General features: G+C 53.1%; 7 protein-coding genes across 12 annotated transcripts in view; 2 read left to right on the forward strand and 5 right to left on the reverse strand.

Annotated features, from left to right (window-relative positions):
* Positions 1-13,731: 13,731 nt before the first annotated feature.
* Positions 13,732-50,724, reverse strand: CD6 (CD6 molecule). 3 transcript variants are annotated; one of them, XM_079104383.1, is made up of 13 exons: positions 50,425-50,722; positions 25,254-25,322; positions 23,994-24,344; positions 23,253-23,564; positions 22,376-22,678; positions 21,153-21,218; positions 19,279-19,419; positions 18,832-18,930; positions 17,766-17,888; positions 16,412-16,483; positions 15,955-16,209; positions 15,596-15,697; positions 13,732-15,237 (listed from the first exon to the last, which is right to left on the reverse strand). In XM_079104383.1, the coding sequence occupies exons 1-13, from the start codon at positions 50,483-50,485 to the stop codon at positions 15,173-15,175; spliced, it is 2,019 nt and encodes a 672-aa protein (XP_078960509.1). In that variant the 5' UTR covers positions 50,486-50,722; the 3' UTR covers positions 13,732-15,172. The 3 variants fall into 3 exon arrangements, with proteins under 3 accessions (XP_078960509.1, XP_078960510.1, XP_078960511.1); XM_079104384.1 differs by lacking the exon at positions 18,832-18,930 and having other exon boundaries at positions 50,425-50,724; XM_079104385.1 differs by lacking the exons at positions 17,766-17,888; positions 18,832-18,930 and having other exon boundaries at positions 50,425-50,723.
* Positions 50,725-66,129: 15,405 nt separating this feature from the next.
* Positions 66,130-79,690, forward strand: SLC15A3 (solute carrier family 15 member 3). 2 transcript variants are annotated; one of them, XM_079104227.1, is made up of 9 exons: positions 66,130-66,149; positions 67,475-67,847; positions 71,112-71,401; positions 73,301-73,448; positions 74,807-74,911; positions 75,510-75,678; positions 77,447-77,605; positions 78,784-78,939; positions 79,378-79,690. In XM_079104227.1, exons 1-9 carry the CDS (start codon positions 66,145-66,147, stop codon positions 79,530-79,532), a joined length of 1,560 nt encoding a protein of 519 aa, XP_078960353.1. In that variant the 5' UTR covers positions 66,130-66,144; the 3' UTR covers positions 79,533-79,690. The 2 variants fall into 2 exon arrangements, with proteins under 2 accessions (XP_078960353.1, XP_078960352.1); XM_079104226.1 differs by lacking the exon at positions 66,130-66,149 and having other exon boundaries at positions 66,975-67,847.
* TMEM132A (transmembrane protein 132A) lies at positions 79,607-91,343 on the reverse strand. Of its 2 annotated transcripts, none has more exons than XM_079104224.1 (11): positions 90,994-91,343; positions 88,416-88,630; positions 87,983-88,201; positions 86,929-87,260; positions 85,491-85,640; positions 84,284-84,482; positions 84,043-84,186; positions 82,784-82,986; positions 81,924-82,200; positions 81,344-81,535; positions 79,607-80,919 (listed from the first exon to the last, which is right to left on the reverse strand). In XM_079104224.1, exons 1-11 carry the CDS (start codon positions 91,091-91,093, stop codon positions 79,879-79,881), a joined length of 3,072 nt encoding a protein of 1,023 aa, XP_078960350.1. In that variant the 5' UTR covers positions 91,094-91,343; the 3' UTR covers positions 79,607-79,878. The 2 variants fall into 2 exon arrangements, with proteins under 2 accessions (XP_078960350.1, XP_078960351.1); XM_079104225.1 differs by having other exon boundaries at positions 84,284-84,479; positions 90,994-91,341.
* An 892-nt stretch (positions 91,344-92,235) lies between these two features.
* TMEM109 (transmembrane protein 109) lies at positions 92,236-102,865 on the reverse strand. The gene is made up of 4 exons (XM_079104228.1): positions 102,542-102,865; positions 96,079-96,323; positions 94,875-94,977; positions 92,236-93,779 (listed from the first exon to the last, which is right to left on the reverse strand). Exons 2-4 carry the CDS (start codon positions 96,313-96,315, stop codon positions 93,388-93,390), a joined length of 732 nt encoding a protein of 243 aa, XP_078960354.1. The 5' UTR covers positions 96,316-96,323; positions 102,542-102,865; the 3' UTR covers positions 92,236-93,387.
* A 7,845-nt stretch (positions 102,866-110,710) lies between these two features.
* On the forward strand, positions 110,711-120,782 carry LOC306640634 (pre-mRNA-processing factor 19). The gene is made up of 16 exons (XM_079105016.1): positions 110,711-110,950; positions 113,140-113,289; positions 113,465-113,541; positions 114,214-114,355; positions 114,439-114,512; positions 114,736-114,798; positions 115,837-115,878; positions 115,999-116,073; positions 116,424-116,499; positions 116,658-116,767; positions 117,813-117,968; positions 118,197-118,266; positions 118,493-118,578; positions 118,857-119,027; positions 119,163-119,268; positions 120,628-120,782. Exons 1-16 carry the CDS (start codon positions 110,932-110,934, stop codon positions 120,723-120,725), a joined length of 1,515 nt encoding a protein of 504 aa, XP_078961142.1. The 5' UTR covers positions 110,711-110,931; the 3' UTR covers positions 120,726-120,782.
* Positions 120,783-130,062: 9,280 nt separating this feature from the next.
* LOC306640261 (zona pellucida sperm-binding protein 1-like) lies at positions 130,063-136,072 on the reverse strand. 2 transcript variants are annotated; one of them, XM_079104388.1, is made up of 10 exons: positions 135,925-136,072; positions 135,687-135,830; positions 135,060-135,247; positions 134,898-134,995; positions 133,341-133,468; positions 133,072-133,261; positions 132,836-132,980; positions 131,746-131,827; positions 131,517-131,639; positions 130,063-131,271 (listed from the first exon to the last, which is right to left on the reverse strand). In XM_079104388.1, exons 2-10 carry the CDS (start codon positions 135,775-135,777, stop codon positions 131,171-131,173), a joined length of 1,146 nt encoding a protein of 381 aa, XP_078960514.1. In that variant the 5' UTR covers positions 135,778-135,830; positions 135,925-136,072; the 3' UTR covers positions 130,063-131,170. The 2 variants fall into 2 exon arrangements, with proteins under 2 accessions (XP_078960514.1, XP_078960513.1); XM_079104387.1 differs by having other exon boundaries at positions 130,065-131,268; positions 135,925-136,055.
* Positions 135,917-137,521, reverse strand: part of LOC306639658 (zona pellucida sperm-binding protein 1-like) — a gene marked incomplete at its 3' end in the record, with an annotated part of 2,655 nt that continues 1,050 nt past the window's right edge. Inside the window, exons 2-3 of the mRNA XM_079103442.1 lie at positions 136,552-136,673; positions 135,917-136,288 (exon numbers count right to left, since the gene is read on the reverse strand). Coding sequence (XP_078959568.1) covers positions 135,917-136,288; positions 136,552-136,673 — 494 coding nt within the window. The remainder of the gene's footprint in view (positions 136,289-136,551; positions 136,674-137,521) is intronic.

The raw sequence follows: 137,521 nt of genomic DNA on the forward strand, positions 1-137,521 counted from the left end.
GGAGCCCCAGCTTCTCCAGACAGGAACTGAAGGGGAGCTGGGTCACCCCGGGACATGGCCTGAGGCTGCTCAAAGCTGTGCCAGAGCTCGGTCTTGGAGGAAGGTTGGGATGGAATTGTTCTTCGCAGTTCTCAAGCAGCTTATCAGCTTGTCTTCCCCTTCGTGCTGTGCTGGGGGTCTTCAGAGCGACAGGTCTCAGGGGACGCCCCCTGGGTCCTTGACTTCCCTCGGGCCTCCTTCCTCCTCACCCATCAGAGGCTTTGTCCTTACGATTTCTTTTCTTCCACTCTACCAAAAAGATGCGATCCTGGCCCATCCTGGATTCTACTGGGCGGAAAAACTTGGCGGCACCATAAAGGGACAGTTCGAGGTATCGGCATGAGTGCTCAGAAATCAGATGACTGTGGCACTGGTCACAAATCATTTTGCAAGTCGAACGGTTTCCAGTTTTTATTTCCAGCAGCATTTTAAAAATTAAAAAGTAGGTCTGAGGATGCAGCTCAGCGGTGGAGCATCTGCCTACCTTCGAGAGGCCTTTGGTTCAATCCCCACAAACACAAAATAAAATAGAACCAATTAAAAAATAGCTTGAACTTAGATTACTTTGTGATTTTTTTTGTTTTTGCATCTAACAGGGTTGAAGAACTTGGTGTCACTGTAAGATAATTTGAGTTCCATGCATTCAGTACCCATATCTATAAAAATTAAAAATAGGATGCTAATCCATGTCTTGTTCTAGCAATAAATAATATAATTAAATGTTAAATACTTTAAATGAGAGAAAAAAAATCTATAAATGCCCCATTAAGGTCCATTAACATATACTTCCAATAACATTTAGCTTTTCGTGACTATTATTTATATTGATAGAATAAATAATATTAAAATCTGTAATACCCAGGCTATTTTGTGCTGATAGTGATTGTAGCTGGCAAATAATCTAAGAGGAAAGTTTGTCAGAGCCTTATGGCCACAGGGAATCAAGAAAAAATTTTAGCATTTTAATTTATATCTATTTTGGTTTCCAAGAATCGTGGAAAGATCTCTGTAAGACTTAGCAGCGTGAAAAGACAGGAGGACAAGCTTGCATGGAAAGATCTCAGGATAAGATCGTGTGGAGAATAAGTTCCAGGAGGAAAAGGGATAATGAAAATGCACCAAGGTGTTGGAAGAAATCCTAGTTCTTGGCTCGCAGCAGTTAATGTCTCAAGTGTGTAAACTTGCAGAGAGGAGCATTCCGCTCTGACCACCTAGGAACGTAAACAACTGCCCCCAGAATGACCTAGTGTTACCAAGGGAACAGGGTGGTCTGATCCCCCGTGGCACATTGTGATTGGGCAAAAAGTTTATAAAATGTATGGTTTTTCCTGCAATAAATGAGTTTGCAGGTTGCTCGCCACAGGCCTACCCAATTCCCGGGGTCTGGGTTCTGACTCCGTGGCTCCTACCTGCCCCTGAGCTAGCCTGACACCCCCTACACCAAGGGACAATGGTGGACGTAAGGGTTCTCTTCTACTGGTTTTATTTAAAAGGATGGTATTCATTTTCTTTTCAAATATCAGTATTGAAAATATGACACTGGGGATGAGATATGAATCACATCCTGCTTCTTCACGCTTTTGCTGAAACATTTTAGAAAACAGCTTTGAAATGCGCGAGGCCTACAAGGTGGCTTTCCGGAAACCGTCCCACTAGGCGGGGGTTCATCGAACTTGGCCCTCTGGAGTTCCTGCAAGCTAAGAGGAGTTTTTACATTTTTAAATGACTGGAAAAGAAAAAAAAAAAGGAGAAAAATATTTCATGACATATACAAATTAGATACTATTCAATTTTTAGCACCAGACTTAAAATTTAATTGGAACACAGCCACACTTATTGTTTTATGTACTGTCAGAGCCCGACTTTTATGGTATTAAGGTGGAGTCGAGTAGCTGCTCCAGAGCGTGTATGGGCAGCAGATTCTAAAATAGTTGCTACCTAGATGTTTGCGGGAAAACCTCGAGGTGGGTCTCTGCTCCTGATCACAGATACATGTGAAAAAATGTGACCTCTGAGTCCTGTCCCAGCTCTAAAAATGTGACATGTCTGAGAAAGCAATTCATACCTAGGTGTTAATGGTTGGTACCTTCCAGGAGACCTGCCTTTAAAGAAGACCCTGGAGGAAGCAGCGCCTTTAGTGCAAAGGGTTGAGGCGGGTTGGCCGTGGCCATTTTGGTGAGGGGCTCCTCCCAGCCTTGGTCCATTTCAGTGTTTGCAGTGAACAGACAAAGTTTTGTACAAATTGGTCTGTCCAGTTACAAATACCTGCCAGCGCCCCTAGAGGCGCATCCTGGCCCATTCCACAGCTTCCCGGAAGGCTCCAGGAGGATCAGACACAGGGCGGACTGCAAGAGCCCAGGGCTCACCTGCCCCACCCAGGTGATATGCCAGGCTCCATGGCAGGACCAGGCGGCATATCTGCCTCCCGCCCCGTGTCTTTGAAAAGCTCTGTGGGACTCACAAGGAGGTGCCAAGTGAGTTTCAGGCCCACAGGGACAGGCCACGGTCCAGGCCCTCCAGGTCCCCTGGAAAGTTGCCGTAGGGCCCCATCCATTCAGTGGACTGTGCTGTGCGGTGTGGCCAGGAGGCACGTCCAGAGGCTGGGTCCCCTCTGTCCTCTCAGTTTGCCTGGCCGCCCCAGCTCTGCCTTGGCTCCAGTGTGGCCGGCTGCCCTTTGTGGAGGGGCAGCAATGGAAAGCCAGGGCCGATGGGAGCCCCCGTCTGGTTGGTTTTAAGTGGAAGGTGCAAAATTTCGGGAATCTGACATTCTCTGTAAGGCCTCCTGATTTTCAAATGTTGGGCATTCATTCCAGAATTAAAAGTAAATAAACACTGAGTTGGCCTCGGAAACACATCCATGAGTCGACTTCGGCCCCCAGGTTGCTGGTTTGAGGTTTTTGAGTAGGAAAGGCCTAAACCATGGACTCATGTCCCAGGGGTGGCACTGACCACGTGGCTGGTGGGCTTGTCACGGAAGCCTCTGAGCATCAGCTTCCTCATCTCCAAAGGCGGGACAGCCTGGACTTTGCAGGTGTCCCGTGGGGCTCAGCCATCTTCCAGTGAGAGGGTCAGATGTGCAGTGGCCTTCCTCTCGAATGTCCCTCCTCCTGGCTCGCCAGCTCGGCATTTCTTCTGATGACAGAAGGGAAGCTGGGCCACTGGGCCGCAGGGTCTGCTCGCCGCGGCATCCTCTATTGCTTGGGGAGGGGGCTGAACTCCACAGGGTCCCAAGGGGTGGCACCCTCGCTTTGCGGCCCCTCCACCCACCCAAGGAAGCCTCTCAGACCGGAGGTGCTCGGCGCCCCACAGATCCAGACCCCGGGAGGGGGCGGCCGCAGAGATGGCGACGATAAACTCGCCGCACGCACAACACCCAGGGCTGCTTGCCGGTTTTCGCGTGGGTGTTTTTCTCTTGGAGGAAGATCGGCGTCCTTGGGTGGATGGGGAGAAGCGTCCACCAGGGAGAAGGGCTCTCCCTCCCCTGTGCCCGCTGGTCCTGGAGGCCCAAGGGCAGTAGCCGAGCCAGGGCTTCGGGTCCCCGGGTCTGGGTCTGAGTTTTGAGCTCTTGCTTGTCACTTGTCCCCTGGAGGGCAGAGAGAAGGGCAGTAGCTGCCACAGAGAGCCTTTGGGACTACATGCCCCGTGAGGAGCCAGGTGGAAGGGGAGGAAGAGGAGCAGGATTCATGTTTTGCAAATTAAATGATAACCGCAGCAAAAGCAGGAGGACCGTTGGTTCTAAGCGGACAGTACAGAATTTCTCTCGGCCCCGGGACACCTCACGGTCCCTGCCACCTCCCCGGGCTTGCTTTCTAATTATGCTTCCTCTTTCATCTTGCGTAATTCAAAAGGGATGTGTAAAGGTGCTGACGTGCAGCCCTCTGCAGGGCCTGGGCTCCTTTGGCTCGGGACAGGTGGGCTGGAGAAGGACAGAAGGGATTGTCTGGGACCCTCAGAAAACCCGCCTGTCCTGCAGCAGGGTGGGGGTGCTGCGCGGGGAGAGCTAGGGAGGAGAAGGCCCCGCCCCTTACGTGTCTGAAATTGGGGCAGGAATGGGGGAGATGGTGACATCCATTTACACCTTTTTCAAACCTTTGTGGGACACAGATGTTCAGGCTGAGCAGGACCTATTTATAGAAACGTGTCAAAGGAAGACGTAAACCTACTTCTCAGACAGTTAACCCGAGACCTTCAGAGGCTGCGCGCAGGCCACAGAATCTGTTCCTTAAAGGGCGTGTGTCCCCACCGCCTGCAGTGACAAGGCGGGGCCCTGGACGAGGTGGTCCTCAGGACCAGTTTCAGGGTCTCTGCCCGGCCTTAGCCGGGTTCGGGTATCGAGAGCGAATTGACCCCCGTTGTGTTCCCATCTTCCCTTCATCCCATAGAGTGATGCTTTACAGGACATCAAATAGCCACCAGAGGAGCATAGGTAGGAAGGTGGGCGGCAGGCAGACAGGCGCCACAGCTCCGGCGTGGGTGGCCCAGACACGGCTGGCGCAGAGGGGACCTTGAGGCGTGTCTTACAGGGCACACAAGGGCCAGGCGCTCAAGGGGCACGCCTGCGAAAACTGAGGACTGCTCCCCACCCCCCTTTCAAGCATCTATTGAGCCCCTGCGAGGTGCCAGGCTCTCCCGGGGTGCTGGGGTGCAGGAGTGAGGTGGCACCCCCCCCACCCCCGTCTGCTGGAGCTGCCGATCAGGCATCCGGCAGCCGCTCCTTTCTGTACAGTTCCCTCCTTGTGATGTATAAATCTGTCACTCGGGGCACAGCAGCCGGGGGTCAGCACCACGTCTTACCCCACCCCTGGGCATCCCTGGAGATGAGCAGGGACAATGACCCATCCTAGGTGCTCAGAAAACATTGCTTAGGTTGTTTTGAAAAGACATTGGAGGAGGGGGTTCAGTTCAAAACCAGGGAAGGCCAGGAGGACCCGTGGGTAGAGCTGGGACATCGGCGTGAGCGCCTGTTTGCCTTAATGGAGACACAGAAGTACCTCTGGATGTGTACCCACTCCAGGTAAGTAGGTGGCTTTCTCTGCCCATTAACACAGCTTAGGAACGGCCACACCCAGCACCCGGGTCCTGTTTTCTAATATTCTCCATCTGAAGGAACCAGCGCTCCTTGGAAAAATGGGGTTCATTCTACGACTGATGCAGGGGAAGGACCAGATGACCCCAGAGCCTCTTTTTTTTTTCCCCTAATATTTTTATTCTAGTAAAACACATATAACATTTACCATTTTACCTATCACAGCATGTCGTTCAGTGATCTTAAATAGGGTTCTGATGTTCTGTGGCCATCTGTCTCCAGAACTCTTTTCATCTTAGAAATGAAAATGGGAATTCCCGAGACCTGCCTCTGGCACCGACGCCCACCTCCAGCCCCAGGTGACCACCATTCTGCTTTCTGTCCCTGTGATTTGCCTAAAAATGGACTCATTCAGTACTTGTCTTTTTGTGAAGGGTCCATTTCTCTGAGCATAATGTCTTCAAGATTCATCCACATCCCAGCACGAGTCCGAATTCCCTTCCTTTTAAGATGGGTGTGGCAGTGCCCACCTGTAATCCCTAATCCCAGCTACGCTGGAGGCTGAGGTAGGAGGATCACACGTTTGAGGCCAGCCTGGGCAATTTGATGAGACCCCAGTCTCAAAAACAACAGCAACAAAACCCTTCTTTTAAAAAGCATTTTATAGGGCCATTAAATAAGGAGGACATTCTCAAAACAAGCCCATGAGTGTTTGAAACTGTCACAGGGGAGCCAATAAAAAGAGCTCCCAATGGCCAAAGCTGGAGAAACCCGAGCAACAAAATAGAGTGTATTGGGCGTTAATCCAAAGTAAGCACCGCTGGGCCCGCAGATTCACATAAATAATTGAATACATGGAGAGACAAAGGTAAATCCCCCCCCCGAGGAAATACTTCAGGTATTTATAGGAGATGCTTTGCCCTTAAAGAGGGAGAGCACAGTTCCCCACTCCTTGGGGGCGAGCTGTGCCTCCGGGGTTCCTGCCAGAGAGCTTAGTATGTTATGGAGGTCAGGGGCAGGTGGGGGTGACTGCAGTGGACACGCATGGCCCCGGCCAGGAGGTCAAGGTCAACATCCACAGCGACCAGTTCCGGTCCTCACAGGCCTCATGGATCAGAAGTCAGGGCCGTGGCTCTTCACCCCCAGGGTCTCCCTCCTCCCGACCCATAACCTCAGTCGGAGTCTGAGCCAGAAAAACATCAGGCAGGTCAGGCTGTCTTTGTTTCTGATGATGATGGTGACTCGGGAGCTAAGTCATCCGCGCTGCGGGGGAGGCGACCCCAGGCATGGGGACAGCAGGAATCACAGCAGGCGCTTAAAGGACCCACGACCCTGGGGCTCCTTTTCCTGGGGTGACAGAGGCAGGGCTGGGTCCTGCCACTCATCGCCCCACACTGACCATGCTCCCTTGTCCTCCGCAGCTCTGGACTGCTCCTGCTACCTCAGCTCCTGGGGTCCCTGCCAGCCCGGCGGCCGCCACCACGGACTCCTGAGCCCTGGGAACGCAGGGATTCAGAGAGGCCTGCCCATCCTCGTCACCCTGCCACCCAGGACCGCCAGGCTGTGAGCTCCTGAGGACGAGCGCTTCATAGTGGAACAGGTCCTGAGGGTGCCATTAAACTTTCATGCAATCAATGTTCTGGAACTCAAAGACGTGGCACTCTAAACAGCGGGCAGCGGTTTTAACTCTGGGCCCGTCTTCTCATGACAGCTAGGGGAACGTCTGTCCCTCGTCTTTCGCCCTCGGCCGTTTCCCGGTACAGCCAGGAACGGGCAGGTCCTCGGCTCAGGCCTGAGCAGACAGATGTCCCTGAGCAAGTTGAACAGTGTTCTTTATCTTAGAATCAACTTCACTTTACAGCAGGTGATCGCTTTCCACTTCTAACAGCAACATAAGTTCCCTTTAAATTGGTTTCAAATTTTAATACAATTTCAGATATAGAAAAAGGCTCTAAGCCTAATACAAAGAATTCGATTCAGCCCTAGGGGAGTGGCGTTGTGGAGTGGCGGAGTCCGTAACAGGCAGAATGCAGCTCTTTGTGAAATCCTGACTGGCAAGACCATCACTCTGGAGGGGAGCCCAGCGACACAGAACGTGAAGGCCAAGTCCAGGATAAAGAAGCCCCCCCCCCCCCCCGACACAGCAGAGGCTCATCTTTGCGGGCAAGCAGCTGGAAGATGGCCGTACTCCTCCTGACCACAGCTTCCAGAGGAGTCCACCCTGCACCTGGTCCTTCGTCTGAGGGGTGGCTGTTAATTCTTCTGTCTGCATTTATGGTGTGCAGTGAGAGTGTTATACAGCATAGCCATTTGCCTCAATTTAAGTTTAGAAATTACCACTTTCAGTAATAGCTGAACCTGTCCAAAATGTTAATAAAGTTTTGTTGCATGGTGGAAAATAAATAAATAAATACAAAAATAAATAAATAAATAAATAAATACAAAGAATTCCTGGAAACCCCCCTGCTCCAGACTAGAGATTAAACCCAGGGATCCTTTACCACAAATCTACATCCCCAGACCATTTTATACTTTATTTTGAGACAGGGTCTCCCTCAATTGCCCGGACTGGCCTCAAACTTGCTATCCTCCTGCCTCAGCCTCCCGAGTCTCTGAGATTAGAGGCGAGTGCCACTCTGCCTAACTGTCATGTCTCCTTGGCTCCTTTAGTCCAAAACAGTTCTTGAATCTTTGTATTTTGTGACGTCACCACGTTTGAACAGTACATGCCGATGTTTTGTAAAATGTCTAAAGATTCCTTTAAAAATAAATTTACGTTTTTTAAAAAAAAGTGAATTTCTGTTTTTAAAAGCAGCAGAAGGGGGGCTGGAGTTGTGGCTCAGTGGAAGAGCACTTGCCTGGCATGCGTGAGGTCCTGGTTCGATACTCAGCACCACATATAAATAAATAAAAGTTCCATTGACGCCTAGTATACATGTGTATATATATATATATATATTTTTTTTTTTTTTTTTTCAAAAGCAGCAGAAGGGGCCGTGGGTTTGGGAGAAGAAGGTGAGCGTCATGGTCCCGTGACAAAGGATGTCACTGGGTGTCAGGTGATCAGGAAAGTTGGGGGGCTGGTGACCCCCAGTTATTTGAGTATTTCCATTGAAAGAAAAACCAAGTAACCAGAAGATCCAGAGATAAGGCAACGATTCCAAGGCGGTCCCGGGCCTGGGTGGGAGCCACCTCCACCAGAGAGGAGGGTGCTGCTGTCCCCTGGGTGCTGGAGAGGCCTGGGGGAGGACAGGCTCCGGGCGGGTAGTGGCTGTCAGTCCAGCTGCGGGTCCATGACACTGACGGAGAGGACAGCCTGCCCAGTGGGGCGGGCCGAGGGGCGGGCAGCCAGCCGGAATGGAAGTGGGGCTCCTGGGGTCTCCGTGGCGCAGGGCTTCCAAGTCGGTGCTGCTGCCGACAACCTACCCTGCAGAGTCCCCCACAGCCAAGAGGCTCAACATGAGCAGAGCGACCTGGCTACGGTGACCCTGCAGAAGGGGCCTCGGGTTTGGGAGCGGAGGGTGACTGTCATGGTCATATGAAGGACGCGGCTGTGCCTTCGACCTGCGGGGAAGTCGGGGGTGCTGACCCCGTTGTTCGAGTGCCTCCTGTCGGATGAGAGCAGCATGGACCTGCCTGGATACCAGGAAGGGAGGCTGGGGTGCGGTCGGGCGGCGGGGCCTGGGAGACGGAGCGGTGGCCTGCAGGCCCCAGGCGAGTGTGGACGGGGGTCGTCTTCCTCCCCCAGCTGGGTGAGGAGCATGGACGCGTGGCCAGCCAGGGCTCTGCCACGGCTGGACACTCAGAGCAGGGGAGCACTCCTGAGCGGGTCCTTCAGGGCCACACCGGTCTCAGCAGGGTCTCCTCCCTGGTCCTCTGACTTGGGGTGGCCATCTGGAGGTGGGGTGGCCTGGGAGAGAGAGCAGGATGAGCTGCTACCCTGGGGGACCGTCCGGAGGAGAGCAGCTTCCTGGTCCCGGGTTCCAGCCCACCTGCCCCACTCTGCAGCCACGGCCTCCCTCTGGCTGTGTGGCTTGCTCGCTGTGGGTCCAGCGGCCACCCCTCCTGGCTGGGGACCTTGAAACAGCTGGGTCCCTGCCGGCCCTGGGCTTCACTGTTTCCCTGGAAGACAAGGGAGGTCAGGGTACCCCACGGCCCTGGGGTTGGGAGGGCGGACTGAGGCCACCCTGCCTGGGGCCGGCGCTGTGCTGGCTCAGGAGGCGATGGACACAGTGGGGGAGGACAGGTGGCTTCCCTGGGTCCTGCTGGCCCTTCCCTTCCCTCGTCTGCTCAGACACCCCTTCTCCTCCCCGCCCCCGCCAAGCACGCGGCTCCGGCTCTTGCTCGTCCTCCTTGGTTGCTATTTTGGTCCTTCCTCCTGATGCCGGAGGGCGAGCCTCTTTTCATGTCAGGATGCCAGAGCCCCGTCAAGCTGGTAAACAGCTGAAGGATGTGGTGGGAGATGAACTTTCCACTGAGGCGGCTCTGAACCGGCCCTCCTCCATGGGGCTCCCCTGTGCCTCCCTGCTCCGGAGACCCCCTCCCATCCTCGGCAGGCCAGGACGGAGGGCTGAGTGGCCAGGCAGGTGCCCATCTCCCCTGCCCACCTCTGGAGCTGGCGGGAGGGTCTGGGAGAGGGTAGAAGTGGAAGCCGCAGATGGAGACAGGGAGGGATGCGGAGCTCGGTTGGTGTCCCTGGCAGGGGAGAGGCTTGGGTTCTAGCAGGACGGGGAAGGGAAGCCGGGGCCTGGGCTCCCTGGGGTGGTCTTGGAGTCCCAGAGTCACGTCCATGTGGCCCTCGTGGGATAATCCCACAGAGCTGCTCCTGCCCTCCCCCACGTCCCCTGGAGCCCGCCAGGCACCTGAGGGCGCAGCCGGACCAGGGGGCCTGTGGCAGGGCACGTGGTCGACCCAGTGGGGCACACGGGTCAGTGGGCACGAGGGGGCTCCCAGGGTGGCCTTCTTCCCTCAGGTGGGGCTGCTGCCGTCCCTCCTTCGTGATGAGGGACGAGCCCGGGAAACACGCAGATCCTTCCTGAGCCTCGGTTTCCTCACCTGTAAGATGGGAGGCCACTGGAGCGTGGACGAGTCAGTGACGACCCTCGTCTGTCTCGGAGTGAGGACTCGGGAACAGAAGCTGCTGTCATTAATGTCACCGTCATCTCCTCCGGCTGGGCTGGAGGCTGCGGGCTGGGAAGTCATCTCCCACATCTGTGTTCGCTCCCCATCCTGGAAGCCATCACTAACCTGTCCCTGGTCTCATCCCCAGTCCCGGCCACCTGAGCTTTGTGGCCACCTCCCCGCTGGCCTTGTTCCTCAGGCTCCCGCCCCTGAACCACCTCTGCTTCACAGGCAGGTCACTCCCCTGCCTTGGAAACAGCCTGCCGCTCCCCAGTGCCCTAGGATACTTGGGGTCCTCCCTCCGCGCCCCTGTTCCCGGCTCCAGGCAACACACATCTCCGCATGTCACTGAGGAGGTCCCAGGAGTTCCTGAGACGTGGCCCTCACCTTGGGACAAGTGGGTTCCTTGACAAACATTGCAGAAGTTAATTTAAGGACATGCCACTCAGAAGCACAGAGGTTTACTGGAGTGACAGGCCCGGAAGAGAGACTTGACATGGGGAAGAAGGTCTCTGGAACTTTATCACAGTGCTTTTAGATGAAAGTCACGGTCCTAGTCCTTCCCGCCTTTGATTTCTTCTACCCTACCTCCCTTGTGCAAACTGCCCCCAGAACGTCCTTCACTCTCTCCCTCCAGCGAACTCCTATGCACCCTTCAACCGCCTGCCCAGTTTGCCCTCCTCTGTCATACCTTTCCCAACCAACCCTGGCAGAGGCAGCGGCTTCTCTGACAGCGCAGCCTCCAGAGCCACGTGGTGGAGTCCCGGCCTCGGTGGGGGATCGCACATGCTTGAGCAGAGTGTGGGATGCAACTCACATAGGTGGACGTTACCCTTCAGAATCCCTGGGAGCAGTTCTGGGGTCTAAGTGTGTGAACGAAACACGATTTTGTACAGGAAAGACGGCAGCAGAGGAGGGCGACTCAGCTTGGTTTACCTGGGGTGGGACACGGGAAGGGAAGGGTAGGGAGGGCCAGGGAGGACAAGACTGTAGTGACATGGATCCCTGGAGGTGCGGGTTTAGCCCTGGTGGAGTCTGCCCACTTAAAAAAGGGAGGCAGGGAGGGGGTAGGCGAGGAGAGAGGAGGGACTGGGAGAAGTCTCCCTCGGGAAGGCGGATTGGAGTCTGCCGGTCCAGAGTCCTGACTCTCCCCGGGAGGCTTGTTCCCCGTGGGGACTGGTGTGCTCAGTGGCTCTTTTCTTTCTTCTTGCTGCTGAGCAGACACTTTAGCTCGTGTGGGTTAAACGTGCCCTTGATGCGCCCCCACTGTGTTAGGCAGTGTTTCATATCTGGGCTTCCGAATTAGGTAGAAAGGTTATGCTATCCATCAAGCTGTGTGGCTGCTGACTAGTCACTTAACCTCTCTGGGCCTCAGTTTACTTATTTATAAATAGAGAGAATGATAGGTCTTAGGGTGCCTTATGAGGATGACACAGAATAATGCCTGCCTGGCCATAGCAATGCTACCCACTCTTGCTGTCACCATTGTCATCCCCACCACCAATCTGTGGTGACATACTGCATTATCCATCTCTGTCCGTCTCTTCCAGATTGTAAGTTAGGGGCCAGGCTTCTTTCCTCGCTGTGCTCAGGGCTCCGCACAGAGCCTGGCTCAGCGTGGGTGCCCAGGTAGTGAAGGACTGTATGTCCGCAAGCCCCACGTCCCAGGGTGCAACATGGGACTGTGTGGCTGGTAGACAGGTAGGCTGCTATCTCCAAATCCCAGAGGTAGGCTGGGACTCTGACTGGGCCCCTCCGAGTGGCTCTAGCGCCACAGGGACAGGAACAAGTTTCCACCTGAAGAGCCATGGTTAATGCTCAGACTCTCAAGCTAGATGTCCTGTATTTAAATCCCAACTGTCATTCTTGAGCTGTGTGACCTTGGGTATTTTACTTTCCCTCTCTGAGCTTTAGTTCTCTCACCCTCAAAACAGGTTTGGTGTTAGACTGGACTGTCCCCAGCCTCGGTCTCTTGCTGTCTTGATCACGCTGGCTTGGAAGGCCTTTCCCCTCCACTTTGATTGCCACTTCCTGTTCAGCCCGGAGGACTAGCTCAGGCACTGCCTCTCTGAAGGCTGTGCGCTCACAGCTGGGATGTCGTCCCTACCCAACAGCGAGGGTTCTGGACCAGGGATTCCTCGGCCAAGCTCCCGTAACCCTTTGAGTTTCCTCCCCGGACCCTCGAGGGCGTTGTAACTCAGGGGCTCTAAGGGAGGAGGGGAAGCCGCCTGCTGTGTCCTCAGCCTGCTCGCCAGCCTGGCGCTCGACCTCAGTCAGAGCCTACAGGACCTGTGTCCCCCAGTCCCAGCTCCAGCCTGGCACATGCTGGTTCACGCAGGGGTGGGTCGTGGCCATGGGGAAGGGTCCTTCTGGGTGCACCGCTGAGTCCTGTCACAGGAGCAGAGAGGTTTCCAAAGAAGGGCCAGAGGAGCTCTCAGAGAGGGGAGCTGGACGCGGGGGCAGCCCGCTTTTGGCAGACGGGATGGCAGGCTTCCACCCGCAGGCCAGGGCGCAGAGGTTCATTTAGGAAAGGAGAATGTACTCAAGGACAGTGGGGCCGCCTCCAGAGGGGACCTGGCACCTGGCTGTCGATGTCCACGGAGGGACAGGTGCAGGGTGGACTGGGAGCGGAGCCCGGAGGGAGCTGCAGAATTTCGGGCCAGTTTTCCCGCACTTGCAGGCTGCCCTCGTGTTCCATGGGCATGGCCAAGGTCAGGGGCCGGGCCTGTCGCTGGGGAGTCGCTGTGGTTCGTGGGCTCCTGCCTTTCAGGGGTTCGCGGGTGCTTCCTGCATTTGAACGCTCACGGCTCTTCTCACAGACGCAGCATCTCTCCCTCTGGTCCCAAATTCCTATCTCATCACCCTCCCCGGGCCTGTGGTCACCCTCTGGACCTCAGTCCCTTTGCCCTGCCTAATCCCGTGTCCCCGACCGTCCAGGGGCTGGAGTGGGCAGGGGAGATGTGTCAGGTTTCTCCTTCCCCAGCAAGCTGCCTGGGGGCGTGTCTCCGCCCTGGGCGGCGCTCTGGCGACGTGGGAGAAGTGAATCCCATACAGGTTGTCGGGGTCCACCCGAGGGGTGGGGTGGGGGCTGAACTGTGACTCTGCTATTAACTAGTGACCTTGACAAGTCCTTCGCCACCCCGAGCTTCGGCGTGTCTCCCTCCCCGTCCTCCTTTGTAAGGCCACCAAGGACAGGGAGGGTTATGCTCCAACTTCTAACCTCCCCCCCGCCTGGAGCTGCCTACTCCTGCCCACAAATTTACAGCAAGGAGAGGCTCAGAGACGGTGCGTGGCTTGCCCGAGGCCACACAGCCAGGACAGGCTGGAGCTGGGAATGGAACCCGGGCCGTCTAATTAAAAAAGCGTTCTCGCCCGCTCCAGCCCGAGAGCGGCCCCGCCCACCGCGGCTGGCCCCTCCCCCGGGAATACCCCGGGCCGAGGCGGCAGGAAGCCACATCCGGCGACGGTTGCCCGGGGAGCGCCCGCCTTCTCCACCTCTGGGCCCCGCCCCGCCCCTCCATCCCCGCTGCCGGTCTGACCCCAGCTTCCCGGGGACTCAGGTGGGAACTCCTTGAGCACAGCACCACACTTCTGTCCCTGTGTCCCAAACACTGTCCACGGTGCTGGGCCACCGAAGTTCCCAGCTCGCCCCGGCCTCTGCCACGGCCCGCGCTGGCGCCGTGTGGAGCCGGCGTGCACGCGTGCCACTCCCGGGAACGACGACGCCTTGCGATGTGCCTGCTGCGGCAGTGCCTCTGGACCCTGGAGCAGGCTCAGCGCACCGCGAGGGGCAGCTGGGGAGGGCGGGGGACGGGCTGAGGGGCCTGGTTGCCCCTGACCCAACGACAGAGGCGGGAGGACCAGCATCCTAGGTCCCCTGCCCTCGGTGGGCAGTCGAAAGGCCCGGTACCCAGCGGGGCAGCGCGGCCGTTGCCAGGGGCAGCCTGTTCCTGAGCAGCGTCTTGTCTCAGTCCTTCCCTCTCTTCCTCCCGCGCTAGCTGGTGTCCCCGGACACTTCTGGATGAAGGGCTGGCGCGCACTCATGCGCTCCGCTGCAGAGGGAAGCCACGCACGCCCCGGGCACACACACTTGCGCGCTGCACACAGCTGGGCCCAGCCGAGGTCAAGGACTCGTCACACCAGGTCCCGGTTTCCTTCAGCATTTCTGTTTAATCTCAGGATTCAGCACAGGACCCCAAAGGCCTGGCCCAAGCCTCTCTCCTGGACATGGCATGACTCTCAGCCGGTCGCTGCAAATTCACTGGTTCACCCGGGCAGCGTCCCTCCACATCCATCCAAGGAGACCGGGTGGGGACCTGGGCTTAGTGCAGCCTGGGGCCCTTCCTGGAAGACATCTCTGTCCTCCTGCCCCCCTGGGGACTGGGCCCCCAACTCCTTTGTAAGCCACGAGAAGGCCAGGGCAGAGCAGTCCGGGTCTGTGGTGGCCTCAGAAGGTCCTAAAGGCAGGGCTGACCTAGGTGGGGGCGTGACATCCTGCTGGCTGACAGCTGGCCGGGCCCAGGAGGGCTCTGTTCCCCACCCAGTGCAGTGGCCACTGTGAGGGAAGGCCTGGCACAGCCTGTGTGTGTGGCTGCCACCCACTGCTCAGGGTGGCTGTGCCCAGCTGCCCCAGCCTGGGGCCTCTCTGGGTGGCACCAGAATGGGCCCTTGGTACCTCTGAGCGGGCACTGCCTGGGACTCGGGAAATCAATGCACCGAGGGTGGCAGGGCTTGGGGATCCTCCAGCACCACCCTCCAGCCCCTGCAGAGGGTGGGCCGGGCCCTGCCAGTTCACCCAGGGAGCCCCCTCCTCGCCACGCCCTCTGCCAGGGACCACGTTTTGGGCTGTGCCGGCAGCCTGCTTGGTGGACGGAGACTGCGGGGTTCCGGGGCCTTTCCCTCCTCTTCCCGGGGTCTGATGGAAGGCAGTGAGTAGGGAGAGCCGGCGGGCAGAGAGGGGCCATGCTGGAGCCTGGCCGGGTCAGTCTAGGCAGCTCCGATGTCATCGTAGTCCTCCTGGTCGGTGGAGTCCCGCTGGGGGTTATGGGACCCTGTGGGGCCAGGAGGCTCAGGTCAGCAGAGGCTCATGTCCCCCTCCCCTGGGTGTCCGTGTGAAGCCAACTGATCCTCTTCACTGCCATCTCCAGGCCCCAGTGTCAGCCCGGAGGGCAGAGCCTTGCCCGTCTGGCTCAGGCTGCGGGCCGTGCTGGGCACAGTGCTGCGCTCTCGGCTGCTTCTGCTTGAACACCGCCCCTAACGAGGAGCCCCCCGCGCTCACCTGCTTGAGCGCGTTCCCACCTCCTCCCGATCACAGGTACGCCTCCCTCTCTTCCCCGTGGGCTAATGTACCCAGGGCTTCCAGAGCTCCCCCCAAACTCCTGCACTGCCCGGTCCCTCCCGGCCCGGCACCTGGACACTCAGACTGCTCCACGGAGGGCAGCCGGGGTGGCGGCTGGTAGTTCTGGTACCACTCTCCGGATGAAGTGCTGGAGCTGTCATCAGCCGGGGGCCCTGTGGGGACCCACAGGGCCAGTCACCCTCTACCAGGATACACCCAGCTCTTGAACTGCTGGAGCTGGGAGACCCTCAGACAGCCCAGGCCCCCGTGTGACAAGTGAGGCAGTGCAGGCCCAGAGGGGGAGGACACTTGGCCAAGGTAACACAGCAGATTGCTGCTGCTCTGGGGCTGGGATCCTGAACTCCACCTGGCTCAGGCCCCGGCTGCAACAGGATGCAAGATGGGCTGGGCGGGGGTGTCACACAGCTACCTGCAAAAGTTGCCTGGGATCCAGCAAGCTCCAAGTTGGGGGGCTGCTCCTGGAGGGGGATCCTGTCTGAAGAAAACACCTGGGGATTCCACGGAGGTGGCTTGGTGCTGGGGCTGTTGCAGTAGTCCTCCCCAGAAGATGTGCTGGACCCACTGTTGCTCCTTGGGTGAAACTGGGGGCCCAGAGAGGGGCGGTCTGCAACGTGGTGTCCGGGGATGGTGGCTGGGACATGGGAAACGTGCAGCTCTTCAACCCCTGAGTCGGTAGAGAGAGAATGATGAGCAAAGAGGAAGCAGCATACTAAGAGGGCCTTAAGTGAGATTCTAGAAAGAACTTCCTGCCTACAGGAATTGTTAAAGTCAGGGACCCTCCATTGAGGGAGGTTGCCACTGTGCCGTCTTCAGGTGAGCTGAGCTGCTGAGTCTGGAGGCAGGGCTGGCGGCTCACCCAGACTCACCTTCCTCTAAGGCGGGCATCTGGAACCTGTTCTGCTGGACCTCCTCCTCGGTGACCCGGTGCCTCTGGGAATCTGCAAGAAGCAGAGGTGGTAGGGGGAGGGGCGACGCTCACCTCCCTGACCTTGGAACCTGGAAGGAGGCTGGGGTTCCCTGGGAGGGAGGACAACCCAGAGGGAGCAAGGGGCTCAGCCGCTCCTTCAGGTCTTCGGCCCCTGTCTGTGTCCAGACCAACTCCGAGCCTCAGTGCAGGCAGGCCGGCCTTCACCCTGGACCAGCACGGTGCCAGGCTGCCCCGGCCCCAGCTGCCCCTGCCACCACTCAGGGAGAGCCTCTGGGATTTCTCCCCAGAGCCTGGCAGCTGATGGTGCCCTTGGAGGGACCTTAACCCTGTCACAGACCCCGTGGCACCTTCGAGTTCCAGAACGAGACAGGCGGAGATTCAGCCCTAGGCCTCCAGGACCTGGGCCTCAGTCCTCTGGAACCCACAGCCCTGCCTCTTAGGCTCAGCGTGTGTCCCGGGCAGAACTCGTTCCTGTGGACTCGGAGAAGCGGCATCTCCCCATCCCTTCCCGGAGGCCAAGCCAGCAGGCAGGGCGGGCAGGCTGTCCCCCAGAGCCATTGCCCTCTGGCCTGTCTGGACACGCTCTGGCCAGGAGATGGCAAGTCCCCTGTCTCTCTGGCAGCCGGCAGGCTCGGGTCGCGCAGAGAGGGAGTGAGCGCGCCTCGGCCTCTGCAGTGCCTGTACTGCCCGGTGGACCTGGCGGAAAGCCTTTGTGGATGGCGAGGACAGGAGCAGAGCAGCGAGAACGCTGCCAGCTCCTGGGGACCCTGTCCCAGGGGGTCTCTGTGGATGCAGCCAGACGTCCATCACAACTCACACAGCGGGAGCGAGTGGGGGGAATTTCTAACAGGCTTCCGAGTGACTGCCAGCACGCGTGGGCTTCTGGGGTCGTCAGCCCCCCAGCGCCGCCTGGCCCCACTGTGAGTGCCATTTCTCCGTCCTGTTCCCGTCAGGCAGAGGAAGAGCTGCACAGGCCAGCTGAGAGGCTGGAGCGGACAGGACCGGGGAGGGACACGGTGAGCTGAGGGGGTTGGGCATCCCTCGCTAAGTCTTACAGACACAGCGCCTCCGGGCTGGTTATGGTGTTAAGACCGACGGGGACAGACAGGACTGGGATGGGACGGCCTCCAGGGTCACAGAGCACTTTGGAATCCTGAGGTAGGGCCACCGACGCTCCATCTAATAGGTACCCAGGGCAGTTCTGCCCCAGCCACGCCTTCTGAAGGCCCCGATCAGTGGAATCACTCTGCGAGGCAGGCGGGGGGCCCTCAGGAGCCCGGCCCTGCACTCACTGTAGAAGGTGGTCAGTGCCACCGGAGGCTGGGCGCTGAAGTCATAGTGCTCGTAGTCGGAGTCCGAGCTGGAGTCCGAGTCGGCGGCGGGTGGGGCCCGGACTTGGATGGGCAGCTTGGGAACTGGGGAGAGAACAGAGCAGGGCCGGGGTGGGGGACATGCAGTGTGGACGTAGAGGGGGGCCCAGAGCATGGGTGGCAGGGACAGGAGCGAGTGGCCAGAAGAGCACCAGATGGTCGGTCTCATACAGGACCGCGGGCCTGGGATTGCCAAGGTCCTCCGCGTTCCGGACATGGAGAACCGAAGAGCTTTCATTAATTCAGCTAATGCCGCGTGCCGGGCACTATTTTAACATGTACAAATATCATCTCATTTAACCCTCATAATGACTCTGCAAAGTAGGAACATTGTCATCCCCATTTTACAGCTGAGGAAATGGCACAGAGAGGTTCTCCCCTTGCCCAGAGACGCAGACTACGCAGAGGTGGTGCTTCTCAGGAAGCGGCTCCCTGGGCTCAGCTTTGTGCAAGGCTGTTACCACCTCTTCTCCGTTACATGGACACTGCATGTAAAGCGCCTTTCTAATATTTGGCTGAGTTTTCTATTGGTTTTCGTGGCATTGAACTCTTCCCAGATAAAGGTGATTGGCTAGGCACAGAATGCATGTGATTCAACTCAAACCCACTGCAAAGGATGGATATCTGATTCAACTGTCTTTACTCAGAAAATAGGAAATAAAATCATGTCCCTGGAGAATCCTGATGGGACTCTGCAGGGCATTACAAAGCTCAGAGCCAATTAGTAGAGCAGAGTGGAACAGAGACCCAAAGTGCCCATGGCCCGCGTCTGTCCAGAACTGGAAAGCCTAGGGTTGCAGGAGAACTGGACTGGAACACCATCTGTCCCCAAGTCAGAGAGGGACTTGACCTGCTCGGGGCTGTGGAGCCACACGTGAGCTGGCCCACCTCTCCTCTCCGGCCAGGTCCTGCTTAGACTTGGGGGGTACTGACCTTTCAGAAAGTCTACCCATCCTGTCCCCCCCCATCAGGGTGGGTGACATCCTACCTTCTTCTTTGGGGATGGTGATGGGGACCGCTTGGTAGCTATTGGTCCCCGCTGGGATGGAGGTGGGAAGGAGCTGGTGGTTCGCTGGCACGGGGAGGGCTGAGGGAGGGCAGGCAGAGATTCTACAGGTCATTCTTGCCCTCTCCCAGTCCTCCAGTTCTGGTCTCACTGAGACACCTCCCTCCTCGTGCCCCCAACACACGCCCACGCGCGCACACGCGCACACACACACACACACACACACACACACACACCACAGTCTGGTCCTGCCGCATCCACTAGGCATGCTGGGAAAATCCTTCCCATCACAGGAGGAGCTCCCTAGGGGCAGCGCTGGGTGGCCACTGGTGGACCACGCCACTTCTGATGGGGTCCTGCCAAGGCTACACCTCAGGCCTGCTGCTTCCTGCCCTGCGCCCGCCCGGGGCCTCCAGAACGTGCACTCACCGTATTTTCCTTTAACTCTCAGGAGGATGACCGCCATGCAGACCAGTGAGACGAGGAGGAGCACTCCCAGGATGATGCAGGGGATGAGGAGCATGAGCTCCCGGGACTCCCGGTCCTCCATCGTCACTGTCACAGAAGATCCTGGAAATAAGGACTCTGATTCAGAGAGAAAAAGGCACAGAGCCCAGGCCTCCCGTCAAGCCTCCCGTCACTGCCTTTCCATTCTCCCTACTGCTGATCCACTTCCCTTTTTCTCCTATCTTCTTCCTCCCTTCCTTTAAAAAATTTCCCCCATCTTCCTTAGGTGTTTGGTATACAGTAGTTGCTCAATGAATGCATATTAATGAATAACTGACTTAATGAATTTGTTGACTGAAACTGTCCTCTGGCAACTCTCTGTGTGACACTTCAGTACTTAGTCTTTGTTCAATAGACAATTATTGAGCACCCACTGTGTACCAGGCATTGAATCCTGGGGATAACAGTATGATAGCAATATTAAAGCCTCGAGGGGCTATCTAGATCTTTTAGGGCTCTCTAGACGGGAGACCAACATGGAGACCCAATTCCTCACAGTGAGAAACGTTCTGTGACGGAGGTAAGAGAACTTGGGGACATGCGGCCCTACAAGGAGCATTATTCTTTGTGGGAGCAACAAGGCTGACCTCCCGGAGAGGTGACTGGCCAGACCGCGGGAGAGCTCGGTCTTCTCTCTGTGCCTGGGAGTCAAGCCGCCCTCCCTTTCTCCTTCTTTCTTTCTGCTGCATGGCAGTTGGGGGCAGGGGGGAAAGCTGGGCCCGGGGGCTCCAGGGAGATGGGCTGATGGATCAGGGGCTGGGGCTGGTCCCCGGGGTGTGGTCCTGGGATGCTGCTCTCTCTGTGCTCTTTAGGGGAGGTGTGGCCCCCTACCCTGACCTCAGGAAGAAACAGGGGTGCTGGGGGTCCATGGGTGCCCACCTGCAACCTGGGCAGTTCCCAGCACCTCATTCCCTCCTGCGCCCTCACCCACGGCCAGGCCTCCAGCTCTAGAGTGTCCGAGACACCGAGAGTGACCCAGGAGGGGGCGAAGGGACTGTGGGATCACCCAGAGTTGCAAGGGCCTGTCTGCCTGCACTAGACAGTCATGAGTGGCTGGTAGTGCTCTCTGAGTACAGGCCCCGTGCTAAGTGCTCAATAAAAATGGATTCACTGGCGCCTGATAACAGCATTAGGAGGCACGCTGTGATTATCATCCCTTGTACTTGAGGAATCGGAGGCTCAGAGAGGTTAAGAATTGCTCAACATCACACAGCCAGCAAGAGGCACAGTTGTGGTTTGAACCCCAGAAGTCTGCCTCAATACTGGCCAAGCGTCACACAGCTGGCAGGCAGACCAAGCCTGGGTCTGGCACTAGAGCTGGGGTGCCAGTCCTGAGCGACACCACTGGCTGTCGTTCAGCCTCCTCTGAGCCTCACTTCTTCCTTCCTCTGTGGCAACGGTCGTGCTGCCAAGAGGAGTAGAGGCTTGGGAAATAATGAGACAGGGCACTGGGTGCAGGGCCTGGAACTGACAAACAGCTGGCTGGTACCTTCAGCATCCTACCACCTGGCTGGTCCAGGAGGGCCCCCAGGAGTGTATCAGGACCACTGGGCCCCCTGGGTCTCCAGCTTCCTGCCCAGCAGGAGCTCACAGCAGGCGGGAGACTCCTGGGACTGTGGTCTACTTGTCAGGGAGGGGAGCACAGGAGAGAGGCAAGGGCATTGGCTGGGAATGGGGGTGGGGGACAAACCACCAGTCCATTGCCAGGTGCGTGTGCGTGTACACACACACACACACACACACACACACACACACACCACAGAGGCCACTGGGCTTCTGGGGGAAGCAGCACTCACCCACAGTGACTGGCTGAACACTAGCGGGGACTTCAGGGGTAGAGATATTCTGCAGTCTTCGAGAACCTGTCAGAAAGCACCTCTCATTCACTCACTCAACACATTTCCTGAGCACCTACTGTGTGCCAGGCCTTGTGTTAGAATCTGAGCAAGACAGACAAGTCACCTGGAACAGGACATGTTCCTATCTGGGGCACAAGGCTAAGGAAACCCCCCACCCCAGCAATGGGAGGATCATGGATTACATGCTGGGAAGGTGCTTTGGTCAGAATAAGGGCTGGTAGAAGAATTTTCCTTCTTTCTGTACAATCTGCTAGAGACCACAAATCCCCTTTCCATTCAGTCTTTGGTTAGTTGCGGGCCTTGGAGACGCGATGCTGGTGTAGTCTCATTACCATAATCTGCACTCCCATGTGGCAGTTCTGCCTACACAGGAGCGGAGCTGGCGAAGCCCTTTGACGGATATGATCTGATTTCCCAGCTACCTCGTGGAAGGCCTAGTATCAGCGCCCACATATTCAGGAAACTGAAGCCACAGAGATTAAGGGACCATTCAGAGCTTCCTGGTTGATACCCGGCAGAGTCAGAATCTGTGATCAGGTGTTTACCTCCAAGAGGTACAAACAACGTGTTTCTTCAGGTGGAAATTGCACTCCTCACACTGAGCACCTTTGGAATTGGAAGATGGCCTTATTACCTTTTGACAGCACGTCAACAGTTTATTTGGGTAGCCTTTGTTCTTTATGGTACATAAGATGATGACGGTGTGACTCACAATCAATAGCACCGCATACAGTGGGTATGAGGCTGAACCCAAAGGAGCTCCTGAGTGCCCAGCAATGCCTGGCCCGTGGTGAGGGTCCCGGATGCTGCCACAGATATCATGACTGGCATCTCCTGATGTGATTTTTCCTATGATCACCAGCTCTGGGATGGCAAATTGGCTTCAACTCTGGAGCCAACTCCCTTCAACCGGGACCACTGCTTAGCACAAAATAATGCAAACTCGATTTATGATTCAGAGACCGAGCTGGGCGTCGGCAGAAAAGAATGTCCTGGTGGATCAGCAGTGTCTGCTCGAGCATGGTGAGGGCACACTGCCTACCAGGGAGTGCCATCGCTGATCTGGAGAGGGGACGCTTGGCTGCAAGTCCTTCGGGACAGGGATTCAGGGGACGTTCCTAGCCCAAATCTGGTGGGACGGGGTGCGTGGGGGAGGCTACCTGAGCAGAGGACCCTGGCTGCCAGTGACTGACTGCAGAGGTTGGAGTTGTTGAACCTCCAGAAGCAGTCGGACAGGGTGGCTTCCATTCCCTCACACGAGTAGAACATCCGGCCCGACAGGGAATGGGGCAGTCCCTTGGGCTGGTCCACCGCGGTTCCACAGCCCAGGGCTCGGCACAGCACCTCGGCCTCCGAGAGGTACCACTCGCTGTCACACACTGTGCTCCAGACCCCTCGGAAGTGCACCTCCACCTGCCCTTCACAGGGGTCGATGCCCCCGGTCAGGCGCCAGGACTGGTGCTCTGTGGGGGGAGGGGTGGGGCAGAGTCAGGTTCTGGTCCTTGAAGCTGACATTCCAGACCCCAGGGGCAGGGAAGAATGCAGCCCATCAGCCTCCAGATCTGGTGTCTCCTCCCTCCTGTGTCCCTGTGCCCCTCTCACCTGCCTCCCGCTGGCTGACCCCTGCTGCTGAACCCTAGATCCTGGCTGCCCACAGCGTGTTCTATGAGCCAGCAGCATCAGCAGCATATGGCCAACGCAGAATCCCACTGAGTCAGTACTGACGTTTTAATCGCTGTCCCCATTCTCGTTCATAGGAATGCGAAGCACCGGCTGGACCAGAACCTAGTCTCCCCTGGATGGTCCTATAGCTCCAGGTCCAATGGAGGACTCCCTTCCTGCTCTAAACCAGGTGACCAGCCCTCACCCAGGCAGGTCCTACCTCTAACGTCACCTTCTCCTTGAACTGTTTGTTTGGGTCCCCCCTCCCCTCCTGGACTGTGAGCAGGGACCATCTCTCCAGCACTAACCCGGGCACAGGGCCCAGGTGCTATGGAGAACCCCCTCCGGTGCTGTGCCCACGGAGGACCCACTGACCTGAGCACACCACCCCGGCGTCTTCCTTGTGGCCACAGTACTGGTCCCCTGGCAGCCCTGGGCAGTCCCACAGGTAGGCCTCAGTTCCTGAGCAGTTCACCTGGTCGCGGTGGATGGGCCCTTTGCCGGGGGCGAAGTGCAACCCTGGCAGGGCCTGGACTGCCCAGCCGCATTTTAGTTGCTGGCACACCACTTGGGCATCCTCCAGGTCCCACGCGTCGTCGCACACGGTCCCCCACTTGCCGCGCTCCAGCATCTCCACGCGGCCAGCGCAGGGGCTGCTCCCGTCCACCAACCGCAAAGCGCGGTTCTCTGAGGGGGGAGGGTGTGGCGGGGGCGCGGTCAGGGAGGGAGGGGCCGGAGCGCGGGGCGAGGCCGGGCCTGGCGCAGGACTGGAATCCATGCCCGCCCGCTGCCCACCCGGTGGGCGGAGCTGCAGGCCGGGGGTCCCGGGCAGGGGAGCCTGGAACCTGACATATTCATGTCTATGGAAAGAAGGGGAGTGAGGTGGCCCAGTAAGGAGAGCCACAGACCAGGTCAGGATGGGACCCGAGGGGGACCAAGGGACTGAGCAAGGGAGGCTCTGCTCCGATTTGGAAAGAGCTCTCTGTGGGACTCCCGCCTGGGAACCGGTTGCGTTGGCGCAGGCGGGGACTGGGGGTCCCAGCGCAAGGCCTGGGTCCTGCGGTTGGAGCGAGGGGCAGTGGCTGAGAGCCCGAGGAGTGGGGCCGATGCAGGTACCTGCACAGGTGAGCTGGGCCGGCCTCCCGTCTCGGCTGCACGCGCGGTCCACCACCCAGCAGAGTGGCCACTCGGCGCCGCTGCACTGGACGGCTGGCGCTAGGGCCCTGGTGGCGTTGGGGGCCCCGCTGGTGTTCCCTGCAGCTGGCTCAGGAGACGGCTCTGGAGTCGGCAGGACCCGCGGGGCAGCTGCCTCCGCCGCGCCGCAGCCCAGTGCGCGACACACGGCCTCGGAGGCGCTGCTGCCCCAGAGCGCCCTGCACACGGGCTGCCAGGATGCCCCGAGTCGGACCTCCACCGTCCCGCTGCAGCGGCTGCTCCCGTTCGCCAGGCGGACCCCCAGCCGCTCCCCTGGAAGAGTCAGATGCGAGGTGGACCTCTTTCAATTCCGACTCGGCAGATCCAGGAGTGGTAGTGGGGTGGGCAGTGGCTGGGACTCCACCACTAACCCAGAGTGACTCCAACACCCAGCTCGGGGATCTTGGCTTCAGCCTTCCAGTCTGCAAAATGGGGCTGGGCTAAGTCATTCCCAAGTCCCCTGCCAGGCCTGACCTCTCTGGTTTTCCTTAGAGTCTGGAGGAGTGGCTCTGGGGTGATTTTAGGGTTAAAATGGGTTAGGCCTGAGGTGACAGAGGACCAGACTCCCAGTCCCATGAATCTTTCTCCTTTGCCACTGTCTCTAGGGGCACCCTTTGTCAAAAGAAAGTGAACTTCAGGTTCGGGGGCCTTGTCCCAGTGGGGACCTTGTGTCCCCTCCCAAGTCCCTTGGCTACTCAGAAGCTACTGTCTTGAAAGCTGCCACAGAAGGGATGTAAGGTTGGTCACCAGGGGAAGAGGGGCTTCTGCAGGAAGTTGGTCCTCCCTTCTCCAGAGCCCTTCCCTTGGGAACCACCTGCCCATTTTTGCCCAGGATCACACCCCAGTGTTAGCACAGAGCTTTGCACACAGTGGGCCCGTAATAAACATGTGCTCAGTAAATGCACAGCTAATCTGGGGTGCACCCCAGCACCCCGACCATGAGCTCTTTGTTCTAAACAAATAATCCCCAAAGGTGCTCCACACATGCCTTGCCCAGGTGTGCCACTTCTTGGTGACAGTTCACAGATGGGAGTTCTCAGCTCTCACAGTGAAATCGAGTGGTGAACTCCAGTCCCAGGGATCTTCCCCTAAAAGTCTGCTTCCCTTTTTCACAACTCCAGGACACCACCTGTTTGGTCTCAACAAGCTGACCATGGACCCCCCAAAAGATTGTTCACTCACCTGTCTCCACAGCCTTGCTCTCTGCACTGCTGGTGTTGAGCTGGCCTGATGGGGCTGGAGACGGCAGACCTGCAATGAACCAGCAGCAGCCGTGGTGGGTGTGTGAGCTCAGGCACGGAGGTCGCAGAGATGTCCTGGTGATGGGGGCGGGGGTGGCACTTTCTGGGGCCTGTCTATACGAGGCCTTTGGATGGAACATAGTCCTTGGCCTTGGGTGCCTTTGCCTGCGGTCAGGGTAAAACCTCACACTTGACAGTGGCAGCTCTTCTACTTCACCTACGAAGTGCACGCGGCCTCAGGAGTCAGAGTAGAGTGTGCACGGACGGACAGATGGACGACACAAAGGCCACCTTTCTGCACAATGATAGTACAACACTTGAAAACTGTGGGAAAAAAGTGGAACGGGGAGGGACGGCAAGTGGCCTCTGAGGCAGACCTACCTTGTGACTGTGGGTGGGCGATTTCACCTCTGCCAGTCCTGGTTTGTTGACAGTAACACTTAGGAAAGTATGGTGAAGCTACAATGAGACAATCTCTGAAACACCTGGCATGTGGCAGAGGCTGGACGTGGGAGTGATTTAGGAAAGACTTTTTTTTTCTGAGGATTGAACCTGGGGCCTTGTGCAGGAAAAACATTTTTGCTTGGAGAATTTGAGAATTTCATACCAGACTTTAGGATGATTGGCACATGCTGACCTGGGAACCACAGACTACAGGTGTTTTTAGATGGTGAGAAACTGACCTTTGCCGAGGATTTCACATGTGAGGTCTTTACATACAGCGTCTATTTGCTTCTGACAAAGAAGCAAGCGAGGTAATAGCGGTCCCATTTCACAGATTAGGAAAGGGAGGCCCAAATCATTGAGGCCAGATAGAGTCCTCTCCTACCTCCAGAGCCACTATTGATTCTGCCCCAGGAAACTGACCTCAGCATCTTCCTGGGCCTTTGGGCTCCTGTTGGGTCCAATTAATGGGGAACCCCAGTAGAGTTGGGGGGAAAGGAGGAGAGTGAAGTTGTGGCTTCTACTTCCCTTCCTCCCTCCCTGTGAGGTCCCTTGAGCCGGCTGTCCTTATCTGAAGGTCACTGCTCCTCTCAAGGTAGTTATCTCTCCTTTACCCCCTCCTGGGTCTCCTGTCCATTCTGGTCTTGTCTTCTTGGGCCTGGGAAATAACGGCTTAGCAGCTCCTGGATGCTGGCTACTGCAGCATCCTTTGTGAGTGCTCTTTATAAAATAAACCCCCGCCGAGCTCCCTTACTTTGAGGGTGCCACCTGCTTCTTGCTGAGACGCTGGCTGATATGTGTGTGGCCTGAAGCCCTGTCCCCCAGGGAGTCCACCCACTCTGGCCCAGAACGTTCTGGTTTGCAAGCCTGAGGAGACGGCTGTGGCAGGGCCCTCATGCGCACAGGCGGGCCTCTCTGCATTCCCTGCTTCTCACACACTTAGGTTTGGGCCATTATCGTCTGGGCAGAATGACATATGTCCACTTCTGGGCCCAGGGCAGAGGAGGTGAGTCTCCTTCATCTGTTTCTTCCCTGTTGTGGGATACTAGATGCCCTGGGTTCCAGATGCACTACTGGGAGGAGGGGGTGTTGACCCGCCTGGATTTCTTGTGTTAAGCCATGAAGATTTGGGGCTGTACTTGTTTCCACAGCCTTGGGCATCTGGGCCCGGCCAGAAGCAGAAGCCCAAACAGAGGCAGAAAATCTGGGCACGCTACTGCCCATTCCCATAGCCTCACCTAGAAGATCCCTTGGACTCACACCCCATGAGCGTGAGGACACACACACACCCATGCACACTCCCAGCAGACACAGCCCTCCTATGAGCGCTGTCTGGGCAACTCCATCACCCCGACAGGCAGATATCAGGCCTTTCATTGCCCATCCTCACTAAGTCCCTGGTTGGCTGCCCAGCCTGAACCCCGAAGGGGAAACGGCTCAGAATTCAGAGCACAGCTCTGCAGTCAATGAAATATTCAGAGTAATAATTCAGATGCCCACAAGTTAGGATTTCAGAATTCTGGTTCCCACGGCAACGGTCCCAGAGCTCCTGTGCAGCTTTCAATTATTTGTACGTGTGCAGGAAAAGGGGGACAGGAGGGAGGATTGGGGTGCTGGCTTCAGTGTGTATGTATGTGTGAGAGCAGGAGGAACTGTGTGTGTTAGCAGGGGACGTGGCTGTGTGTGACCTTGTGTGTATGTGGGACTCTAGCTCCGTTCTGCGTCTCTCTGGGTGTGGAGGATGGTTCTCTCATGAGTCAAGTCGCACATGTCTTCTTCCAGACCAGAAATCCGGGAGAGCAGGGCCCAAGGCTGGGTCCAGCGCCCTAGCGGGAAGAGCAGGTAGGCAGAGCCAGGTTCAAGGACAGGAGTCTCCAAAGCAGTATATTGACTGTTTTTACTCAGGCATTTTGGCTTTTGCGTCACGGATATTCTATGGTCCCTGTTCCACAGGAAAGAGCCTGGCTGTTGAGTTCTCTAGTCTTTGTGCTATAGAAACAACAAGAAAAGCGACCTTGAACTGTCCTTCCTTCCTGGCCTCTTCACAGGGGGCCACGCAGTTGTTTCTGGTCATGGTTATCAGTCTTGCCTGGCCCTGTGCTTCACACCTTAAGGTGGTTCTTTTTTTTTTAATCTTTATTTTTTTGATACATTAAATGTATTTGAAAAGGAAGCTGTGGATTTGCTTTACAGCCTTTAGATACCTGGACATAAAATGTCCATTACAGCTTTTTGAACTACATAAAAATTGGAGACGGGGTGAATGCCCATCCACGGGGGAACGGCTGAATGAACCGTGGTCCGTTTCCAGTATGGTGCCTCGTCGGCCTTTACAAAGCAGGAAATAGACCCAAAGCTGTTGGGGGGATTTTCCTGTTGGGTCGCGTGAGGAACGCAAGACGCAGAGAGGCTAGTGATGAAGAAAGAGATTTTTTCAAAGGCTGTACTTTGAAGACTCATGTGTGGTATGATTCCATATATAAAAAATTAGTTACATATGCTGACATGCAAAAGTACTAGAAAATATTAAGATATAAAATATTAAGATATAATATTATGATAGAGTGCTTGCTTGAAATAGATGGTGTTAAAATACACATATGACAACTAAAAGCATGTTAGAAATGACATGGAAACACATCGTCATCAAATGGACTAGTTCTTTGACAGAATCAGAAGAAGCAATGAAAAGAAGATGATTATTTAATTTTGTTATTTAATGCTAAGTTCATTCACCGCCTAAAAGTTTCCAGTGTGTCCTTGGAAATCATCTTGAGTTGTGCCCAGGGTTCTGGAAAGTGATGGGGCAAGAAGAGGAAGGGGCAGAGGAGAAGAGGGAAGCCGGGGAGCTCCCAGCCCAGGAAGGAGCAGCCTTCCAAACCAGTCCCCAGCGGGAGCCCCTGAGTAGGAGGCCTTGGGCGAGGGCAGTCTAGGAAGACCCCCGGGAAGGGGCCCCTCCAGGGACTCAGAGCGCCAAAGAGCCTTCTCATCCAGGGTCAGAGGAAATGGGGTTCTGAGGTCTCCGTGTCACCCGGCCCCTGGGATTTCCCGTGGACACCTGAGAGGTGAGGGACTTGGGGAGAGAGGAGGTGCAGACCTTGAAGAAAGCTGAGGCCGCTTGGCCCCCAGGTGCCAGAGCACACTCATGGGGCAACTTCAGGGAGTACAGGAACCTTGCCTGGGCAGACCAGCCATAGGGGTCAGAAGGGTGCTGGAAAGAGGGCACCTGCCGCCCTTTGGTGCCATTAGATGTACTGAGAAAAAAGTAGGCGCATGATAAAAGGTAGCCGAGTGTTGGATGGATGAAGGGATTTTGTGCAGCCGGAGGAGGCAGGGGGAGAAGGGAGGTTGTAGAAAGGCGGAGGTGGGAGCCACAAAAAGACAAAGTGTGGGAAGTGTGGCACGTGTCACCTGCCAGAAGCATGAGATGCGTGGAAAGCGTTTGCAAGTGTGTGCGTCAACACCCTCACAACAAGAGCCACGGCAAACCGGGCCCTCTGGGTCCGGAACTGCCATTTCTGAAATATTTCCCAAAGAAATGGCCCAAATACCACTCAGTAGACATCAGAGTCCACACTTTGGAATTGGAGGGTTGGAAATTCCTTTTCCCATCCGTTTAACTGGCGTGACTCAGGCAAATCATTGAAACTCTCTGAGTCTCAAGTAGTCTCTCTGTTAATTGCAGATAATATGTACCCAGGATGCTGGGCATGGTGGCACACCCCTGTAATCCTAGCCCTTGGGAGGTTGAAGCTGGAGGATCACAAGTTGGAGGCCAACCTCAGCCACTTATCGAGACCCTGTCTCAAGATCAAAAATAAAGAGGACTGGAGATAGAGCTCCGTGGTCCCTGGGCTCAATCTCCAGTACCCGCCCCCACAGAGATGTGCCCATGTTGCAGGCTTGTGGTGAGGATGAGATGAGGTGACATTTAATCAGGGCACAAGGTAAGGTAGCAGAGAGCTCTGAAGTACTTGGTTTCCGGCTGCACTGTTTCCCATAGTAAAACAACAAAAACCAAAGCAAGCAACCAAACAAAAGCCCACACCTGGAGACAAGGGAATTGTCTAAAAGTGACTGGGGATGGGTTAGGAAAATAGCACATTAAAAATATTTGCTGGAAAACCATAAAGAATTCCTTTATTTTGGTACCAGCGATTGAGTTCAGAGGTACTTAAGCACTGAGCCACATCCCCAGCCCATGTTATTTTTTTATTTTGAGACAGGGTTTCACTAGGCTGTTTAGGATCTCACTAAGTTTCTGAGGTTGGTCTTGAACTTGTGATCCTTCTTTCTTCACCTCCTGAGCTGCTGGGATTACAGGCGTGTGCCACCGTGCCTGGCTATAAAGGGTTCTTGATGATGTGGGGAAAAAGTTTACAGCTGAATACAGATCGAGTATTGCTAATGAAACTTTGGTGTCCAAATTGAGATGTACTTCACTGGTAAAATACACACTGTGTTTCAAAGACTGAATGAGAGACAGAGAGAGAATGTAAAAGTGGTTTGCAAGTAATTGTTTTATCGATAGCATGTTGAAATGACAATATTTTAGATATATTGGGTTAAATAAAGTCTATTACTTTAACATATTTAATTAACAGGCTCTGCTGACCTGGAGACCACCATGTGTCTCACGTAGGCAGACCAGCCTTTTGTGTCTTCAGCAAGGGGACAAAGGCTGTGAGCATCCCGGCTGGCCTGCCTCCCAACGCCCTCGTTCAGTCTCTGAGAATTCAAAGGAGTAGCTGTTCAGGAAGCGGTCCCCAAACACCTGCCTGCCCCTGACCCCAAGTTTCAATGGGTGGCCATCTGGATTAACATTCCCAGCTATGGTGGGACACTCAAGAAGCAGTCAGAGGATGCCTAGTGGTCTACGTCCTACCCACCCTGATGGGACATTACCCGCTGGGTGTCCCCAGTCTAAGGTACAGAGAAGGGAAGGACATAGTGAGGCTCCCAATATTCTGATAGGGAAAAGGGAGGCCCTGAGATACATCAGACACCCAACACAGACCAGGCACCCCACAGCAACTACAGTTGGCATTTAGACAGTCAATTTGTGCACCAAGTCCTTTAAGAACTACTTCAGAGGAATGAGCCAACGTGATTCTCACAGTAAGTCTACCAGATGGGGAAACGGAGGCACAGAGTTTTTCTTTTTTGTGGGGGCGGGAGGGGTGGGACCCGGTCTGTCTGGTTCCAGATCTTGCATTCTTAACCACTCCATCCCACTGGGTTGGAAACTAACATTGGTTTCTGCTTGGCAGCCATGCCAAGGGAGAAAGGCAGGGTGGTCTCCCTGCTCCTTCTGACTCTGCAGTGCTCCACCAACGCTGAGCTTACACACCATCGCCCGCATCTCCCCAGCATCGGTGACACAGCCCAGCAAGCACCAGGGCCTAATTTCCAATAAGATCCCTGACTCCAAAGATGAGCAGCAATGAGGAGACCTCCCTCCGCCAGGGCAGAGGTCCCGGGGAGGCATTAGCCCCACGGCCCTCATAGCAGGGACAAGAGGTCTGGCCTCCAGCCACGAGCTGCCCCACACCTTCCCACAATTGGCTCCCTCCCTAACAGCCTTTTTTTCGATTCTGAGGCTGGAGAGACAGTCCATTTGGAAGAGTCTAGAACTAGTAGAACCTCTGAATCTGCAGGGCAGGAGCCCTGAGTGGAGGCCCCGTTGAGGAGAGTTTAGAGATTCGCCTCATGTTGTTGGTGGTGAGCAATCACTAAGGCAACCGCGAAGAAGAAAATCCGTGCAATTCTGTTAACACTGGGGAGAAGTGTAGGGCTGGCTCACACCAGTACCGTTATTTGACAGAGAGGGATGACTGTGTTCTGCCTTTGAACACTCGGAGGCATCGTGACACTCAGCTGGGCTGAATTTGCTTTGTCTCAACAGACTGAAGCTATGCTGGGGGCTCATTTGGACCTGTCCCTGTGGCTTACCCCTGTGACCTACTAAAGTGACTGAACCAGCTTGTACCCTCTGGGGTCTCCAAGCCCAGGAATGTTGGAGTTACTTCTCGCTCTTTGGGGTCAAAAGCAAAGCCAGGAGTTTGATGTTGCAGTATTATTTTACAGGATTTTTGTCCGTTTTTACACTTTTCTGTTATCCTCAGGAAGGGTTTGGGGACTCAAAGAAAACTCTATGCACCTGATTGACACAGAGAAGTAGATGGCAAAAGAAGGCTCCCTGAGTCCCAGTGCTGCAGGACTGTAGTCACTCAGGCCAAAGAAAGGCAGTCTTTTAAAACTTTGTCACCACGTCACACGGCAGAGGATGTTCATCTGCGGGTCGCCTTCCACGCATGCCTGGATTTTAATACTCTGCTCCTCTACCACCAAATCCAAGGAGAAGTAAAGGACAATTCCTAATCTCTGCTGCGAAGAAGCGGAACGATAAGATCAATGTGACATGATAGGCTTTGGGGTTCGTTTAATTTCTGGAACTCCCCTGCTTGCCGGAGAAAGTGAGAGCGTCTGGGCCACGTTCCCCTTGAAGGCTGAGAAATGAGTCTGTTGCTGGCCTGCGTTCAATTCCATTAACATTTGCTGAACTTGTTCCCTGTGCTGGGAGCTGGGGCGGGTATTTGAGAGATAAGTGTAAGTGGAATGATGTGGAGAGTAGAAGAGCCGCAACCTTCCCAGGTACCAATTCATCTGCGTCACAGCCTCCAAACTCAGGAAATTCCTTTTTTTTTTTTTTTTTTTTTTTTAATAGAAGAGGGACTTTGGAGACAGACAAAACAGCAATCTAAACTATCTCTGTGGCTCACTACCTATGAGACCTTGGGAAAGTCACTAAGCCCAGTTGGGTTTTGGCTCTGGGCACCAGGTGCAGGCCACACAGGATTGCTTTGAGGGGTTCATGGATGATAGATGGAAAGTGCTGGGGGCTTGGTCTTTGGCAGTTGCTCTTATTATCCCCCCTCCTGAGGCTGGGATGTCCTTCCTCTGGTGCAGTCCTGAGTGGGTTGGGGAGGACAGTTGGCCATTGGTTCTATATTCATCCCATCCTGGGCTTCGAGATGACTCTGAGGGCCCTTCCGCCTTCTCTAAAGGGCCAATTCTGGTTTCCCCAAGGCGGCACCTTCCCTCCTCCCTTCCCATTTTCCTTCTGAACCTTGTCAGAGGCCCCTCTCACTCACAACCTGGCTGTTGGCTTCCTGGATCTGCAAAGATGGCGACAGGTGTTCCTGGAGAGGAGATGTGGGCTGCAGTTGCCATGGCAACAGGAGTTTCTCTAAAAGAAGAGGCTTCGGTCTCGGCCTCAAGGCTTGCTCGGGCTGTACTTCCCCCCACTCCCCCGCAGCTACTAGGTGGTAAGATGAGACACCACCATATGGAGGGTCATGAGCCTCTCATTAAAAATCCCAAGGGACAACAGTGAGGATTTGGCTCCAAGAAAGCCCAAAGGGTCAGAAGCACTGGCCTTTCATGGAACCCATCTTCTTGATCTGCCATAAGAATTCAGACTACTGAGTGGAGGAGGAGGATGTCCAGGTCCCTCCTCCAGGGGGAGGTCTTGCATGGAGCCCTTAGATCCGGTTGGAGAAAACTATCTACTGGGTCTTGGGCAGCAGGAGGAGCCTGGGATTGGAATCACTCGTCTGGGTTCCAGACCCAGCTTTCTCCTTACTCTTGCGTGACCTTGGGCACATCTCTCCATGTACTCAACTTACCTCGCTCACCTCATAGTCAGGGAAGCCTCACAGGACTGATGCAAACTTACAAGACAAACCCAGCTCCTGGGCCTCCGTAAGTGCCCAAGAAGATAGATGTACGCATGTGCTCGCTCATGCGTGGTAGGTGGCAAAGCAGATTACAGACCCCATATGCAGGACTGAGCATGTCTTTATAATATGGCGCATTAAACAGTGCTGACAATAAATAAAATTCAAGATCCTTAACCCCAAAACTATTCTTTTATGTGTATACATATATCCTAGAAAATAGGATACTCTCGGGGTTGTTCACTGTAACAGAAGAAAATTAGAAGTAGCAACAACAGTCCACCAATTGGAAACAAATGCACTCTGTTGTATCATAGACTGGATTCTCCAGTTAAATGAATGAACTATATATCCCGCTCTCTCTTTCTCTCTCTCTCTCTCTCTCTCCCCCTCTGTCTCTCTCTACCCCCATTCTCTCCCTCCCTCTCCTTAGATGGATGTTGAAAACGTAATGAGAACTATAAATTGTAGAAGATTCTGCATCAGAAAACCATCCACACAAAACCATCCACACAAAACACATCTCATGCCCCGATATCACCCGAGTGCATGGATGCCTTTTTGTGTAATGAGAACCTAAAAACAAGGAAGGAAAAGATGCTTTCAAGCTCTGTGTGGGGAAGGACGAGGAGACTTTTCAACAGCAGCTGCAAGGTTTCCCGTCTTATTAATTATTTCCTCGTTAGATCTGGGCAAAGGTGGAAATGTCAACCTTTTTTCAGTGAGGGTGGGGTTGAATGCCCTGGGATTGTTAAAATCCTCAAAATGCATTTCTGTGTGTTTGCAATATTGCTCTCAGTGGGTGTCTGGAAGATTCTGTAACAGGGTAGTAACAATCGCTCTCTGAAGGCAGCATCCTTGGTAAGTTGTTTCTTTTGTTTTTCTGTATTTTCTTAATTCTGTGACAATTTATTATATATGATTTAGTGATCAAAATAAAAAATAATTTTTAAAAGTAGCCATATGTGAAAAACCTTTGTAAACTGTCTGAGTCTTACCACTGTGTCCTGCCAATGATCTTTGTGCCCTTCCGGGGTTGGGGAAACATTGCGAGAGCTCTTAACAGTGCTAAGAGGCGAATGTGATTACTATCACCACTTTACAGATGGAGAACTTTAGGAACTTTCTGAAACAGTAGAGCTCATAAGAGGTACCACCCCATCACCTCAGGGTGCACAATAAGTGCTCAACAAATCCTAGCTGCCCCTACGATAGATGGAAATCTCTAGAACTCGCCACACCTTCCCCAAGCATTTCCGGGCCCTGTTCTATGAGGAAGGTGGAGGGGTGGGGGCCCTGGCCTCGAGCAAGGAGGCCTGAGTGTCAAGAGCCAACTAGAATCATATCTGTGGGAGGTAACGCCGAGAGAGTCACGATTGCTGTTCTGGAGGAACCCAGAGTAGGGAGAGGCCTGCTGGGACCAGGTGGAGGTGACTGGAGTCCAGGATGTATCACAGGAGAGGTGCCTTTGGGCTAGGGCTTAAAGGTCAAGGAGCATGTCACTGGGCAGGGGAAGCAGGCTGACATTTACCCAGGACTTCCTCTGTGTTTGATACATATTACAACCTATGAGGGAGCACGATTATAAAACCCATTTTACCGACAAAGGAGCTCAGAGAAATTCAGCTACCAGCTCAAGGTCACACAGCTTGGAGTCCACAGCCAGGATTCAAGTCCAAGTGCATTGCCCGAGTCACTCTTCCCATGACAGCAGGCAGCCTGGCCAGGTGAGGGGAGGTAGAAGGGCAGAGGACAGAGCGTGAGCAGAGGCCAGGAGGAGGATGGGCCTAGTGTGTTGGGCTCGAGACTCAAGAGACTAAATTCAAGACTAAAATCCCCCAGAGCGTGGCCCTCTGGGAAGTCTGGGCTGGCCTCTGCGGCTGGGAAGAGTGGAGGCTGACACTGCTGGCCCGCAGGATTTCCCAGGGGGCCTGCCCCCACCCACTGGCTCTCAGAGGGGCCCTGCTTCGAAGTCTCCCAGAGTTGCTGAAGCATCAGTTTCTGGGTGAATGAAGCCTGGGTGTGAAAATTGTCCCCACTCCAGGGAGAGATGCTGAGACCTTTCCAAGGTGATCTAAGAGAAGGCCACCTCTCGTTGGGGCATCCAGGAGCCCCCCAGAAGTCATCAGTATCCCTTCTTGGCAGGAAACACAGCCCTTCTAAGACAGCCGGCACTTGAGGCTGGGCTGGAACGCAGGACCAACCTGGCTCAGCAGCCAGAGTACCAGATTGTCTCCAGTGCCCAGTGGCTCCCCTTCCCACCCACCACCCACCTCCTCTCTGTCACTAAATCCAGGTTCGCAGAGAAGCTGAGAAGGCTCTGGGGATGTTCAGCCTGAGGCTCTGTGGCCACCACGTGTCCTTAATTGCTGGGAGCTGGCAGTGGCCAATGGCCATATGGATCCATGTGGCTCAAGGTCCTAGTGGACCCAGGGTTCAAGTTCAGGAAACAAACATGGGTTCCTTGGAAGGGAGGTGGCATCTGAACAGCCACCATCTGCCCCTAAGCACACTCCTCCTAATCTTCTGCAGGGGCCCTTGACATCTATTTTTCAGATAAGAAAACCGAGGCTCGGCAGCATGGGGTGATCTCCCCAAGGTCACAGCTACCAAGAAGTGGATTCAGAATTTGACTTCAGGTCTCTCTACATCCAAACCACACTCTTAGCTGTCCCGTACATCACTGTCCCTTGCTCCCCTCTGCAAGTTACATCTAGGGTGCCTTTGAGCAGCTCACGGCCCTTCTCGAATGCTCAGCTGGGGAGAAGCCATTCATTCATCTCCCAGGGATTCCTCACTCTCAGTCAGCTCAGTGCCAGGCCCCACGCCCCTGTGGAGGGCACAGACACGCTTATGGTTGATATGATGACAAAGTGTTCTGGGAAAAATAGAGGCAGGTGAGAATAATTTTAACTTCAAAGAGCAAGGAACAAATAAGAGGGATTTTAGAGGATGAGTAGGAGTTTTTAGGGATGAGAAAGTAATGGAGAGAAGCAGGCATCCGGGGCTTTGCCCAGCCCGAGCTACATAACATGCACCTTTCCAGAGCGCCTGCAGGGTGGCGACCTGCTCCTCTCTCCGTACACGCCCGCACACAGGCACACTTTGGTCTACCAGTGGCCTGGTGTCAAGGGGATCCCTGTGCCTCTTGGCAAAGGCACTCAAGCCCTCACTTCAAATCCCAACACTCGGGAGGCTGAGGCAGGAGGATTGCACGTTTGAGACCAGCCTGGATAACATATCGACCCTCTCTCAAAAAATAAAATAAGAAGGACTCGGGTTGCAGCTCAGTGGTACAGGACTCTGGGTTCAATCCCCAGTACCACACACACATAGAAACGAGGCCAGAAAAGTCACCCTAACCTCCCCTTCCTCTTCCTCTCTTCACATGCACTAATGGAAACCCTCCTCAGAAAAGGGAAAAGGTGAGAATATAGAAAACAGGCACCAGTCAGAAACAGGCACTCGGGGCGACGAGGAGACGCAGGACCACAAATACAAGAACGTACCCGGCCTTGTGGTCTGAGGGAGGCCCGACCACAGCCGGGGACACTGCTCTGCACCCTGGATGGTAAGTGAGATGGCCTGGGTGAGAGGGGAGTGCGCGGCTGGGCACAGACTTGGTACAGTCACTTAGAAAACAAGTCCATCGTCATAGCCCAGGGATGCTGCTCCTGAGGAGTGTAGGGTGGGCTTCTTCATCTCTGTCTGAACCTGCGGTAATGAATGACCCATTCACACACACGACTATAGACTGAATATGTCCCTCCCCCACCCACAAAAAAATACGCTGAAATCTTAAGTCCCAGTACTTCAAAGGTGACCTTAGGACTCATAGGTCTTTAAAGAGTTAATCAAGTTAAACTAAGGTCATGAAGGGAGAACCTAATCCAATAAGTGTCCTCCTAAAATCCGACACAGACACACTTTGTAGGTAAAAGCTATATTAAAATGAAGGCAGACATTGCAGTGATGTTTCTACAAACCCAAGGAATGCCAAAGGCTGCCAGCAAATCTCTAGAAGGTACGGGGAGATAGGGAGCAGATTCTCCCTCACGGTTGACACCTGGATCTTGGACTTCCAGCCTCCAGAACTGTGTGAAAATTATTTCTGTTGTTTGTGCCGCTCAGTCTGTGAAACTTTGTGGCAGCCCTAGGAAACTAAGTCACCCCTTTTACACCTACACCTGCAACAAAAATTGCTTGCAGGGAGCTCAGAGGAGCTTCTAGAGAGTTTTGGAAGGGAGGAGAGAAGATGGAGGGAGATGCCATCCTTCACTTCCAATGCCAATGGAGTCTGTCACACACAAAAGCTTTGCAGGGCTGAGTTTCGGGGTTATAGTGAGGTGGCTGGAACTAAGACAGCCCCACAGTTGCAGGTGACTAAAGATTATCCATGGAGGTCTTAGGGAGCTCCGTCTACAGCACAGAAGCTGAGGAGTCGACCGCTGGGTTGTACCCATCTTAGCTCAGAGGTCCAGAAATTTGCCCAAGTTCTCCGTGGGGATTGTGGAGGCTGAAATCAACACAAATCCCAGAATTCTCATCTACACCTGACAAAGGTGGCTGAAAACCAGCCCAAGGCAAGGAGTGCCAGCATGCCCACATTCGTGCCGATGAGCCAGATGCCCTGGACGCTCCCTGGACTTCCAAAATTCCCACCTGCAAGAATGAATGACGGTGCTGGGTGAAGGCACCCGCGAGATTGCTCTTCCCTCTTTGCATTCCTTTTAATGTGGTCGCTGCGATGCTTTTACAATAAGGATGACTAATGTTGACATCACGTCTAAACTTTCAGCCAGGAGCTGGGTGGGAGTGCAGAGAGCCGGGAGGACTGAGCCAGCCATGGTGCCCACCCTGAGTAAGTCCCTGCCCCTTCTCAGGGCCTCAGCTTCTCCGTGGTCAGAGTGGGTTGGACCGCTGGGGTCTGGCTGCAGGAGTTGGGAGCCCCCTCCTGGCTCCCACCTCAGCGCCAGGCAGTCCTTCATGGCCTCCTGCCTCTGCCACCTGCTGCTCCCACCAATTAGTGGGGGGCCAGGCAGGGTTCAGAAGGCAATTTAAGATGTAAGATTAAATAGTGTTGAATCTCACAGTAAGCAAATTATGCCTTTTCCAATTCTGCACCCCTGCAGAAAATCTTGGTGGGGGGCTGCTCAGCCCCTAACACCCCACACTTCTTCACAAAGGAAGAGCTCACTCACTCGGCTCGGACAGGCAGGCTGTGCACCAACACCTCCGTTTTCCATGTGCAATGCCTGTATTTGGGTCCATCCTACTCCCTGAAGTAGTATTGGTTTGAGACATATGGTAGCGAAAATTTCTAGATTTAAATAAACTGAGATTTAAAAAAAGGTGTTGATGTAAAAAAATGTTCGTTGAGTAATTTTGTACAAATGAAGGGAAGATTGCATCACATCCTGCTAATGATTTCTCCTTTCCCTGGAATTAATCCTAAACCCCACTCTCTGTGCCCCAACCCTGCCAACCTCTTCAACTCCATCTTCCCCACTCTCCCATGCCTCCAAAATCCCCCCTGACACGTCGGCCCCATTCTTTTCTGAAATGATGCTGTTTTTAAGATGTGTTTACTTGTTCATTCACGTCCCTCATTAGAGCATTAGCTCCTTGAAGACTGGGACTTTGTTCCATCCCCTCTGTGACTGAAAGTGGCACCCAACACATGGTAGAAGAGAGGTGACAAATGAGAACTGGCCTTGGTGGCAGAGAGGAGCTGAGCCAAACTTCCAAATCGCTGGCAGGGCAAGATGGCGGCCTGAGGGAGCACTCCAACTGGGCCTCCTTCCAGCAAGCCTCCAACTGGCTCCCACCCATGAGCCAGCAAAGAAAAATGAGTCAATAGACGTCAACATAGAAGGGATGACAGAGTTGTATAACATCACCCTCAGGTAACCCATTCAGGTTAGGATCATTCATAATGTCACAACTAGCCTGGGGGGAGGGGGGTACCGAGAATGGACTCCCAAGATACATGTTAATTACAAAAGGGGCCTAGAGAAACTTTACAGTGGAGACCCAGAGCAGATGACACCTTAGCCAAGACGTCAGTTAGACCACCAGCAAAGGGGTACCACGCACTTCCTGACACGGTGCCCCGAGAAGGACACACATCACATCTGTGATATTCCTGCCCAAAGAGGCGTGACCTAAATCTAATCATGAGGAATTATCAGACAAACCTAGATGAGGGAACTTTTATAGAACAACTGCCCTGTACACTTGAAGATCAATGTCACCCAAGAGAAAGAAAAATCTGAGAACGTGCTCAAGATCAAAGGAGAATAATGAGATGTGAGAATTAAATGCAGCATGTTAAACAGAATTTTCTTTTGCCTTAAAGGTTATTATTGGCTGGCCCTTGTGACCCATGCCTATAATGTCAGCTACCTGGGAGGCTGAGACTGGAGTTCTCATTGAGACCAGAATGGATAAAATAGCTACTCGGTCTCAAAAACAACAGTAAAAAGACAAAATCAAAACATATTGGAGGTACTTAAAAGGAAGGGATATCATTTCTCCAACCTACTCTCAAATGGTCCAGGAAAAAAGTAATAGGTAACAGAAAAATGGAGAGACGTGGAGAGAAACAACAAAGCAAGCAGTTGCTCAGCAGCGGGAACCAGTGCATCTGGAAGTTGCCCTATTAGTCTTGCGGCTTCTCAGTAAGTCTGAAATCATGCGGAAACACACAGTTTCAAAAGCCCTGGGAGAAGATGCCAGAGCACAGGGACTGAGGCAACTGGGCAGGCTGGACAGAGCCACCCCTTGCCTATCTCAGCAGATGCCTCAGAGCCCAGGGTCACCTGTGCTCAGGCTGAACCCAGTCGGCCCCGCCACCTTGCAAGGAGGTGGGGAGCTAAGCATGTGGGGTACTGTGTGGAAAGAGGCCCTGGCAGGATCTGTAGAGGCGGCTTCTCACCCGGGCTCTAGATCTTGCCCATGGGCAGCTCTGTTCTGACAAATGGGAGCCCCTGACTGGTGGCTCTCTGGGGTTCCTTCCTGCTTAGATACTGCTGTGCTCCTAGGCACCCTGGGCGGGGCCACACGTTTCTCCAGTGGGATTAATTCGTTCGGAGAGCATGTTTCCCGGATGAGAGAAGGTACCTGGCACAGCGTGGGCGTGCCCCCTCACCTCTGCCTGCCCCCAGGACCCCCTCCTGGAACTGATGAACACCCTGGCAAAACATATACTGCCAGGCAGACAAAATCTATCCCCCAATTCCATTTAGAAAGAGGCAGTTGGTGGTGGGCAGTGACCCGTGGCGACTCTGGTCCCAGGGCAGTAGCCAGGTCACACTGCTTGAGGCCTCTGGCAGCGGTTTGCTCTTACATAATATGGACAGAGCCACACTCAGCTTTGCTCCTGGCTCTGAGGACAGAGGGACTGCACCTCCATGTCCAGCCTGGGAGGAGCAGGAAGTCACTTCCACAGTGGAAGCGGCGGGTCAGAGGGGCTTCCCCAGCAGTTCCCAGCTCTGAGGCTCCTTCATAGCCGAGGGCCCCGCACCGGCCTCTGCCTTAGCTCCACACAGACTCCCTGGGCGTCTGCTGGCACCACCTGAAGTCCCCATCTGGGCCAGGTCATGATGGAGGTTAGAAGTGGCCCAGAACCGTAAAGGATCCTCTAATGGGCCCCCCAACACAGGGTGGAGACCCAGGGCACCCTCCTTTGCAGAGAAAGCAAGGAATCACTTTCCTGACTCGGCCCCTATCCAGGACCTCCCAAGGGCCAGCGGCCCAGCCCCTCAGCCTCCTGGGCCCAGCAGCCCTGCAGGCCCCCTCTTGGCCTCCCTCAGGTGATATTTTCAGGCAGAAGGTGGCGGGGGTGGGGTGGGGGGGAGGCCTGCTGGAGCCTGTGAAATGGTGGGCAGAAACCTGGGCCTCTCTCGGTTTTCCACCTGCCACCCAATCCCATGAGCCCTGGCCACAGCCCCTGGCAGGTTTAACCAAGGGGGTCTCCCAGCAGGCTGGCATCCCCCAGAAGCCTCATCTTTCTCCAAGTGCATGACAGCCACCCTCTCACGGAGCTCCGTCCCACCCCTGGGCCCCGAGGATGGCCGTTGACACTGCCGCACAGCCAGGGAGGCCAGGGCTCAGCACGGCCACCCAGCCTGGAGGTGGTGGATCTGGCCGTATGCGGGTCCTCAACAGCCTGGACGATGGTGGGTGGGGTGCGGAAAGGATCCAGAGAATGGGGGAAGATTGTCCCGCAGGAAACTTGAGGTGGGTGGGCTCCCCGGCCCGATTTCTAGGGCTGAGAAAGAGCATCGGCCTTGGAGACTGAGGTCAAATTGAAGATCTGCCATCTGCTAGTAGTGCCGCCTGGGAAAAGCCCCTTCACCTGCCAGGCTGCAACCACTCAGCGGGTAAGAAGGCGGCGTTATCTATTTACAGAGTCACGCACTGAGGCCGCTGTCCCTCCACGCCTGGGTCTGCTGGCGGGTCACTGTGTGTGGTGTCCTCACAACTGTCAGCTCATGACATCCTCATGACACACCAGCCTACACAGCTGCTCCCTGGAGAATTGTGGCCCCCAACAGAACCCCTGGGACCAGTGGGGCTGGCTGATGGTCAGCTCCCCACAGCAAGCCCCTCATGGCTACCTCTCCACCTTTGGGTTTCTGCTTCAATGGGTCTTTCTGCCTGAAGTCCTTTTTCTCCCCTCAACTTTTAATTTTGAAATTACAGACTCACAAGAAGTTGCAAAAATAGCACAGTGACATTGCAGGTATCCATCGCCCAGTTCCCCAGGACACGGTTCATGACTAGAACACGGTGCCAAGACCAGGAAGTCGGTATCAGGGCGTGATCAGCTCCACTTGCCAGTTCTCACATGCACCCCTTCTAAAGTGGCTTTGCACCTAGCATGTTTTTGGCGCCTTTCTTTGCCCTTCTCTGCATACTAACACCTTCTGTTCCTCAATGCCAGATTCTCTGGGACAGCAATGTCCCCCTTTCTAAGAAAACAACCTTGTGGGGTCCTCTCTGTCCCGACTCCCAGGTCCCTGACACGGTGCAGCTAAAGGCTTTAGAGTGAGGATTCAGGAGATGTACAGACATGGATTTTTAAATTCAGCATCAGATGGCACTGGGGACAAATCACATAACTTTGATAGTTCCTGCTTGGCGGGGGGTGGGGAGCGACTAGCTGGCCAGAGCCAGGTGCCGTTCGTCCCTCCTGTCCCTCCGCAGACCCTGGCTCGGGAGGAGTCCCAGCATCGTCAGGTGGGACAGGATGAGCATTCCAAGCTGAGGCTTGGAGAATGGTATGTCCCCTGCAATGAGGATGTCAAGTTGCTGTTCCCATAACTGGCCCTGGTCATGCTGGAAGGTGTTCTAGGGAAACCTTTCATATCTCACTGCCAGCACAGGACCCAGCACACAGCAGGTGCTGAATAAATGCACAAAGTAAAGCCTCCCACCAGGCGAGCTTTCCCTGGGCTCATGATGCCTCTTTGACTTTACCTTCCTTCTTGGCCGTGATCTGCTTGGCAATGGGCAGGACGCCCCTGAGGTTGGGCCACCGTGGGCAGGACAGCCACGCTCCATCTCGTCTGTTGCCAAGAGGCCTTTCAGGAGGTGTCCCAGGACCTCAGAGGCCCCTCACAGCTGCCTCTGAACTCAGAGGGGCGGTCGCCAGCCAGTGGGGATGGGGGTGGCATTTGGAGGAGAAACTTCATACCTGGACAGAGCACGAGAAAAGCCCACCTGGAGCAGAGCCAGGCCACTCTCTTGTGACTGAAGGGGCCCTGGGCTCCCCACCGAGAGATCTAAGCTCAGGTCTGGTGCTTACTAGCTACAAATTTGGGACATGTTTCTAAGGCTTGCTAAGCCTCAGTTTCCTCATCTAGAAAATGGGGTTGCCACGTGGGTCCATGAGCTCGTTGGGCAAACAGTGTTAACTACCAAACCCTGCGCTCATCGGCACAAGGGATTTGGCCTTGCAACATATTTAAGTTAACGTTCTTTGAGCACTGCATTGTGCCTGGGTACTTTTCAGAAACATGATCTAAATTGACTTTGGTGAGCTGGGTGTTTTTAATCTCTCACGTGCAGTCCAGAATCAGCCCCAGCGTCATGCGGAACTGGAACAGCAAACCTAAGCCCACATGACTGACCCCAGGGTCCCAGCTAGCGTTGTGATACTGGGCCACCTAGAGCTAATTTACCCCAGGGTGGTTCTGTGCCCACAGCCAGCTGCCCTGCTCCACACTGTGATGTCCCCAGGACCGTACCTAGAGGGCAAGGATTTTTAGGCAACATCCTTGGTATTGAATTTGCCCATTATTTTGCAGGGAGGAGCCAGAGTCAGAGAAAGGAAGGACTTTCTCTAAGATGACCCTGCAAGTGCAGGTCAGAGCTAGTTTCAAAACTCCGTTCCTACCTCACCCCTCGGAGGGCTCTTTCTCTTCCTCAGGTTGCGCGGGCTCTGTTTCCCAGAGTGGAAGTGGAGAGCATGAGTTTGGATACCATCCCTAGATTCATGACTCGCGGGAGAAATGCAAGAGCTTGCTAGGGTCCCTGGGGACTGCTTGATCTGGGGCCCTTCTATCCAGAATGATCCCGGGCAGCTGAGCAGGTCAGTCCTCGAAGGGGGCATAGGGCCCAGCCCCTGGCCTGTCTCTGGATCAGTATTTTCAAATCCTGGGGCCCATACCCCCAGGCATGAGAAATGGTTAGGGGCTCACCAACAAGATACCGTATGCCACTAAGTTAGGTGAGGAAGTAAATGTCCCTTCATTGTTGTTTCAGCCATTCTGATTGCTTAGAAGAGAAAGCCACTGTGGGGCTAGTCATTAATGCCTCTCCAAACCCACACCGCTCCTTCTAGCAAAAGGGGGAGCAAAGCATTGAGCTAGAATTGGAGGACATGGTTGTGGGTCTGTTAAGTTTGTTTTCACTGTTACTCTCATTATGCTGCTGCACATGAGCTTTCCTTTCAAGTGAGCCATGTAGTTTCTTCTAAAAATAAATTACACTTTAAAACATCAATCGAGCCAGGCATGGGGGCCCATACCTGTAATCCCAGTGATGCAGGAGGCCGAGGCAGGAGGATCACAAGTTTGAGGGCAGCCCGGGCAACTTAGCAAGACCGAGTCTCCAAAAAGGGCTGGGGATGGAGCTCGGTGGAAAAGCACTCCTGGGTTCAATCCACAGTGCCACAAAAATAAATAAAGCAAGGACTTTGTTGGTTAATTAAACAAAAGAAAACAAAGCATCAATTAAAGGAGCACTGAGTGGATTGTGAGGTGAGGTGGATCAGAATGAGCGGCCCCAGGAAGAGCGCTCTGGGTAAGCCCCATACTCTGAGGCCCGTACCCCGGGCCAGATAGGCCGCTGCAGAGGATGTGTGGAGAGCCCATCTGGCGTGGGTGTTGAAGTCGGGGTTTCACATCTGTGGTCCAGACCAGGAAGGTGGCCTCATACCTGGGCGCTCTTCCTATCAGGCCGCTCTCAGAGGCCCTCCAGCCCCCTTCCTGAAGCTTCGGTGGGGCCCACCCACCTACTTCTACCTGTCGCAGGGAGAAGGTTGGTTCCTTGGCCTCAGAATCCAACAGCTGGAACCCAGTAGAATTCCTGAGCTTTCCTGCCAGGAAATGGCGAGGCCATTAAAGAAGGCCTCCCTGAACACAGAGGCAGCATGTCACTCATTCTAGATCCCTGTATGCTCAGCTGGCTGGGGGTCAGCCCCACCATGCCAGATGGCCACTGCAGTAATGGCCGTGCTAACTCTCCTCACCAGTCCTCAGTCTGTACCCAGGCAGCCAGGCTAAGATGCAAATATGTAGAAGCTGGCCCTATATTATGGATCCACCTAGGACACCGAGTCTTTTATTTATTTATTATTTATTTACGGTGCTGGGGATTGAAACCAGGGCCTTGCACATGCCAGGTAAGTGCTCTGCCGCTGAGCTACGTCACCAGCCCAAAGATAGACTTGCCAACAGGGAGAACATGACAAGAAATGAGGACGAAAATAACTGTGTGTCTTTAATTTAATCCAATCAAGCGGGGAGCCCCTCCGCGTGAGGAGACAGATGTAGGTGATTAGGTTTGTGTCATCTGGATGCAGAGGTTGGGGGCTGGGGGACCAGCCCAATGCAAGGGCACGAGCTGTCTAAAAGGATGTAGCATGTCCGTCGGCAGCGGCGCTCAGGATCATATCTTAAACTTTGTCAGAACAACAAAAAACTGACCTCCACTCAGTCCACTGAGATGGAAAATTCCGACCTATGTGGGATAACCCAAGTCACCTGCGAAGGCACAGTTCCTTCCTCCTTAGTAGGGGGCTTTGACTCCCGGGAAGATTAGACTTCAGAAAGTGAAGATAATAGAATCAATAAAAATCCCCAGGAGCTGGACTTTGGTATGAAGTGGTCAAGTGCTGGTGCCCGAAGTTCTGTGTCTGGGAATGATTTAGAACATGGGGCTCTTAGAGGTTTTCACAGACGTGATGGAGTAATTGACTTCCATTCAAATTTTAAGCTTGAAATTTGGGGGCACTTGGCAATGTCTGTGAATGCCGATAGCATATTCAGGAACTGAGTAGTCACTGTGCTCATCCCAGCTTTTTTAGAACTAAAAGCATCCTCTGAAATTCTTGGGAAGGTTTTGTTTTGTTTCCTTTTTGCGGTGCTGGGGAAGGTCACGCACGCTCAGCCAGCACCCACCACTGAGTTAGGTCCCCTGTAAGAAAATAGGATCCATACAGTGGGGGTGTCAGTGGCAGAATGTTTGCCTACCACTCTACTCATACAGCATTCTGAGTTCCATCCCCAGAACTGCAACATTAAAAATTAAGAGGAAGAAAATGGGATTCATTAAATTTGTATGTTCAGTTTAGAATATCAAAGGCAGTATTATTCGATATAAATATAATACAAGTTACATGTGTAATTTAAAATTTTCTAGTAGCCACATTTAAAGCAAAAAGGGATAGGGAAGCTTAATTATAATAATAAGAGTTATTTAACCCTACATATCTAAAACATTATCATTTGAACATGTAATTCACCAACAACTTATTAATGAAATATATTACTGTTTTTTTTCTTTTTTGGGTACTGGGGTTTGAACCCACGGTCTTAAGAATGCTACAGGAGCACTTTACCACTGAGCTACATGCCCAGTTCTTTTGAGAAAATATTACTTTGATACAGTCTCACTAAACCGCCAAGGCTGTCCTTGAACTTGAAGTCCTCCTGCCTCAACCTTCCAAGTAACTGTGATTACAGATTAAAGCTTTTCTTTGAATTCACTTTCAGAATCTGCTGTATGTTTAACACTTTACACATCTCAATTTGTACCCCATTTTAAGTACCCCATTTTAAGTGTGTGTTTCTAGTGACTACCATGTCGAAGAGCACAGATTTAAGTGCTTGGATATTTATTAGATTTAAGGCTACGGATATTTATTATTTAAGGAAGCTTACTCTGTTCAACTTGGTTCGTTCAAGTATCAATCAAAGACCTCATGAAAGTCATTGTTAAAAATCATTGGGCTTGTAAATAAATTGATGCTAATATGCTGAATTTACAAGTTAAGGAAAAAGACAAATTTTTTTTTTTTTTTGCGTTACTGGGGATCGAACTCAGGGCCTTGTGCTTTCGAGGCAAGCGCTCTACCAGCTGAGCTATCTCCCCAGCCCAAGACAGATTCCTGAATTTTCATTTTTTTTTTAGTCTTGTGTGTGTGTGTGTGTGTGTGTGTGTGTGTGTGTGTGTGTGTGTGTGTGGTGCAGGGATCCAACTCCGGGCTTCACACATGATAAGTAAGTGCTCTATCTCTAAGCTACATCCCCAGCCCCATCTTAGAGTTTTAATTAAAGAGGTAAAATACTTTTTTTCCTTTTCTATTTTTGCAAGGCTGGCGATAGAACCTGGGGCCTCGTGCATGCTAGCCAAGCGCTCTACCACTGAACCACATGCCCAGCCCCAAACCTGTTATTTTTAAAGTCACAAACTGCCTTTTCAGCACACAAATGCAGCCCTGAGGATCTTACCACCTGCAGCACTGATGGAATCAGTCATGGACCTGGTTCTGCGTGACCGAATCACAGTGCCGGGTCTACACAGGCCCTAAGGGATCCAAAACGCTCCCATTTCCACTGACAGGGCAGCAAGTCCAGGAGAAAAGCAGCCAGTGGCATGTGAATTTGAGGCAGGACTGAGCCAAAACTTTAGGTCTCCTGATCCCACTCAGCCTCCCCAGCAAAAGACTTCTAGTTCATTCTCTCTGGCCCTTCACCCCCAGTTGACAGATCAGGAAACTGAGGCACAGAATCGGAGGGTCCTGGACTGAGGGCTCTAGGGAGTACCGGCAGCAAAGCAGAAGGTCTGGATCTCCAAGCCCTGGTCACCCCAACAACATAAAGTCCTTGCTGGGGGCCACCCCAGAACCCAGGCCTCCTGCCAGAGAGCCGTGGGAGGCCCAGGCTAGAGAGCTGGGAGCAGGGCGGGGAGGTCTGCCAGTGCTCAGAGGCCAGGCTCCACCAGCCTGTGGCCCAGGCAGAGCCAAGCGGTTCACTCAGGCTTCCGACCTCCTGGGCTCAAGGTCCTGGAAGTCCCTCCAGGCCTCGTTCTTGGCCCCTCTTCCTCCTTCTTCTTCGTTTCCCTTTCCTTTTTCTCCTCAGAAGCTCTAATTCCTTTCCCCGAAACATGGTTGGCCCAACACAGACGGCCCCCCACAAATACACACAAGCAGATCCCGGACAGAGGAGGCCAGAACAGAAAGCAAGGAACTCAGACGGGCCCAAGGGCCGGCGGCGCTGCCTCCCTCCCATCAGCCCTGGAACTGGGACGCAAGCCTGCTTTGGGGTGCAGTGCTCCTTCTGCCCAGAAAGCCCTGTCACCAGGCTGTTTCTCAACAGGAAGAAACAGACCATGCATGACCCTTGAGTCTCAGAGAGCAGCTCTGAATGTCACCAAATCAGCGAAGGAACTACCCTACTCAGAGCCTCAGTGCCTTCGAAAAGTCCAGAAGAAAGCAGCAATTAGGGGCCAGGGTCGACATCACCCACTTCATCTGCCCTGTAACAAGGGGGGTGCCCTTGAGCTTCCGACTCAAGGTCGTTGGCATTCTTTCAATTTTTGGCTAGAATGTTGGCAGATGTTTTTTCCCTGTGACAGGGGGCTGGCCACAGGGGTCCTTCACGCTGAGCTACATCCCCCCTCATGACTTTTCTAATTTCTTTTGAGACAGGGTCTGGCTAAGTGGCTGAGGCTGGCCTCAAACTTGCAATCCTCCTCCTTCAGCCTCGAGTCACTGGGATCACAGGTGTGTACCCACCACCCCACGGTTCCAAAATTTTTTGTTTCGCCGCTGTTTATTTTAGTGCTTCTCTTTACCTTTTATTTATGGCAAATGATATTAGTTTTCCATTTACAACAGTGATGTAAAGTTTCCTTTCAAAACTAAAACTTGTATTTGAAACAAAAAGTGAGTCAATTGAACATCAACAGGGTTTCAAAAACAAGAAGGGGAACATGACTCTGGGAATGTGGCGGGCGGGCCGAGATCCTGCAGCGTAGGGAGCCGGGCTCTGAGGGCCCTTCCTCCACCCTCCCGAGCTCCACTCAGGCCCCGGGGTCCCAGCTCCCCTTCAGGCAGCATTCGGGGCCTGTTCCCTTGGCCCCCTGGACCAGCCTGCCCATGGGCTCTAGCCCACAGGGGCCCAGGATCCAGCTCCCCATTCTTATTCTGCTGAGAGGCTGTGGGAAGAGCCAGTCTGAAGCCCTGGGTGGAGGCGGCCATAGACCTTTCTGACCCTGACTTCATCCTGAGTCTCCCATTAGGGCTCCTGGAGGGGGCAGAGGAGGTGGCTCTGATGAAGAGGCGAGGGAGGGCCCCTCGCATCATCTGCTCCCAGCTCAGGGCAGAAGGCGGCTGAGTGCCCAGAACCACCTGGGTCAAGCCAGGGTGGCACAGTCCAGGCCCCACCCTTGCAGGCCTAGGACGCACGCATTGCCTGCTCCCAGAGCAAAGGGGCTTTCCTTGAACCAGTGTCAGGGTGCGTGGCGCACACACTCGCAGATGGAGACGGAGAGAAGAGACCACCCCTCAGAGTCCCCGTGTGCTCCCAGCCGCCCCCCGAGCCGGCTCAATGCTCATGCCTGACATCACACCCAAAGGAAAGCACCCACCTCCCCTGCTGCAGGGGGGACCTCTGCCCCCAGGCCAAGTGCTGTGTCCACCCCCCATGGGAGAGCCCAGCAGAGCAGGATCTCCTGCGTCTCCGGCCCCTGCCCAGCTCTGGCTGGCTTGGACTGTCTCCCACACAGACCCTTGAGCCCAAGTATTTAGTAAGCGCAGCTCTGTGGTCAGCTGGTGCAGGAGGTGAGGGTACCTTGGCACTTGGAGGCAGTCAGAATGGCAGGGCATGGTCCTCAAGAGCTTTCCTGCTCATCTGTGCCCTCAACGACCCCAGCAGGTTGTACCAAGGCCACCAGATTGTGGGGAGTTCTAAGCTTGGTTTCTAGGGTCTGGAGAACCCTGAGCCTCAGCTTCGGCACTGAAAATAGGACTATCGGGCTCCTGCCTCTCTGGAAGGCGAGGCCCCTTCCTGTGAGCTGGCAAGGAACAGGGGAGAGGGGAGTTCCCGAGCCTATGGGTGGGAGCGTGTCTCCCTCCTCAGCCCCTGGGGACCCACTGGTAGGACGCAAACCACGCTGCCCTCAACATCTCACTCCCGGAAGGCCTCTGAGGACAGCAGCACTGTTCAGCCACCGTCCAGGCCCCTGGAGGGGGTTCCTGGGCCTTCTCCAAGCCCCCGGGCTGTCGTCCCAGCCAGGGCCTCCTGGTCTCATCTTTACTAAAAGGTTCCAGAAAGGTGGCCAGGAGGAAACTTCCAGAAAGGGGCCCAGAGGGTAGGACCCAGCCCGAGTGGCAAGAAGTGACAGAAGGGTGGCTACCTGAGAGGGTCACCGTCAGCCATGCTGTGATCCCAAAGAAGAGCCACATGTCTTGAGCCATCTCGGCCTGACCGCTACACGTGCCCGTCCACGGGAAGCACCATGCTGGGCCTGGAAGAGGACGCTGTGTGCCCGTCCCTCCTGGGCTGCCCTTTCTGTTCCTGCTGGTGTCTTTCTGCCGCTCTCTCCTACACACCAGCGACCAAACCCAGCTTGCGAGATCTCACGCCTCTACGTTCTGCTTGTGGTTTTAGTCTCCAGGAAGCCAGGCTGGTGTTGCAGGGGCTGCTGGGGAAGCTGCCTGGGTCATGAGCCCCCCAAGCCCCCGCGAACCCGGAGACTCCTAGAGGCACACGCACTTCCCCGAGGTCTTCTCAGGAAGGAAAGGGGAAGCAAAAGGACCGTGCCTCATTCCTGGTGGCAAAAGGGGACACTGGCATACAGTACTGTATGTACAGCTGAGTCAACACATGCTGCCAGGGTGAGCCACTGCCGTCCCATCCACAGAGCCCAGATCCCAAGGGTGGCCTGGCCCCTGGGAGCCACGGTGGCTGGCCAGCAGGAGGGCCTGGTCATGAAGCACCATTGAGAGACAAGAGCCTCAGTCCAACCCGGAAAAGTGTCGAGGGCAAAGGATTTGAGAGAAGGTATTTCCCACCTTCCTCTGCAGAGAAGGGACCCCAGCCCAGGGGGCAGCTGCCTCCTAAGAGGGCACAGGAGGGCCTGACTCCCCTCAACACTCCCTGCCCCCTGGGTACTGATGGAGCTTGCCTCTGGGGGAGTCAGGTGTGGAATCTGGGGCTGGAGGGCGAGCAGGATTTCAACAGGCCACCCTGGGGGCCATCTCTGGGCCAGAGGAGCAGAGGAGCACAGGCTGGAAGAGGGAGGCCGGGCTGCCTGGGAAGTGCCTAGTGGTCTAACTGGACAGCGGCCAACAGACACCACAGGAAGGAGGCAGGGACCAAGTGTGTTTAATTGACCCCCATACTCCCTAGGGAGCACACAGTAGGTGCTGAATAAATGCTTGTTGAGTGACTAAAGGAACAGATCATTTGGTTGTTCATGAAGAACCCTGGGGTCCAGGGAGGGGCTGGTTCCCATTTCTGGCCCGGCCCTGTAGGATCTCCTATCAGGGTCACCTCTCCTCGCCCTCCCCCTCCTTCATTTCTTCACCTGTGGAATGGCAAAGATTCCCACTCCACCGAGTTGCAACCGAGGGCACATTTGATAGGACAGGTTTTGGAGCCCCAGGGAACCAGGCCCCTCCCACTTTGAGAACCTGCCCCGCCCGCCGTGGGGGGGGGGTGTGGATCCGGCCCCGGTCCCGGCTGAGGCTGCCCTCTAGTGGAGAGTCACTGGCAGCACAGGCTGGGGCCGGGGCGGGTCCAGTTCCTGGGTTCAGTTCCACTCATTTCCAGAGACTTGGAGAGAGAGGAACCCCTCCCTGCCCTCAAGGAGCCTGCGGTTCACAAACACGAGTGACCAAAGCACAGGCCAGGTGAAGACCATACAGAGCGAAGACTTCTGGACGTGAGAGAAACATTTGAAATGGGCCAGGAAGGATGGCTCAGCTTCCATTTCTGACCAAAATGCCAGAAAACAATCTTCTAAACCATTTTCTAAAATGCATAGCCAAGGTGACAAGCAAAGAAGGGAAGTCGCCAGAGGTCACAGGTGACAACAAAGCACAGGTGCAAAGAAGCGGAGGCAGAGGTTGTCCTGAGGCAACTGCTGATCCAGGTGGCCAAGCACGTTAGTGGTGTAGGGCCAGCGCAGAGCAAGTAAAGGACTAAAGCAAAGAGCCCCAAATCCAATATCCTCAGAGGGTGAACTTGGAAAGAAAGCTCCTCGTGGGGAGAGGACGTGAGCCGGCCTGGCTCACCGCTGACTCTGAGTGAAGAGAAAGGACCATCAACCCAGAATGCTCCTGACCACCTGCTGGCCCACAGATGGGTCTGGAGGAGGGATCTCAGCGCCTGCTGTGGGACCTCCCCCAGCCCAAACGCGATGAAGGGAAAGAAGTCTACACCCAGCTCTTAAGGGAGCAAAACCGGTGATGACGATGGAGAATGGGGATGAACTGTGAAGTAGGCTGGCAGTCAGCTCCTCGGAATCGACAACTGAAGGCAGAAGACAGTCGTAAAACGACTCAAAGTGCTCAGAGAAAATAGCTGCCAACCTAGAGCATCTTCCAAGATTGAGGCCGAGAAGATCTTGCTATGGTGTGAATGTGTCCCCCAAAGTCCATGTGCTGGAAACAATTTCGAGTTCATATTCTGATGGTATTTGGAGGGGGACAGAATCAGTGTTAGAAGAGGTCATGATGGTGGGTCCCCCATGATGGGATTAGTGGCTTTATTATTTTCTTTTTTATTTTTACGGACTGCATTTTGATTCATTGTGCACAAATGGGATGTGATTTTTCGTTTCTCTGGTTGTGCATGATGTAGAGCCATACCACTCATGTAATCATACATGTAATAGGGTCATGATGTCTGTCTGTCTCATCCCACCATCTTTCATACCCCCACCCCTCCCCCCTCTCATTTCCCTCCATGTAATCTAAAGTTCCTCCATTCTTCTCTCACCCCCACACCCCCATCCCTATTATGTATTGTTATTCACTTATCAGGGAAAACATTCAGCCTTTGGTTTTTTGGGATTGGCTTATTTCACTTAGCATGACGTTCTCCAATTCCATCTGTTTGACTGCAAATATCATATTATTCTTCTTTATGGCTGAATAATATTCCATTGTGTATATATATATGTATATATACGACAGTTTCTTTGAGATTAGTGGCTTTATAAGAAGAGGAAGAGCATGCTCCTGTGCTCCCTGGATCTCATGGCGCGATGCCCTCTGCCATGTTGTCATGCAGCAAGAAGCCCTCACCAGATCCCAGCATGGTGACATTGCCTTTCCAGCCTCCACAACTGTAAGAAATAGAGTTCTTTTTACCCAGTCCGTGGTGTTTTCTTATAACAACATAAAACAGACGAAGGCAAATTCCTTTTCAGATAAAAACCAAGAGTATTTACAACTAACAGACCCTTGCCTAAGGAAATTCTGGAAGGTGTTCTTTAAGAACAAGGAAAATAATTCCAGAAAGAAAATCTGTTTCAAGCAGGAATGGTGGCAAAGAAATATAGAATCAGAGAGGTAGATTAAATACACATTAAGTGTACTAAACAATTATAATAGTGTCTAATTTACAGAATTAGGGGGGAAACACAGATAAAACTAAAGAACCAGGAAACCCGAGCAAATGAATTGGGAAGGAGTGATCGGAGTTAGAAACCCGTATTATTTGGTGGGAGGGTAAAATATTGACTGGCTTTTGACTTTTGTTTTAGTCAGCTTTTTCATTGTTGTGACAAGAGACCTGACAAGAACAACTTCAAGGAGGACAATTTTTATTTTGGCTTATTGTTCAGAGGATCAGTCAGTCCATGGTTGACGGACTGCTGAGCTCTGGGCCCAAAGGTGTGGCAGAGGAAAGCAGCTCAGGCCATGGCAGCAGGAAGCAGAGAGAGAGCTGCTCCCCCAAACTTCCACCCCAGGGACCTACTTCTTCCAGCCATACCCTACCTGTCTACAATCACTGCCCAGTTAATCCCTATGGGTGGATTAATCCAGTGATTAAGGTAAGGTTCTCATAACCTCATCATGTCACCTCTGAAAATTCTTTCGTGTGAGCTTTTGGGAGACACCTCATAACAACTTCGTTAAATAAAATGTGTGTTGAGCTGATAGAGCAATAAAGTGGAATGAGGGGAGAGAGCCTGCTATAAAATCAAAGAAGATGGAAAAAGTAAGACATGAAATAGGAGGAAGAGGACAAACAGAAGGATGGCTGGGTTCAGCAGGTGGAGGTGGGTGCAGGGTGCTGGGCAGGGTGCTCCCGGCAGGCAGGGGGCACTGGGTACAAGAGGGGAGACAGCAGGGTGTGAGTGTTGCTGGAGCTGGAATAACCTGGTGCCCCCGCAAGAGCCCATGTTTCCCAGACAGGAAGCTGTGAACAGGAAGCTGGAAGATGTACCCAGCTGGATATCCAAATCAATGAGCTCATTTTAATTTATGACTCTTGGAGCCAAGATCTTTTGATCTCAAAAGACTCCTGGTGGCTCTCCATCCTTGGGGAACCCGGGCAGTTTTCACTAGGCTGTAACTCTCCTGGACCTGGTCCAGTAAAACGAATAAGAGAGAAACCTGAGTCTCTAACCAGAAGGCGACATCCATGAACTGCACCACACTTCTGTGTGACACAGCCAATGCTACCAGTACTTAGTGAGAACCTCCTACCCTTCCGAACACAGTGCATGGAACTTCCCCTCCCTTCTCTCGATGGAGGGTGTCCTTAGCACATCCTTGCTGAAGTTAAAGAGGCAGCTGGCTGACAACCAGAGCTAGGCTCTGAATCCAGAATTTACGCCCGAGGAGGACCCTGAGCTCCTACTCATAGGACATTCAGTTTTGTCTTGGGAGTAGGTGGAGCTATTCAAGCATAAAGGCTTTGAAACAGCATCTCTCCCAGCAAAGGCCCTGGTTCTGTGAGACTCTGTATAGCTTTGGTCCAGCCCTTCTCCCAGCCCAGGCCAAGCCTGCTCCTTAGTCTCTGTGGCCCTGGAACTCCTCAGTCCTGGACACAATCCCCAAACTGGTCATAGTAAACCCTCCAACGCTGGTTTGTCAGAAGGCCCAGAGTTTTCCACTATGGGCCAAATATTAGGCACCAAAATGTACACACATGGGTTCTAATCACTCAGGCATTTGATACACCTGTATCCTGTGTTCCAGGCGCTGGGGACACCACAGTGACCAACACACAAGTATTCCTGTTCTTATAGGACTTAAGTTCTACTGGGAGGTTTGGTAATAAGCAATAGCCATGATAAGTAAATTGCATGGAGAAAAGAAATAGAACTGGATAAAGAGGGGTAGGAGTGTGGGGAGAGGATGCTTTTAAATAAGGTGGTATCCTGGCCTGGCCTCCCCCTCAAATCAGTCTTGGGACAAGGGCTGGCTCACAGATAGGTTATTTGGGAATAAGCCCAGGGAACAGAAATGAGGAACACGAGAGGTAAGGTAGGAAAAGGAGAAAAGCCAACAAAAGCGTGAGTCTTTGAGATCCGCACCATGGACAACCACAGAACGGTTCTCAGAACCGTCTGCCCCACCAGTGAACTCCATTCCTGCCCCCCACCGCGCCTGCACCAGTGTGGCCAGAGGAGAGACGCTGACCCCCATCCATAGGAAAGGCACCCTGTCTGCTTGATCGGCCCTTGCGGGAGAACTTCTCTACTAAGCACGAGCAGGAGACATAAAGAACAGCAGGCTGTGACGTTCTGCCCCAACCGCCGTCCTCAGGTCTCTACCCCAGATCTCCTGGATCCTCCTGTCCTGCTCCTTCTGGGCCCTGCCCAGGAATCCACGTATGCTCGTGCTTCAAGTCATTCATCCTTCCAAACACGGTGGATGACAAAGCTGCTCTCACATCTGCCCACCGTGAGGTTGTCCCTTCATCGTTGTCTGACAGGGTCACCTCCGCGTCAGGCTCCAGCCAGCTTCTGTTCATGACTGGCGTTGCTCATCTGTGAACCACATCTGAGGCTTCCCTCCTCCATCGGGGGAGCTCTGTTGAGGACATAGGTGTAGGTTAAAAGGAAAACAGGGTTGCAACGGAGCCAGGTCCCCTGCCCACCTATGCTTTCTGGGCCTCCGCCGTGGATTGCTGCTGCCCCTCTCTCCGGATCTCATGACCTGGTGTGTGTGACAATACCCAGCTCACGACAGATCCTCAGGACTCGGCCACTGGTGACTTTCCATCAGGCACAGTCTGTCAGGGCCCCATAGGACCTGGGAAGTGACTTTCAAGTGACCAGCAATTCTCTGCTACAGTAGTCAGGGTTTTGATCCAGTACTTAAGAGGTTTGTGCTGCAATTTTCTTCTACTGGAAGCTTCCAGAGACTCTGCAAGCCTCCTTATCCATCTAAGTGTCTCTGGCATGATTGGACCTGGTGGGTCTGATGTGTGGCATAGCAGCTGGTCCCACTTCCTGCACCTGCCGCAGAGCCTTCTGTTGCTCTGGGCTGCCCTCCAAGGCAAATGATAAATGGTGTATGCTCTAAAACCCAAAGAGGCCCACTGTGTTGTTGCTATCATTGAATACCACAGACTAGGTAACTTATAAAGAATAGAGGTTTATTTAGCTTACAGTTCTGGAGGCCAGGAAATCCAAAAGTGTAGTGCTGACATTTGGCGAGGGCTTCTTGCTACTTCATAACATTACAGAGTGTGTCAGATGGTGAGACAGAACAAACATGCCAGCTCAGGTCTCTCCTCTTCTCATGAAGCCTTTGTGACCTAATTATCTCCCAAATTGCATTAGCATGTGACTTTGGAGATTAAGTTCCCAGTACATTGACTTTTGAGGGACACATTCAAACCATGTCACCTACCACATGCTGTGTCTTGAGTTTAGAGGTAGGGGATGCAAGGTTCAGGAGCTTATTCCTTACCCTAGAAGCAATTTCCCAGCATGCCCCAGGTCATGCAACCCCCTAAATCTTTCCCAATAAGGCAGCCATACAAATCATTATGGGGTTTATTAGCCACCTTTTAGCATACAGGGGGTAGCATTTCCCAGACTTTTAATCACAAGATCCTTTATATTTTTAAAAAATCATCAAGGACCCCAAAGAACTTGCACTTAGTGGATCATATCTATTATTATTTATCATATTAGAAATTAAAACTGAGAAATGTAAAACGTTTACTTAATTCTTTTAAAAATAGCTGGGGAGGTAGCTCATTGGCAGAGGGCTTGCCTAGCATGCTCAAGGTCCTGCGTTCAATCTCCAACATCACTAAAAAAAAAAAAAAAAAAGAAAGAAAGAGAGAAAGAACCCCTGCCAAAATTTATTAGGAATAGTGGCATTATTTTACATTTTTACAGCTCTCTTGAATGTCTGGCTTTATAGAAAGCATCTGGTTTCTCATATCTGCTTCTTCATTCAATCTGTTGAAATATGTTGTTTTGGTTGAAGTGTTTGGGGAAAAAGTCGGGCCTCACAATATGCAGTCAGTGAAAGGAGGACTATCTTAATAGGCTTCCAAAAGATAATTGTAGAGATTCTTCTCTGATACCACAACCAAACTTGACAAGTGATCATTTCTAAAGGGTATTTGCAATGTGAAGTCTGAAATCATGTCAATTACCTTTTTTTTTCCCTCTAATACTAGGGATGGAATCAAGGGTCCCACACATGCTAGGTAAGTGCCCTACCATGGAGCTACATCCCCAGCCCTTTCTATTTTATTTTGAGACAGGGTCTTGCTATGTTGCCAGACTGGCCTCAAACTTGGGCTCTTCCTGCCTCCACCTATCAGTAGCTGAGATTATAGGCCTGCGCCACCTTGCCAGACTTTTATGGTCTTTTATATATGGTTAAATAAAATTCATTGGCCTGTCTTGCACTTCGACTGGATTTCGTAACAATGTGCATTGGTCACTGGACCATACTGGTCACAGAGGCATGCAGACCTTCCACATGTTGACATATTTCACTACAAAATATCAAGAAACTCATTCACTGATATCATGTCTGATCCCATCAAAAACTTCAAGCCCTGGGGAAGCTGTCAATATCACAGTGGCAGCGTTTTCTGAAATTCGAATTTATTTAAAAGCTCCAGTTTCCTCATTGGCAACAAATACCGTCAGTTGTTTTCCTTGAAGGGATGAGCTCACTCTACTCGTTTTCGAAAAAATGTCTGCCAAATCCTTAAGTCTGAATAACCACGATTTCAAGTAAATATGGTGTTCCGTGAGAGCCATGCTGTGCGTGCAGCTGGGACATCAAAGAACAGCAAATAAAGTGCTTTTCGCAGAGGCAGCCGTTGCTCTTCAGTGTTCAGAAATGCTTTATGCCTGCTCTGCATCTTGTTGCACAGAATATTAAAAAGGTGCGCACCCAAGAGTTGTGATTTAATAATGTTAACATTTTTCACTGCTTAATTGAGTACGTTCTTAAATAAAGGCAGCACGCCGATTTTGATTCTGAGTGCATAGCGGTGAAGAATCCATCGGCTACAAGTACAGCTTGGGGCCGCTGCTGATTTATGCCAGGTCACTAGCAGTCTCGCCCACCATTGCTTTTGAACCAGGCAAATGATGTCAGTAAAAAGACCGAATTATGTCTCAGCGCTATTATGGAAATAATTTTGACCTCATGGACCCTTAAAAGGGACTTAGGTCTTCTTAGGACCCGCTTTGAGAACTGCTGGTTCCAAAGAAGAGCCCTAGTGGTCAGAGATGAAAGTGGACACCTAGAATCTCCTGGTTCCTCTCCTAAGCACTGCCTGAGACACGCAGGTGCTGGCTGAGGGGCAACCCAGGGTCAGCTCCCTCCCAGGTGTCAGCCTCCAAGGCCCTCTCCCTGCCAACCACTCCTCATTGAATCTTTAAGTGGGTGCCTACTGAATCCGATAATCCATGCAGGATGCCAGTAGCCTGGGGTCCCGCAGAGGGAAGGCCCCCTGATGCCAGATTTGACCTTTCAGTGATAACCAAATCCTCAGAACCACAGTAGAGCAACTCCGGACAATTAGGAAAGGGAAGAACATACATCACCAGTAGTCACACCACCTTGGCAGCCACCGTTGGGCTATGGTCTCAGGTGACCCCAGATAATGTTGACTCACCCTGAATCATATTGAAAAAAATTCCCAAGCCTTTTTTTTTTTTTTGTCTTGCTGTTGCTAAGCCACATTATCCTGGCCCTTTTCAGTTGAGTCCAAGGGCCCTGAGAGGGGGACTTGATGTTGGGATCTGTCTACTGTGTCTATGTTGAGCTGCCCTGTCCCACCTGGGGTCTGGGGCTCCTTGGCCAAAGTTTGTATCCACCCTCCAGCTTCCTGTGATCTGCATACCGGGTCACCCTCAACCCTGTCAAAGGATTTTCATAAACCCCCCTGTGGGATTCGAAGGTTGTATTATGCGACTTTTGATGGTAAAACCACATTCCTTGATGGTATGTTCTTCCCTCTGGATTTGTTTGTAGGCAACTGTAACAAATTACCCTAAACTGATGACCTAAAACAACAGAAATTTATTCTGTCACAGTTCTGGAGGCCAGAAGTCTGAAATCAAGTCCAAGTGTCTGGAGGAGAATGTCCCTTGTTTCTTGCACCTTCTTGTGGTGGCAGGAGACTCTTGGCACCCCGCACCTGTGGCGCTGGTGCCTTCTCTCCTGCATGGGTCTGACTTTCTCTAATAAAGATTCTTGTGATGGCAGTGATGTGCCACCTAGATGATTCAGGATAAGCTCCTCACCCCAAGGTCCTTACATGTAATAGGATCTTTTGCAGTAGAGAGTAATATTCACGGTCCCAGGGCTCAACATGTAGGCAGCTGTTGGGGGCAGCAGGGTTGTGCGGGTGATGCTTCACCAGACATATTTGTTTGTACCAGCAGTTCTCAACCAGGGTGATTTTGCCACTAGGGGACATTTGATAATGTGACTTTTTCAGTTGTCATAATTGAAGGTGTGTGTGTGTGTGCGCTATAGTTTGGATTTGTGTGTGTGTGTGTGTGTGTGTGTATGTGTGTTATGGTTTGGATTTGTGTGTGTGTGTGTGTGTGTGTGTGTGTGTGTGCGTGTTATAGTTTGGATTTGTGTGTATGTGTGTGTTTCTGAGGATTGAACCTTGAACTCACAGGCATTTTACCACTGAGCTATATCCCCAGCCCTTTCTATGTTTTATTTTAAGGCAGGGCCTTGCTAAGTCACTTAGGCTGGCCTTGAACTTGTGATCCTCCTGCCCCAGCCTCCTGAGTAGATGGGATTACAGGCACCACCACCACACTCAGCTACTTTGGCTCCTGAGTGTCTCCCACGGCCCTTGTGTTAAAGGCTTGATCCCCACCCCATGGTGCTATTGAGAAGCAGTGGAAACTTTAGCAGGTGGGGCCCAGTGGAAGGTCATCTGGTCATTGGGGGTGTGCCCTTGACACCACCATTTACCAGTGACGGGTCCTGCTTCCTCAGGTGTTGAAGCCCGCCGAGGCGAGCACAGAGCAGGAAGTAAGAAGCTTTGTTAAAGAAAAGTAAAAGCAGACTTCTCCCAGGTGGAAGAAGGGGACCCCAAGGCAGAATCCATGGGATGAGCAAATCTTGTCCCTTTTACAGGTTTTATTCCTGTTCTTTCCCCCTATCTCTTTCCTTCCTGCCTATGTCACTAGACCTGGTTTTGCAGATGAGATATAAAGTGAGAAGTGGATGGGCAGGGGGAGGGCCAAGGTGATTCAGCCAGGCAAGGGCCCAGAGGGCATTAGTTAGCAGCTTCCTGCCTGTAGTCCCTGACGAGCCAGGTAAATCTGGTAATCAATGGGCTCCGGAGATCCTTGACATTCCATTCTCCTGGGGACAGTCTCCAACTTCCAGAGGCAGATGGCTTTCATGGCCTCCATTGCTTCGATTTGACCCCATCCCCTCTTTCTACACTAACTGCCCGTCCCCAGTTCTGGCTTTACTAACATCTCGTGAGCAGAGAAGAGCGTGCTGTAAATACCACGACACCCAGTCAGACACCACCCAGCCCAGGGCACCAGGAGTCTCAAGGTCAAGAAATCCTGACCAACTTAATTTTTATTGTTACCTTTATTATGTTAGCCTTCAGTACATCTGTTTTGTTCTGTTCTGTTTTATTCCATTCTCTCTGTATATGCTTGTTGTCTGTTTCCTCCAATCACTAGATTGTCAGCTCAACAAGGACAGATTTTTGTCTGTTTCGTTCAGTGCTGTCACCTCAGCACCTTGGACAGTGCCTGGCACATAGTAGGTGATCTCTACATATTTAATCCATTTATTTACTTACTTACATGAGGAAATTTCTGGAGTTCTTTTTATATGCCAGCCACAGTACTGGGTTCTCTCTCTCTCTCTCTCTCTCTCTCTCTCTCTCTCTCTCTCTCATGCTGGGGATGGAACCCAGGGCCTCACACATACTAGGGAAACATGTTCCACTGAGTTACACCCCCAGCTCGGGGATTATCTCATTCTGATACTCACAAAGCAAATTTCTAAGGTAAGAATTATGATTCTCTTTCCATTTTTCAGGTAAAGAAACTGAAGAGGTTAAGTAACTCTTAAGATGTCAAGACTAGTTGCCATAGTTTAGCTATTGTTAGTTGAGCTGCTATAAACATCGATGGGGCTCTGTCACTGTAGTATGCTGATTTTAAGTCCTTTGGGTATAGGCCAAGGAGTGGGATAGCTGGGTCAAAAGCTGGGTCCATTCCAAATTTTCTGAGGAATCTCTATACTGCTTTCCAGAGTGGCTGCACCAATTTGCTTTCCCACCATCCATGTATGAGTGAGTGTACCTTTCCCCCCACATCCTTGCCAACAATGCATTCTGCTGTGATGTATACCTAATTAGGACAAATTTTTAAATTTTTTTAAAAAGAGTTAAAGGGGAAAAAAGATGTTAAGACTGGACCCTTTCTCAGGTGGTCCAACTCCAGAGCTTATTCTCTAGAAGAGGATGTATCTACAATGAGCCAGGCAATGAAGTACAGAGCTGAAGAAAATACAACCCCTGTCCTCAAAAAGTCTCTAATCTACCAGGCACAGTGGCGCAGGCCTGCAATCCCAGAGGCTCCAGAGACTGAAGCAGGAGGATCACAAGTTCAAAGTCAGCCTTAGAAACGTAGCAAGACTCTGTCTCAAAATTCAAAAATTTAAAAAGGTCGTGGGGTGGGGTGGGAGCTGGGAATATGGCTCAGTGGTTAAGTGCTGCTGGGTTCAATCTTCGGTACCAAAGTAAATAAATAAATAAGAAAGCCTTTAGTGCACTAGACGATACAGGCAAGTCAGCAGGCAGTTATGAGTCATGCAGGCATCTGAGGGCTAATCCAACCTTGGGAAATCAAGGGAGACTTCTCAGAAAAGCTGGCATCTGAGTCAAGTTCTAAGGGGTCAATATCGATAAGATGTGGAAGGTTCTAGGCCAGAAGAGCAGCAAGTGCCAAGTTCCAGGTGACAGAGAGCTAGAATCTGGGCAATGAGCAGAGTGGGGGTGGCAGGTATGGAGAGAGAGAGCAGTAAGGGATGAAGTGTGGGTATTGGCCCAGAAGGGGTTAATCCTGGCAGATCCTCAAGGTTGGACAAAGGCGTTTGGACTCATGGGAACTAGGAAGGGGCCCTGTGATTTTCCAGCGTCTCAGTGCTGAATGTGAGCTGGAAGGTGCTTCTGCAGCGTGGACCAGGCTCCCTGAACATGGTGGGTGCTGCAGGGTGAGAGAGACGAGCAGGTATGTGTGTGCGCATGGGGGGAGGACACAGCTGCCAAGCAACATCAGAACTTGGGGACAGGACCCTAGGGGATACCTGGAACAGAGGACAGGCATCACAATCAATTAGTTTTGTAAAAGGTTGGTGAGAATGAACATTTGCTAAAATGATATAATAAGAAGCAACTGCCATTGGTGTTCTATTCTGAATCTTGAATGTCCCCATATGTTGAAGGTTTGGTCCCTAGCCCATTGGGTGATGGAACCTTTAAGACGTGGGCCCTGGTGGAAGTTGAGCAATTGGGGACATGCCCTTGAAGGGGATATTGGCTCGCCTGCCCCTTCCTGTGTCTCTCCTTTCATCCTGATTGCCATGAAGTGGGCTCTTGCCACTTGCTCTGCCATGTGCTCCTGATCATGAGGTACAGCCTTGCCACAGGCCCAAAAGCAGCGGGTCCAAGTGACCATGAACTGACATCTCTGAAACTGTATAAATCTGGTGCTCTTTAAAAGTCGATTTATTAAGCCAGGCACACAGTAGAGCTTGCCTGTAATCCCAGCTACTCAGGAAGCAGACAGAGGAGGATCACAAGTTCAAGGTCAGCCTCAGCAACTTATCAAGACCCTGTCTCAAAATAAAAAATCGAAAGGGCTTGGCTGTAGCTCAATGGTAGAACACTTCCCTAGCATGAACGAGGTCCAAGTTCAATCCTCACTACCATGTACACACACAAAGTTGATTTCCTCAGGTATTTTGTCACCGTGATAGGAAGTTAATACAACTGATGAAATGTTGCTCTCAGTTCACAGCTAGCCTCACTCCTGGGTGCTAGGAGAAAATCTAAGGAGGCATCCTCTACCGCCATCTTCCACAGAGCAGGCCACAGTCAATGTCCCATCCTCAGCTATGGCCCTGGGGATGTCCTGCTCATTCACTCTGGCTTCATAGACTTGGAAAGGCCTCTTCTCTATTCGGTAGCTTTAAAAGTACCTGTCTGTCCCCGCGGTCATGGGAACGGAATAGAGCAGCCATACCCCAACCTTGTCCTGCCACAGTGCAACCAAATGAGGGCATTCCTTGGCAGCTACCTGCTTCTAGTGGAATGGGAGTGCTGCCTGGACCGGGCTGCAGGTGAGGTTCCATTTCTGGTGTGCCTGCTACACTGTGGGACATGTTGGCGTGGACCATCTGGGGCGTAAATAGGGCGTTGGGATGGGCCACCCTGGTGTACAAAACTGCTACAGGGGAATGCCTACTCAGCAGTCCAGGAAGTCCTGGGACTGTCCGTCTCCTCCCTTCTGCTCTGCCCCTCCTTGCTCTATGGATATTATACTGTATCCAGGTGGCTCAGATTTTGGGTTTCCACCTGTTCTCCAGCCCAGGATCCTCCCTACAGGTACAGGGAGTGGGTTGTCCAGGTCTAAAAGAAATTCTGATAGTTCCACAGGTAGCAGACCTTGGGCAGACCCAGGAGATAGCCCTGCCTACTGCAAGGGCCACATTGTGGTCATTCTTACAGAGTCACAATGAGGTTCTACATATTTGATGCTCACTGTGACTCTATAACCCGTAGGCCATGGAGCAGGGCAGCACTGGGCACTTCTCCAAAACTGCACCCCGAAACCAGAAGCTGGATCTAGGCTTCATTGCTTCATTTTTTCCAACCACATAAAGTAATCGTGCTGGGTTCTAGAACGTGGGGCTGGAGCCTAAGAGGTTACATAGTCCCACTTTTGAACTTCCCTAAATCTGAAACTCTCCCCCTGGCCTGGCAGAGTGCCATCTATAGGAACTGGGAGACTGGAGAAGCCACTTCCACCTCTAGCCCCAGGGCGATCCCTCCATCAGCAGCCTACGCCTTTCTCACGTTCTCGGGTAGCAGCAGCGCCATGCGCAGGTCAACAGGCACATTTCCAGCAGCCTCCGACAAAGTCCTCTGCCGGGCCACTTCACCTTGCCGGCTCTCAGGGCGGCTGCTGGTTGGCTGCCGGGAGCCGGCCTAACTTTCTCAGATCCTCTGCAGCTTCAAGTGACCAAATCCCTGGATGTTCTTCTTGACATCTGAAGGAGATACTAAATTGATAATTCTGTAAATTAAAAACAATAACAATGCTAAGCAACTCAGTGAGACCCTGGCTTTAAATATAATACAAAATACGGCTGGGGATGTGATTTAGTGGTCAAGTGTCCCTGAGTTCAATCCCCAGTACTCCCCCAACGCCCCTGCCCCCCCAACAAAAACAATAACAAATGCAGTGAGCACTACCTGGACCAAACCACACGGGTCTGTGGGTCATGCCTGAGGCCATGAGCTCTGGGGCTCTTGAGTACCTGGAGTCCCTGCCCTAGCTCCCTTATGCTGCTGATGCCATCACATGCCCCAGGTGACAATCAGTTCCTTGCAAACACTACTTCTCCTATCTGTAAGAGGCAAATCACGCCTCCCTGTCTGTGCATGGAGTTCAGGTGCAAAGGAAGAGACTGCTCCATGCTTTCCTTTGCTGCTCTCTTCTCTGCAGACCACGCTGTAGTTAGAAGCCTTTCTCCCTCCTCCACCACTCTCTAGGATCACTGAGAGCAAGCCAGGAGGACTTTCTCTTGTAAGGCTCAGCCTTCTGGGGTGGCCCTTGTCACCTCTGCCAGCCCATGGACTTTGCTAGGACAGGAAGGAGCTGGGTCTGATATGACCTGTGCTTTGTCCCCACGCCCTCGTGGCTGGGGATCCTGAGCTTCCTCCAAAGAGAGATGGAGGCAGCTCAGAGGCATCCTCTTCTTCTCCTGCCTGGTCCAAAGCACACTGTTCCTGACTATAGTGACAAGCAGAATCTGGGTGGAGAGCCCTGCTTCCTTGCCACCACTCCTGTGTCTTACACCTCCCAGGGTTTCTGCCATCCACCAGAAACAGCTTGGTTTCTTACCAAATGTATATATATAATAATTTTTGGTGATATCTTCAGCTTTGGCAAGGTTCACTTTAACTTTTAGATTTTCTGAGATTATTCTTACAAATCTTGCCATGGGACAGTCTTCATTTCCATTCGTTTATTTAACCAGTATTTGCTGAGCACCTGCTATTTTGTCAAGCTCTGGGAACTCACAGGGAATGAGACAGCAACAAGTTAGATAAGGTGCTTGACCTCAGAAGACAATACACCAGTGATTGCACAAGTTATATGTGCTCTGGAGACATTATAACAGCACAAGGTGACAGGATGCTCAGGAAAGATGCCTATGAAGAAGGATCATTTAATAAGGGTTGAAATTTAAATAAAGAGAAAAAGTCAGCCATGCAAAGATCTAGAGGAAGAGTCCTTCTGGTGGAAGGGCAGCAAAGACGTAGCCCCTGAGGCAGGAAGGAACCCAGCTTGGGGAAGGATCAGAAAGGTCAGTAGGCTGGACTCCCTGAACTTGGAGCAGAGATGAGGTCAGAGGAGGTATCAGATCCTGCTGGGTTTGTAGGTCAAGATGGGGACTGGTTCTTGCTCTCAGAAGTAGGTAGGAGGGGCTTTAAGTAGGGGACTGACTGATTGAATCTGAGGTCAGTGCTCCTTCAAATCTCCACTCATTTGTGGGTACTGTGTGGAGTCACTGGCCTCGGGAAAGTGTCCCCACTTCCTTCCTCAGAGTGGCATTTGCACAATCTGAACTGCACGGCCAGAATTTCCCCTGTCACTCACCACCCAGGGGCAGAGGCTTATGCTGCCTTCCTTTGGTTGCCAGGAACCCAGCCATCCCCCACTCCCTTCCCCAGCCCCTCCTGGGGCTCAGTCTCTGAAGTGGATGGGTGGACCAGATGCTGCAGGATGGCCGGTCCAGGTCTATCGGTCCAGCCTTGGATTCTGATTGGAAGGGGATGCAGCAGAAGTGGAATCCTGTTGAGAAACGAAAGTGAAAGACAAAATATTCCTTCAGACTCTGGGGAGGCTAGCAGAGGTTGGGTGAGGGTAAGAGGCAGAGGAGATTTTTAGAAAGCTGGGTGGGCCGGGGCCTTGTGACCCAAGCTTTCATTTCTCCTAAATACCATGTGACAAATGCAGCTACCGGGACAGAAAGGGGAAGGAGGGCTGCTCAGAATTTCTTAAGAAGCAGAGAGGGTTCAGAGGCTGAGCTGGAGGGAGGGTCAGAAAGGACTGGGAGGGGAAAGGAGAGGAAGGGAGGGACGGGGAGGGGAGGCAGTTTGGGGACAAGCTGTGGAGGAGCCGACAGGGACAGCAGGGCCGATGGGAGGGCAGTGAGGCCCAGGTGTCACAGGAGAGGGGACCACGGTTAAGAAAGAGCAGCCAACCGGGGAGACCAGCGGAAAGAGGGGGAGGGGCAGAGAGGTGGCGCGAGGAAGAGCCGAGAGGAAGGGGAGACAGGGTCAGAGTGCAGGAGGCGAGGACCGGCCGGGAGAGGCACCCGGGCAGGAGGCCAGGGCGGAGGGAGAGTTGGGAGTGGGAAGAGGGGAGCTACCGGGAGGAGGTGGCCTCTGAGCAGTGGGCGGAGGGGTAGAGGAAGGAAGGGAGGGACCCGGAGGAGTCGGGTGGACGCAGGGCGAGGCCCGGGCCCGGGCGGGGCGCCCACGATGCCCGGGCCGCGCGTCGCGGAGCAGCCCCGCAGCCCCGGGGAGCGCCGGCCGCTGCTGGCGCGCGGCGCGCCGGGGCCCCGACGGTGGCGGCGGGCGGCGGCGGCGGCCGTGCTGCTGGTGGTGATGCTGGAGCGCGCCGCCTTCTTCGGCGTCTCCTCCAACCTCGTGCTCTACCTCAACAGCGGGAACTTCCACTGGGCCGGCGAGCAGGCGTCGCGTGCCGCGCTGGTCTTCCTGGGCGCCTCCTACCTGCTGGCGCCCGTGGGAGGCTGGCTGGCCGACGTGTACCTGGGCCGCCACCGCGCCGTCACGCTCAGCCTGCTGCTCTACCTGGCCGCCTCGGGCCTGCTGCTCGCCACCGCCATCCCCGATGGCCGCAGCTCCTTCTGCGGCGAGATGCCCGAGTGGCCGCTCGGGCCCTCCTGCCCCTCGTCTGACTGCCAGCGCGCCCTGCCCAGCCCCTACTGCGCGCCCACCCTCTATGCCACGCTGCTGCTGCTCGCCCTGGCTGCCAGCTCCTTCAGGAGCAACCTCACCTCTTTCGGTGGCGACCAGGTGAGTAGCAGGAGGACCCACCAAACGGGAGGCACAGGGGAGAGGAGAAAAGCAACTCCGTGGGGACCGAGACCTCAGTTAGGAGGCCAGCGTGACCTCAGACCACTTCCCCTTTCAGTGCCAGTTTCCTTATTTGAAAGAGAGGGGATGCTGGCCGTAGCAGATCAATGACCACCACAGGAATGACCACAGTTGGTCTGTTTGCGCCAGGTTCCAGGCCCGAAGCTAAAGGCTTTCAATGTGTTAACTCCGCCTTCTTAACTACCCAGGAGGTAGATATAAATATGGTGCCCATTTTACAAGACTCTGAGGCCTCACGGTTTAATCAGCAAATCGAGAAGCAGGATACGGGTGGTGGACCTCAGGCCCTGCCATGAGCCCCATCCCTGTGTGTTCCAGGGATCTGGGCACTGGGGCAGGGACCAGCCACTGGGGCAGGGACCCACCAGGCTTTCCTGCCATCAGTGCCAGAGGCTGTCAGGCTGACTTGTTCAGATCCCAGCTCTGCCCCGTCACCAGCAGGGGACAGTTGGGCCTGTATCTCAGCAGCTGAGCCTTTTCTTCATTCTTCCTGGGTCAGAACGTGGCATGTAAGAGAAGTTCAATAACTGTTTGCTAAATGAATAAGTGCTTAAAAACATGGCCATATTTTGGTAACTCTGATCAGTAGGACATGAGACAATAATTTGAACTAATGTGAGATATTAGTAAAGCAACATGTATGGTGTCATTGAGCAAAGGACAGCATGCAGAGCCACAGAGACCAAACAGCCACATGAAAACACCAGGTGTCAGTCAAAGGGGTAAACTGGAGACAGATGGCAACAGCAGTGTGATCAGGCCACTGGGCTAACTGCTCCCCACCCCCCTTGACTCCTGCTTTTCAAGTATTCTTTAATTGCACTTACAAAGGGTACATTTAAGAAAGGAATCATTTTATCTAGCTGGCATCCACAATCCTGTGCCTAGCACCATGTCTGGTGTCCTTGCTAAGGAGTCACTTGTACAACCTGTGTAGATTCCTTTGCTGATGGGAGACTTGGTGTCCTCAGGGTATCCCTGTCACTCTCTGGCTCCTTCAGACGAAAAGCCCCAACACTTGTGAGTAAGATCTTCCCATCTTCCCTTAATTCTACCCTTTTGTTGACATCCCACTACCCACATATTCCTGGATACCCTTAACTCATGCCCTGACTCCTTGACCTCCAAAGACCTCAGACCTTCAGTGTCCCCTGTCTCCTTTCTCCTGCTGGCACAACTGGTCCCCCAGACACCGGGCCACTGAACGGAGCCTCACATCCACAGGGACAGTGGTTCCTGTGCATCCCCCGCACTTACTGAGCATGAACTTCCAGCAGAGGGAGGCCAGACTGGAAGCCTGGCTTAAGAACAGGAGACCCGAGTCCAAGACAGTGCGGACACACTGAGAGGTCCCGAGGTGGGACTGGACATCACTGGATTTGAGTTCTTTAAAATAACAATCAGAAAAATGAGAAATTACACTCCCTTTATGTATGATTTATCAAAATGCATAAATGCATTCTACTGTCCTGTATAACTAATGAGAACCACTGAGGTTGTGGCTCAGTGGTAGAGCACTTACCTAGCATATGTGAGGCACTGGGTTCAGTTCTCAGCACTGCAGATAAATAAATGAATAAAATAAAGGTCCATCAACATCTACAAAAATATTTAAAAATTTTTTTAAACAATAAATAAATACGAATTTTGAAAAAATTGCTCTGCCTCAATCTGCCTCAATGCAGAGGTGGATGGGCTAACAGGAGTGGGTGGACTGAGGACACAGCTTCAGAATTCAGGGGGGCAGTCAGTCAGGGGACCTGGGGCGGGAAGGGCTGGCACCATCTGGCAGACAGCTAGACCCAGGAGCTGTGTTTAACACTCTTGCTGATTTCAGAAAGGGCCATCCATCATTCTTGACGAAGTGTCTGCTTGTTCTGGAAGAACTCATTTATATCCTGAATGGGCTGCCTGGTCTTCCCCTTGGAGTTACGATTGTCATATTCATTTACTTCCAATTAATAAATGGAAGTGGCTGCTCATAATGGGACTTACTCAATTTTCCGCTTGAAAGTTCAGAGCAGGGATTCTAAGTGAGTTGGCATGCCCCTCCCTCCCCCTCACTAGGAAGACCCCTTGGAATCTCCAAGGGAATGCAATTTTAAGCACATTTGTATGGATTATAATTCTGCAATTAGCAAAATACTTATCTTTTTCCCACTATAAGTACAGAAAATACAGCTTGACAAAATCTTAGCTAATAGAAATATGTGGCCCTTGGGTGGAAGGACAGTAAAGGATTCTGAGACAGGGGTGGCAGTGTTTGAAAGGGCGACTGGTTTAACAAAGCAGAGAGTCATTTATCCGGAGAAGTGACCCCCTCCCAGTCTTCACCACTTTTGAGAAATGCAAATGCCCAGGCCACGTCCCAGACCAGCAGAACCAGAATCTGGCACCAGGTTCTAGCTGGTGGGACGGTATGGCCAATGCTGCTGACCCAAGACAGCAGACCGGAAGTGGGCCTGAGGCCTGACTATAGCAGATTGACCCAAACCTGCAAAGATTTGAATTTCCAGCCCACCTGCCCTTGCTGGGGTGAGGGGGCTGATAAAAATTATTTTTACCAGGTCAGAACCTGCTGTCAAGGCCATGTCCAAAGACCCCCCGTCCACCTTCCCTGATTTTGCCAACCTTGTTTTATTGGACATAAAACAGGCTAGTTGGGGACAGAGATGGGCCACAATACAGTACTCTGCACCTCCAAACTGCTGATGAAATTCTCAGACTTCCAACTGTTCTTTCAGTAATATGCATGCTTCAAATTTAATCATGTGGAACACAATGGAGATCTTTATTGTCTTTTTTTTTTTTTTTTTTTGGTTATAAAAGTAATGCATAGTGTAGGTTTCTCAGTCAAAGACAAAGGGATAAATCAACCAGAAGTGAACAAAGTGGCCTCAGAGACATCTGTTGGGTACACTACTTGGTGACAGTAAAAAAGCAATGTGTGTCATGGGCATGTAAAAACAGCTGTGCTAAAATGTTCCGATCATTAACAAGTGACTCCCAAAAGGAAGGTTTGGTTCGTTTCAACAAATATGTATTGAGCACGTGTGTAGTGATCAGAGATTAGGCAGTGCCCGCCCACTGAGCCAGGAAGTGTCCCTGTGGGAGGGAGGGGCACAGGTACAGACAGTGCCCCTGGACCTCCCTGCCCTGCTCTTACCCCTGGCTGGGCTGCAGGTGATGGATCTCGGCCGTGATGCCACCCGCCGCTTCTTCAACTGGTTTTATTGGAGCATCAACCTGGGTGCCGTGCTGTCGCTGCTGGTGGTGGCCTTCATTCAGCAGAACATCAGCTTCCTGGTGGGCTACAGCATCCCCGTGGGCTGCGTGGGCCTGGCATTCTTCATCTTCCTCTTCGCCACCCCTGTCTTTGTCACCAAGCCCCCCATGGGCAGCCAAGTGTCCTCTATGCTCAAGCTTGCACTCCAGAACTGCTGCCCCCGGCTGTGGCAGCGACAGACTGCCAGGTAAGAAGGGACTTCTGGGCAAAGGAGGCCACCAAGCCTTCTGGGGAGGCATGTTCTAACTTACAGACATTCTAGCTCAGCGCCAGCCAATGGCCTTTAATGATGATCTGCCCTCCAGGGGGCCAGAGCTGCCCACAGTGACTGAGGAGGGCAGTGAAGGTCAAGGTGGTGGTGGTGCTGGTGACAGGTGACCTCCTAACTGGGGAATCTGTGAGGATAGTCATGGCCTTGACAGTGATGCTGGTAGTACAGGTGGGGACAATGGTGTTGGCCCCTAAGGTGAAGATAACTCTGGCAACACAGCCTGGTTATTAATGATAGTGGTCTTAAATCAGCCAACCTTGCTCCCTCCCCCATAGTGGACATCAGTGGACATCCAAGAGAGGCAAGTTCTGAAGAGCTTTGCACATGCCCAGTGGCCTCCTTTTGCCCTCTCCTTCCTACCTTAATTGACTGCTTATGCCAAGCCAATCCATCTCCAGACCTCAGAGCCAGTTACAGCTCCTGTCAGTAAGAACTAGATGAAAAAAGTCAGGTGTTTGTGCCCAGCCACCGTGGTACTGCTAGAGGGTCTGTGATTGTGGCCGCCATGTGCCAAGAGTCTAGTTGTTTAATTATCTGTTGTTGCCTAACGAACTACCTCATAATTTGCTGGCTAAAACAACAAACTTTCACCCCCTCTTATAATTCTGTGGGTGACCAAGCTCAACAGGGAAGTTCGAAGTCACCAGGGTCACTGTCATTTGGGGACTTGAAAGGGCTAGGACACCAAAGATGGCTCACTTATGTGACTGGCAGTTGATGACAGCTGTGGGTTGGGAACTCAGCTGGGACTGTCACTAGACTTCAGTTCCTCTTCATGTGGCCCCGTCTTGTGGCTTATGCTTCTCAGAGCACGGTGTCCAGGTTGAAAGAGAGAGTGTTCCAAGAACGAATGATCCAGAGGTAGGAAGCGGAAGCCATGGGGTCTTCCTAAGGCCCCGGAGGGCTTGGCAGTCCCAGAGCATCACTCTGCCTTTTTCTCTTGGTCAAAGTGTTACAAGGCTGGCCTGGAACCAGAGGCAGGGGAAGGACCAGCTGGTGGAGGAGTGGCATTGCATTACTGAGATGCATCTCCATCTTTGGAGACAACCACGCTGGTATTGTCCCTTTTGGAATCTCAAAGGATGATGCAAGACTTTTGTGCAAGAAGAAATTAAACTTTCAGGACAAAGGGCAAAGGGCAAAGGTCACAGAGCAGGTTGATCTATCCAAGTCTTCTAGTGATGCTTCCTCCATTCCTGCTTCTCTACTCTCTCGGACTTGTCACCTAGGATGGGATATTAAGTCCCCCTTGAGCCCATTCTTGAGGATGGACCTTGGGGGATGGCAGTGGGGGAATTTGGATATATCCATCCATGACAGCCACTGAGTCAGGCTTGGACTGGGACTTCCTAGTTCCTGTGGCAAATCAATGCTGTGAGTCCCCTAAGACTCTGCTTGCCACAGCCTCTGGCCTCTGGTCTCACTTCTCCCAGGATCCAGTGGGGTCACAGATGGAGAGTGGCATGAGTCTGATTGGCCACCTTTGCTACTAAAGAGACAATAGTGGTAAATTAACAGTGGTGGTGCTGAAACAAAGTGACAGCAATACAGGAATGAAACCTGGGTGGAGAGATGGCTTCAGTGGCCGTGATCACCTTACCGGAAGAGATGATGGTAAGGACACTGGCCTCTGCTGGTGGTGAAGACGCGCCCACAGTGGAATGGAGGGCACATGGGGGTGACTGTGAGTCGCTGACGAGGTGAGCAGTGATCTTAGGAGGAGCTTAGGCAACAGTGGAGGAGGTGAAAGCAGTAGCCATGGAGATGCGGACGATGGTGGCTGCCATTTTATCTGCTGTCCCCTGTGGCCCATAGAGATGCTCAAGGTGCCCACCTGCTGCCTGACCAGAGATCTCCCCAGCCTGGTCCTTCTCATGAAGAGGACGTTGCCAACTTTCAGGTGCTGGTGAAGATCTTGCCTGTAATGGTGACCCTGGTGCCCTACTGGATGGTGTACTTCCAGGTGGGCACCCCTGCCTATTGATCTGGGGTCCTGATTCCCCAGGTCCTCATTGGTCTCCGTTCTTATCCTAGAAGCCCTGGGCCTGCAGGAAGGGCCAGAGCAAAATGCATTGCTGCTCTGCACCAGCTGGCATGGACTGGATACAACACCCTCCCAGTAATTAAAGCCCCACCCCAGTGACTGAGGAGGCCTAGCCCCATGACCCGGATGCCCCACCCCTCTGGGCTCCAGTTTCCCGCGTGTGCATTGGGTGGCTCAGACCAGCAGCTCTTCTGCTCTGTGTGTTCAGGTCTCCAACTGAGCACGTGTGGCAGGGAGGGTGGGTTGGTTGCAGGTTGGGGACAGGCTGGGGCACTGAGCACATGACAACTGTGGTTCCCTACCTAGCTGCACCCTAGAATCTCCTGTAGAGCTTTTTAAAAAGCAGATTTCCAAGTCCCACCCCAGACTATAGAATTGGGTGGGGTAATGCCTTGTTAAGAAGCGTCTCAGATGACCTGGGGCTCAGGTGTGAGTTGCTGCCTCCCAACCATCATGCCACTTCCAACAGTGTGTGTGTGTGTGTGTGTGTGTGTGTGTGTGTGTGTGTGTGTGTGTGTGTGAAGGGACAGCAGCCTAGTCCCAGCCCCTGATCCCCAGGCCACAGGGTCAATTGCCCTGATAACCCCTTCACTGGAACCTGTAAGACGGGATCATGCAGGGCCAGCCTGCTACTTAGGGAGTCACAGAGCATCCATGATGAGGTCGGGGACACAGGGGAGGTATCCATGGCCCTTTTCAGTCACAGCAGTCGTCATACCGGTTGGTAATTCGCTGCTTCCCTGAGCACCTGAGCCCTCCCCTGCTCCAGGCTGGCTGGGGGTCCCTGGGCCTCTCCGTTATGCAGCAGCTAGAGACAGTGCCTGGGTGGCAGCGGGGGCACTGGGCCTCTGCTGCAGCTATGCCCAGAGCCATCCCGGGGTGGCAGTGCCTGTGCAGCTCCTGTCCAACCTGTGGGACTCCGCTTGCCCTCTGCCAGATGAGACCTGGCTGTGGGGCAGCCATGTCATTATCTTCCCCACTTCAACCAACATTTATCCAGCCCCGCTCTGTGCTGCACCTGGAGACGCAACTCTGAGCAGGCCCAGTTGTTTCCTGGTTTGGGGATAAGGCTGCAAGCACGGCTCCCTGACGGGCCAGAGGGCCTGGCCCTCAAAGAGGAAGGATGGGGCTGCCCTGCTCCCTGAGGCTGGGGGACGGGACAGCTGCCCAGCTGCCCTGCACTGCTCCGGAGGAATGCCCTCCCCCGGAGCCCCTGGGAACCCCTGGGGCTGGAGCCAGGGGATCCACACCAGCCTCACCTTGGCCTCTCTTGGCAGATGCAGTCCACCTACGTCCTGCAAGGCCTCCACCTCCACATCCCCAACATATTCCCAGCCAATCCTACCAACAGCTTCCTGGCTTTGAGCAGCAGCAGCTACAGGGTAAGGCAAAGGGAAAGGAAGCCTCCCCTCCCCCAACGGCAGGGCGCCCTCAGGATACAGGCAAAGCACCTGGTCAGCTTCACTGCCCCATGCTATGGCTCTGAAGCCGGCCCCACTGTCCCCGTTGCACCCTGGGATAGAGCACAGATGGGTCTCCATGCGACTGTGCCTATTCCCTGTCTCTGGGATCCTGGGATACCCAGGCCCCTGCCTTCCACCAGAACTTCCTAAGCCAGTTCCTTGGCATTGCAGACTCGAAACCAAAGATTTTCAGGGCTGGCAGATAAATGACGTATTTGTCATTATACTCCCTTTCCTTGCCTGTGGCAGACATCACTAATCAACCATGGCATGTTTTCCATGCTAAGCCCATACATGTTCTAAGCAGCCACTACCAATTGACAGAATACAGATGGAACCTATTTGCCATCCCTGATCTAATCCAACCCTAGTTACACAGCTGAGGAGTTTGAGCTCTGGAGAGTGGAGAGAGCTGGTCCTGGGTTACTCAGAGACGTTCTGGAGCCGAGGTCTGACGACTCCAGCCCAGAGTCCTTCTGCTCTGCTCGCCTGTCCCTCATGGCTCCCTCCTGCCCAGTTCCCAGAAGCCTGGCTCCTGCTGGCCAACGTGGTGGTGGTGCTGATTCTGGTCCCTCTGAAGGATCACTTGATCGACCCTTTTCTGCTGCGGCATGGACTGCTTCCCTCGGCTCTGCAGAAGATGGCTCTGGGGATGTTCTTTGGTTTCACCTCTGTCATAGTAGCAGGTATGTGGACGGCATGGGGCTGAGATCCAGCCTTTGTCTGTCTGGGGTGGGGCGAAGCGGCTTCCCCACCATGCTGAAACTGTGTCCCAGGCAAGTGCACACACACACATGCACACACACACACACAACCAGCAGAGTCAGCTGTGGCCTCCAGGTCAAGCCGAAGGAGACCCTCCTCACTGAATCCAGCCTCCCTCATTTTGACAGATGAGTAAACTCAGGCAGGGAGAAGGACAACTGTTTTCCCCCAGTGGGATATAAGCTCCTTGAAAGCAGAGATTTTTTTCTTCTTCTTTTCTTCCTGTTCCCCCACCCCCCCACTTCTGTGGATAACGCACAGGGTGAAGTGATGCACGCCTGCAACCCCAGCAATTCAGGAGGCTGAGGCAGGAGGATCACAGGTTCAAGGCCAGCTTTGGCAATTTAGCAAGACTGTCTCAAAATCAAAATAAAAAGGGCTGTGGATGTTCCTTAGTGGTACATGCCCCTGTGTTCAAGCCCCAGTGCTGCCCAGAAAAGGTGGGGGAGGGGGTTGGAGTCAATTTTCCAAAGATGCAGCACTGCCTGTTAGTGACAGATTAGGACTTAAAAAAAGAAATCCTCTTCCTTCTTCCATTTCAAAAGGATTTGAAGCCTTGTGTGTGTGTGTGTGTGTGTGTGTGTGTGTCTGTCTGTCTGTCTCACACACACACTCTGGGCTAGGAGAGCACTTGCCTATCAGGCATGTGAGATCCTGGGTTTGATCCCCAACACTTTAAAAATTAAATAAATAAAATTGAAAAATAAACCCAAAAGGTGTCAGGTAACGAAGGCGTTCATGCTGTTGCTCCAACCTGCACCCTCTCACCTAGCAGCTCCGTGATCTTGAAGTTACACCAGATCTCCAGGCTGCATCTTTTAAGCAGGAATAGCAATGCCTGGAGACCCGGAAGGGGGCCAGGCTCTGCCTTCATGGAACCTAGTCTAAAGCCAGATGTGGTGAGGATGGGAGGAGATGAAGTCTGTGTAGCACCTATGATGTGACTGGATCACAAGGTGGAGCTGAAGAATCTGAAGCTCAGTAAACAGTAATTTGTTGAAAGTATGAAAATCACACTAGATTCATTTTGGTTATGTGCTTGAATGTTTTCTTTCCTATTTCATCCTCTTAATAATCCTGGGAATTTTACTCCTGCTTCTTGCACCAGGGAATGGAGACTCAGAGAGGTGAAGTGACTTGTCCAAGGTCATATAGCAAGTCAGTGGCAGGGCCAGGATTGGAATTCATGTCCCCTCATTGCTCAGTGTTCGTTCCACAAGATCAGTTATCTTCCAGGCCAGGAAGGGAAGGAGACTGAACACACTCCAAAGCCAGGTTAGAAACACTCCCATAATACTTAATGTTGCAGTAGGGAAGTCATGTGGCATTGTAAAAAATAGGCCAGCTTTGAAACCGGATATACAGGAGCTCAGATCCAGCCCTTACTTATCAGCTGTGTGATCCTGGGCTGGTGGCTCCTCCCAAGTTTCACTTTCTTCATTTGCAAGAATGCCATAACAGGCTCTCAGTAAGAGAATACAAACCTAGCTCTGAGCTTCCTGCCAGCCAAGGCAAAAAAAGGAGTTCGAACTCACCTCTTGGCCCTCCCCCCTCCAGGCAGGAATTCTTTGAGTATGTGCCGCCTAGTCAACCAATCGCTGGCTACTGAATAGCATCAGCACAGACTGAACTCCGCTGTGGGTGGACTTGGGGGGGCCCGGCTGTACTCTCCCTCTGCTCCCCCACCAGGAGTCCTTGAGATGGAGCGCTTACAGTACATCTCCCACAATGAGACGGTGTCCCAGCTGATTGGAAAGGACCTGTACTATGCAGCACCGCTCTCCATCTGGTGGCAGATCCCTCAGTACCTGCTCATTGGGATCAGTGAGATTTTTGCCAGCATCCCAGGTACTCTGGATCCCCTCCCCCGCCCTTGCACCTGTGCTAGGCTCTGCCCCTTGATGCCTCCACATCAGGGGACCCTAAGGCACAGCCTCATGAAGGAAGGCAGTGGCTTGAAGCCTGCCACTGTCATAGGGACTGGGAACTTGAGGGTGAAAGGGCACTTCCCACGCCCACTTTCCACTTGTCCCTCACCTTCTATGTCTGCAGGTGCCATCCCCTCTGCCTTGGTGATCTTGTTTCCCTTTCAATGTCAAAGCCGCTGAGCGGAGGGGTCCTCCCTTCCTGCCCACAGCTCGGTGTCCTATTATGCACGCAAGTCTCACTCACCCACGCACTGGGTGGGGAGCTGGAGCCACGTGGGTGGCACACAGAGCTAAAAACTGACCCCTGTGAGCAGCTCACTCAGGCCGGGGAGAGAAGTTCATGAGGACAATAAGCCCAGACATGCTCTGGAGTGGGGGAGGGGCAGCGAGCTGGGCAGCAGGTGGGAGCAAGGACTCCACAGGCACAGGATGGACACAGGAAAACCCCAGGCTGAGCAGGGAGCTTGGAGGGTAGGCCTGGAGAGGAGGGGTTCAGGGAGAGGGGAAGGCCACACAGAGCCTGGGTCTTGGGGCTTCCCGAGGGGAGTACCGCTGCTGCCCAACAGGTTTGGAAGGAAAGGCCCCCGTCACATGTCACAGACAGACCCACGTGGCTGTATGAGGAGGATGGAAGTCAGGTGCCTTCGGCCCTTGTGGGGGCCAGGCATGAAAGGACCATGGCCTGGTGGAGGCCAGGCACGAAAGGACCTTGGTGGGGAGATGGTGCACAGTGGAGGGGACGGAGAGCAGGGCATGTACTTAGAAGAGGGCATATTTTTGTATTTTGGGGGCTGAATGGAAATGATTTGGTGATGTGAAAGATGAACAGAGAAGGTGGGGAGTCGAGGGTGAAGCTGGTGCCAGCTTGGGGTGCTATCCCTAAAATGGGAAGCCCAGAGGAAGAAGGCGGTGCCAGAGCTCTTGGGGCCATGTGTGTCCAGTGGAGGGTTCAGCCGGGGGGTCAGCCAGGTGAGCAGCGCAGAGGGGAAGGTGGCCTGGGGACTCGGGTGCTGACAGAGCCACAGAGGCTGGTAGGGAGGGCATCTGGCTCTGTTCTGGGTTCCGTCCCCTGAGGCCCTACCTTCTCCCTCCCCACAGGCCTGGAGTTTGCCTATGCAGAAGCCCCCCGCTCCATGCAGGGCGCCATGATGGGCATCTTCTTCTGCCTATCTGGGGTGGGCTCACTGTTGGGCTCCAGCCTGGTGGCACTACTGTCCTTGCCGGGGGGCTGGATGTACTGCCCTAAGGACTTTGGTGAGTGTGGAGGCCTCCCCAGCAAGGACGCAGTGGTGGAGGGAGGCGTGGGAAGGAAGTAGCAACTGCTGCGTGCTGCGTAGCGAGGCAGCGCATTAGTGGGCCAGCGTCGGGGGAGATGGGTTGCAGCCCAACGGTGGCCTGTCCCCCACAGCGTGGCCTCCCATTGCTTCACTTTCTCCAGCTGTCAGAAAGGAAGCATCAAACTCAGTGGCCCTGCGAGGCTCCTCTGGGCTTCTGGATCTGTCGTTCTGGCCAGTTACTTTTCCAGAGGGAAACTGGAGACACCCCAGGGCACATGGAGGGCTCCCTACCCGGTGTCTCTAGATCCCACCCACTGCCCCCATCACCCTAGTCTCCAGCCCAGAGGCCGGGACAGGGCAGAGTGAGTGCCCGGCCAGGAGTACTTCCCTGAAATGCCAACCCGTCCCTTGCCAGGGAACATCAACAACTGCCAGATGGACCGCTACTTCTTCCTGCTGGCTGGGATTCAGGCCGTCACGGCCACCCTATTTATCTGGATCGCTCATCGCTACGAGAGAGCACGACAGGGCCCAGCCTCCCAGGACTGTGCCAGCGCAGACAGGGGCTGAACACACCCCTCCCCAAAGCCACACTTCTCTCGGGGAGCGGGGGGACAGACGGTGGCTGAGCAGCCCCAGCCACAGAGGTTTCCTTCTCAGTTTATTCTGCACCCAACATTAGAATGAAATGGTTCCCATAAATAAGGGGCATAAGCCCTTCCTCGCAACCATGGTCCATGACGAGGGGCAGGAAAGAGGGGTGGGAGTCCTTGCAGGGGACCAGGCAGGGGACTCGGGTCAACAAACACCAGAGAATGAGCAGGAGGGACAGGCAATTGGCATGACTGGGCCCCTACCCACCCCTGCTGCCTGAGCTGGTGGCTGACGATAATGGGCCTGGCAGGGCAGAGAAGGGTCAGGAGCTGCCCCGGATCCTCTCCATGTAGTTACGAAGCTCCTCGGGGTCCTTGAGCCCCATGTCCTCACACACCCAGCGGATGTCCTCCTCGCCTGCCACCAGGATGGACTGCACGGCTGGGGCCCCTACGGGCTCCTCGGGCAGCGGGGCGGGGGGCACTGGTGCGAACGTCACGAACTCGACACGCTTCCGCCGTCCCCCAGCTTCCTTGCGGGTCAGTGTGCTCGAGGAGCTGGTGGTGGCCCCAGGAGGGCCCGGGGTCAGGGTCAGGGCCTCCCCGCCCGCCCCACTCTCACAGGGGCAGCCCCCCTCCCCCTTGGGTGGGCCAGGGGACCGCCGGTCCAGCTGGCGGCTCAGTTCCTCCTGATCAGTGCCCAGCCAGACCCAGTTGTGGGGCTGGGGGGAGGCGGGATCCGCGGCGCTGTCGGGGGGCTCTTTGCGCTGGTAACGCAGCACGAAGACCACGCCATTGACCAGGAAGATGAGGATGGCCAGACAGAAGATTCCCAGCAGGGCGTACATGCCCAGCTCCAGGTCGGTGACACGCTGTGGGGCGGGCACCATCTCTTCCTCTTCCTCCTCCTCCTCCCTGGCCTCGGTCTCCTCCTTTCCAGACTCTTCCTCAGCCCGTTCAAACTTGCCCCTCACAACTACGCTGCTCCCGCCACTGCCTGCTGCCAGCTGTTCGCCCCCCATGCTGGCCTCTGTGGCTGGTGGGCTTCGGGCAGGGCTGGATGGGAGAGCAGGGGCTGGTGTGGAGGCAGGGGGCAGCCCCAGCCAGGCAGTGCCAGAGGCCAGGGGCACACGGTGGCGGCCCCGGCGACAGGCCTCTGGTGGATGCAGAGCCACGTGGAGGGGCAGCCCCTCCGCACTCGCCCCACTCACCACCACCCCCAGTCGGGCACTCTGCTCCTCGGCCGGCAGGACTGCACCAGGCTCCTCAGTTGAGACGGACAGGCCCAGGTCATGGCGGTCATAGAGCTCAGCAGGGGACAATGTGTGGTCAGAAAAGGACAGCCATAGGGAGAGGGCCACCTCCTGTAGGGCACACAGACACAGGCAGAGACACGCGAGAGCAGGCACGCATGCACACAGAGACCACTCCCACAGAGACAGGCCACACGGAGAGATCAGAGAGAACAGAGACACAGGCAGATAGACAAAACACAGGGAGAGAGGGGATGTGCGTCAATCACCTGTCTGCCACTCATCCCCGGGGTCTCTGTCCTTGGGAGAGTCCTCAGAGCCATCTAATTAACCTCCCACTGCTATGCTCCAGCCAGCCACTCCTTGATCACCTCCAGCTGCAGAAAGCTCCCTACCTCATGGGGAAGTCAGTCCTCATTCTGAAATCCCTAAGGTGAGGGGGTGGAGGTACCAGGGCTCTCTCCCTCCCATCCTCCTCTGCCATGAGTCCCCATCTGTAGGTTTTCACCTCATCCCCCTGACTCCCAGCCATCACCTGCTTTGGGGCAGGAAGTGCTGACTGTGCCCAGCATGTGGCAGTGACCTCCCCAGGGTGGGCAGCGCCCCGGCTCAGGGTCAGCGAGATGCCCATCACTGGCTGCACCCGCAGCTCCAGCACAGAGACCTTGTCCTCCGTCACAGCCAGCGCCTGCTCCCCCAGGATGGAGTCAGACAGCGGGGATCGCACCTATGGATGGGAAGGAGCTGGAGGAGGGGCCTTCTACAGACAGCCCCCAGCCCCAGGGATCTGGTTTCTACTCCCAGAATCCTCAGACTGCCCTCCTCTGCTCTACACCCCAACACTATGCCCTATAAGTGCCCGGACCCCAATCCCACACCTAGGGAACAGTGCTCTCCCTGGAGACTGACCCCTACGGTCCTCAGACCTAAAGAACGTCTAGCGCACGGTCACCCATTCTCACCCAGTCCCACTGCCCCCGTGCCTAGATTGCCCACCACCTCTCCCCAGGCACTGCCGGGGCGCCTCCTATGCTCTTCACACATGCCATGAGCATCCCGTGAGCATCTACACCTTTCTCAGGGGGTCTGCTCTCCAGCATCCCTTGCTGGCTCACCTCGATGGAGGTGACACCGGGTTCCCGGCCCACTAGGATGCGGCCACCCTCCAGTGAGGCTACACGCGGGTCCTGCACGTGGGCGTGTGGTGCCACAAGGTGAGTCACATCTAGCAGCCAGTCGGGGCCGAGCAGGTGAGTGAGGCGGCGGCCACCGTCCAGCGGATGGGCAACGAAAGGTGCCAGGAAGCGCACGCCTGCGCGCTGGTACTGCAGGCGGCAGCTGCGAGCACGCCGTTCCACCTCCTCTGCCACTGCCACCTCGGACTCCGGTGCCCTGAGGGGCGGGGCATCAGGGTGGGCCCCGCACGTGGTGGGCAAGGCCCCGCCCACCGGACTCCTCCCCCACCCCCAGCTCCTACTCGGCAAACACGCCGCCAACACGCCCCTCTTGGAGAAGCCCTTCCTACTGGCTGGCAGCAGGGGCGCCCCAGCCGGGCTCCTGTTGGTGTGCCTGCCTGTCTATCCAGCTTTCCCCTGCCTTTGGCTCCCAGTTGGAATAGCATGGGGCGCTCACTCTGCAGGACCTGGGAGCTAGGTTCCAGAGGGGTCTGGTGACACCCGCTCTTCCACGGGCTATTGCATATCTACGGAGCTGCTTGCCATCTTAGGCTTCCAGGAGACAGCAGTGAACCTCAAGGGCAGGGTGTGGAAGGGGTGGCAGACAACAAGCGAAAGGAATCAGGATGTCATTGGCAGCGAGGAGAGGGAGCGTGGAGGGCGGCGATTTCAAATAAAGTAGCCAGAGCTCAAGTCTACGCGGCAGGATGGGCGCAAGGAGCTGCTAGCAGGCCCCAGCTTAGGTCCTGCACACTCGCTGTCTTAGCGTGATTTCACCAAGGCCGGCAGCCTGCACTCACCCTTCGGTGGGGCCAGGGACTCTCCAGCCTCGGATCTGCTCGAGGGTGGTGTCTGTGAGCTCGATGCGCAGGGGCAGCAGGGGGGCCCACACTGTCAGTCGCAGGGAGGCCCGGAGCCGACGCCACCAGAAGTCCACACGCACCCCCCTGGCACCCCGGCTCTCTTTGCCAGTCACCAACACAGCATCACAGGCCTCAGATACCTGGGGAAGGGCAGAGGCAGGGAGGTAGGCTAAGGTAAATGATACCTGAGGGTCAGATCCCAAAACGAAAGGCAATTCTGTATTTCACCCAAATGCACATCCTGGTGGGCTTGCTGGTTGAGCCACCATACTTAGTTTGGGAAGATTTTGCTCTTCATCCAAGATCCACTCCCCTCAGGAGGACCTGGGTCACTCCTTGAGCTCAGCTGAGGGGAACTGGCTATTTGGATGTCACAGAGACCTGCTCCGGGCAAAGGGGAGTTTGGATATACAGCCTTGGTCCTTGATTAGTGCTGGCTTCTGACCTTGATGCTGGAGCCACCTGGCAACAAGCCACAGCTAGGTCAGCAAAGGTGGAAGTGTGAAGCAGGACCACCCACCCACCCACGAACCCCCTGGCAGAAAACACACAAACTGCACTGACAGAAAGAAAATAGAAAAGGCACTTTTTTCAGTACAAATGTGAGTTCCGTGTTTCCCTCTTAGAACCTCAAGACAGAAAATTTGTCCTATATTTTCCTTTTTTAACCTCACAGGCCATTAAAAGTCTCCAATATTTATTATTACCATTATATAATGATCATATCATTATAAGAGCAGTAGTTGCTGATGTTTCAGCCCTTGCTATTTTCTAGATACTGTTTTAGGTGCTTTTAATTCTTACAACAGTCCAAAGATACATTCTCATGTTAAAGTTTAGAGAACTGAGGATCAGAGAGGTTAAGAGACCTATCCACCATCACACAGACCTTGATAGCAAAAAATGGGTCTAAAATCAAAACTTCCTGATCCCAAAGGACATGCTCTTGGCTCTCCCGGTGCAGCCTGTTTACCAGTGCCATGACGGATATACAAGTGCCTAAGGTTGAGGTCACATAGCTCCCACTTCACTCTAGAGAAAGGTGGTTGGAAGAAGAATGTCGAAGCCGTGGTTCCACCCTTGAGATTTCTGGGAGAGCAGGTCTCTTGGGGACCCAGTGGGGAAAGAGGTAAGTCGTGTGAGCATACGGTACCCACACAAATGCACACTCACACAGGTGGGCACCTGCCACTCACCTGCAGGACCTGTGTGTTGGCTGACTCACAGCCGATGTGCTCTGTCACCTCCACCAGGGCCCCTCCGCTGTCCACAGTGACCAGGCGCACGGGGACACGCTGGGGAACTCCCGTCAGAGGTGCTGTGTTCACCAGTTCCTCAGTCTGGGGGTGCAGAATCCACTCAGCCCCAGGCCCCTCAGCCCCAGGGCTCCCAGGATTGGCCCCCAGCCTTGCTGCGTAGAGATGGAGGACACCTTACCTTGGCCAGTGGGACAAGGGCTCTTATGTCCCGCTCTGACACCAGGATCTCCCAGACCATCTTGTCCTTCTCAGCTTCAGGGGCCTGGCCTGGGTACTCCAGCTGCCACGTGACGGGGCGAGTGACTGCCACACCTCCACCAGTGCCGTTCTCTACCATGAAGTCCACCCACAGGAACGCGGACAGTTCAAGGGGGCTACTGGCCAGAAGAGAGGAACAGAGTGCCTGCTAGACGCCAGGCACTTCCTGTGCTCATGAGGCAGGCATGACGAGTATCCCCCTTTGACAGATGAGGAAACTGAGGTGCAGACATGGTGTCACTCACCTAAGATCACACAGCAAAAAGCGGCAGGGCTGGGATCAAAGCCAAGCACCCCTGCTCCAGAGCCTGACTCTCAGCCACTCTTGGCCTCTCGGGATCCATACACCATTCAGCTAGCTCCCAGAATGCCTGCTGGCTCCCCTGCCTCCCTGCCCTCTCCACTTGAACCTCAGCTTCTCATAGCATTGGGATGGCATAAAGCACCTGATAAATGCCACCAAGGAAGGACTGTACTTCAAGTCCCGAAACCAGACAGTAAACACTAAAACCTTTGTATAATAACACTCGGGGCCCTTTTTGATCAAACACCTATGTGCCAAACTCTCCTGGGCTATACCAGACTTTATTTTCACAAAACCTAAAGGATGATTATCACCCTTATTTTACGAGTGAAGAAACAGAAGCTAGGATAGGGGGATGTTAACTGGTTTATCCAAAAGGCATCAGAACCAGGATTTGAACAGGAGCTACAAAGTCCATGGCCTTGACCCAGGCTCAGGGCAGGAATAAGACGTTAAGAAATACAGCTAGGCTTTTCTTGGGAATATTAAGGGCCCAGAGAAAGGAGCCCATCTGGCGAGGTTGGAGGGTGGATAATGGCTGAGAAGGCCGGCCCTGGATGGCAGGACAGGCTGGCACCACCTTGAATAAGACTTGTGGCCAGCAGCTGGTCCTGGCACGTGGCTGGGGCTGCGAGAATACTGCCGAGTGAACGAGTGCAGGACTCTGCTGCCTTGTGCTGCTTCCTGGTGAGGGTTCATTGCACCTGCTCATATGAGGGTGTGGAGGGGCATGCAGCCCTCTTCTCTTGGGCCCCCAAATCTGCCCACTAGCACTCTAAGGCCAGCCCTCCCTCTCTGCCCTCGGGGGACAGGCACTGCCCACCTGAAGTCTGGCCCTGTGGTCCCAGTACGGTGACAGGTGATCAGCGTGGTGTGGTGCTTAGAACCCTTGAAGCGGTCCAGCTTGGCAGTCCAGAGGGTGGGCTGGGCTGGGCGGGCGGCTGTGACATGGAGCCCCTTCTTCACCTTGATCCTGGTTAGAGGTTAGAGGTCCATGTGTCAAGGTGGGGGCTGAACCAACAACTGGATGCAAGGGGGAAGACAAGAAGCTAAGGACGTCGGCCTCCTGCCTGGTCCACCTAGCTCCAGACTTCATCTTCTCTTCTTCCTCCTTCCCAGAAGGAGCTCACCGCAACGTGGGAACCCAAAACACGCTCCCCACCCAAAGCTCACTTACGACTCCGATCGCCCACAGGCCCAGGTCTCAGCCTGGCATTTGCAGCCCTCCTGGCTCTGGTCCAGCCTAGCTGGGGCTGTGACCTCTCCCCTTCACTCTCTGCCTTAGTCACCCCAAAAGTTCTTTCCCACGTTCACTTGCATGCAGATGACGGCAAGCCTCAGCTCAGGTGTGCCTTCAGCCTGCGCCCCCTTTCTGCCTTCAGCTGCTCCTTCTTTAAAGCCTCCAACGATTCCAAGACCATTTCCTGTAGAAAGCTCTTCCAGGGTGGGTGCATCCCGACTCCACCGCAGGCCCAAGCCTGCACAGAACTCCGCTGCGGCGCCTTCTGATTCAGTCCATTCCCCTCCAAATCCCTTCCCTACCACCGGGGCCCCTGTGGGCCAGATGGGGCTGGGCCTTGTGCCTCTTTGAACCCCTAGAGTGGAGACGCAGCACTGGGCACAGTGCAATTGTCGGGGAGAGATCTGTTCAGTGAGCTATGAGGGATCATAGGAGGGTGCGAGAGACAGGGAGGCAGACGCACGGCGGGACTGGCAAGTCACACTGCAAGTCCCTGTCAGCTGCGTGGGGTGGGGGTGGGGCTTCTCTGGGGGAACCTTTCTGTAGGAAAGGACATAAAATTGGGAACTTCTATAGGCAGGGGCAGGCTCTGTCCAAAGGCCAGGGCCCTGAGCAAGCCTGAGCAGCAGGGAGGACCTGCAGGTGAAGAGAACTAGGCAGATTCCCCAGCTGCAGCATGAGAACCACAGGCCAGCCCTAGGTGCTGTGCTTCCCAGGTTCAAGCCCTTTCCTGATTTCCCGCCATGAACCTTGGAGCTGCCCCAGAACACAGGCAACGCTGGCCTCACTGGACAAGGAGGTCTCAGGGAGGTGCCAGGGAATAGGGATGCTTCCGACTTCCAACTCCAAAATTAGGGTTGTGACCTCACAGGAGCCGGTCAGCTCTTTGCCTGAAGAGGGTCTGAGAGCCCATGCCTTGCAGAGGCCAAGGTTGCCAACAAGGACTCCAAGAAGAGCACGCAGCCGCTCAGTCCTCCTGCAGAGGTTCCCACCCGCCCCCGTTCCCAGGGCCCCTGCTCACCGCAGAGTCAGGAGGTTGGCTGTGAAGTTGTGCCGAAGCAGGAGGGTGGCACTGAAGAGCTGGCCGGGCCGCACTGGCACGTCAGGCACCCGCAGAGTCACTGCTTCATCCAGAGGTACCTCCTGGTACTGTGGAGGGTCCTCCGGGCGCAGCTCCACATCACCCACCGGGAGGGCCCGCTCCCCAGGGTCCTCCTCCCCGCCGGGGCCACAGCCCCCAGGGCCCTCAGCGGCGGGCTCCAGCGTGTAGGCCAGCTCTGCCCGCGTGGTGGAGCCCTGGGAGAACCAGTGCGAGGGGAACTGCAGCTCCACCACGCAGGCACCCAGCGATGGCTGCGAAAACAAAACAGCCGCGGTGGGCAGGGCGGAGGGGACAGGCAGTCCCACCACCCGCGGCAGGAAAAGCCAGAGCTGGGGGTGTCCATGACAGGCAGCGCGCCAGGACCGCATCCCGCGTGGCACCCAAACCAGGAACCAGGGGAGTCTCAGAACACGCCTGCAGCTCATGCTGCCACTTCAGCGAACAGTCTCATTCCAAAGCGAGCCGATCCCAGTGCAGTGCCGACCACGCCCCAGGACCACCCCACCAGGACCACCCACACTAGAACCAGGTCTCTTCTCAGAATCCTAAAGCCCGAGAAGGACCTCTCTCCACTGGGTTCCTGTTCCAGGCTTCAAAATAGCAGAAGTCAAAATTACAAAATCAATAGTAACAAGAATGCAAGCGCGTGCTGAGGGTCTCGGTGAAGCTCCTTATAGAATTGCTGCGATTCTTACATTGTCGCTCCAACTCCACATGAGGCGGGAATTGTTGTTACCCCATTTTACAGATGCAGAAACTAAGTCTCAGAGAGATTAAGTTACTTGCTCAAAGTCACACACAGTGACCTGAGCTCCTTAAGAGGCCCTAATTAACCCTTTCACAGGAGAGTTAGTGGAAAAGGAATGGAGTCAGGTGGCCCATGACCTGCCAGATCCCGGATGTGCTCAACCTTTTCCTTTCCACCCTGGGGGCCACCAACAGGCTGGCACAGCAGCAGGGCCAGCGCATTTACCTGGAAGCGGCATGCCCGGTGGGCAGTGCCTGCAGGGTGAGTGGCATGCAGCCGGGCACAGGGCAGGCTGCTGGGCCCTGGTGGCCAATCCTGTCCCTTGAGGTGGAAGAGGACACGGGCATAGGGCTCTGCTGGAGTCACAGACATTTCCACTGAAACGGCCCGTACATCCCATGGGACGGGCCGCTGGTGGGGCTCAGTGACCCGAGGAGGCACGACCTGGAGGAGGAATGGGAAGGTTCAACAGAGCAGGAGGTGGCGGTGGGCAAGGTCTGGGTGCTGAGATGTCAGGCTTCTGCACCTAGCCTGGCAGGAAAGAGCCCCTACAGACCCTCCACCTGGGGCATAGCTGAGGCTGGGAAGAGCCCCTGAGCCTCGCACAGCAGACCTGATAGCCCTGTGAGCCTGGAAGTCCCTGCAGCCCCCTCCTTACCTGCTGAGTGGCGAAAGGTGGGTAGGAGGCCCGGAGAAGTGGCTGGGCCCTGGGCCAGGGCTGCAGGAGCAGAAAGGTCTCAGAACGGGAGCCCAGAGAAGAGTTGGCAGGTGGGTAGTGGCCAACCCGCTGCACGCGAAAGTGCTCAGGGGCATCCAGGAGCTCCAGGGCTGCTGGCAGGTAGATGGGGCCCGGAGAGCCCTGGTTGCAGTGCACTAAGGAGGAACAGGCAGAGATGCGACAGCTCCAGAACTTGCAGGGGCTGAACCGAACCGTCCTGGATACACTGGTGGTGAGTGGCGGAGGAAGAAATGGGCCAAACGTCTCATGTCCCCAGGATGTGGGAGGAATCTTCCCGTTTCTCAGAAGAGGTAACTGGAGCCCTCAGACCCTCACACGGATAGTGCAACCGAGCAGGATCACAGTTCCCGACGGGATGCAGCTTCCCGGCCATTCCTTCCTCTACTTTCCTCAGACCTGGACTTCTCCCTCCAGCAGTGCCTTCTCATCCTCCTCCTCGTTCTTGCCCCTACCCACCTGCCTCTTCAGCCAGGGCATTTCTGGGGTATCGCCCTCTCCGCACATGGGGCCTATGTGGCAGAAGACGGTGCCAAGATGACCTTTGCAAAAATAGAGACCCTTTCTCTGTCCCTGGGTCCTTGGCTGGACTCGGCTATCCTGCCCCACACTGATACCATGGCAACCCACACCATCTTTCCAAGCTTTCACCCTCTTCTGTCCCAACTGGGTCTGAGAGTATAAGAGTGGGATTGGGGAGGGGGAAGAGGGATTGGGGAGGGGAAGTGCCATGGAGGTCTGAGTGAAGCCACTTGTGTGCCCTAGGGTGGGATGGAAAGTTTGAAGCCAGGGAGATGGGATATTCAATCACCAGAAGACAAATGACCACGAAGCCCATATTTTTCTATACTGCTAAAAATAACGAAGATTTTTTTTTGAACCTTAACCATACACAGGTACTTTTTTGAACAATTTACATGTATGAACTCTTTCAGTTTTCCTAACTCTGTGAATCCAGTGATATTACTATGAAGCTGATTTTGTGGATTTAGAAAGTGAGGTGGAGAGGTTAAGATGCCACCTGTGGTCTCACAGCTGGAGAATGGCAGGGCTACAAACTGAGCCCAGGCACTATCCCTTAGGCTACACTACCTCTCCGCCAACACCTCGTGCCCTGAGGGCTTCACTCCTCCTGTACTAGTGGCACCTCCCTCCTTCAGAGCCTAGAGAGAACGTTGCCTCCTCACGGATGCCCTCCCTGGATATTCACCCTCCCTCCAGTCTCTGTGGCAGGCCTGGTGGCCTCCTCTGAAGGGTTATCTTCCTTCAATTTCGGGCATGGTCTTATTCTCCCAAAGGCTTCCTGGGAGCCTGGAGCCCTGATTTAAAGCCCTCCCTCTGCCTCCATGACTTGGGACAATCTTTCACAGCCTGGAACCTCAGTTTCCTGACCTGGAGAACGGTCAGGAACCCTTAGTGGCACTGTGGTCAGGAGAGGGCTTTGTCAATTGCAGAGCGTTGTTTGGAAGTGGGATTACTGCTAGTGAATAATGGATGTGACAAAGCTTTCCTCCTCTCTCTGTGCGGAGGGTTATTAGGGCTCCCACCGGGTCCCTCAGGGAGGGAAGCAGGTGGTTGAAAGCAGCCCTAGAGCCAGCTCCCTCTGAGACCCGTAGCTGGACTGGGGGTGGGGGCAGCGTGGATCCAACCTTCTTCCTGGCCCTTCCCACCAAGAGATGCTCCTCCTGGCTCTCCTGGAGACCCCTCGCCTACCCCCAAGGATAACAGGTGACTATTTACTGCTCCCTGGGGGTGGCTCCGGGACTCTGGTCCACCCCCCCACTCACTGCCTCCGTAATTATAAGGCGCTCTGTGGCCGGACTGCCACGGACCGGCAGCACCCGGGGCTCAGCGCTCTCGGGGGAGGAAGGCGGGGAGCTAGTGCCTCACTGACCCCCACTTCTCCAAGGCACCCTTCCCTCGCAGCCTTGGCTCCCCTCCCCAGCCCACGCCAAGAACAGTCCGACCCCCAGCCCGGGCGCAGGAGAGCTGCTGCCCCTTCCCCCCGTGGTGGATCACACAAGAGGGCTCGGGAGGGCAAGGATGGGCTATCCCTGGCGACTCCAAGGTCAGAGAGCTCCTTGGGGCAGGGAGAGGGGGCGGCATATCGCGCAGGTCCAGGCAAGGGGGCTGATTACCCCTCGCGGGTGAGGGGCGGTTGGCGGTGGGGGCAAGAGATCGGGAACCACGAGCGGCGCTCCACAGATCGCAGAGCGGGGAGCAGTGGGGACCCGGGTGCTCCCCGGACAGGGGCAGCCGGGTCAGATGTGGAGCAGACCGTGCGGGGCCGGCGGGGAGAGGACCAGGCTGGCCCTGGGTCCGAAAGGAGCTGCCGGGCGGTGCGAGGTGAAGCCAGGCACGGGGGCGGGTTCCCGGGTCGGACCTCTCCAGCCCTCGGGCTCGCGGCCGGCGACCGCGCTCCGCGTTTCCTGCGAGGACCCGAAGGTCCCAGCTTGCGGGCATCCCCCTCGCCCCGCCCCGCCCCTCCCCTCCCGCTGACCTCTCACGACGTCCAGGGCGAGGGCCACCAGGAGGCAGAGCCAGGCACCGTAGGGCCCCCGGGGGGCCGCTGCCGCGCGCCCGGCCATCGGGGCGCACATCCTGCGCCCCAAGCGGGGACTAGGTGGCCGGCTCAGGTGGCGGCGGGCCCGCCTGGCATCTCCCGCGCCCGCTCGGCGCCGGCCGCGCTGGCCGGCTGGGTCCCCGCTGCCGCCCGCCCGGCGGCTGCAGTTCCCAGACAATGGAGCGGGAGCCGAGCGGAGGGAGGCAGCCCAGCGCAGCACATGGGCTGCCCCCGCCGCCCCGCCGGGTCCTAGTGCCCCGCGGATCCCGAACCCCAGAGCGACCCCGCGCCCCAGGTCCAGAAGGCCACTTCCCAGGAGACTCGACAGGCACCGATCGCCTCTGCTAGGAGGCAAAAGGTGTGTTCTCTTGGGCTCCCTCTCGGAAGCTCCTAAGGAAAAGTCGCTTCCTCTGCCTCCCGCCCGCCCCACCGGCATCTCACCTGTAAAGGCATCAGCCTCGCCTAAACCAGAACCGGAATTCAGAGACATATGGGAAGAGAGCTGCGGGGGCAGAAAAGGAGAGCGGGCCAAAGGGGCCAGATGACGACTACCCGGGCAGGACCTGCCCCAACAGAGCCCTGGGCCACCACTATGAGGGAGGGATCCAGGCACAGGATGCTTCAGACTCATGCCCTGCCTCACCCCAGGGAGAGGCCCAAAGCAGGAGGCCTGCCCGATGGGTCCTGGCCCAGCCTTGCCTGCCAGGTGGTGTTGGAAGAAGTCCAGAACAGGTCTGATGGCTCATTAGCATCCCCCGGGCAGCTTAAAAAGAAAACAAGCAAAACCAAACCAAATCACACACCTGAGTCCTCTAAAACAGACCCAGTGAGAACCTCGCCCCAGGAACTCCTGTCTGGTGAGGAAGAAGGGGGCCCACAGCATCCTCTAGACTACCCAGCGCCTGCAAGACTCAGCACACCCTGGGGAAGTGGTACCTTCCCCACCCCAACACCACACCATCCCACCATGCTGGTGGGAGTTTTGTGACTCAAGCTCTCCCCCTTCCTCACACCCTGGAGGGAAGGGCACTTGGCACCAGCCTGACATTTTGTTTTGTTCTGAATTTTTCCTTCCTCCCTTCTCAAAGCTTCTCATAGTCCCCAGGGAGAAGTCAAGAAGGCTGAGAGGCACCACAGAAAGGGGCTTGACAGTAGAGGCAGACATCAAAGCAATCCAGATTTTGAGTAAATACATTTTATTCAGAACAAGATAATAAAATAGCGTGCAGTTTATTTAAAACCAACCAAGCACTGAAAAAATATATATCACTGCAGTCGTGATTCCACATCAAACCTTGATAGTGAGAACTGGGCATGGATTCTTCACATTGGTGCCAGGCTGGCAGAGGACTCCTACCTCCGCCAGGGCCTCACAGGAAGAAGTGACCCCTAACTACCAAGAGTGAGTGCCCCGGTGGAGAGGGGTCAGCAGCAGGCCCACCCTGTCCCTTCCCAGCTGTGGGGCAGACACTGACCAGCAACTGCTCCTGATAGCAGGAGTGGAAGGACAACAGAACAGAATGGTTTGCCACTGTGCGGACAAGGAGGTGGCTCCTCTTGCCTCCTTCAGGGTCTCTGAGATCCCAGAGAGAACCTGACAGGGCCCCATGGGTGGACACAGGTCTACGAGGCAGCAGCCAACTCTTGCTTTGGCTGAAATCAAGCTTCTGAGGGACTCTCTCTTCTGCACACAAAGCAGCCACAGCACACTCCTACGTACAGTATGGCGTTGGCGAGCAGAGGGCCCTGCTGGCTCGGATTAAGGCACTTGAAACAGACTAAGGTCCACCGTTTCCCCAAGCCCCTCAGGCCTCTGAGGACCCCAATTCTCCTCCCTCATCCTCAGGTCCCCTGTCCCCTGCCTCTTCCCACTGCTGGGCCATGAGGACAGGAGCAGGCCCCTAGGGACTGTGGTTTAGTGAGTACAGGGCTGGAAGGAAGAGAAAAAGGAAGGGGGCTGGCTGCTTGGCCAAGAAGGAGCTGCATAGGTCAAAAAGCCAGAGCTTTGCGGGGCAGCCAGGCACAGCAGAGGGGAGCCAGGGGAACCAGGGAAGCCAAGGGGCCAGCAGCAGCAGTATAGGCTGAGAGCGGATGCGAAGCCAGGGTGGAGGCCCCCGACCTGCCCTGGTGGAGACGGACTGGGAGCAGAGAGAGGTTTACGAGAGCCAAGCCCGGAGGACAGCCTTGGTAGACGAAGGAGCGGTGGGGGCTGGGGCAGGGATAAAGATTCTGAAGGTTCAGAGTGCAGGGAAAGGGCAGGGGCTGCGAAGAGGACTGTGCGACCAGAAACAGCTCTTTGGTACGGTGCAGGTGGCACTGTGGGGCATCCTGTCACTCCTCTTCCACACTCCGGGGCCCCTTGGCTGCTCGCCTCTGTCGCCAGCGCAGCTCTTCCACCTGGCGCTCCAGCCCTCGCACCTTGGCTTCCAATTGGGCCCCTGAGGCTCGGGTGCCAGTGAGCCGGCTCAGCAAGGCATAGAGAGTCAGCAGGGCCAGGAGCAGCAAGGCCCGGGTGGAGGGGTCAGGCACCGATCTCACCAGGGCCACGAAGCCAGCCAAGAAGATCACAACCTTCAGGCCCCCCAGGATGCGCCCCAGCAAGGCCAAGAGCAAGCCAAGGAGCAGGGACAGCAGCCAGTAGGTGACCAGGGCCCCTGCTCCCCACAGCAGGAAGGTCTGGACCTGGCCAGGGCTGAGCTTCAGGACCTGGGTGAGGTGGTCACCTGCAAGGTAGAGTCATAGAATCAGCAACCTGAGGAAGTGGTGAGGGCAAAGAGGGATAAGGGTGGGGAGGGCGGGGTAGCTTCCTGCAAAGAATAATCTATTCTCTCTCCCTTTTCTTTTTCTTTTCTTTCCTTTTTTTTTCTTTTTCTTTCTTTTTTTTTTTTTGCAGTACTAGAATTGAACCCAGGGCCTCCTCCATGCTAGGCAAGTGCTCTACCACTAAGCTACATCCCACTCCTTTTTATTTTGAGACAGGGTCTCACCAAGTTGCTCAGGCTGACCTTGAACTTGCAATCCTCTTGACTCAGCCTCCCAAATTGCTGGGGTCACAAGTATATGCTATCATACCTGGCTCAGGAATAATCCATTCTCACACTCAGAGACATGGGTTTGAATTTCAGCTGTTTCTTATTGGCTGTGTGACCCCAAGTAGGCCATTTCCCTTTTTAAGCCTGTTTCTTTTCTTTTCTTTTGGAAGGTTGGTTTCTTTTGTTGTTAATTTCCACAATCCCAGAGTGCTGGGGACTCGAACCCAGGCCTCCGGCATGAGAGGCAGGCACTCTACGAGATGAGCTATATGGCCTGCACTTCTTTTCTTTTTTAAAGTCATATTTATTTATTTACTTGTCTGTTTATCTACCTATCATCTATCCATTTTGCAGTACTGGGGATGAATCCAGAAGCCCCCTACCACTGAGCTATAGCTTGACCCCCTTTTATTTTATTTGAGACAGTCTCACCAAGTGTTCAGGCTGGCTTGGAACCTGTGATCCTTCTGCCTTAGCCCCCTGAGTTGCTGGGATTATGGGCGACTGCCCCCAGGCCTAGCTCTTAGTTCTGTCTGTTAAAGGGGAACGATTCGGCCTGCCTCCCTGGGTTGTGAACCGTAAGTGGGAAACTACATGTTAGCCATGACGCCTGATCCAAGTCACACCTGGCATGCGGTGGTGGTGGAAGTCACTGGTCTGCTCTCATGCCACACCTCTACAAGTGCCGAGCAGCTGGGGAAAAGTCTAGACCCTGACAAGACAACTTCCATCAGCTGGAAAGTACCTGCAAGGCTCCAGCAGACCAACCAGTTCTCCACCACTCACCATCTATCCCCAGGGCATTCAGCAGCTGTGCAGCGATCCCAGACAGGGCAAAGAAGGCCACAGAGATGGCTGACGAGATGGCCCACATCACCTGCGACAGCGTCTGTGGGAAGAGCACAAGGTGAGATGAGGCCATAGTCAATGAGGCGCCTCTCCTCCAAGCCCGGTCGCCATGGCCAGGCAAGGCCTGCAGGAGAGTTTCTGACCGGCTTCTCAGCCAGTGGCAATGGGCCTGGCTGAGGGGCCTTTCCACGCCCACCTCCCAGCATGTGGGGATGGACAATAGGCCATTCTTCCTTTCTGACCTGGAAACCAGGACCTCTGGGACTTGATTCCGCTGGTTTGCTGGGACGCTCTGAAGGTTGTAGGTGGGCATGTGTGTGATAGGTGGGGGCCCTGAATCCCGCTAGTAGTTACTTCATAAGACTGGAGTCCTCCAGGCCTCCCAGGAGTCGCGAAGGCATAAGAAGACGCATTTGTAAGCCAGGTGCAGTGGCCATGCCTGTCATCCCAGCAGCTCGGGAGGCTGAGGCAGGAGGATTGAAAAGCCAGCCTCAGCAACTTAGCGAGGCCCTCAGCAACTCAGTGAGACCCTGTCTCTCAATAAAACATAAAAAGGGCTGGGGATGTGGCTCCGTGCTTAAGCGCTCCTGGATTCAATCCCTGGTACCAGAAATTTAAAAAGGCATCTGTAAGGGGCTGGGATGTTTTGATGAAAAAGGAGTCTCTCAGCTATACTACAGTACAGATTTCACAAATGACTGTCTCTGTCCTCCAGTGTCATCCATCAAGTATGTGAAGCCACCATGGGATGCCAAAGGGGAGAGGAAGCAAGCCTGCCTTGTGCCTCTAGCCAGCCGCCCCCTCACTTCTGCAAGCGAAGAAATGGACCTCAGATCTTGATATTTTGCCAGTTCGAGACTCTAGGTCACATTTAGACTGAAGTCAGACTCCGTAGCTATCCACACTTCCCAGCCTTTCTGGAAAAGAAAGGGCAGGAGCCAGGAAAAGGTGGGGGTTGGGCTCAAAGGCCCCAGTGCAGAAATCAATGAGGAAGCAAAAGGTCTGGCTGCTTGTGTGGAACCTGGGGCTCTCTCCCAGGGATCGTGACACAGAGAGGCTGTGTACCAAGATGACGTGGCCATGAACAGTGTCTTTTCTCTTCCGTGATGTGCAGAGCCACAGCAGGGACTACCATCCTTACCTCTGAGACCACATGCATGGTCTCGGGCCCCACCCAGTTGTCCAGTGTCCTCCGCAGTGATCGACCTATCTGAGTCAAGAGGTCGGCTGAGGCCTCCTTCTTCTGCTGACCTGGTGGTGCGAAGTCTCGGTGGGACTGGGAAGATGCCAAGTGGAGGAGGATTAGGGTCACTAGGACCAGCAATGTGGCTTTAAACAGGTGTCTGCCCCCTGGTGGACTGTTGCCTGAAACTGCCATTGTTGGGTCTGCCAGGAGAGAGCACAGGGTGAGATGAGGGTCAGACCTGTAGACACACCCACTCTCCCAGCTCTGATCTGCCCCAACATCCTCCCCACCCCGGTAAGCATCCCCAACTAAGCTGGAAAGAGTAGTTCACTGAGAAAGGAAGAACAGGGATTTGCAACTTAAGCTAGGCATACCTCCATGGTTCAAGGGTTTCTTTTGTGCATTCTTTACTACCTGTACACTAATAAATCAGCAAGCATTCAATGCCCCAGTGACTAAAAGCTCTCTCTAAGGCTTATCCAGTTCGAGAAATCTGAAGGCTTATCTCTGTGTCTTAGGTGCTATTAGCATAAAAAAACTATAAGACTTTAAGACTTTGTCCCAAACGGCTCATGATCTACTTAAGATAAAGGTGATATAAAAACCAACTTTAAAACAGCACACAGTAGGATTGCACCATATGATGACGTACAGAAAAGTGCTCAGGTGCAGGCTTAAACGAGAACAAATTCACATGTGTCACTGGCTTTGTAGGACCCTCATGCAAGTTGGCCATGATCTTCTTGGGCCCTCTTGGTACAGATGAGACTACAACTGAGAAAGAATCTAAGCACTTGTCTAAGATCACTGGCCTAAGAAGCAGAAAGGCCAGGATGTGAGCCCAGGTTTCTGCTTCCAAACTCCACACTTGCTGGGAGTCAGGGTACATGGTGGATTTCAACCAGGACAGCTGAATGGAATCGCCTGGGAATGTCACAAAGTATGGATCGCTGGATCTCAAGGCCAGAGGTTCTGATGTCATTGTCTGGGTATGGCCTAGGTTTAGACAAAAGCTACTCAGATCATACCACTCAGCAAAGTTGAGAACCACTCTGAGGATATGGGAAAACAAAACTGTTTCTACTACATTCTCATTTAAAATCAATGCAGGGCTGGGGATATAGCTCAGTTGGTAGAGTGCTTGCCTCACATGCACAAAGTCCTGGGTTCAAGCCCCAGTGCCAACAAACAAAAAATAAAATAAAATAAATGTAGGAGAATTCTGTGATCACCCGTGTGGGGGTAACTGTTACCCAAACACCAAGCAAGCAACCCGTTCAGCATCGGAAGCCACATGAATATCCTCTAAATCTAGTCAGTTCTGGCTATCAATCTGCAGACAGCAGTGTCACATCCCACGGGTTGAGGGCTCAGTCCAAGTCTGCCTCCTCACTCTGTAGCAGTGGCCACTCTCTCATGTGCTGCCCTTTGCCTGCCATTCTAAATTCTAAAGAGAAGCTGCACTTTTATGATTTAGATGTTGACTGCTACATAATCTTTCTTTAGATTTACAGAACCCGGAACATCTGGTGATCCTCAGATTACATCAGATTATGTAACACCCCTCCTTATTCTTTAATTTTGTGCCTCAACTAACGCAAAGTATGCAAACTGCTATGGTGCTGAACTTGCAGGAAATGAACATGACGGCCCAGAGAACTACAGGAAGTAGCCACAGGAGGTCAGGGTCCACCAGGATGCAACACACAGCCTTTCTGCCTATTGCCCCATACCGCCTCCCCTTCCCTACAAAAGCCCTCTTGCATACCTGAGTTCCCTAAGATGGAGCTCTGAGGACAACAGCCCCTGCATGTTCTCAGGGCTGGCCTTTCAACAAACCCGATTTCCTTCCCACCAACTCTTGTTTCCCAAGTATTGGCTTTCAAGTGGGGAGCAGCCAGTTGTCAACTCCAGATGCCAATCATAAGCCCCAGGTTGCTTTACCTGTGCTTCTGACTGACTGGATACAAATCAGGTTTCCCAAAACCCTCTCCTCAGGTTCAATTAATTTGCTGGAGTAACTCACTGAATTCAGGAAATACTTAGGTTTAGTGGTTTACCACCGGGAATATTATAAAGGATACTTATGAACACCAGATGAGAAGACGGACAGGACAGGGCATGGGGGGGAAGGGCGTGGTACTTCCACATCCTCTCCAGGTGCACCACCCTCTGGCAGCCTCCATGCCTTTAACTAGCAGGAAGCTCTCCAAACCCTGTCCTTTATAGGCTTCCATAGAATTTTCATTACAGGGGCTGCAGTTGTAGCTCAGTGGTAGCGCGCTTGCCTAGCATGCGTGAGGCACTGGGTTCAATTCTCAGCACCACATATAAATAAATAAAATAAAGGTCCATTGACAACTTAAAAAAAAAAAAGAATTTTCATTTCATAGACGTGATGGGTCATGCCAGTGATGTCGCTGGCCAATGACCATCAACTCAATCCTTAGCACTTCTCCTCCCCAGAGGTTGGGGCTGTAAGTTCCAATTCTCTGGGCACATGGCTGATTTCCAGAGCAATTACACCCCTATCCTCCGGTTATCTAGGAACTTACCCCAAATGATCTCATTAGCATAAACTCAAGGGGGTTCAAAAGGGCTTTGTTATATATTATAACAAAAAACTATCTTTTACTTTCATCCTCTGCAGATGTTGCAGGAAGCAAGGTCAAAAGGCCAAATATTTTAACAAAAGATACTGTTATTGCTGGCGTCTCTTAGGAAATTATAAATGCTACAGGAACTCTGAGCTGGGAAGTGTAGATGAAAAACAAAATTATATATGTGTGTATGTGTGGGGGGGACAGATATAAAATATCACAACCAGTGACACAGAATGAACTCCCTGTGCCCAAAACAGGCAGAGGCTTAAAGAGCAACCTTTAAGGAGAGACATTATTCTTAATAAAAAGCTCGCATTTAGCTGGTCTTGCATGCACCACTTATCTCATTTAACTCCACAACTGCCTATCAGAAGGTATTACTGTCATCCCCAGTGAAGACAACTGGGCCAGCCAGGTCGTGAATCCCAGTGCCTGACACGGGATCCTTCATACGACCACTCTGCTCTGTTGTCTCCAACTTGAGTCTCAGAAGTGATTTACAAAGTCATACAACAGATTATTCATGAGCTAAATAAACTTGGCATCCACCAATTATCTCAGTGAAATTTACTTAAGAACTTTGGGCTTTATGCTCTGATCTTGTCTGTAACATAATGCTATGCATAGACAAATTAGGGCTCAACAAGTGCTGACTTACTGAAATGGGTGAGGTTTAGCCAAGAAAAATGTTGATAGGCGCACCTTCTATTTGCCACCATGCTTGAGAAATGTTAAACAGCACAGTCAACCCCCTGGTTCTCCTCCAGGGTCACAAATGAACCTGTAGCTCCAGGGAGTTTCCATGATCAGACCTGACGTTCAGAGGCTCAGACAAGCTGTGTAGGCAGAAGCAGCCAGGTTTGGAAGTGTTTGCAGTTACCAAGGCACTCAGGGAGTTGGCCAAAAATCTGGAGCCATCAGGATAGAGGGGAAGAGAGAGGTGTTCCCACTCTTGCTTAGTGGGAAGGAGAAGGCTCCAAAAGAGATTTCTAAAAATATTACATTCTGGGTACCTTCTGGCCCAGAAACAGCTGCCCTATGTCCCTCCTGGGGCCTGGAGGGTCAAGCAGGGTGCAAACACGCAACTCGTAAGGAAAGGCGCGGGCTGGGAAGCCTCCTTCTCCTCTTTTTTGGCACAAATCAAGAACCAGATGGTTCTTGCCTGCCAGTGGTCAGAGATGAGGAAGGCATGGGCCAGTTCCCGAGCTATCTGGGTCACAACCATGTTGGGGACTTAAAGAGCAGGGTTGCTATCTTGGGTTGGATCCTATGTCCAAGGACCTCCACCAAGAGGAGTCAGATGTCACCTCCTCCTCCCTAGAAGGTCAGGGTGATGTGAGCGCTTCCTCTCACAGCAGCCTGCTGAGGTTGTGAGCCAGCCTCAACTTGCAAGTGGCCATCTGCCCCAGTCTGGGGGACCTTGAAATAAACTCTCAACGTGAGGCCAGCACTGCTAGGTGACTTTTTGAAGTACACCAGGAGCCACATCTAACAGGATTCTGGAGTATACCATTCGGAGACAATGGTTCAGATGACTAGATGGTCCATTTCTTAAAATTGTTTTCTTTAACAGGATTCCTTCTCAGTTCTTCCCGATGAAGCCTACCTATGACCATTATGCTTCCTCAATATGGCCCAATCAAATACTTTTAATAAAGAAAGAAGGCTTGGTAATCAAGAACTGGAGCAGACAGGACCTCTGATGGGCGGAAGCTTATCTTACCTCAGACAAATAGTAGGCATTTGCCAATAAATAATATTTCACACACACACATATACACACATATAAGTTTTGTGAAGTACTTTTAATTTACAAAGTGCTTGTGACTTCACTATCTCATTTAACTCATAACAATCTCTGAAGTCATTTTACTCAGCAAAGTATGGCTCAGAGATGTCAAGTAACTATCCAAGATCACTCAACAGAACTGGGACTTGATTCCAGAACCCAGAGAGTCAGTCTTTCCCTTTGGTTTGTCCCACGCCTCCACACTGCCTGGGTAAGACACTGTCCCTGCCCACAAGGAACTTAAGGTTCTGCCAAGTTTCAACAAACTCAAAGTGGGGGGACATAAGAATTCCTCAAGGAGACCACATTCCAGGAGATGACCTACCTGTCAGGCTTACAATGTTTTATACCAGGAGTTATTATGAGAGGACACTTAAAGACAGGGACCTGCCGCTTCTGTTCAGGCACCTGCAATATGGCTCAGGCAGAGCCAGGAGAACCCAGCTGGGTTGAGGAAACTGCTTTACTTACCCTGGCAGTGAGAGAGCACTGTAGGTTTAGCTGTGGTTTGCTACAGGGGCAGGGTGGGGCGTTCACACAACCCCTGCCAATGCGCCTTCCTCCTCTTCTCTTTTCTTTCATGCTATTAGTCAATGCAGGGCAGGAAGATGTACTGTACTGCCCTCTGACGGCTCCTATTGTCCCATCACCGCTCATAGCTGCCCCTCTGGTGCAGCTGTTCTCAACTCTGTTGCCCATCAGAACTGCCTGGGAAGCCAGTGAAGTAAGGAGGTCTGCCCCACCCAAGGCTACTCATCCAGACTCTCCCAAAGAGCTCAGCCTTCTGTTCTTAAAAGCTCCGCAGGGATTCCTGAGGCACAACCAGAGAGCTGCCACAAATGACCAGTAGCCCAGGGAAACACCTACTCCAGGCAAAGCCCCCAAAGTGTAACAGTGTACAAAGGACCTTCGATTTCCATCCCAGGTTCAATTCTGCCACAAACAAGAAGCCACTACCTTTTTGCCTCTTACTTAACCTATCGAGTTTCAGTCCCCTCAAATGTAAAGCAGGGTGAAACCAGGTTAAGAGTCATTGCAAGGAGTTAAGACGGTTCTGCAAGCACTTTGTCAACAGCTATAGAATGTTGCAGGGCACAAATGGCCAATATACCTCCACTATGTTGTAGCAGCATGTAGTAGTTATCCAACAGCCTCCCAGCACCTCCCGGTCAGACTTGACATCTAACTTTTCTCGGAATCCCCAGCGCTTAGCAAAGAACAGATGACTAAGAAAGGCTTGTTAAGGGAATGTCAGGGGCTGGCCAAGAGCGGTGAGGGTCAGACACTGACATGGAGAAGTGTGGAGAGGGAGGCTATTTCAATAGTTGATCCAAATGCACAGTGGTCACCCGAAAAGCACAGCTGAGTTGAAAGGAAGATGCTAAAAGCGGCGAAGCCACCACGGAGGAGAATGAAGTCAGCGTCCCGGCAGGTTGGGGGCAGCTCCCGCTAAGCCCCTGACAGCTGCCACTTAGCAACTGTTTGGGGGCAGGGCGACGACAAAGGGGCAGCTTCCCGGGCGCGCCGCGCCCTCCCCAGGGCCCAGCCTCCGGGAGACAGGGTGTCAGTAGCATGTGCTATTTCGAACCGCGCGTCCCCTTGCCAAGTGCTTCACGGTGGCGTGGGGGCAAGGGATGTGACGTGGCCCAGGAGTTCGGGGCACCCATAGGCGCCCGAATCAAGGCCGCGGGAGGCCAGGCCATGGAGTGGGGGTCGGGGCGTCAGGCTCGGCACTGGCCTCACTGCCTAGCCTGGTGGCCGCTCTGCCGCCACCGGACCTCAGAGCTGCGCTCGAACCCTCTGCTCCCGGGAAATGCATGCCTCGGAGGTTTCCTGGTAACGACGCCCCCGGTTGCATAGCAACGAGGATCCGGGTCCCCAGTTTGCTTCGCCTGCTGCAGGACGTCCGACCCCTCCCCACTCGGGCTGGCAGGCCTGGCGGCTGCGCCCTGCTCCCGCCTGCACGGCCGCCGCCTCCCGGTCCTGCGTGCTGCCCCTCAGCCCTGATCTCTCGGCTCTCACTCACCGGCCCCGGCCTCCGCTAATCTTCACGTGCGACTTTGCTAAAACGCGCCACCAAATCCGCGCCTCAACTCCCGGGCGTTGGTTTATCGTCTGCGCATGCGTAGGGCGGATGAGCCCGGAGACCGGCCAGCCGCGCTCGCCGCCGGAGCGGGCACCTTGAGCGCATGCGCCCTGCCCGCTGGACTGCGTTCTCCCCCGAGCTTCCCACCGAGAGAAGAATGGGGTCGGGTGTTGGCGCTGGGAACGGAAGCCCCAGGCAGGAAAGGGGAGAGAAGTGACTCTAGGCTGCGAGTGGGTAGACCGGGTAGTGGAAGCGGAGTCCAAGCTGTCCGCCTCTGCAAATGCTCGGCACTAAGGATAACGCAGTTCTCGAGCTACCAATGCCCTCTCCCGGGCCATTGTGGGAAATGTAGTCTAATGCGGGCGCCAGGTCTTCTGAGAAACTTTTCGCGCTAAAAAGGCACAAAGGGAAGGTGTTCGAGGATTGATTAGAGGCGCCAACTCTGGGGAGACGCATCTGCTCTGCCGAGAGAGCAAATCCATACCGCAACTGTGCACATGGCTCCCAAGTTGGAATTTTAGAGGAGAGAACCAAGCCCCACATCCCATTTCTGCCACAAAGGCAGTATTTGAGGGGGACGACCAGAGATCAAGAGACCCCTTGCTTGCTTTGAGATTCTGGTCAGGTCGGTTTGTTGCTCTGGGATTCAGTTGCTTGATTTTAAAGAACTTTAAGGTACTAAAAATACTATATGGTAGGTTAACGGTGACAATTCTACTTCCTCAAATGTTGAAGTTTGAACATTAGAGAAACACGCTGAGGCAAGCATGTAAAGCAAGTTTTATTTAAAGGTAGTAACACAGACTTCTCCTGGGAGGGAGAAGGGGCCATGGCTGGTCTGGTATCCCAGGAAGTGAGAGCGCCCTGCCCCTTATATAGACTTTTACTCTCTTTGCTCTGCCCTCTTCCCCCTATCTCTTTCCTTCCTGCCTACGGGATTAGGCCCAGGAGATGCTGATGGGATGGCCAAAAGGTGAGAAGCAGATGGGCAGGTGGAAGAGCCAAATGGAATGATCCAGGCAGGAAGCAGCCCAGGGGTCATTAATTAACCACTTTTGGGAGGGGTAGTAAAGGCAGGTAATCTTGTTACCGCTCTTTATGGGTGACAAGTCCTGCTTCCTCAGGTGTTGAAGTATTACGCTGGAGAAGCACGCTGAGGGAAATGTAGAGTGGAAATGCAGCTTTATTAAAAGTAAAAGCAGACTTGTCCCGGGTGGAAGAAGGGGACCCAAAGGTGGAATCCATGAGATTAGAAAATCTTGTCCTTATATGGGTTTTATTCTTCCATTCCTCCCCCTTATCTCTTTCCTTCTTGCCTAGGGATTAGGCCTGGTTTTGCAGGTGAGATGTAAAAAGTGAAAAGCAGATGGGGCAGGGGGAGGGCCAAAGTGACTCAGGCAGGTAAGGGCCCAGGGGGCATTAATCAGCATCTTCCTGCCTGTGGTCTCTGACAAGGGCAGGGAAATTTGGTTATCAGTGGGCTCTGCAGGTCCTTGACATTCCATTGTCCCACGGCAGTCTCCAACTTCCAGAGGCAGATGGCTTTCATGGCCTCCATTTCCTCGATCTGACCCGATCCCCTATTTCTACACTAACTGCCTGTCCCCAGTTCTGGCTTCAATCTTAGTGATCAAAGCGCTCTGGAAACATTGACATTCCAATCTCCCAGGGGCTGTCTCCAACTTCTCTTCATTCTCAATCTGACCAATCTATCTACACTAACTGCCTGTCTTTAATTCTGGCTTCAGGTGTAAAATTTCAATGAAGTTAACAGAATGAACTTTCCCCCCCGCCAATTGTCGGAATAGAATCATCACTGACTGCCATAGAGTAGCTCCACTTTGATGTTAAAACCCCTTCCTCAGACTTCCCTCACCTCAGCCCTTCAATCACCTCCCAATTCTGTCTTCCCACACTACACACTCAGTGGCTCCCAATCTGTCACTAGTCATTTCTTTCCTTCAGATGTTTCGCAAACTCGTCCATCTTCATGTGGGCTCTGATTACTTCCTGCCTCTCAGCTAAGAATCTTTCTACCCCAAACACTGGTAGAATTCTGGACCTCACCCTTCAACTTCCCGAACAGTCTAGACTTTACATTTCCTTGTGAGATTGGTTTTGATTCCAATTTCAGGTTGCATCTGGGTGGTAGAAAACACATCCGGCATTTCTGGGTTCTCTCCACCCTTGATCTTTAAGCTGTACACAGCTTTGGGGCTGCTGGGTTTTTTTTTTTTTTTTTTTTTTCTCCCTTTTCCTTTTTTTTTTTTTTTTTGTACTGAGGCTTGAAGCCAGGGTGTTTTACCACTGAGCCTTTAACAGATAGAGGGACGTTAAACAGTGTCTTTAACAGATAGAGCCTTTAACAGATAGAGGGACGTTATACAGTGTCTGTATTTTATGTTGGCAACTTTTGAGACCCTCACTATTCTGCCTAATCCCTTGTCACTCATCCATATAGGTGCCACTAAATCTGGGCAATAGAACTGCTTCTGGGGTTTTGGCCAGTGTGTCCCCATATTTCTCAAGCAGCAACAGCAGCTTTGGCCTGGAGGAGGAAGGCATAGGTTTCTTTCTCAGGGACTCACTGACATCTATGCATATATATCTCTTTCCTCCTGTCTTCTTGTTGACTCCAAAATCAGCTGCTGTTGGGACTCAGAAATATGCCATCTCAGGTTGGGAATGTAACTTAGTGGTTGAGTGATTGCCTAGCATGCAGGGGTCCTGGGTTCAATCCCTGGCACTACCAAAAAAAAAAAAAAAAAAAAAAAAAAAAAAAAAAAAAAAGAGAGAGAGAGAGAGAGAAAGAGAAAAGAAAGAAAGAAATAGAAAATCCAGAGATCCAACGTCAGAATATAGAATTTAGGCTTTAAATGATATGTAAGATCCAATTGTAGCCATTTAAACTATAGCCCTTCCCTTTGCCCACCCGTTTTACAATTAGCCAATTGTGTAGATTGTAACTTCAAGCTCCTCCTATCAGAGCAAGGAGTGGTGTCCAGTTAGGGATCAAAACAGGTGGACTGCCCACCCAAGGGTACTTGCTTGCCAGACTTTATATGGTAGCACACCCTTCTGCAGAGGTAAAGTTTGCCTTGCCAAGTAACTTGTGAGCACGTGCCTGATGTCTTGTAGCACCCTGATATTTCTAACAAAATGAAGAATACCCCAAAGTATGGAGCTTTGGCATGCTGAGTGTTCTGAATTAAAGATGATTAGAAGACCTCAGAGCAGACTCAGAACCAAGGTCTCCCTGACCTTCTCCAGGCCCCCTTGCCTTGCCCCTTCTCCCTGCCTCACCACCAAGAGCAGGAAGGGGCTTTCTCTGAAGTTCCCTTTTCTCTCCCAGGATAGACTCTCCAAAAGGAAATCAACTGTCATGAGTCCCCTGCTGGGGCATCGCATCAACCATGGAAGATCAACTCATAAGAAAGGAAACAGACTTGGTTTTAGACTATTATTCTTCTGAGGACTGCCCGGACAACCCTTTATTTATTTGCATAAAAAGAGAACATTTATCTTCCATTTGATTCCTTCCCCCACCCTCTCATCACTCATTATCACCTTCCCCTTCAGCCCTAAGCCCCTATTCCTTTAGCTCAGGATGCTATAAAAGCTTCAGCCATCTGGCCCTTCTTTGAGTCAGAGTCTTGGATTTTGTGGTACTCCAGGGCATATATATCTAATGAAAAGATTTTTCTTCTACTAATTTGTCTACTGTCAGTTTATTTCATAATTCAATTATCAGACTTTAGAGGAGCGGAGAAAGTTTTTTCTCTCTTCTGTACCCTGAATCCTTTCTATTTGCAGAGTGACTGGACTTTGAAACTGAAAAGGCTTGAAAGGGGCTCCCTTTACCCTATTCACTGTCACAGCCATAAGCCTCCCAGTATAGGAACACCTCTGGGTTTGCTCAAGTACAGGGTCTGCTTGGCACACAGTGCCAATAATTAATTGCTGAGTATCTTAGTCTATTTTATCTTCCTTCTTTCCTGGCTTCCATCCGTCCTTCCTTCCTTTCCTCCCATGTCCTGGACAACTGATTGAACCCAGGGCTTTGCAAATGCTGGTCAAGCACTCTACCCCTAAGTTAAATCCCCAGCCCTTTCTGTTTTATTCTGAGATAGGGTCTCACTCCATTGCTCAGTCAGGCCTTGAACTTGTAATCCTCCCTCCTCAGCTGCCCCCCCCCCGCCAGGTATGGACCACCACACCCAGTTTCTTCATTTGTTTTCTATTGCTGAACACTGGGTAGTTTATAGAGTAGAAGTTTCCCCAGCTCACAGTTCTGGAGACTGGGAAGTTCAGGAACATGGCACTGTGTCTGGGGAGGGCTGCATCATAACATGGCAGAGGGCATCACTTAACAAGAGAGAATAACTGTGTCAGAGAAAGGGAGCTTTTATAACAAAATCATTCCCTCCATAACCCAATAACCTACTAACCCACTGATCCTGAGGACAGTGTCCCCATGACCCTAGCACCTCCCAGTGGTTCCAGTCCTTGCCACTGTTGCGTTGAGGACCAAGTTTGCAACACACTAGTTCTATGTTCTTTTATCCTGTTTCCAACCCATCCAGTATCTTTCAGAGGAAACTTCTAGAAATATGTTTATCATTCCCTAGCTCAAATGCAAAAAAAATGCTATTCTGTTGCCAGGCCATTCAAGTGTAACCACTTCAGGTTCAAGGTCCCATCTAAACAGATTCATTTTATTTTTAACCACATATCAAATACTCGAGGTGTCTGGCCTGTCAGGCAGCCTGTCACTCAACCAATAAGAGTTAGGAAGTTCCTACTCTGCCAGGTTCTGTGTGATACTACTGGACTTTGAGAGCAGGAGTAAGCGGAATAATTATGATTTCTGACATCATGGAATTCACAATTCAGCAGAGAACCCAGATACCAAACAGCTACTCCTAAGTAAATAATTAGACAACAAGAGCTATTCAGAATGGCTTGGAGGAGAATGACAGGGTGCTGTGGAGACTCAGCCTCAGTCAGGGTTCAAGAAAGGGGCTGCAGAAGAAGAGACACCTAAGGTGAAGCTGAAGTTAGCATCTGAGGGGTTGGCGGGGGAGGTGAAACAGGGAGCTGGTGGAGCCGCCAGAGCAGACATGCTGGAGGAAGTGAAGAGCGAGAGTGAGCTCAGCAGCTTGGAAGGCTGAGGCAGGAGGACGGCAAGTTCAAGGCCAACTTGGGCAACTTAGCAAGACCCTGTCTTGAAATAAAAATTGACAATAAAAATGGCTGGGAATGTAGCTCAGGAGGAGAGTGCCCCTGGGTTTAGTCCTAATAATGAGGGAAAAAAACACAACAGGCCAGTGTGGCTGAAGAGAGGTGAGGTGAGACTGTAAGGGGCTGGCATTGAGTCTGACAGTGCAGGACTCTGGGCAAGTTCCTCAGCCAGAAGCACTTCCTTATTTGTGGTCTCAAGACTGACTTTCTCCTCATTTAGATCTCACAAAAATGTCACTTCCTCAGAGACAGACCCCCTGAATATGCTGCCTACAGTATCCATCCCTCCAACCCCAGTACCCTACCTACCCTACTCTGAGTTCTCTTACATGTATAGCACTTACCATTTTCAGGAATTTTTTTGGAGGGGTGGTACCAGGGATGAACCCAGGGCACTTAACCACAGAGCCACATCCCCCGCTCTTTGTATTTTTAATTTTGAGACAGGTCTGGCTAAGTAGCCTAGAGCTCTGCTAAGTTGCTGAGGCTGGCCTGGAACTTGCTATCCTCCTGCCTCAGCCTCCTGAGTTGCCGGAGTTACAGGCCTGTACCACCATGCCCAGCTCTCCATTTTTTGTATCTCAAGTTATCAGAACAGCGTCTGGCACATAGGAGGCACCCCATCAATACCGAATGAATTCATGACAAACCTGGGGAAGAATGTAAATAGATTTTTCATTGAAAGCAGATCACTAAATGTTCTATGGATAGTGGACTAGAGCCAGGCCTGCTGGAAATGAGGAGATCCTTTAGGATGCTATTTTATTGGTGAAGGGAAAGATGCACTTTTTGTATATTAATGCTTTACAATAGTCCTTGACTTAGTTCTACATAACAAATGACAAAATCACAACAATTCAGTTTAAAGGTCTCGGTTGACTTTTGCTTTTCTAGAATCAGCCAGCACTTCATTCCATAAAACAGAATAAGTGCTCTGTTGGGCTAAGCAGAGGAGACAAATTTTACAGACAGAAAAGGACTGAAGAATGCAAAAACATAAACCAAAATGTAGATGGATCATCTGCTTTCCTTGTAAGGCCGGAATGGAGATATAGAACAATAATGATAACTGATTGATTAACATCAGATTGCTTCAGGTTACTTTTTGTAAGGATTAAAGCAGATAGAACTCTATTATCCTGTAGGTTGAAACTGTTCTGTATAGGAAATTCAGCTGTTTTCTCTTCCAGTTTCTTGGAAGATCAGATAACAACCTAGCTTTGGGTTGGTGACGTGGAATCTGAGCATGAGTGACTCCATTTTTAATTTTATTCTGGTCTGCTGGGACACAGTCAGGAGTTAAACCAAAGCACTGATCTCCTGCAATTTTATTTAACATACCCTTGTATCACTTCCCCTATTTTGCAGATGAGGAAAGCAAGGCATAGAGAAGTTCACACAGCTAACTACCTGTGTGGAGCTGGGCTTTTGGCACAGTTTCTGACTTCAGAGTCCATGTTCTTGGCTCCTATGCCACACTACCCTTCATACTTGGAACCTTTATTCTTCTCTTTAAGTCTTCGTTTATGCTGTTCCTCCTCCTGGATTCTCTTTATTATCTTCCTTCTTTACCTGGATATTACCCACCTGTTTAGTCCAGCCCATTCACAAATCTTCAGTGAAGAACACTTCACTGATCACACCTCTCCATCCTGCTATTTTGTCTGGTTACTTTGTAGGCCACAACACAAGCTCTCCATGTGATTCCTGAGAATGAATTAAAAAAAAAAAAATATATATATATATATATATATGTATTCTCCCCTACCCCCTGGGGTTACATCCCCTGGGATCCTCCTGTCTCAGCCCCCAGTTCCTGGGATTACAGTTGTGTACCACCACACCCAGTCAGCATCTTATAGATATCCATGAAGAATCATACACTGTCTGAGCAGGAAGAAATGTAGAAGACAAAGTGGCAGTGCATTAGGCAGCTTTGCTTTACCTTAACAAACTACCCAAGGCAGGCTACTTAAAAAAAAAAAAAAGGTTTATTTTGGCTCACGGTTTTGTAGGTGCAAGGTCCAAACAGCATGACGCGGAATCTAGTGGAGGGCTCCCTCCATGAGTACTACTTCATGGGTGGGAGTCACCCTATGTGTCTGTGCCTCTGGTCTCTCCTCCTTACAAAGAAACCAGATTTAATTGTGGGGGCTCCACCCTAATGATCTAATCCAATATTTTCCAAAGACCTCAGTCTAATCACCGTAGTCAAATTGTTCCACCCTGTTGACATAAGGCTTGGGGGCTTAAACTCTTGCATGAGTTTGTGCATGCACACGTGCACGTGTGAGAAAACATATTTCAAACATCTCAGGCAATGAAGCCAGAGACTTGCCCGAGCTTGCAGAGCAAACTGGAGGTAGTAGAGGAAAGACCAGAACTGTTTCTGTCTAGTGTGCTCTTTCCTGTGCCCATCTGTATCTGTGCTTTCTTCACAGGGCCACCCTAGCGTCTCTCACGCGGGGGCAACAGCAGACCCAAGGACTCTGCACCTTTTTTTTTTTTTTGATTTTTAAAATTAGTTGTTGATGAACCTTTGTTCATTTATTTATATGCGGTGCTCAAAATTGAACCCAGTGCCTCTCACATGCTAGGCAAGCGCTCTACCACTGAGCCCCAGCCCCGGAATCTGCACTTTCATTAAGAAATTCTTGCACACACCAAGGCGGTCTGAAAGACTATGACGCCCTGGCCGGTGCAGCACGGCTCTCACAACCCGAGCGCTACCGCATTTCCCGCTGCATCATGGGAAATGTAGTTTCGACTCCCCTTCGGGCCGCCTTCCTGCCCCGGGAGAACGTTCCGGAAGGAGCCGAGTTAGTTCGGAAATAGCCGAGCGCTATGAGGCGGGCCTTTTCCTGTCCAGTTGCATTCTGGGAAAGGGCAGTTTCCGTTAGGTGCAGAGGGCTGAGGCGCGCCACCGGCCACATTCCCACGTGAAGCGCTCCGCGCGCAGTGCTTCGCGGGGTCGCTCCCTGCTTGCGGCGGAGCGTCCCGGAAGCAGCGGGGAACCGGAAGTGGGCCGCGGAAGCTGAGGAGCTAGTCCCAGAGCTGTGTGAGGTGACTGGGAGCGCTGCGGCGGCGCCATGTCCCTGATCTGCTCTAGTGAGTATTGGCCGTGACTGGTCGTGGGTCGCAGAAGGCCGGAGAGCGGGTCGGAGAGCGGGCAGGTGCGGCGCAGCTGTCGGGGCGGAGGCGGGAATGGGCGCCTGGAGGCCGAGGGGCCGCCTGTCAACAGGGTGGTCCTCCACTCACTGCGGGCTGCATTTGCGCAGTGCTGCGCAGTTTACATAGCTCCCCGGATTTATCGTCGCAGGGGTTATTTGAGGTCAAGGCTTCGTTTTACAGAGTCTGGATAGAAGGATCTGGCGCACGGGAAACTGCTCTCGGTGTAGAAAACCCGAGGACTTGTCAGATTCCGGCTCCGATTGGCTTTGTGATCTGGATCAAGGCCCTGGACCTCAGTTTCCCCATCTGCTGAATTGAAGGCATTGCACTGGCTGTTGTCTGAGGTCTCGCTAGGGTAGTCTAGCTTCTGCAATTTGCAATGAGCACCAGAGGCAGAGAGACAGGGCGCAGAGCCAGGTGTCTGGCTCAGAACCTCACGCAGTGTGACTAATAAAAACAGCGTACGTTTCTAAAACGCTTTATTGGTTCACGACACACTTCCAATCTGTGGTCTCATTTTATCTTCACAAGCATTCCCAAACGCAGAAGTAATGATCTAGGTTTTTACAGAGGAGGATATAAGGCGCAGGAAAGGGAATTTTACCTAAGGATCGCAGCTAGTAAGTGGCGGAGCTGGGTGGTGGAGTAGATTCTTTGACCGTGGATCCATGCTTTTTTCACGCTGTTTACTGTTTTTCTCTCCGGTATTTTACTGTGGCATGCAGGTATTTTCCCTTGCCAGTTTTCCATCCCTTTCTCTATTCTCTTCTCAAAACGTCTCCATTAATCTAAAGAGGGGAAGGAAGGAAGGAAGGGAAATGATAAACAGAAAAGCGAATCTCATGCGTTGAAGAAATTACAGTTTGCAAAGTATTTTCACATGCATTGTTTTCTTTCAGTCTTGAGGAATCTCATTTTTATATTCCCCAGCACCATCTTTTGTAAATAAGGGAACATTTTCCTGAAGGGTTTATAGATGGATTTTATAAGATAAATGGGCAGTAGAAAATTAGCAGGAAAAAAAAATATTTAATTACATACTTATTTACATGTACATAGGAGTTCCACAAAATATGAGACTCCAAAAAAGGGAAACTTACATATCACCCTGAGCTACAGAAAAGGATCTTGGGGCTTTGGGATGGTGACACAAGTTATAGGAGGGGGAGGAGAACTATGTGAATAACGATCATCTTCTCACATAGGTAGAAAAACTCTCAACTCATAAAAGCGCTCTAAAGAATAGGTAATTGAGCATGGAGGAGGCTTTTACTCACCTCTGCCCCTGTAGCCAATCTTCCCTGGGTGAGAGAAGTTAAAAAAAAAAAAAAAACAAAATAAAAACCCCTCCCAGCATTTGGTGGGGAAAGGAAAGGACTGGAGACTGGAAAGCAAGAGAAGGTCAGCAAAACCTCGGTCTGAGCCTGCTTCTGAGGCCTTCCAATCTTCTTTAATTCAAAATACCCAGCATGCCAAAGCTCTGTACTTTGGGGTCTTGTTTTCTGAGCCCCTGCGCTTGTGTACTCCTTCGCTTATCTGTTTAGATGTTTACCCAGTGTCTGCTGAGTATCTGCATTGTACTGGAAGTCAGAGGCCAGCTGTAATCACTATCCTTAATGGGGGCACTATCTGATCTATGTAAAGGGCTGAAAATCATGAATGGCATACAGTAAGCACCATGAAAATGCTTGCTCTTATATAGTTCTTTGTGATTTCCTTGATAATCCATTGGGGTTCTTAACTGAGGTAGGTGGCAGAGATCTGAGTGGCTTCTTGTGTATCTCCATGCCATGCCTATCTGTACGTGTTGAAAAATGAGACGGGCAGGGCTCGTTGACTACTGTTTAGGTGCCTGGCACCTAGTATTTGTACAGTAATTATTTGTTGACACCAGCAGGAGACTAACTGAACAGCTAGTTATGTAGCTGGGGAAAGCATTCTGGGGCCTTTCTTTTGACGTGGTGTCAGATATCTTGCTTCCTGTTGGCTGAGAGTGAGGATGTGGGGCCTTATTGGGGCTAAGGGCATGGGAGGAATCGCGGCACATGAGGACTCCCAGCACATGAGGAATCCCATAGGCCAAACATTCCTTTCACCGCAAGCTCACTGCCTGCCTTTCTCTGCAGTCTCCAATGAAGTGCCAGAGCACCCATGTGTGTCCCCTGTCTCTAATCATGTGTATGAGCGGCGGCTCATTGAGAAGTACATTGCAGAAAATGGTACAGATCCGATCAACAACCAGCCTCTCTCAGAGGAGCAGCTCATCGACATCAAAGGTGCCTGCTGACTCATCTTAGTCCAGGGCCATCTTAGCTTAGCTGGAGAGAGTGGGGAGGGGGAGCCAGCCTGGCGGAGAAGCTGGTGTTTGTTAATGGCTAAAGGGAGAAGATGCGAGGGAAGGGAAGAGTCCCCCACTATGGTTCTTCATACCTGCTTTCACTCTCTTGACAGTTGCTCACCCAATCCGTCCCAAGCCACCCTCGGCCACCAGCATCCCAGCCATTCTGAAAGCCTTACAAGATGAGTGGGTGAGTTTCTGGTTGAGAATCAGTGCCTTCCCAACTTGAAAAGCATGCCTCACTCAATTAGGACTGGGGATTGGAAGGATGGAGATGTGTGCCCCACCACGCCCAGGGCTTCAGGCATGCTAGGCAGGTGCTCTAGCATGGAGCTACACCCCAGCCTTTCTTTGTTGAGGAGCAGGATGGTAGCACAGTAATGGGCCTGGATTTTGTGAGGAATAGAAGAAGATTAAATTATAAGCCTGTGATATCAGGTACTTGTTTCTGTTAACACTAAAAGCACTGAGAACAGCACCTGGTACCTAGGTGTTCGAAATTATGAATGAGTGGGTGAATGAATGAGGTTTTGAGGGACTGTCTAGCATATTGCCTCACATAGTGAGGGTGATCCAAGTGGCAGCAGCAGTATTACTCCCTTTTAGAGAGGTGACAACTTTACATCCATGATTTGTTGGTAAGTTAGAAAAGGTGGGAATGGGAAAGAGCTGGCTCCTGCTTCTGTCCAGTGTTGGTATGGGGCAGGAGCTGGTGAGTGTTTGCCTGCATGTTCAGGGTCACTTGGATGTTGCTTAGGTCTTGGATTGCTCTGTGTGGGATAGGAGGCAGGGTCTCTTTTGGGGTGACTGCTGCATGTTCCTGTTCCCTCCCACCCCTCACAGTGGCATTTCCCTCTCTCAGGATGCGGTCATGCTGCACAGCTTCACTCTGCGCCAGCAGCTGCAGACAACCCGCCAGGAGTTGTCCCATGCTCTGTACCAGCATGATGCTGCCTGCCGTGTCATTGCCCGTCTCACCAAGGAAGTCACTGCTGCCCGAGAAGGTACAGCCTGTCCCTTGCTGCCCCCCACTCTAGGCTGATCCTGCTTTGTACTATTCCATTTCTAACTTCATCTTTTCTCTCAGCTCTGGCTACCCTGAAACCACAGGCTGGTCTCATCGTGCCCCAGACTGTGCCAAGCTCACAGCCAAGTGTTGTGGTGAGTGTCCCTCTTTCCTCACCAGCTGCTTATTTTTTTTTTTTTTTTTTTTTGCGGTACTGGGGATCGAACTCGGGGCCTTGTGCTTGCAAGGCAAGCACTCTACCAGCTGAGCTATCTCCCCAGCCCCCAGCTGCTCATTTGTACGTGGCAGCCCACTTAGCCTCCTTCTGCAGGTGTCGGTGCTCTGTGCCTCTCTCACCTTCACTCTTCCTCTCCTCAGGGTTCAGGTGAGCCCATGGATTTGGGCGAGCTGGTGGGAATGACCCCTGAGATTATCCAGAAGGTAAGTTGTGCTTTCTCTTGGTGGGGATGGTGATGGGCCCTCGCGTGGGAGTGGTGTGAGGTAGTGTGGCGTGGAGACTCTGAGCCCAGATTGCCTGGGCTTGTTTTTTGTGCTGGAAATTGAACCCAGGGCACTTTACCATTGAGCTACTTGGTTGGTCCTTTTTAATTTTTATTTCGGGACAGGGGTTTCTCTGTTACTGAGGTTAGCCTTGAACTTGTAATCTTTCTGCCTCAGCCTTCCAAGTTGCTAGAATTGCAGGTGTGCACCACCACACCTGGCTTCTCTGGGTTTGTATTCTGATGCCACTTATAAGCTTTATGACCCTAGTTGACTTAGCCAGTCTTTCTGTGTTTCATTTCCCTTCCAACCTGAGAATAATAGTACCTACTTTGGGACTTGTGGTAGGAAAGATTTAATTACTGATAAGTAATTTAATTTAGCTTCTGTCATTACTGGAGTTCTTTGTAGATATTAAACCACTTTGTGCTATGTTCCCTGCAGGCTGGCAGGGGGTGGGAGTGGGCAGTGAGGGAAACAGGACAGGAGTTATCTTTATAGATGAAGAACCTGAGGTTCAGATTCAGAGACACAGCTCGTAAGACATGCAGCTGGGCTCCTGATTCCAGTCCTGTGTGCTGTCGTACCCACAGAATCCTCGTGTGGGGGCTTGATAGTTGGTGTTTTTCCCAGTAGGTCGGCTTGTCAACATGTATCTGAGCTCATATCTTCATGGCATGGTCCTGATCTGGGAGCTGTTTAGCTGGTACATGTCCTTGTTCTGCCACTTATCACTTCTGTGACTTAGGCTAATGGCATCACTTCTCTGAGTCCCAGTTTCCACAGCTATTAAATACGGTCATCGACACCCACCTTATAAGGTTGGAGTGAAAGTAAAAGAGGTCATCGTGCTAGCCTTTACCATAAAACTGGCAGGTGGCTCTTTCTTGGTGATGCTTGTGATTAAAATTCAGCATGCCATTGTCCTGGGAAGGTCACTTGTCTCAAATTTATCTTATTTCCCTTTCTCTTCCCTAGCTGCAAGACAAGGCCACTGTGCTGACCACGGAGCGTAAGAAGGTGAGTCTTCTGGAGCCAGGAGAGGGCGTTGGCTGGATGTGAGGCCCTTGACTCCTTAGGGAATGGGGGTGTCCATGCTGCACTCGTAGCTACTTTTCTTGGGCTTTTTCATTTTCTCAGAGAGGAAAAACTGTGCCTGAGGAGCTGGTGAAACCGGAAGAGCTCAGCAAATACCGGCAGGTGGCTTCCCATGTGGTAAGTGAATCCCTTCCAACTTGGAGATGACCCCACATCTGCTGTTTCTGGGGCAGGGTGGGCCCACATGGGGACCGGTGAGTGGCAGGCTGTTCAGGCCTCTGCCCCTGTGTCTCACTTGGCTGCTGAGTTGCCAGGGCTTTTCTTCTTGCCCAGATCTGGGTTTCCCAGTCATGCAGTGGAGGAAGTCTGCATCCAGGCAGAAGCCACGCCGAGTGGATGAGGGATCGGAGTTGCTCTTGATCCGCTGGCTGGGGAGGGTGACTGGAGATGGGGATGGGCGAGCTGGGTGGCTTTGTGGCTGCCTTGATTTGGCCATGACTGGGTTTGGTGCGGCTTTCTTTGCCAAGGGATTGCACAGTGCCAGTATTCCCGGGATTCTTGCCCTGGACCTCTGTCCCTCTGACACCAACAAGATCCTCACTGGTGAGTCTGGTCCTGGCCCCGCAGCCTGGAACTGGGAGCAGTGGTAGGGGAAGTCGCGTGCTCCTGGTCCTTTTCGTGGCTCTGGGAACAGAAGTACCTTCTTATACCAGGGGATCTGAATAGACCTGACTCACTTTTGGTCTTGGGGTCTTTTGCAGGTGGGGCAGATAAGAATGTTGTTGTTTTTGATAAGAGTTCTGAGCAAATCCTGGCCACCCTCAAAGGCCACACCAAGAAGGTCACCAGCGTGGTGTTTCACCCTTCCCAGGTAAGGGGTTCTTACAGTCATTCTTGGTCCCTTGTTCCTGAGCCGTTTTCAGTGGTTTAGGGCCCCAGAACTAATTCCTCACCCATACTGTTTCCTTGGAGGAGTTCTAATGTGGAGTGGGCATGGAGGGCTTCCGGAGCACGGGATTGTCCTCTGTGTAGGACCTGCTGAAGCAGTGGGCCTCAGGCCGTGGGCAGAAAGAAAGTGCAGTTTTACAAAGCATGTTCACTGAAGTATTTTATACTAGGAAAAGAAAAAGATCTTTCATAATACATTCTTAATACAAACTACAGAAAATAAGGCTCAAGACAATCTTGACTCAGAGGTATCAGGAAGACAGATCGGTTTCCATGGTGCTTGAGGTTGACTGGAAAGTAGTGTGGGTTCAAATAGTTGGGAACCTCTGGGTTAGAGGGTAAAGGTTGTTCACGAGATGGGATGAGTGGAAAACTTTTTATAAAACTAACCTAAATTCAAATTGAAAACAGTGTCCTGCATACGTAGTGTTAGTATGTGTGTCTTTTATGAAATTGTGTTGTTAAAAAATGGCACTTGTTTTTATCTTATGGCTTCTGATGTTCTAACTAAACCATATTAATTTGTTAAGAGAGAGCATGTAAGTTCTCCCTTTCTGGTCTTTTGGAGAATTAACTTGCCCCTGAAATCCAAAAGTGAGGGCTGCATTGGAACATGGCCTTTCCAGACCCAGAACCGTTAGCACCTGCTCCATCAGTGCAGTAGCCATTAGCTGCTTGTGGCAAAGTAAACAAATCCAGTTCCTCTGTTGCTCTAGCCACACTTTGATCCTGAAAGGGGTGGGAGATCACGCTCTGTTGCAGTTAGTCTCTTTACCACTAGGTGGTGATGCCTCCAAAAGGCCCGATGTTTGGCCATTTAATAGTATTTACAGTTGGCCTTCTGGAGCATCCTTGTTTGGATAGATGGTTCTAGGTGGGGCAGGGCCAAGAAGAGAAGCAGCTGTTGGGAGAATCTTGTCCATTTCTCTCCCTGTCTCTGACATTCTGCCGCTTGGCTTGCCTTTTAGGACCTGGTGTTTTCTGCTTCCCCGGATGCCACCATCAGGATTTGGTCTGTCCCGAACACCTCTTGTGTACAGGTTGTTCGGGCCCATGAAAGTGCTGTGACGGGCCTCAGCCTCCATGCCACTGGTGACTATCTCCTGAGCTCCTCTGATGACCAGGTGCGGTCTTAGCCAGGGCCCTGAAGAGGCCTGCTGGTCCCTGAGCTTGAATGTCCTGGGTGGAGAGGGCATGCTAACTTCAACTGGTTCCCCAGGTCCCCGAGAATACATCCTTAGCCAGGAGGAGCTGGCTTTGCCAGTGCTTGCTGCACCAGGTTTCTCCTCCTGAAAGACCACCAAACCTGGGGACCCACTCTCTCATTGGCTCCTCTGCTCTCTTCTTTTCAGTACTGGGCCTTCTCTGACATCCAGACGGGGCGTGTGCTCACCAAGGTGACAGATGAGACCTCTGGCTGCTGTAAGTTGCCTCAGAGGCAGCGGGCTTTCTTGTGTGCTGTTTACCACTTATTCTTAAGGTTTATTTAGTCACTTGCTCATTTGTTCTAAAGTCAGTACTTCCCATAGCACCTGCCTGGTGCCATCCCTTACTATGTCAGCACATGTGAAATGTGGAGAATAGAAGCCTGACTTGCTGCTCTGTCTCCTCGAGTGTCCTCTGACCAGGTGCCTTCTCTTCTCTGTAGCTCTCACCTGTGCGCAGTTCCACCCCGATGGGCTCATTTTTGGAACAGGAACCATGGACTCTCAGATTAAGATCTGGGACTTGAAGGTAGGGCATGGCAGGCCTCCATCTGGGGCACAGGTTTGGAGGGAGCTGATTAGGTGCTTAGGGCATCTGGCACTGTGAGTGTCCTGGGGGCAGGGGAATGATTGGCTCTGGGCTATGGCGTGATGCCTGTGGTATGTGAGCCAGACCCTCTGCATCCATCCGCTGTCTGTCTTTCCCTGAAGGACAGAGGATGTTTCAGAGGTAAGAGTTTGGTGGCCCCGTTTTCTTCCTTTTGTGACCAGTGGGTGATATATATCTTAATACACTCCCAACTGTAGGAGCGCACCAATGTGGCCAACTTCCCTGGCCACTCAGGCCCCATCACCAGCATCGCCTTCTCTGAGAACGGGTACTACCTGGCCACGGCAGCCGACGACTCCTCTGTCAAGCTGTGGGACCTGCGCAAGCTGAAGAACTTCAAGACGTTGCAGCTTGACAACAACTTTGAGGTGTGCCCCCTCCCCAGTGTCTGGTTGATTCTCATCCTCTTCATTGTAATTATCAAATTAAGCTGCTCTGTTGGTCCCTGGTTGCCCTGTAGTTTACATTCCCTTTGTTTAACCTTTTTTTTCTGGTTCTGGCAGGTGAAGTCACTGATCTTTGACCAGAGCGGCACCTACCTGGCCCTTGGGGGCACAGATGTCCAGATCTACATCTGTAAACAATGGACAGAGATTCTTCACTTTACAGGTAGAGACTGGCCCTGGGGTATTGAGACCTTTTGGTGCCCAGGCCCAGAGGGAGGTTGGGAAGCCTCCCCAGGCTGGGAACCTCTGAGTTTGGCATGAATTTGCCGAGACAGCTTTGAATCACTACCTGAGGCAGGAGAGCATTATGACCAAGGAAAGGATTTGAGAGACTGACTTTAAGTGCCAAATCTGCCTCTCCCACTCCCAGCTGCATGGCTTTGGGCAAGTTACTTAATCTTGCTGAAGTGTTGGAAAAATTGGAATGATGATAATATACACCCAGTGGGACTGTTGAGATTTACGTAAGAATATACACAGATATAGGCTAGAGCAACGTCTGGCACATGGTAAGGATTTGCTGCTGCTGTTCAGTATTGTGTCTTAGTCCGTTGTGGGATTTGAGCAGCAAGTAAGAGAGAGCCTGTGTTTGCAATAGTGAATAGTCCAGTCGGGAGGCAGGGTAGAGTGAGTTCACACGTCCTTCTTAGTTGCAGTTCCAGAGCCAGAGCATACCAGAGTTTCTGACCTCCTCCTAGTCATGTGACCCTGGTCTGTGACTTTCCTTAATAACTTTAGCTTATTCATTTTTAGAACGAGGATGTTGGCAGTGCTTTGCGGAGTGTGCCAACTGGTGACATAGAGGTGCCCGGTGTCACTTCAGTGCTGATCAAATGATGGCTGCCACTATCTTTTTGATGAAATTCTTGTCCTCATTAGCAGATAGTGGGCAGGAATTCAGGGTACTTCTTCCACACCTTGCCTTCTCCTGGGCCTGCTCAGTGTCCGTTGCAAAGGTCTTGAGGCCTGACTGTGACTCACTGGTTTCAATCCTACACTGGGCCCTGTGTTTTGATTTAGAGCTGTTAGGTAGAAAGCAGGCTGCGAGCATAAGGCAGGCATTTTGTGGAGAGCTGGTGGGCTCCAGGTGTGATCGTGTATCTAGGGATTCGTAACTCATTACCATGAAGGCAAATTCCTGCTAGATGTAGGGTTGATGGCTGTGAGTTACCTGAGCTGGAAGCAGACATACACCAGCAAACTGAGCACTGAGGTTTCCAACTGAACTGAGTTAGTTGCCCAGAAAGCTCAGGTGAGAAGGCGGCTGACCTTCCTTTATTCATCCCACCAACAAAAAATGGAGTGCCTGCCCTGTTAGGCTCTGAGGACGGTGCTGGAGGTGAGTGGTGGGTAGGTCAGAGCCACCTACCCTTGTGTGAAGTCGCTGCAGAGAGCAGACCAGCAGCACCATGCAGGGTGACGAGGACGGGTTGGAGTTGGGTTGGGAGTGTGTCTCTGGGGGCTGGTGTTTAGGTCTGAAGGAGGAAAAGCCTTCTCACAGCCGCCTCTTGTCTCTCCTCAGAACACAGTGGCCTGACCACAGGGGTGGCCTTTGGGCACCACGCCAAGTTCATCGCTTCAACTGGCATGGATAGGAGCCTCAAGTTCTACAGCCTGTAGGCCCTGTGCCTTCTCTTGGAAGCTGGGCCTCATCTCAGTAGTGGGGTAGAATTAGGGGTGGGAGGGTGGGGGCAACGCCTGGGGGGAGGGGGGCACCTCGGGGGGGCATTCACATCATTTCACTCTGGTCTGGGTGGTGGCCTGAGAGCCATGGCAGCATGGACCACCCTCACCCATGCGCCTCGGCCCCACAGGAAGGGACAAGGGAGGAAGAGCTGTCGCCCTGTAAAGGTTCAGGGTTGCAGCCCAGGGCTTCTCCCCTAGAGGAGGTGGCTGTTCTCCCACTGTTTCAGTTTCTGTGAGACAGGGAGAGGCCGAGCCAAGGGCACTGTGAAGGGGATGGGCATGAGGGACCCACAGGTTTTTGTAAGCAGTGATCTAGTTTCATTAAAAAAAGAAAACAATAAACATAGCCACCTCCGTGTGTCTGTCTGTACCAGGAGCACACTCAGCTGGGAAGGTCAAGGGGAGGAAGGGAGCCCACGGCACTGGCTACCAGGAACTCCCTCCTTCCTTTCTTCTCTGCACTGTCTTCTTAACTGCACAGCAGAAATAAAAGCAAATCTAAGCCAGTTTTCAGGCCTTGACCTTGTTTCCAGGGCTTCCAGTCTCTGCATTTGCCTGGGCTTGGCTTCTCACAGCCTGGAGGGAGGGGAAGCATGGGGAAGGCTAGCCTTAGGCTGCGGGTGAGCGGCTGAGCATCTCTGGAAGGGTTTTTTTAATCGCAGGTGATAGAAAACCTGTCCCCACTGGCTTGAGTGAGTAAAGAGATTTTACTGACTGGCAGTTGGAAAATTGAGGTAGAGCTGCTTCCGGAGGAGACAGCCAGTGAGTGGTAAAATAAAAAACAGATAAGAAGTGCACGGAGGGGGTTAACGTGGGTCCAGCGACTGCCTTAGATCTGGAGGTCGTGAGAGGCCACGGGAGGGTGATGCCAAGGCCTGAAGGACTGGGTGAATCGAGGATGAGGGAAGCAAGGATCTGAGGCTGGACAGGCGAGGTGTGCGGAGGAACAGGAAGGAGGCCACTGGTGGAGGGGAGTGGCTGAGGGGAGTGGCCACCTGGGGTGGTCCCTGGGAGAGGGCCATCCCGATGGAGTGCTGGGGCTGGAAGCTTGCTTGGAGTGGGGGAGAGGATGTGAGGGAGCCAGTGATGATGGACACAAGGATTGTGCTGGGGGGAGCTAAGAAATGGGGTGTTGCCGGGAGGGCTGTGGGGTGAGGCACAGCAGTCCACACTGTTGCTGCATCACACCCTGAGCACGTTCCGCATGTCGCTTCTGTGGTCCAGGAGGTTTGAGCATGCCATGTCTACCTGGAGGGGCCAGAGTGCTTAGTAGATACTGAAAGCTCTGGAGAATTTTGGGAGTAAAGATATTTAATTTTTTTAACCAAATTTTCTTAAATATTTGACCAGCTAAGCCTTTATACCGTTTGGTCTGACCGCCTTCTCTCCATTCGCAACCCTAACATTCAGGTTCTGAGAACACAAGTGTTGGAGCAGGATGGAGACGGAAGGGGCCAGGCCTTAGCCTGGGGACATCTGGAGCTAAGTTGGCCCCCAGCACTAGCATGGCACTAGAACCATTGAATGATTTCTGGAGTTATATATTAAAGTGCATTCTTAATATTTGTTTTAATTTCTAGGAAAAGTAAGGAGATTGTGGAGGACAGAGGTTCTTGGGTGATCCCTAGGTCGGGGGACACTACGTTCACCCTGAGATTGCATGAAGCCGGTGGCATGTCCATACATAGAGGGAGCCTAGATTATCTAAAGGACTGTAATCCTACCCCCGTCCTAGAAGAGTGGGTGTGTGCGCCCTCAGCCTGGCCTCAGAGCTCGATGTGGGTGTCACATCAACATTGTACCTCCTGTCTCAGGCGTCAGTCCACTCAAACAGAAGCTGCTCTCTGGACACTACACGCATACTCATCTTGAGGTGTTTTGTTTTGTTTTGTGGTTCTAGGGGTGGAACCTAGGGCCTTGGGCATGCTAAGCAAGCACTTTACCACTGAGCTATGCCCCTGCCCCACATTTAATTTTAAAAATTTGTTCTAATCAGTTGTACATGACAGTGGGATATTTTTTGACATAGCATTCGTAAATGGAGTATACTTCCTCATTCTTCTGGTTGTTGATGTAGAGCCACACAGGTCGTGTAATCATATGTGCACATAGAATGATAATGTCTGACTCGTTCCCCACATTTAATTCTTGGAACAACCTTGGCTGCACTGTGCTGGCCACCCTGAGTGATTTCTTCTTCCCAGCACACCACAGAGAGCTTCGAGCTTCCTTTGCAGTACGGGGTAGAAGGCGGCATACTCTGGAACCAGACTCGCTGGCTTTGAATACAGCTCTTGCATGGCTAGCTGCAGATTATCCTTGGGCAGATGACTTGTTTGGGTTTCTTTGTAAGAGGGGACATCGTAAGGACTGAGTGCTCAGAACAGGGACTGCACAGAATAAGTGCTCTGCTTTAAAATTGCTGCTGCTGCTGTATTATTTTTCTCCCTGGTGTCTTCCTTCCCAAGATGGGTTAAATCCTCCAGGAAGCCTCTGGTGCCTGTTCCCACCCTGCCAGGCGAGCGACCTCTCTTTGAGGCCTTGGCTCAGCCTCCAGCATAACTCTGAACATGTTACCGTGAAGGTGTTTACGCATGTCCCTAAGCCAGGTTTTGGTCTTGAGGGCAAGGCCGTGTATCCATTGCTGCCATTCAAGTTCATGTCCCACTGCTGTTACTGGCAGATTGAGAGAATCAACCCTGGGGGCTCAGTCCAAGGCTGGCTGTCTGCTTCTTTGGTAAAGAAAAATGGGGTTTGGCACACTAGTAGCAGTTTCAACAGAATGGAATGGAGAACTGTCACCTCTGCCACACAGCTGTTGGCTCAGCTGCCTTGGAGGTGGCTCTCAGTTGTGAGTTGTGGGTCCTAAAAGGCTCACCTTTTCTGAGCCCATAAGTCAAGTGAGCCATCACAAGCTCAGTGTTTTGTGTCCAAGCACAGTAAATTCCTAGGCATCAAAGGGAAGCATTAGGTGACATAGTCAATACTTCCTGTGTCCTATGGGCACTTACTTGAGTCTTTGGATGCTCAAACCCCATGTCTCAGCTATTGAAAACAAGGGGCATCTACATTGTTGTGCTTGAACTTGGAGCACTAACCAAGGAGGTCACCTGGGGGCAGTGTAGTTGCATCTGTCTCCCTAGCAACCTGGAACCAGGACCCAGCTCCTCTGTCCTCCAGGAGGACCCTGCCAGCAGGTGGTGTCCGCTCTATTCTGTAGATGAGAGAACACACGCAGAAGTGCCTTGGCCTAGGCCACCTGGTAAGTGGTGGAGCTGGGATTTTAAGACATCTGACTTCAGGGACATAGCTCGTAATCCCTCTATGGCTTTCTGGCAGTGTCGTGCTGGGGTTAAGTGTGGGCTCTGGAGTCAGAAGCCCAAGTTTGAACCCCAGCTCTGCAACTATGATGTGTGTCTTTATGTCTCCGTTTCTGTATCTGAAAAAGGAGCTCATGGTGCCCACTTGATAGGATCAAGTTCAGGATCCAGTGCACTAACGTGTAGAGAGCACTCGCAGGCTTGGTAAACGTTGGTTACTCACCCTGTGCTGGCCCTCGCTGGTTGCCATCTGTAGTCTAAAGGTTGGGTCTGTCCGCCTTGTCCATTCATAACCCTAACATTCAGGCTCCGAGAACACAAAGTGGCTGGAACATAACCCAGACCAGGAGGCAGGAGTGTACAGAAAACAACCATGACACTAGAGTCCTCATAGAGGTGCCGACGGGGGGCGGGGGTGGCAGCAGTGCAACTGGTTTGAAAACCAGGTAAATCTGGAGGGGAGTTGCCAGCAGCATTTTGGAAAATCAGAAGTTCACTAGGTGGACAAAGGACAGAGGAACAGAATAGGGGTGACTGGTGGAAGCCGAGGAGCTCACAGCCCATGCCCCGTGGTGCAGAGGAGGCTTGAGATAGCAGGCGTGCAAAGTTCAAGTCCTACCTGATGGTTTTCAAAATTTGGAACAAATCTTTAACCGACATGCCGAAAAAATTTTTCAATATCTAAAACATACGTGTACAGTTTAAAGAAGAGTAAACAGCCTACTATCCACCAGCCAGGTGAAGAAAGCATTGCAGTCCTCAGAGTGTTCCCTCAACGCATACCTCCCTCCCTCCCCGACGTGGAGAAAACCAGTATTCTGAAATTGGTGTTGCTAATTACTTTTTTGGGGTTATATTGTTTTTTGAACATTATATAAACAAAATTATTCAATCTGCTTTCTTTTACTTTACTTTCTCAATATTTTTTTGTTTTCCCCACGGTGCTGGGGATCAATCCCAGGGCCTCACACATGCTAGGCAAGTGCTCTGTCACTGAGCCACTGCCCAGTGTTGTTCTTGACTTACCTGTGTTGACACGTGTTCATTCACTGTTATACAAAAAAAGGCGGTGGCCTTCCAGAACACCAGGCTGCGGGGACAGCGTGCACTGGTGATAGGAGCAGGTTCTGCATAGCCCATTTGTTCCAGGACTGTGCTGGGAGGAGGGACTTGGCCAGTAGGCTGTGGAGCTTTTAGGCTGCATGGTCAGGAAGAACAGCTCCTACCCCTAGTGTGACCAGGCATCTAGGGTCCAAGTGTTGCTGTCGCAGTTATTTGTTGTGCCCCACCAAATTATATGGGGATTATATGGCATTGTGTTCATGGTTGGAGAAGCAGCAACCCTTCCTCTGATGTATTAGGGGGCTGGGGTCTAAGCCTTGCAATTGATCCATGCCTGAGGCAGTTGGCAATGGCCAGATTCTTTGGAACCCTTGTAAGAAACCAACTCTTTCTGGAAGGCAGACTGCAAGGGATAAACCTTGGACAAGATAAAGTAAGGTTAACCTGTCAGGTCGGGATTTACGCAGCTACATGGGAGGGAGCAAAACAACGAAGGCAGCGGGCAGCGCGCCAAAGAGTGACCAATCAAACGCGGACAGATAAACCCCACTGACCCTTATGTCCACCTATCACTCATCAGGACCCCGGCCTATTCCGGCCTATAAGGACCCTGGGCAGCCGGGGCCATGTGCGATTTTTTCTGGCTCTCCACCCTGACCTGTACCCCAGAGGGCTGGGAATTTCTCACGAGAGCCAAATTCCAATAAAGCTTTGCTTTGACTGCTTTTTGTCTGACTTTTGTTTGGCCACCAACCCTCACCCTCGAGCTTACATAACCCTTATCCCATCCATTATAAAAATAAATCATAGGAATATGCCACAATGCATTTAGGTGTTGTTGATAATAGACCTGAGCATTTCTAGTTTAATTTTGTCTTTTTGATAAATGACAGTCTGTTTCTGAGCACAGACCTGCCTGGCTACATTCTGACTAACAGATCTGGTGCTGAGTGCTCCTGTCCATGGGCCCTCACCAACACTTAGCATTTCCTGACCTTTTACTTTTTGCCAGTCTGGGAGGTATATAGGAGTATCTTGAGGTTTACTTTTGACATCCATGATTACAGTTGAGGTTGAGTTTTTTCTTTTTCTTTCTTCCTTTCTTTCTTTTTTTTTCTTTCTTCAGTGCTAGGGTTGAACCAGGGGCTCTCTACCATTGAGCTACACCCCCAGCCCAAGGTTGAACATCTTTTCATCTACTTCTGGACTAACTGAATTTATATTCTGTGATAGGCCTATTGGTACCCTTTACCTATTTCTCTGTATTGTCTTTTTCTTACTGATTTGTAGCATTTAAAAAAAAAAAAAACACGTGTTTTGAATGGCAGCCCATTGGTCAAGAATGTGTTGCAAATATCTCCCAGTTCATGCCTTGTCTTCTAACTCGATGATTTCTGATTGTGAGGTGTTCATTTGATTTGGAATTTTTCCCAGAGAATGTTTTGAGTCTGGCTGAAATGACATCCTTTCAGATGGGATTTGCCTTGGCTTCTGCCTGAAGCTGGGGATTACTTTAATTATCACCCTGGGATTGCTTTAAATTAGTCAGTCCTTGAGGTCTTTTTTTCAGAGTGAACGTCTGAGGGTTCTTCCTTCCTCCTTTCCCTCTCAGTGTGTGAATTTGGACTGTACACACAGGAAAGGGGAACAGAAGTTCTAATTTGCATGGTGATTTTTTTTTTTTCTAATTAATCAGCACTAAGATGGTGGTAGGTGAGATCCTTGTTGCCCCCTCTCTTCACTCTTGCAATGAGAACTGAACTCTCTGGAGTCCCAGCTTCCTCGGAAGCCTACATCTGAACTTCTCAGCCCTTGGCAGGCTTCAGACCTAATTTACAGTCTCCTCTGCTCATCACACAGAAAGGTTAAGGTCTCCAGAATTCTGTAGAAATTTCCAAAATAGAAGCTGGTTTTACTTCCCAGAGTTCTTGCTTTTATTTTTGTCCCGTCTGCATGCCTTTTTTTTTTTTTTTTTTTTTTTCCTCATGTTAGTTCAACAATGGTTTAAACACATTTTAAAATGTTTACAATCTGGCATTTGGATGTCTACTTCCAAACATGGATCTAGTCGCCCTACTGCTGGAACAGAATTGGCTCTCTTGCAGAAATGCCTGGATGTGGGGCTGTGCTTCAAGAAGTTACATTTTACTGAAGTTCAATCAACAGGTTGTGAAGCATTCTCCCCCTTTAAGACAAAGCACCTTTGGTGACATTGATTTGATCTTAATGCATGGGGTATGTATGTGGGAGTCAGGTGAGGGAGGGGAAATAGGGGGTCTAGTCTAGTCTCACTTTGCTGTGGCCCAAAAGGCAGGAAGAAAAATATCACGGCCATGAGCAGCTATGCTTCCTTCTGCAAGTCAGCAAAAGCAGTTTGCTGTCCTCCCTCAGATCTGACAGCTTGTCCCAAGGCCCAGGTGCATGCTCCCTCCAGGAGATGGTAACAGGGACGTGAACCAAGTTTTAAATTGGGTGAAATTCAGAGGAGTTTTTCCCCCAGTGCTAGGGGTTGAGCCCAGGGGTGCTCTACCACTGAGCTCCTCCCCAGCACTCTTCATTTTATAGTGAAACAGAGTCTGGCTGAGTTGCCCAGGCTGATCTCCACCTTGCCGTCTTCCTGCCTTAAACTTCCATGTTGCTGGGATTACAGGTGGACCACTGTGCCCGCCCAGATATCTAGGGCAGTCAAAGCTGATTGCTTCCCTCCAGCCAGAACACAGGGAGCCTAGTGCCACATAGGCTTCCTATGTCTGTCTGTAAATCCTGGTACAGATGTGTTGACAAAACCTATGCATAATTTAAATGGCAATCACAATTTGCCTGTCAAAAAGCATGTACCTCCACACACTTGAAAGTAGGAAACAACTGCATTGTCACAGGGGTATCACAAAAAAAGCAAACAAATACTTTCATGATTCGTTAGGTTAGGGGAAGATCTTTGCCATAGTCAAAGATACAAATATGAGGGGAAAAAAAATCACTGTTAGATAATCCTCTCAGCAGGATGAAAGGAAGAACCCCACAAAGAAAAGCCAGTGGGACTGGGGCCATGACTCAGTGGCAGAGTCTGTGCCTGGCAGATGCAAGGCCCTGGTTCAATCAATAGTACCAGAGGGAAAAGAGCAATGACCAGTCAGTGGGAACCTGATAAGAAGAAGATGTTCCCCCCTTGATCTGTGAACATCCTTTACAGGCAAGGAAGGAAAGAAGTGCTGGGAGAGGAGATAAAAGACACGAGAGCAATTCGTGAGATACGGAGGCTATCAAGATGCTTAACTTCGTAATCAAAGCGCTCCATTTTAAGATAGCAATGCTCTTTGCCTTCTGCTGCTCAGATAGGTGAAGATTTAGAGAGATACTGGTCTGTGGGGGAGCAGCCACCCACACAACCCCAGAGCCCAGCAGTCCTCAGGGTGTGTTTTGTGACCCAGCAGTTCTATTGATGAATTTCTTCCGAGAAAAAAGTATATAAAGATTGTGAGCTTATCTAACTGCATTACCACTTTTATCCAACAGTAGGTTTGGTTTCTTTCACACCCAAGGAGATCCAATATGCCATAGTTAAACCATAATTGAGGGAAAATATCTATTAAAAATGATAGGAAAATGCAGTCTGTAAAAAATAAAAAAAATTAAAAAAATGATAGGAAGCCAGGCATGGTGGCACATGCATGTAATCCCAGCAGCTCAGGAGGCTGAGGCAGGAGGATTGAGAATTCAAAGCCAGCCTCAGCAACTTAGTGAGGCCCTAAGCAACTCAGTGAGATGCTGTCTCTAAATAAAATATAAAAAATGACTGAGGATGTGGCTCAGTGGTTAAGTGTCCTTGGGTTTAATCCCCAGTCTCCCTACCGCACCATCCCCAAAATGATTGGAAATGATGCAGGGTATTTACTCTTGCGTTTTTAAAGAAGTTAAAAGACCACACTATGACTGCAGCCGGCACTGCAGAACAACGCTTTGCTGACACAGGACATCAGTGCCATTGCTCAGTCCAGCTTCCTGTGCTGATCAGAATTCCGTAGTGGGCCTGTGGGATGTGCAGGTGCTGCTGGCAGCAGAACCCTGGGCAGCCGGGTTCCTCCAGCCAACAAGTCCAGAACCCTTACTTGTTCTACACCGACCCTGTGGAGTATGTCCTAGGCTCTCCTGTACCATCAGGAAGCTGGGCAGGGCTGGACTGGCCAGCGCTAGCCACAGCCAGGAAGACAGGCCCAGAGAATGAAGTTACCCAACTTCCAAGGCCAGCGTCCGACTTTCTGCTGTTCTGCTGACTCTGCCGGAAAAGCCCAAAGGCAGCAGTTTCCCGGACCTTCCTCCTCTTGGCATGCAAACTTGTTCTCATATAGGGGGTGGCGGTGAGGACCAGGAAAGCATTAGTTTTGGGGCAGGAGGAAGAGAAGTTCCAGTTAGTAGCTAAGAGCACTCAGTGAATGCTGGCTGTTATGTACTATTCTACGTGTTCTTATTAACTCGTTTTATCCAATATTCCTGTGGGTATAGGTATTGTCTCCATTTCACAGAAGAGAAAACAGAGAAGGTCAGTAACGCACTTCATATTACCCAGCTGGTAGGTGGCCTGACTTGGAATCCATACGCTTGACCATGACCCTGAAGATGAAAAAGATCAGGTAGGCAAGGAGCCAGCAGCGGGGCGGGGGCCCTGGGTAGCACCAAGGCCACTGCCTGACTTGAGCCCTGGCGTTCCCTGTGCCAGCTCCTTGGCACATGCTTTACCAGAGTCCCCCATGGTCCTCTTCAGGATCCCCTGCCAGATTCTTCTCCCTGTGCCCACATTGAACCCTCCCCTCACCCACTTCCCCTTTCCAGGTTGAATCTGCATGTCAGTCTCAAGAGGTCTTTGCTGCAAAATGAGATGAAGGCCCTAGTTATGCACAGGGAAGTGGGTTGGGAGCATAGTCAGCATGGTGCTGACTACCTGCTGGCCATGTCCAGGTGGCAGGGCCACGAAGCTGCCGTTCAGCTGTGGACTAGTCCTGGGAGGCCACGGGAAGGGGAAGAGAGGCCAGTGGTCAGCAACGTAGCCTGGCATCCCTCAGTGCCAGGCTGGTAGACACAGTGGGGATAGTGAAGTGTTTGTCCCAGGAGCTCTGGCATGGCCTTACTCGGGGGGACAGCCACACCGGGGCCGAGGACGCCCTACTCAGAACCCCTGTACTGAGGGTCCTTGACCAGTCCTTGTGGCCACAGTTCCTGCCTGGCTTTCCAGCCCCAGATCTGCCATTTTGACTCCCCCACCTTTAGATCCTCCTGTACCATTGTTTGTGCTGGTCCCTTTGAATGCCACCTTTCCTTGCAGAGTGGCAAAGCCCCTCAAATTCAGCCCGGGGAGAAGTATATACTAGGTGTTGTTGCGAGCTGGTTAACCATGGGGACCCCAAGAACCACGTCATTAGTTTCAGTTGTGTGAACACGACCAGTGTATGGCACACACCTAGACAGGGCAGGTCGACTGCTGCACGTGGCCGCGATACTCTTGCGAGCCTAGCAAACAGGAGGCACAAGGCTGCTGTGGCATAGCACGTGTGGCTTACAGTGCACCCTTTCGTAGGTAGAAGGCACAGACTCTAAAATAGTGGTAAGAGTGTAGTAAATACATAAGCCAGTAACGGCCGTTTAGGTGTAATATGTAATAATTATGCACGGTATTTTCTTGCACTGCAGAAAGTTTACACCAACCTCACTGAAAGCCCATGAGTAACCTGTCACATCGAGCTGTGACATTACGATAGCCACATCACTGATGAGAATTTCAGTTCTGCGGTCTTATGGGACCCCATCAATATGTGGTCTGTTGTTGACTGAATTATGGAGTGCATGGCTTTCTGAATCGTGACCTGTCACAGAGCCGACACTAAGGAACAGATTTCTCAGATGATAGTTCTGTTCTAGGTGTCCCGAGTCACTTCACACCAGCGTTTGGTAGGTTTGAAACAATGGTTTATTGGGCCTGATCACTGGTGCCTCTCAGATGCCTCAGGCCCACAAACACACCAGCCCCCAGGACCAGGACAACAGCCAGCAGCAGAGAAGGACCCAGAGGAGTGGCCTGGGGTTGGAGTTCCTGCTGGAGCCTGCTAGAGAGAAGGGATGGGAAGGAACACAGGGCTGGGCCCGCCCGCCAACACTCTTGCACATTGACCTTCCTTGACCTTGGCCTTCCCACACCTCTGCTACCACCACTGAAGCTGCCTTTCACAGATAAGGGACCAGGGCCAGCTCTGTTTCCTCATGAGTGTAGTTACACCATGTCCTGCCTTCTCTGGGCCAGAGCTTCCCCGTTTGGTCAGCATTTTTAGGGGTCTAAGGCTGGAACACCCACCATAAGCCCTGGTACTTGTGGGCCCCCATCCATAAGAGTCCTGGAAGCCAACTGGTCCTGGAGAGCTTACGATGTCCAGGGGCCTGGCGGTGCCGTTGAGGTGACCCGAGGATCTTCGCTGTCCTGCCCAGGGAGAGAGCGGTACCTTGGGTTGGTCTCTAGCTCCAGGTGGCCCAGGAGCCAGGCAGGGGCCTGGGGACTGGAGAAACCGCCCCTCCCCTGGACTCACGTGCAGTCCCAGGAGCACATGCTGGGGAGCACGGCTCCAGCCTGGAGGGGAGGCAGGCAGAGGCGCTGCAGAAGAAGTAGACCTGCGGGAGGAGAGAGGCGAGGCGAGGCCTTGGCGCTGTCGGGCAGGAAGTGCCGGGGTGTGGAGCCAAGGTTGTGCTGCTGCCCGCCAGGCAGAGAAACCCGGGGGTGCCGACTGCTGCCCCCTGCAACTGGAGTCCAGGCCTCTCCCAGGTCCACTGCTCTCTGGTGGAACCCAGCCCTCAGCCCGCTTCACCAGCCCTGCCTCTGGCTGCAGAATGGCTGTAGGGCTGGATGGTTCCCTTCCAGAGAAGGGACTGAGGTGGGGCTTGACCACAGCTGGAGAATGCGTGCTGCCAGCCTGTCTGACCCCAGAGACCTGGGGACAGGGATGACAGATTACTGTGGTAACTGCTTCCAGAAACAGGCAGGGGAAACTCCCCAGAGGAGTGGATGCAGGAAGTCACCTGGCCTGGCTGCCAGCAGGCCCCACCTGTGGGTGCCCCTCATCTAGCATGGGAGTGTCTCTCGGCTGGGGAAGCAGCAGGCTGGCGAGGGGGAAAGGCAGGCTCGCCAAGTGGTGCCTTCCAGCGGGATTCATCTACATCTGATGTGGTAACAGGCAGCATCTAAAGCAAGCTGTGTGCGTTCGGTGACAGATGTGTGTGCCCTAGCCTGTTGCTCATGGTGCCGTTTCTGTATTGCACAGCAAACTAAACACACTCTACATTTATCCACTTTCGCCTTCTGGAGAAGTTGCCAAGTTATAAAAAAATTCAGAGCAAAAGTACGGTCAACACATTGTTTCTGGGATCGGAAGAAAGGCCATGGCTGGTTCAGATTTGGGGCGGGCTGCAGCCAAGCGGAGCATGTCCCTTCCTCCTCTGGAGCTGTTCAGTGGCTTCTGCACTGACCTAGGGCCAGAACCCTGCACCCACTGCTGTCTGCCACACTTGGCAAGAGCCAACTGCCATCCTGGGACAGGATGAAGGGCACCCGCTCACAGGGTGCCGGAGGCGTTTGGAGACCAGCTTATTCCCACTCAGATGAGGAACGCGGGTCCTTCTTACCAGGCCCCTGAGGGCTCTCTGGGAGCCGAAGTCCAGGAGGGCAAAGGTGGCGACCGTGAAGCGCTGGTAGTGAGATTGGAAGGGCAGGCCTGCCCCGTCCAGGGCTACCCTCTGGGTTCTGTAGCTGTCACCCTCGAAAGGACACCTGGGAAGGAGAGAAGCCAGGAGGGCCTCCAGGAGGCGAGGCAAGCTGGGAGGGCGCTCCGTGGGGCACTCGGTCACCTACCGTCACTCACCCGTCCGATAGGATGGGCCACTGGGGCTGCTGGAAGGGGTTGGTGCCAGGAGTGGCCCAGCACTGGTGCAGCACCAGGACTAGCCTGGGGTCTGTCCTCTGCAAGAGCCGGACCTCCACGTGGACTGGCTCCCGGAGCAGCCTCGCCAGCGGGTAGTCGTCCTGCCCATGGTAGGAGCGGAAGGTCTCGTCTGCGGGGAGGGGCTGTGAGCTGGGGCCGGCCTGCTCCAGGACATGCAGCCGGGAGGGAAAGTCGCCCAGATACCGTACCCTTGGCAATTCGCAGCTCCAGCCGCAGGGGGCCAGACTGAGCCACCGGGGCAGGCGAGGCGGGTGGGAAGATGGACGCCTGGAGGGGCAGGAAGTCACCAGCATCGAAGAGACAGCGGACGTGAAGCCTGAAGTTCAAGTGCAAGAAGGTGGGGGAGAAGACCAGTCAGAACGCGTGAACCAGGCAGCAACACTGTGGTCGCAACACAGGGCCCTCCAGCTGAGGGGATGGACGCTCCGGGCTCGGTGCAGTGCTGGCCAGGGGGCCGAGGAAGCGCGCCCCTGCCCAGGTGGTCCCCCTGGGACAGCTGGCGCTTGGTATGCCAGGCCCTGCTCTAGGACAGGATCAAGACAAAGGGCCCTCTGGGGCTGGCACCGTGGGCCTGCCCCGTTTGGGCATTCGAGGCCTCTGGAGCTTGGCCGCTGAGCCTGTGGGTACACAGGGGCTCACGTCTCCTTGGCGACAGTGGTTTAACCTAAGCCCCAGTTTCCTCCCTCCAAGGCTGTGAGACATCCGTGAGTGTCTTGCTTGTCCCTGCAGCTGCAGCTGGCCCGCCACGGTGCCCAGGGCCCACCTGCGTGGTGGCCTGCACCTACACCAGTGAGGCGCTGTGTAGTCGTGGCGACCCCACCCTGCTCTGAAGGCCTCTTGCCCTCTGGCCTCGGGTCTCAGTGGCCCCCCTGCTTAGTCCTGACGGGTGACAGCCATTTTCCCTCGGGAATTCCTGATCGCTGTGCTGAATTCTGACCCAAGTCCAATGTTCCACTGCATGACAGGAGCTTACCTCCCCACCTCCTGGGCCACACGCACTCTGCATAAAGCAAAAGCCACTTGGACCCCAACACCAGTTTCTTGCCCAACCCTCGTGGCAGGTGCCGTGGGAGAGAAGGATACCTGGCATCCACTCGGTGCCAAGCACAGAATTTCTACAACCCGTAGTTAGTGATCAGCTCTCTCCGTAGGGGAGACGGGCTGGGGTGGGCGTATGGCCCTGGGTCACACAGTAGCAGGTTCAAAGCCAGGCATGGCACCCCCACTGGCACTCCGGGAACTGAGGTCATGCCACCTCAGCCAGCACGTCCAGGAGGCCCCTTTCGCCCAGGCTGTTCCTCCATTTCCTTCCTCTACCACTTCGGTAGAGAACGTGGACTGGAGGTATCTTCTGCCCCATCTGTGGCTTCTTAACTGGAGATCGGCAGGTGGAAACAGCCTCAGCCCCTTCCTGGGGCCCGGCAGGGGACACCTTCAGCCACTCCGAGCTTAGTTCTTGGAGGGGTAAAAGCAGACTCTGAAGAGCTGCTCTTGGCTTCTGTCCGAGTCCCATAGGCCAGGCACAGAGAGGCACTTGATGCCCTATCAGCCCTGGGAAAGGGCCATCCCCAGCCTCGCAGGACAGGCTGAAGGAGGTAAGCTGCACATCTAAAGTCACAGCTGAGGTAGCGGCAGAGCCTGGATTTGACCCAGCTGGTCCCAAAGCCTGCCCTGGGCTAGCCTCAGCTCCCTCCTGCTCCCGCTCCAGCCCACGCCCGGCCTGTTCAGGGAGGACTCCCCCTCACCGGAAAGTGCCGTCCCGAGTGATGGAACCCTGGGGTCCCTTTTGGACTTGGAGGTCCGACACCAGCTGGTTCTCGTAGATGAGTTGACTGCCGACTGTCTGAGGGGGACACAGTGAGTGAGGCCCTCCCAGGGCGGGGTCACCCCCGCGCCCGCCCTCCTACCTGGATCGTGGTGCCGCAGTGCGTGAGAGGGACACGGAAGACCACAAAAGTGCTCGTCTTCTGGGTTGGGGGGCAGCGGGTGGGGGCATAAGCCAGGTGGACGTTGGCCAGCGTGATCCTGCGTGCCAAGGCCATTTCTTGGGACATGACCAGGATGAAGTAGCCACTTCTGAAACACTGGACGGTGGCTGGGACAGAGACCCGAGAGGCCGATCAGGGCCTTGGGACTAGTACCCATCCAGCTCAGAGGTGGGGCCAGTCTGCTCCGGCACTGGCCTGGGAGCCAGGAGGTGAGACCCCGATTGTCCCCATTTAGGCCAGGGTTGGCCCTAGTCAATCTTCCAGAGACCAGTTTCTCATCCATGGAACAAAAGAGTGGAAGGGCACCCTGAAGTAAGATGGAAGGATTTGTCATCCCAGCCAGGATGTTTTAGACCTGAAGGTCAGGGTGCGTTTCGGGGACAGCCGTTAGGAGGCAAGCAGGGTGTGTTGTCCCCATCTAAAGGTCTCTGCCATTTGTTCCAAAAGTTGGGATCTGAGGGGCGGATGGGAGACTGCAGCAGGGGCACTCTCCTGCCGCATCAGGGTCCCGGGGACCAGGACAGTGCTGGGTGTGGGAGGGTGTACCTGTGTTGCCATAGTAACAGGGCACGTCTCTGCTGTCATCGTAGCAGCAGCCGGCCTGCTGACAGGCTTCTTTGGAGTTGTTTCTCACCATGCAGGGGATGTGCCCAGAGACCACCTGGCACTGCTCCCGGGGCAGATGGGCACCTAGGGTTGGTGACGGTGAAGAGAGACAGTTCCTTGGTGCCCAGTCAAAACCATCAGGCCTCCCACAGTCCAGAGGTCTTGATGGCCTACGCACCGACGGACTCAGGCTGGTCCACCTCCCAGTGTCCCACGGTGCCCCACTGAGGCCAAGTCAGGGTGGGGCGGGTGGGTCCCAGTCCCAGGGACAGCGGATCAGGAGTCGTAAGGATGAAGTTGTGTTCTGGGTAGGATGGGCTGGGAGGGGGGTGACCAGAGCCAGGCGAGGGGTGGCTGGGGGTGGGGCGGAGGGGAAGCAAATGAGGGGAGGAAGGCCAGGAGGTGGTAGGTGGCACCAGGCTGGCGTCTGGAGTCCTGGTGTGGTCAGGTTTGGGACAGACCAGAGTGGCCTCTTGTGCCACAGCCACATGACCATCCTGCAGCACAGCTTCTATGAACACCCTCAGGTGGAACCGCCCGTCCTGCAGGTGAGAGGGCCAGAGCAGCTGGGCCAGAGCAGCTGAGACCAGGCCGGGGAGGGGGCGTCAGCAAGGGCCGAGCCAACTGCCAGGCAGGGAGCGGGGTCTGATGCTGGTCCCAGGAAGGCCTGCACCCAGGATTTGATCTCCCCACCCACCTGCCCACCCAGGACTCCCTGACCCATCTTGCTCTGGTCTTCCCTGGTCCAGGAGAGGCAGGGTCCTTAGGACAGACTTGGTGCCACAGAGCAGCCAGCCGTCCCTACCTTCTGCAGCACGTGGCAGCCTTGGTAATCAGCCGAGAAGACGGCCAGCTCCCGGGGCTCGGCGGTGACCCAGTGGTAGCAGATGGAGCAGTTGTTCACTTCAAACCGGTTCCCGAATTCATCTGGGATGGGGAGGAAGGAAAGAGGGAGGGTGGGTTTCAGGGTGCTAGAGGGCGGCCGCTGGAGGAGGCTTCCTGCCAACACAGCAGGCCGGGGACCCAGACCAGCCTTGGCCTGGCCCTAGCTAGCTGGTCTTGGGCAGGCTCCGCCACGAGTCTTGGCTCCACATCTGTAAGGGCTCAAGAGGCCGCAGGGCCTTTCTAGCTGGGTTCCCTGGCATGGCACCCCGCAGCAGCATGAAGACGTGGTGCAGAGGACCCAGGGTCTCGGGTGGCGGCCGAGAACTTCTCACCGTTTCTTTTAAGCTCAGTTATCCACATTCCGTGGACAAGGTGGCTGAGGGTGAATGTGAACCTTCTCAGGCACATTCTCTGGGGGCAGGATGAGGATTCCATTGCTGGGTTTTTGTAGGAAGGGCGGAGCCCGTGTGCCAGGTTAAATGGCTGCCGCTGTCACCCGGTGACACCTGCAATGCGTTCACCCACCTTGACAGCCCAGAACAGCAGGGGCCCCTTCGGGGGGGGGGGGGGCTCCAGCATTCTCATTCAGTGCACAAAAGACCAAGTTCTTCCTTCTCGCCTTGCAGAGGTGGCTCAGAGGTCTGTCAGGTGCCCAAGAGAACACAGCCTAGAAGCTGTGGCAAGGGGCAGCCTCTAAGGACAAAGGGGGCCCACCTGGGAGAGTGCCCACCTGGCCTCCAGGGGCGTTGGAAAAATTCCTAGAAGCAGATGCAAATCTCCATTCCGAGACTGCACCTTTGGCTCCACTCTACTGCACCCAGACTGATTTGTGGACCAGCAGCCCGGATCAACTGGCTGTGGTTAGAAATGCAGAGCCCGGAGCTGCCCAG

This window comes from Sciurus vulgaris (genome assembly GCF_902686455.1).
Source record: "Sciurus vulgaris genome assembly, chromosome: 11".
NCBI lineage: Eukaryota > Metazoa > Chordata > Mammalia > Rodentia > Sciuridae > Sciurus > Sciurus vulgaris.

Coding starts and splice junctions, on each gene's coding strand:
- CD6 (XM_079104383.1), bottom strand. CDS start 50,485: ATGGCTCAAGACATGTGGCTCTTCTTTGGGATCACAGCATGGCTGACG. Junction 21,219..22,375: donor AGCCAGGGTCCTCTGCTCAG/GTAGCCTCCCCC, acceptor GCTTTCTGACAG/GTTCTCGAAGACTGCAGAAT. Junction 15,238..15,595: donor GGAGCAGTCTGAGTGTCCAG/GTGCCGGGCCGG, acceptor CTGGCCCCACAG/GGTCCCATAACCCCCAGCGG.
- SLC15A3 (XM_079104226.1), top strand. CDS start 67,290: ATGCCCGGGCCGCGCGTCGCGGAGCAGCCCCGCAGCCCCGGGGAGCGC. Junction 73,449..74,806: donor ACTGGATGGTGTACTTCCAG/GTGGGCACCCCT, acceptor CTCTCTTGGCAG/ATGCAGTCCACCTACGTCCT. Junction 77,606..78,783: donor GATTTTTGCCAGCATCCCAG/GTACTCTGGATC, acceptor CCCTCCCCACAG/GCCTGGAGTTTGCCTATGCA.
- TMEM132A (XM_079104224.1), bottom strand. CDS start 91,093: ATGTGCGCCCCGATGGCCGGGCGCGCGGCAGCGGCCCCCCGGGGGCCC. Junction 88,631..90,993: donor CGCCCTGGACGTCGTGAGAG/GTCAGCGGGAGG, acceptor GTTCCTCCTTAG/TGCACTGCAACCAGGGCTCT. Junction 81,536..81,923: donor CCGGTGTCACCTCCATCGAG/GTGAGCCAGCAA, acceptor TCCCATCCATAG/GTGCGATCCCCGCTGTCTGA.
- TMEM109 (XM_079104228.1), bottom strand. CDS start 96,315: ATGGCAGTTTCAGGCAACAGTCCACCAGGGGGCAGACACCTGTTTAAA. Junction 94,978..96,078: donor CCATGCATGTGGTCTCAGAG/GTAAGGATGGTA, acceptor CTCTTCCCACAG/ACGCTGTCGCAGGTGATGTG. Junction 93,780..94,874: donor GAATGCCCTGGGGATAGATG/GTGAGTGGTGGA, acceptor TCTACCTTGCAG/GTGACCACCTCACCCAGGTC.
- LOC306640634 (XM_079105016.1), top strand. Junction 113,542..114,213: donor AAGCCTTACAAGATGAGTGG/GTGAGTTTCTGG, acceptor TCCCTCTCTCAG/GATGCGGTCATGCTGCACAG. Junction 119,269..120,627: donor AGAGATTCTTCACTTTACAG/GTAGAGACTGGC, acceptor GTCTCTCCTCAG/AACACAGTGGCCTGACCACA.
- LOC306640261 (XM_079104388.1), bottom strand. CDS start 135,777: ATGGTGAGAAACAACTCCAAAGAAGCCTGTCAGCAGGCCGGCTGCTGC. Junction 135,248..135,686: donor CTGTTACTATGGCAACACAG/GTACACCCTCCC, acceptor TCTCTGTCCCAG/CCACCGTCCAGTGTTTCAGA. Junction 131,640..131,745: donor ATGTGCTCCTGGGACTGCAC/GTGAGTCCAGGG, acceptor CTCCCTGGGCAG/GACAGCGAAGATCCTCGGGT.